The 140322-nt window shown below is 47.5% G+C and overlaps 6 protein-coding genes across 20 annotated transcripts in view; 5 read left to right on the plus strand and 1 right to left on the minus strand.

Moving 5' to 3' along the window:
- Positions 1–10575: 10575 nt before the first annotated feature.
- Positions 10576–25500, minus strand: LOC130283798 (sulfotransferase 1C1-like). Of its 3 annotated transcripts, XM_056533295.1 has the most exons (9): positions 25322–25500; positions 17540–17725; positions 14924–15104; positions 14599–14727; positions 13799–13896; positions 13517–13643; positions 11878–11972; positions 11611–11791; positions 10576–11277 (listed from the first exon to the last, which is right to left on the minus strand). In XM_056533295.1, exons 2-9 carry the CDS (start codon positions 17564–17566, stop codon positions 11165–11167), a joined length of 951 nt encoding a protein of 316 aa, XP_056389270.1. In that variant the 5' UTR covers positions 17567–17725; positions 25322–25500; the 3' UTR covers positions 10576–11164. The 3 variants fall into 3 exon arrangements, with proteins under 3 accessions (XP_056389270.1, XP_056389271.1, XP_056389269.1); XM_056533296.1 differs by lacking the exon at positions 17540–17725; XM_056533294.1 differs by lacking the exon at positions 25322–25500 and having other exon boundaries at positions 17540–17855.
- LOC130283799 (sulfotransferase 1C1-like) lies at positions 22935–42708 on the plus strand. 7 transcript variants are annotated; one of them, XM_056533301.1, is made up of 8 exons: positions 22935–23074; positions 29342–29514; positions 33827–33952; positions 35265–35362; positions 36457–36583; positions 41385–41479; positions 41569–41749; positions 41939–42707. In XM_056533301.1, the coding sequence occupies exons 2-8, from the start codon at positions 29343–29345 to the stop codon at positions 42049–42051; spliced, it is 912 nt and encodes a 303-aa protein (XP_056389276.1). In that variant the 5' UTR covers positions 22935–23074; position 29342; the 3' UTR covers positions 42052–42707. The 7 variants fall into 7 exon arrangements, with proteins under 7 accessions (XP_056389276.1, XP_056389275.1, XP_056389274.1 ...); XM_056533300.1 differs by lacking the exon at positions 22935–23074 and adding an exon at positions 23566–23838; XM_056533299.1 differs by lacking the exon at positions 22935–23074 and adding an exon at positions 23567–23813.
- An 18850-nt stretch (positions 42709–61558) lies between these two features.
- Positions 61559–93631, plus strand: LOC130283803 (sulfotransferase 1C2-like). 6 transcript variants are annotated; one of them, XM_056533311.1, is made up of 8 exons: positions 61559–61649; positions 81897–82069; positions 83247–83372; positions 83467–83564; positions 84131–84257; positions 85498–85592; positions 87937–88117; positions 88818–89600. In XM_056533311.1, the coding sequence occupies exons 2-8, from the start codon at positions 81898–81900 to the stop codon at positions 88928–88930; spliced, it is 912 nt and encodes a 303-aa protein (XP_056389286.1). In that variant the 5' UTR covers positions 61559–61649; position 81897; the 3' UTR covers positions 88931–89600. The 6 variants fall into 6 exon arrangements, with proteins under 6 accessions (XP_056389286.1, XP_056389287.1, XP_056389288.1 ...); XM_056533312.1 differs by lacking the exon at positions 61559–61649 and adding an exon at positions 70872–70894; XM_056533313.1 differs by lacking the exons at positions 61559–61649; positions 88818–89600 and adding exons at positions 71482–71547; positions 93426–93631.
- Positions 93507–106289, plus strand: LOC130283805 (sulfotransferase 1C2-like). 2 transcript variants are annotated; one of them, XM_056533314.1, is made up of 8 exons: positions 93507–93637; positions 95928–96100; positions 102871–102996; positions 103074–103171; positions 103259–103385; positions 105001–105095; positions 105177–105357; positions 105890–106289. In XM_056533314.1, exons 2-8 carry the CDS (start codon positions 95929–95931, stop codon positions 106000–106002), a joined length of 912 nt encoding a protein of 303 aa, XP_056389289.1. In that variant the 5' UTR covers positions 93507–93637; position 95928; the 3' UTR covers positions 106003–106289. The 2 variants fall into 2 exon arrangements, with proteins under 2 accessions (XP_056389289.1, XP_056389290.1); XM_056533315.1 differs by lacking the exon at positions 93507–93637 and adding an exon at positions 95624–95755.
- A 19320-nt stretch (positions 106290–125609) lies between these two features.
- LOC130283802 (sulfotransferase 1C1-like) overlaps positions 125610–140322 on the plus strand; it is a 38595-nt gene continuing 23882 nt past the window's right edge. Inside the window, exon 1 of the mRNA XM_056533307.1 lies at positions 125610–125813. Coding sequence (XP_056389282.1) covers positions 125723–125813 — 91 coding nt within the window. The 5' untranslated portion in view covers positions 125610–125722. The remainder of the gene's footprint in view (positions 125814–140322) is intronic.
- LOC130284680 (sulfotransferase 1C1-like) overlaps positions 134636–140322 on the plus strand; it is an 11088-nt gene continuing 5401 nt past the window's right edge. The window contains exons 1-4 of the mRNA XM_056535305.1: positions 134636–134756; positions 136519–136691; positions 136788–136901; positions 139081–139178. Of these exons, the coding sequence (XP_056391280.1) occupies positions 134710–134756; positions 136519–136691; positions 136788–136901; positions 139081–139178 (432 nt within the window). The 5' untranslated portion in view covers positions 134636–134709. The remainder of the gene's footprint in view (positions 134757–136518; positions 136692–136787; positions 136902–139080; positions 139179–140322) is intronic.

Raw genomic sequence — 140322 nt, forward strand, 5'->3', positions numbered from 1 at the left:
GATTACATGATATCTTATGGGCATTTTACATATATAAAATGGGAGTAAACCCCCGCCCAGTTCTAACCACAACTCTCTTGTAGGATACGGTACTAAATATATAATTTATAGTACGCTACTAATTAGGAAGACTTAAATTTAAGTTTCCTCGTTTAAATTATTATATCAAGTGGTGGGGAAGAGAAAGATCCCATTATATGCTAATATGCAATATGATTGCATTGATCCCCATAATACTCGCCCTGTTCATCTGCAGTAGAAGGAGGAGTGGCTTATAAACTAATATTACCATCTCATAATGGAGGTTATGTATAAGCCAGGTTTTCTCATCTACACAAGATAATTCCATCCACATAAAAAATTAGGTAACTCAATCAAATAAGAAACCTGTGTATCTTACTGAGTGTAGGCATAGTTTTACTTCTGGATAAAAGAATGTTGACTGCCCAGGGTCCATGGAGATGCCTGAAGTCATAACCGGTTATTAGAGAAGACATGACATATGGGCTTTCTCCCTGGCTCTTCATGGCTCCGCCCCTTTAGGTAGCCTCTAGGAACTTCATTAAGGGTGTGTTCTATATACTATAGAGTTGTATGTTCCTGGTTTGTGATCGATTATTTAATAGTGTTTGTTTTTATTAAGCCCCAGCACTTTAGTTCAGGGAGGGACCGGCGCCCAGTTGTCGACTCATCGGTTAGGGTGAGTGGGCAAGGAGAGCGGTTTTAGGGTCACTCTCCCTGTCCCCCGGTCGGTCCCTAACAGCAAGATAGCATATTCATTCCACAGAGATCATATTATAAGATCCTATATAGAAATGTTTCATAAAAACATTTACATTAACCTGTATTTCACCTTTTGCTTGCTGAATGTGCATCTTGTTAACTCACCCTTAGGGACATGTGTCAGGATCCGGACTGGTATGCAGGGAGGACACAGGTGGTGGATCCTCTATGTCAGTGAGGTGATAACGTGGGCCGTACCAGGGGAACGGAATCTAAGAGGTTACTGGTTTTCACCAGAGCCCGCCCTAAAGCGGGATGGACTTGCTGTGGCAGGTAATCCACAGGTCGTTCCACCCGATAGCGACTCAACCTCACTGACTGCTGAGTCAGGCGCGGTACACAAGGATTAGGCAAAGGCAAGGTCAGACGTAGCAGAAGGTCGGGACAGGCGGCAACGGATCGTAGTCAAGGGCAACGGCAAGGGTCTGGATACACAGCCAATGGACACACGGGAATGCTTTCACTGGCACAAGGCAACAAGATCCGGTAGGGACAGGAAGGGGAAGTGGACTTTTATAATGTAGGGAGTGCTTGGAACTAATTGGGCCAGGTACCAATCAATGGTGCTCTGGCCCTTTAAATCTGAGAGACCCGGCCGGGACTGAGCAGGAGGACGGGGCAGGTGAGAAACATGGGGCACTATCCGAGAGTGGGCACGTCCCGTGCCTCAGATCGCGTCCCCTCCGGGTAATGCAGAGGAACGCCGTGAGCGCTCTGGGGAGGCAGCGGGACCCGGAGCGCTCGGCGTGACAACATGTCTTTTGTTTACAGTCCCCCAGTATCTCTAGCTTAGTATATATGAAAGTTATTGTGTTCAATCCCAGCTAACACGATTAAGATTTAAAGATCTCAAGTATTTGTCATTGTTTCTGTAAAACACTGTCAATAGACCATTCTCTGACTTGTTTGCCAGACCCCTTGTTTTCTGTCTACATGTCTCTTAGAATAGATAACACCTTCGCAAACATTTAAAGGAATACACATTTCTAGAGATACTGTGATCTTTCAATGATCTCCACTTGGGCCTTCTGAGAATTCATACAACATGGCGGACACATAGAATATGTCCTGACATCACAGTGATTAATTTTGGGGCCTACTATAAATGTGACACACATCAATGCAAGTCTATGGGAGTCTGCCATGCCCCCTCCCATAGACTTGCATTGAGGGGCCGTGGCGTGACGTCACGAGGGGGTGTGGCCATGACGTCACGATCTAAACGAACACCGGGTGCCGCACAGAGATCCTTCAGATAGGGGATAAGATGTCTAGTGGGGAGTACCCCGTTAACCGCTCAAATATCCAAAACCTGTTCCCTCACTCATCTATGTCATTCCCTGGAGGTGAGATCATAGTAGACTTCCATAGGGTGACATGAGATTTATCAAAACCCGTGCAGAGGAAAAGTTGATCTGTTGCCCATAGCAACCAATCAGATCGCGTCTTTAATTTTTCCGAGTAATTTTTTTTGCTATGGTCAACTGGTCAACTTTTCCTCTGCACAGGTTCTGATGAATCTCCCCTGATTTGTCATTTTAAAAATGTTATTGACACATGAATCCACTAAATATTATTGGTCTCCATAGTTGGACTAATATTCCTCAAGGCCATTCCGTTACTCCATTGGAACAGAGCAGGTAAAAGTTCAGATCCTGGTTGGTTAGTGGCCTAGAGGACTGGGTTGAGGACCTCTGGTCTCTTAGAATCTATTCTCATGGCAGAATTTACGCTTGCGGAATTCCTCCTCAAATTAAAGCCCATAGACTTCTTTGGGATTCCGCACTCCCATTCACAAATAGGGACCTGCCAAATCGTGACAATATCCTCAATGCCCCCAGTATTGGACCTTGTGAATCCGGAGAACTGTGTCAGGCAGTAATATTTGTCTGAAAAAAAGATAAGAGTCTAAGGGGGCACAAGATGACCCCATTGTGGTACCATAAAAACATTTTGTAAAGAGGATGTGTCAGCTGACAATGATCTATTGTGTAAATCAAGTTTTTGAGCTTTTTGATGATTTCTTTTCATTTAAATCTTCTATTTTCGAAAAATAATCGTGAAATCTTGCAGTTTTTATTTTGGCCACTAGGCATAAAACTTAGCTGAAACTTCCTGTTATGTCTGTGATGATAAGGAGGGGGCTGCTGATCTGCACAGCATTACAGTGAGAGGGGACACCAGTAGATAGAGAAGACAATAGGAGCTCAGCCTCCCCCTCCATGTAGATACAGAAGACAATAGGAACTCAGCCTTCTATCTGTAGATAGAGAAGACAAAAGAAGTTCCACCTCCCCCTGCACAGGTCACATGCTTACAACTCTACCCCATACAAAGAATAGGGTCTGGAGGTATTTATTGTGTCTATGTCCATGAGGCTTACCGTAAAGCATATCTAAGTGCTGTTAAAAACAGCTCAGGCAAGATGGCCGCCTTTATAATAATGTATTGGAAATTTCAGTTCCATTTAGAGTTATTCAGAGTGGAATTCTGTCATTATATCGGTGCCGGCATTTTCTGAACTTATCTTCACTGACGACAAGCAGAGATCTTGTAAATGATGAGGAATTGAAACATAAAGTAAACTTTATCATGATACAGCCGGAGACCTTCTCCCGTAATATGAGAGCTGAGGTGTCTGTACAGGAGGATGATGCAGCAGATTGGGACTCTGTATAGAGGTGTAAGGTCGTTCCAGTGTATCAGCGCTCGCACCTTACACCTACATCAGTAATCTCCTCTCTAACCCCATACATATCATGAGCAGATACCACAGTACCTTACACCCTGCTGACATCAGCAGCTCCTCATACACCTATAGCCCATGTAAACTCTGCGTGCTGCCCGTCAGGGTTGCATCACCATCTCACAGTGTTAACCCTTTCCTTACCTACAGTCCTGAAGTTGTTGTCGTTTCTAACGTCTTATACTTCTTATAATATATAAACTGTTGCACCTTCCCCTCGTCTCCCTGTGACTGGTCTCACGGGCACCAAAATTCCACCAGCCAATCACAGTCCCCGGATGTCCCCCGAGGAGATTCGGTACCACCACCTTCGCAGCCATCACCTTTGACAACTTCTTAGTGACTCTCCAGCCATCCGTGACAACTACCTGATCTACCTGAACCCTGATCTGCTACCGTGTCCTCCCTGGGTCACCGCAGAGTCATCTGATCTTACAGTGAATCAACAAATACGGGGAGAGAGGTGACAGCTGCACCCAGGGTCTTTTCACAAAGGCCGCAAAAACCCAATACAGACTTTGCATTGTAGCCCAAAAGTTTTAAAGGGGTACTCTGGAGGGGGAGGGTAGGGGGGAAGTTTGCAAATTAACTGGTGTCAGAAAGTGAAACAGATTTGTAAATTACTTCTGTTAAAAAATCTTAATCCTTCCAGTACTTATGCTCCACAGGAAGTTGTGTAGTTCTTTCCAGTCTGACCACAGTGCTCTCTGATGACACCTCTGTCCATGTCAGCAACTGTACAGAGCAGGAGAGGTTTGCTATGGGGATCTGCTCCTCTGGACAGTTCCTGACATGGACAGAGGTGTCAGCAGAGAGCACTGTGGTCAGACTGGAAAGAACTACACAACTTCCTGTTGAGCATACAGCAGCTGATAAGTACTGGAAGGGTTAAGATGTTTAAATAGAAATAATTTACACATCTGTATAACTTTCTAGCACAGGTGATTTAAATCTATTTTGTCCAAGGAGCACCCCTTTAAGTACCCTTAAAGCCTGCATTGTGCTGATGTTTGAATGGTTTTTATATGAGGGATGGTGGATACCCTGGGGCATTTGCCCCTTTGCTTTATGATACTGTCAGGAGCAAACTCGGTAAGAAGCAGCAAAATTTTAGTTTTTATGTCTATCACAGAAACTCCATTCAGTAGGACCATGGGGGAGACCTATATGATTGCTGGGGCTTGACATCCTCACATTGGTCACAGTCGGCAGAGGGATTGTCAAGGGACTCCTCATGCCCTTGAGCTGACAGAGTGACCGGGGGATGCACTGAAGATGATGGCATCTGTACTTCCCTTGGGCACTCCCTGTGTATGTGTCCTGTCTGATGGGGTGGGGGGGGGGGCGGTTTGGTGGTCATGTGCAAGAGAGAAGTCGGACACAGGCGTGACTTGCAAAGAGCTTGCCCTTCACTTTACTGTTAGACAAAAGAGATCATCCAAAATGGTAGTCAGGCTTAGCTGTGGCTGGAGCACGGTCAGCCAAGGTGTGTGCGTTCTTTCTTAGGGTCCCAGGTGAAATGGATCGAAACCGGACCCGGTATCAGATGAGTATCTGCCCCCTTCAGGTATCAGGATCAGTGCATGCACGAGAGAAGAAAATTACTGGCACACAGTTCAGCAAATTATACTTCCTGTACTTACAACAGTAACATGGGTTTATATAGACTGTACAATGTGCCGTGTGCAAAGCTATACGTCATGAACAGCTGTCCTGGTTTCTTCCATCTGCAGGCGTTCCTCATCGAGGATGTGAGTCTTATCATCTTGGGTGTAGCTCTCTCTGGAGGTGCCATCTTATACACATTGCTTCAAGCACGATGGGAGGGGGGGGAGGCGGCTAGTGAGTGGCCCTTTTAGTAAGCATATTCAAAATAGTCATTTTAGCTTATCCATTACACAAGTGTTGGTCCTTCGTTATTCTAGCCCTTGTTCTCTAGTCCTTTAGCATTCTCCCTGAGGCAGGTTGTGGTAGTAATAACCTGACTATGACAGAGGTGGGAAAACACATCTGCTTGTCTCACCGGTGCTGCAGTTCCCTACGGAGGGGTGCAGATCTAAAGCTTCATGACCTAGAAACCACGCTGCACTAGGCCTGGCTGGGAGCTCGCTTTGATCCCATGGTAGGAGTGGTGAGTCCCACACTGGAGTTGACCTCACAACCTAATGTGAGGACAGGTAATCTGCTTCCTGCACTCAGAATAGGACTGGATTAGGATAGTGCGGTGGACAGAATTTTTAGCAGGAGATAAGGCTACCCAGGCTGTCCGGGACTACTCGCCTTCCTTTCAAGGAAAACTGTCAGATATTTGCTCCCACACTATCCACAGGTACTGGTGGATAGTGTGGGAGACGCTGATTAAAACGAGCCATACCTTGCCCGGATCCACCCGGCCGTTCGCTCGCAATTGTAGTTTTATTCTATGTGTATATCTTGCTGTAACTGGCATGGGCGGGGCTTCTGCAGGTTAACTGGCATTGACGTCAGCGCCGCTTATGAATATTCATCCCCCGTCCCTCCATTTAGGAGCAGCGAAGAGAGGGAGAACAGGAGGGGGGATGAATATTCATAAGCGGTGCTGATGTCAGTGCCAGTTAACCTACAGAAGCCCCGCCCGTGCCAGTTACAGCAAGATATACACATAGAATAAAACTACAATTGCGGGCGAACGGTCAGGAGAATCCCGGTAAGGTAGGGCTCGTTTTAATCAGCGTCACCCACACTATCCACCAGTACTGTGGATAGTGCGGGAGAAAATAGATTATCTGACAGTTTTCCTTTATCAACTGATCTAAAGAGTCTGCTCTAGACTTCTTCTCCTTAGAGAGTCTGGACTGAAACAGAACTCTCTATTTATCTCAGTAGAGAGGTTGGACCAGAGCCAGTTCCTCACAACCTTTTTAAAGGTTCTTAGCTGTGTGTGTAAGTTAAAGGGGTACTCCACTGCACCAGCTTTCTGAGCATTTAGTTCCGAAACGCTGGGTGCGGGCTTTGGGGGTCGCCACTCCCTCGTGATATCATGCCACGCCCCCTCAATGCAAGTCTATGGGAAGGGGCGTGGCGGCCGCCACGCCCCTTCCCATAGACTTGCATTGAGGGGGCGTTGCAACCCCCGAAGTCTGCATCCAGCGTTCGGAACTAAATGTTTTGAATGCTGGGGCAGTGGAGTACCAATTTAACCCTATAAGTACTCTCAACCTTGTATGGTACATCACAGTTACAATGAAAAAACAGTATAAAACACTATAAAAACAGTGCAAATCAGTATAAAACATAGGCACGACCGACGCTTCTCTCAGGGGAGGAGGTAGCTCGTCTATAGGACACATTTGTAGATAAATTATTGAGGATCGGAATAAATATCCAAGATGTTTGTTCACAAGAGATGACAATAAAGATGGAGGCCCCATATACAGCAGCTCCAGTCTGGGCCGAGCACATAGGTGAGATACATAATCCATGGATGGGGTTAAAGGGGTAATCCACTATTTAAATTTTTTTTTTTAATTAACGGATGCCAGAAAAAGAAACAGATTTGTAAATGACTTCTACATAAAAAAATCCTTAATCCTTCCAGTACTTATCAGCTGCTGTATGCGCCGGAGGAAGTGCTTTTCTTTTTGAATTTCCTTTCTGTCTGACCACAGTGCTCTCTGCTGACACCTCTGTCCATGTCAGGAACTGTCCAGAGCAGGAGCAAATCCCCATAGCAAACCTCTCCTGCTCCGGACAGTTCCTAAAATGGACAGAGGTGTCAGCAGAGAGCACTGTGGCCAGCCAGAAAGGAAATTCAAAAAGAAAGGAACGTCCTGTGGAGCAGCTGATCAGTACTGGAAGGATTAAGATTTTTACATTGAAGAAGTAATTTACAAATCTATTCAAAATAATAGTTTATACCTCTAGGACCTCCGCAACCTTGGTGCATAATGATAATGGTGGAAATAAATTGAGATATGTCAGCGTTACTCCTAAAATTGTTTTTAATTAAATAGAAATAGAATAAGGATAAAATATTGAATTAACACATTTGTGAACATGTATGAATTATGAATAAAAAAAAAAGTCCGTTTTGATCCGCAAACAAGAATTTCCGCAAACATGAAGTCAATCTACAGAAAAAAGATACAAATGATATTAAAAGTATCTCTCACCACTGCTTCAGGCGGCTTGGTAGTCCTTCGCTGTGGGTTACAGCCCTGCACTCCTCTCGTGCCCCGATGGGGCACGAGAGGAGTGGAGGGCTGTAACCCACAGCGAAGGACTACCACTGCAGTCTCCCTTGCAGCTCCGATGGCAGGGGGGCGCAGTATGAGGTTGCGTGCCGCTGGCTCCGATGGCAGGGGGGCGCAGTATGGTGTTACGTGCCGCTGGCTCCGATGGCAGGGGGGGCGCAGTATGGTGTTACGTGCCGCAGGCTCCGATGGCAGGGGGCGCAGTATGGTGTTACGTGCCACAGGCTCCGATGGTAGGGGGGCGCAGTATGGTGTTACGTGCCGTAGGCTCCGATGGCAGGGGGGCGCAGTATGGTGTTACGTGCCGCAGGCTCCGATGGCAGGGGGGCGCAGTATGGTGTTATGTGCCGCAGGCTCCGATGGCAGGGGGGCGCCGTATGGTGTTACGTGCCGCAGGCTCCGATGGCAGGGGGGCGCAGTATGGTGTTACGTGCCGCAGGCTCCGATGGCAGGGGGGCGCAGTATGGTGTTACGTGCCGCTGGCTCCGATGGCAGGGGGGCGCAGTATGGTGTTACGTGCCGCAGGCTCCGATGGCAGGGGGGCACAGTATGGTGTTACGTGCCGCAGGCTCCGATGGCAGGGGGGCGCAGTATGGTGTTACGTGCTGCAGGCTCCGATGGCAGGGGGGCGCAGTATGGTGTTACGTGCCGCAGGCTCCGATGGCGGGGGGGCGCAGTATGGTGTTACGTGCCGCAGGCTCCGATGGTAGGGGGGCGCAGTATGGTGTTACGTGCCGCAGGCTCCGATGGCAGGGGGGCGCCGTATGGTGTTACGTGCCGCAGGCTCCGATGGCAGGGGGGCGCAGTATGGTGTTACGTGCCGCAGGCTCCGATGGCAGGGGGGCGCAGTATGGTGTTACGTGCCGCTGGCTCCGATGGCAGGGGGGCGCAGTATGGTGTTACGTGCCGCAGGCTCCGATGGTAGGGGGGCGCAGTATGGTGTTACGTGCCGCAGGCTCCGATGGCAGGGGGGCGCAGTATGGTGTTACGTGCCGCTGGCTCCGATGGCAGGGGGGCGCAGTATGGTGTTACGTGCCGCTGGCTCCGATGGCAGGGGGGCGCAGTATGGTGTTACGTGCCGCAGGCTCCGATGGTAGGGGGGCGCAGTATGGTGTTACGTGCCGCAGGCTCCGATGGCAGGGGGGCGCAGTATGGTGTTACGTGCCGCAGGCTCCGATGGCAGGGGGGCGCAGTATGGTGTTACGTGCCGCTGGCTCCGATGGCAGGGGGGCGCAGTATGGTGTTACGTGCCGCAGGCTCCGATGGTAGGGGGGCGCAGTATGGTGTTACGTGCCGCAGGCTCCGATGGCAGGGGGGCGCAGTATGGTGTTACGTGCCGCTGGCTCCGATGGCAGGGGGCGCAGTATGGTGTTACGTGCCGCTGGCTCCGATGGCAGGGGGCGCAGTATGGTGTTACGTGCCGCAGGCTCCGATGGCGGGGGGCGCAGTATGGTGTTACGTGCCGCAGGCTCCGATGGTAGGGGGGCGCAGTATGGTGTTACGTGCCGTAGGCTCCGATGGCAGGGGGGCGCAGTATGGTGTTACGTGCCGCAGGCTCCGATGGCAGGGGGGCACAGTATGGTGTTACGTGCCGCAGGCTCCGATGGCAGGGGGGCGCAGTATGGTGTTACGTGCTGCAGGCTCCGATGGCAGGGGGGCGCAGTATGGTGTTACGTGCCGCAGGCTCCGATGGCGGGGGGGCGCAGTATGGTGTTACGTGCCGCAGGCTCCGATGGTAGGGGGGCGCAGTATGGTGTTACGTGCCGCAGGCTCCGATGGCAGGGGGGCGCAGTATGGTGTTACGTGCCGCTGGCTCCGATGGCAGGGGGCGCAGTATGGTGTTACGTGCCGCTGGCTCCGATGGCAGGGGGCGCAGTATGGTGTTACGTGCCGCAGGCTCCGATGGCGGGGGGCGCAGTATGGTGTTACGTGCCGTAGGCTCCGATGGCAGGGGGGCGCAGTATGGTGTTACGTGCCGCAGGCTCCGATGGCAGGGGGGCGCAGTATGGTGTTACGTGCCGCTGGCTCCGATGGCAGGGGGGCAGTATGGTGTTACGTGCCGCAGGCTCCGATGGCAGGGGGGCGCAGTATGGTGTTACGTGCCGCAGGCTCCGATGGCAGGGGGCACAGTATGGTGTTACGTGCCGCAGGCTCCGATGGCAGGGGGGCGCAGTATGGTGTTACGTGCCGCTGTCTCCGATGGCAGGGGGCGCAGTATGGTGTTACGTGCCGCAGGCTCCGATGGCAGGGGGGCGCAGTATGGTGTTACGTGCCGCTGTCTCCGATGGCAGGGGCGCAGTATGGTGTTATGTGCCGCTGTCTCCGATGGCAGGGGGGCGCAGTATGGTGTTATGTGCCGCAGGCTCCGATGGCAGGAGGGCGCAGTATGGTGGTACGTGCCGCTGTCTCCGATGGCAGGAGGGCGCAGTATGGTGTTACGTGCCGCTGGCTCCGATGGCAGGGGGCGCAGTATGGTGTTACGTGCCACTGTCTCCGATGGCAGGGAGGCGCAGTATGGTGTTACGTGCCGCAGGCTCCGATGGCAGGGGGGCGCAGTATGGTGTTACGTGCCGCTGTCTCCGATGGCAGGGGCGCAGTATGGTGTTATGTGCTGCTGTCTCCGATGGCAGGGGGGCGCAGTATGGTGTTATGTGCCGCAGGCTCCGATGGCAGGAGGGCGCAGTATGGTGGTACGTGCCGCTGTCTCCGATGGCAGGGGGCGCAGTATGGTGTTACGTGCCGCTGGCTCCGATGGCAGGGGAGCGTGATGTGATGTTCTGTACTGCAGATTGCACTCGCTCACTGGCTGTCTGTTGATGGTATTGTTCTGACATTCCGGCAAGAGTGTCAGTCAGCACGGGAGCGGCAGTAAGTCCGGCGGCAATGGTGCGCTCGGGAGCGGCGGGTGATCCAGGGATGGCGTCCCACGTGGAGACCTGAGCTGCAGGAAGTGTAGGCTGTGGGAGATGGATAAAGGTAGGATTGCCGCCAGGCAGGGCGGAATACGGCTGGGTTAGTCCCTCTGTTACCGGGACCTGTGAGTTTGCAGGCAGACACTAGTAAGGACTGTGTGAACAGTGCCAGACACCTAAACGCGTTTCGGGGTTCTGGGATTTGTAGTCCTCCGACCCCTTTCCTCAGTAGAAATGTGTATATGCTATTATTTTGAATACATTTTTACTCTGTTGCCGGTGGGGTCCGGCTATAGCTTTAATTACCTCGGACCTTCTGTTTTGAGCTGCACCTAATTTTTTGTTTTTTAATTTACAAATCTGTTTAACTTTCTGGCACGTGTTGATTTAAAAAAAAAAAAAATATATATATATATGTTTTCCGGGGAGTACACCTTTAAGGTTCTGTGGCCATCGCGGTGGAATCCATGGTCTCCAGCCTCGTATTGACATCAGATTTTACAGCGGAACGTCAGTGTGGACCCCCCCATCCTCTTCTCATATTCCTCATCAAATATCTGATTCTGAGATACTGTAAAGTGATTCATCCAATCAGCAACTTCCCCTAGTAGAGAAAAAACTCAATTAGCATATAAGTGAGAATTAAGGATGGTGATTGAATGGTGAGTCAATGGTAGGCCCCGCCCCCTTTCAGTCTTCTAGTTGCAAACATCATGGCTGCCTTAAAGAGCTCTGAATGGAAGGGTGCAGTATTTAGAGGGGCCTATCCGGTCCCCACCCGTGGTTTTACACCTCCATCCACTAGTGATAATGACTTTACAGCATGCCATAAAGTGAGATGGCCTTGAATTGCATTGTTTACTGACAACTAGAGGCCACTATGATAACTGCAGTGCTCCATCATTGATACCAATACCCGTACACTGTATGTACCCACCTTTTCTCATGAAGGATGACACTGACTGGTCCAGCACGTTGGAGGGGATGGTGGAGTAGTTGGCCATTGGATTCTCCTTCATGGCGGTGAATGACGTGTGTTGGTAGATCTTCTCCACAACATCTTCAGACAGGTCCTTCCCTAAGAATCTCATGACCTTTCTGATCTCCCGTTTGGGGTCCTGTACAATAAATTGTGGCCCTCAGTATAGAATCTTAATGCAAGTTGTGGCCACCTACTTCTCTCTGGAGTCAGCCGGTTCCTCACCTCCTTCATATCCTCATAGAACACATACAGCACGTCATGCTTGTCTCTGGCGTCCCACCACCCAAGAACATGGCTGAACCAGCTTCCCCAGCCCACTGTGAGAAGATAAGATGTTATCAGCTAGTGCATTACAGTGCATTCTGGGAAATGTAGTGGTTACACCAAGCACAGTAATATTAGTGTATTGTGGGAGATGTAGTGGTTACACCAAGCACTGTAGACTAATGTATTGTGGGAGATGTAGTGGTTACATCAAGCACTATAATAATAGTGTATTGTGGGAGATGTAGTGGTTACACCAAGCACTGTAGACTAATGTATTCTGGGAAATGTAGTGGTTACACCAAGCACAGTAATATTAGTGTATTGTGGGAGATGTAGTGGTCACACCAAGCACTGTAGACTAGTGTATTGTGGGAGATGTAGTGGTTACACCAGACACAGTAGAATAGTGTATTGTTGGATATGAAGTGGTTACACCAGACACTGTAGAATAGTGTATTGTGGGAGATGTAGTGGTTACACCAGGCACTGTAGACTAGTGTATTGTGGGAGATGTAGTGGTTACACCAGACACAGTAGAATAGTGTATTGTTGGATATGAAGTGGTTACACCAGACACTGTAGAATAGTGTATTGTGGGAGATGTAGTGGTTACATCAGGCACTGTAATAATAGTGTATTGTGGGATATGTAGTGGTTACACCAGACACTGTAGAATAGTGTATTGTTGGATATGTAGTGGTTACATCAGGCACTGTAATAATAGTGTAGTGTGGGAGATGTAGTGTTTATACCAGGCACTGTCGAATAATGTAATGTGGGAGATGTAGTGGTTACACCAAGCACTGTAATAATAGTAAATTGTGGGAGATGTAGTGGTTATACCAGGCACTGTAGAATAGTGTATTGGGGAGATGTACTGGTTACACCAAGCACTGTAGAATAGTGTATTGTGGGAGATGTAGTGGTTACACCAAGCACTGTAGAATAGTGTATTGTGGGAGATGTAGTGGTTACACCAGACACTGTCGAATAATGTAATGTGGGAGATGTAGTGGTTACACCAAGCACTGTAATAATAGTATATTGTGGGATATGTAGTGGCTTCACCAGGCACTGTAGAATATTGTATTGTGGGAGATGTAGTGGTTACATCAAGCACTGTAATAATAGTGTATTGTGGGAGATGTAGTGGTTACATCAAGCACTGTAATAATAGTGTATTGTGGGATATGTAGTGGTTACACCAGAAACTGTAGAATAGTGTATTGTGGGAGATGTAGTGGTTACACCAAGCACTGTAGAATAGTGTATTGTGGGAGATGCAGTGGTTACATCAAGCACTGTAATAATAGTGTAGTGTGGGGAAGTAGTGGTTACACCAGGCACTGTAGAGTAGTGTATTGTGGGAGATGTAGTGGTTACACAAGACACTGTAATAATAGTGTATTGTGGGAGATGTAGTGGTTACACCAGGCACTCTAATAATGGTGTATTGTGGAAGACATCGTGTTTTACTACATCAAATTGAGTAAATATAAACTAAGGGTCTGGACTGTCAGCAGAATTGTGACTGCAGCTCTGGAGTCAGATAAATCTGCCGAGCACTGTATGGACATGTCACATGTTCACCCACCATCACTCTTCAGAAATTTCACCACATATTCGTCCCACGTCCCGGGGTCAGGCTGCATCTTGTTCATCCGATCAAAATGATAATATGACACCGCATTGTCCTTTGCGTTACGAGCAACGTAAATCACCTGCAGAGGGAGAGAAGATATGGAGGATGGTTTTGTTATAGGGGCACTGGGCTAGAAATGTTAGGCTGGCACTGTTATAGGGACATTGTGGCCGGAACTATTATGGGGGCACTGTAATGGGTAGGGGTGGGTGTAATAAGTGAATACCACCCCACCTTACACTTCTGCTGCCAGAAAGACTGCGGCACCAGCTCGTACGGCAGATGAGTCTTCACCAGTCTGGGGGACGGGGCGACCTCCAGCATGTCAATTCCTGTAATGGCATCAATCTCTATAATGTGTTACACGCGGCACTGTATACTCCAGTCACATCCAGAGCTGCACTCACAATTCTGCTGGGTTCCCTTTAGCTATTAAAATGAATATGTGTTTTACTATTAAAGGGGTACTCCACTGGAAAACATTTTATCTTAAATCAACTGGTGCCAGAAAGTTAAACAGATTTGTAAATTACTTCTATTAAAAAATCTTAATCCTTCCAGTACTTATCAGCTGCTGTTATGATCCACAGGAAGTTGTTTTCTTTTTGAATTTCCTTTCTGCCTGATCACAGTGCTCTCTACTGACACCTCTGTCCATGTCAGCAACTGTCCAGAGTCGGAGCAAATGCCCATAGAAAACCTCTCCTGCTCTGGACAGTTCCTAAAATGGACAGAGGTGTCAGCAGAGAGGACTGTGGTCAGGCAGAAAGGAAATTCAAAAAGAAAACAACTTCCTGTGGATCATAACAGCAGCTGATATATACTGGAAGGATTAAGATTTTTTAATGGAAGCAATTTACAAATCTGTTTAACTTTCTGGCACCAGTTGATAAAAAAAATAATAATAATGTTTTCCAGTGGAGTACCCCTTTAAGCTCAACCCAAACCCAAAATACTAACCTAAGCCAGGCCCACTGCTGGGGTCCCCATTATATTGGGGGCCCCCCAGTATCCAGTGAAGCCACTGTACTCACCGGATGGCACAGGAGGAGGGAGGAACATCTCCAGGAAGGGGGAGCGGACATGTGTGGGGGCCCGTCGGGTCTTCTCCACTTCTCCGTGGTTCATTATGCAGTCGACGATCTCCTGCATCCACGTGGTCCCTAGAGGGGACCAGACCTGTAACTTAGTTCAGATCTTCGCCATTTGCAAAACTACATCTCCCAGTATGTCAATGGCTGTCCGGGCATGCTGGGAGGTGTAGTTTTGCAACATCTTGAGGGCCACAATTTGGAGACCACTGGTCTAGACTGATACACTGTAACAAACCCTCATGCTGGGTCAGGCAGTAGTTTTTACCTGCTTTTGGGTAGGTGGCGATCAGTAGGTCATCCTTCCGAGCCTGGAATTTCTCGACTTTATCCCAGGACGTTGCGATCAGCTTCATCAGGGGAATGCCATGAACCGGGACCAAAGGGATCCTATGGAACGTGCCCTCCGGGGCCTGGTGCAGGATTTTCGAGAAATCCATGGAACCAGCCTGGACGGTGGGTGGGGGGGGGGGGGGGGGACAAAGCGATCAATATCAGGTAGTGGTCACCCAGCTTTCCCAGATATCTGCCTAGTTATACAGCGATTCATCCCATGCTTCTGCTTCCTTACATAGTTCTTAGTCTAGGAAAGCTGGGTGATATTGTCACCTACATTTCTCAGACACAGATATGACTTGGAGTCTCCCTGTTTAGTAATTTCCATCTTTGTAGCCATGTTCCAACTATAAACCAACAGTCACGAAAAATCTTTTTGAGATGTCATTGACTTTACGTGGCAATAATCTCTCAACTTTTTCTGGACTTACCAGCCATACCGCAACCCTGCCATGAAACGTCACAATTAAAGAGCACTGTATATATTGGTATTTGTGGCACACTCAACCATGTGCCCCTGAGGAACTCACTGTGGAGTGACGAAACATGTGGGAACTATTCGGGGGAACACCCACTCCGTCTTAGGCTAAGTTTCTACTTGGGTTTTTTTGTCCTGCGTTTTTTGGTTTGAAAAAAACGCAAGAAAAAACGCAAGAAAAAACGCCAGTGCAATCTCCTGCGTCTAGCGTTTTTTCTGGCGTTTTTTCATTTGTGTGGAAATTGCATTTTTGGCACCTTGGCAGTTTTTCCAGCCTTTCCAAGTTGGATTTTTTTTTTACTTTTTGGCTGAATCCAGAAAAAATGGCTGCTGTTCCTTTTCCTGGGAACAGACCCTTTATTTCAAAAGGTAAAGAAAAACGCCAAATGCAAAACATACATGGCGTTTTTAATGGCATTTTTATAGGAGAAAAACGTCACGATTTTGACAAAAAACATGCCAGTGGCTCAACATGCTGCGACTTTGGAAAACTGCCAAGGAGCTGAAAAACGCCAAAAAAGAGAGAGAAAAACGGCAAAAGGATTTAAAAACTGCTAAAATGAAAAACACCAAGTGGAAAAAGAATTTTGCGATTTCTCATTGACTTACAGCTAACATCTGGCCGCAGCGTTTTTTGGCCGAAAAAAACGCCATGTGGTAGATTTGGCATTTTTCTCCGCGTCCCCCCCCCTCCACCCCCCCCCCCCCCAAAAAAAAAACCCAAGTAGAAACTTATTGTGATGTATATTCTATGTGATCAATCTTTGTAAACCTTGCACATATTGGGCTACTGAATTTGCATTAGGAGAATATTATTCATTACTGTTCCATTATTTTGTATTGTGGTAGTACTGTCAAGGATGGCTTCTGGTTAGGCCTTAAAATGTGCATGACTGCCGCTGTATACTGCTGAGTGTCGACACAAGGAATATACACCAGACAAAAAGTTGGTATAAAACTCTTTCTCAGCAGGAAGCTCAGGAGCTGTCCCCAAGAGTGGTAAAGAGTTCTGTTTATTACACGGAAGTACATTGGTTTTTACATTTGACAAAAAGGGGAGGTTAGTTATCACGTCAAAATCACCATCTTATATTTTGATTGGTTATTTGAGTATTGCGTCTGTGTATATATTAGCAAATTTAAGCATCCATTTCTCTCTTGGCCAAAGTTCACTTATACTGCCCTCTCACTCTCATACTGGAAAATTCCGGATATATCTCTGCCCTTCTACACAGTCTATATCTCTTCAAAGATTTTGTCTTCCAAGTTTCAGCCTCTTATCTCACTTCTTCTGGCCTCCTTCCAAGATCTTCATTTTCTTGGTCAGCAAGTTGGCAAGCTGAAATGTCTCATAAGGAAAATAATGTTTTTTTGCAGCATATTAGCATATATATCTATTTTTTTTTATAAATATATATATATATATCAGTAATCAAATCATAATGGTCATCCTTATCAGTACTTTTTGTGTGCATAGGGGCATTATTATATTGCTATATTCTAGGAGGTCATTGGGTGTCCCTGAGGGGAAGCCCCATTAGTTTGGGATCCCCTCCATGGTTGGGGATGGGTCTTAGAGTCTTTCTTCCCCTCCCTGTATTTCATTTGTTTTCAAATGTGTGCTTTTCTGTATATTTTTGTCATACTATTTTTGTACTAATAGAGAACATATTTGGTTACTTTGGTGTGCGCCCATACATATGTTTATACTGGTCTCGGTTTTGTAGTTTTGTTCCTGTAGACTATAAACATTGGCAGAAGCCATATTGTATTGTATTTCTAGATAGATTGAGCCCACCATACTGTGTCCTTTGTGTTCGAGCACTGAGGGCTTCATGAGTTGTATCCGATGTCTGGAGTGGTGAGGGCTTTATTGATCATGATGGTTGATGGCATCATGGTAGAGGGACGGCTCAGTCCAGGGATTGGTACAGAAAAGGTTGAGAGATCATTGCCTCATACAAACAAGAAAAACAGTGCAAAAGATATCAAAGGCGCCGAGTGTCCTTAGAGATATAGGTGGAAGCAGAGTTCACAAGTACAAATTTCAAGGAACACCAGCGATAGTACCTGGGCGTAGCTGAAATAGGAAGCCATCGCCGGCTGCCTCCAGATTCCTGAGAAGACAGGTGGTCAAATACTCCGGTGACTCTAAAAGACCCGGAGCAAGACGTGGGGGCAGCAGGACCTGAGGTCTCCATCTGAGCAGTAAGGTACATGGTAAGTGCTGAAGGTCAGAACTCCAAGGAGTAATCTCTACTGGCCAAAAAACACAAGAAACGGTGGAGTCCAATATGCTCAAAAATAATATAAATAAGCCACAGAAGTTTCAGGTCCTTAACAAACATCGTGTAGAATTCCCGCTCCCAAAAATAATATTTTTAAAAAATCCAAAATGTATTTCACATGATTAAAAATTAAAGGAGTAGTCCAGTGGTGACCCAGTGGTGAACAACTTATCCCCTATCCTAAGTATAGGGGATAAGTTTGAGATCGCGGGGGGTCCGACCGCTGGGGCCCCCCTGCGATCTCCTGTACGGAGCCCCGACAGACCGCGGAAAGGGGGCGTGTTGACCTCCGCACGAAGCGGCGGCCGATGCGCCCCCTCAATACAACTCTATGGCAGAGCCGAACCGCTGCCTTCGGCAATCTCCGGCTCTGCCATAGAGATGTATTGAGGGGGCGTATCGGCCGCCGCTTCGTGCGGGGGTCGACACCTGCTATCTGGCCGGAGAGCCTGGCCCCCGTACAGAGAGATCGCAGGGGGCCCCAGCGGTCGGCCCCCCCGGCGATCTCAAACTTATCCCCTATCCTTAGGATAGGGGATACGTTTTTCACCACTGGACTACCCCTTTAATGAAAAAATGAAAACCAATATAAGGTGGTTTTAAAAGCATTGCAGAAAGTTAAACAGATTTGTAAATGACTTCTATTAAGAAATCTTAACCCTTTCAGTACTTATAAGCTGCTGAAGTTGAGTTGTTCTTTTCTGTCTAAGTTCTCTCTGATGACACCTGGTTCGGGAACTGTCCAGAGTAGAAGCAAATCCCCATAGCAAACCTCTTCTACTCTGTGCAGTTCCCGAAACAAGCAGAGATGTCAGCAGAGAGCACTGTTGCCAGACAGAAAAGAACAACTCAACTTCAGCAGCTGATAATTATTGGAAGGATTAAGATTTTTTAATAGAAGTAATTTACAAATCTGTTTAACTTTCTGGAGTCAGTTGGTATATATAAAAATAAAGTTTTTTTTCCTGGAATACCCCTTTAAAGAATCTACGAGGCGGTGAGCTGGTCTTCATTTCTATATACCGCAGAAGTTTCAGGACCCTGTTCGGCGGAGCAGTGAAACAACTGTGGACCTTATCGGACCTATGGATCAGTGACGGATCAATCATGGTGGAGCTGGTAATGACCTGGGACTGCTTTGTCTCTTCCGATACCGGAACGTGTGGAGGGCAAGATGGATTCTATTTAGTATCTGGAGATCCTAGGAAGAAAACATCATGTCTCCTGTGGAGGGAGCTATAGCTTGGACCATCCAAGGATCTCAGGAATACCTCAAAGTCCACCAAGACTTGGTTTCAGAAGAAGCCGTCACAGTGACCATAGAAAATCTTTGGCGCGGGGGTTTGAAGAAAATTGAGGCAGGCACCCCCGAATACGGAGAAACTTGTTATATTGAGAGATTTACCGTGTTCTTGTTTTGTTATCTTTGCGACTAGGAAGAACAATGGTGTGGTGACCATTACAGGACGTCATGTGGTCGTCACCCAGCTTTCTACACACCATGAGTAACAAAGTGTTATGTAGAGACACAATCCTCCCTGATTCTCCTTTCCGTCTGTACTGTCTGTGTCAGTCTTCACTGTTCTCGCATTCTATTCGTGTAAAGATTAGACAAGCCGCCTAACTTTCCTTTCCTTCACGCCGACCCCCCAGATCTTACATCTCACCCACCTACAGCCGGCCCCCCAGATCTTACATCTCACCCACCTACAGCTGGCCCCCCAGATCTTACATCTCACCCACCTACAGCCGGCCCCCCAGATCTTACATCTCACCCACCTACAGCCGGCCCCCCAGATCTTACATCTCACCCACCTACAGCCGGCCCCCCAGATCTTACATCTCACCCACCTACAGCCGGCCCCCCAGATCTTACATCTCACCCACCTACAGCTGGCCCCCCAGATCTTACATCTCGCCCACCTATAGCCGGCCCCCCCAGATCTTACATCTCGCCCACCTATAGCCGGCCCCCCAGATCTTACATCTCACCCACCTACAGCCGGCCCCCCAGATCTTACATCTCACCCACCTACAGCCTGCCCCCCCCCCCCCCCAGATCTTACATCTCACCCACCTACAGCCGGCCCCCCAGATCTTACATCTCACCCACCTACAGCCAGCCCCCCAGATCTTACATCTCACCCACCTACAGCCGGCCCCCCAGATCTTACATCTCACCCACCTACAGCCTCCCCCCCCCCCCCAGATCTTACATCTCACCCACCTACAGCCGGCCCCCCAGTTCTTACATCTCACCCACCTACAGCCGGCCCCCCCAGATCTTACATCTCACCCACCTACAGCCGCCCCCCCCCAGATCTTACATCTCACCCACCTACAGCCGGCCCCCCCAGATCTTACATCTCACCCACCTACAGCCGGCCCCCCCAGATCTTACATCTCACCCACCTACAGCCGGCCCCCCCCAGATCTTACATCTCACCCACCTACAGCCGCCCCCCCCCCCAGATCTTACATCTCACCCACCTACAGCCGGCCCCCCCAGATCTTACATCTCACCCACCTACAGCCGCCCCCCCCCAGATCTTACATCTCACCCACCTACAGCCGGCCCCCCCCAGATCTTACATCTCACCCACCTACAGCCGGCCCCCCCCAGATCTTACATCTCACCCACATACAGCCGGCCCCCCCCCAGATCTTACATCTCACCCACCTACAGCCGGTCCCCCCCCAGATCTTACATCTCACCCACCTACAGCCGGCCCCCCAGATCTTACATCTCACCCACCTACAGCCGGCCCCCCAGATCTTACATCTCACCCACCTACAGCCAGCCCCCCCCAGATCTTACATCTCACCCACCTACTGCCACCCCCCCCCCCCCAGATCTTACATCTCACCCACCTACAGCCGGCCCCCCAGATCTTACATCTCACCCACCTACAGCCGGCCCCCCAGATCTTACATCTCACCCACCTACAGCCGGCCCCCCAGATCTTACATCTCACCCACCTACAGCCGGCCCCCCAGATCTTACATCACACCCACCTACAGCCGCCCCCCCCCCAGATCTTACATCTCACCCACCTACAGCCGGCCCCCCAGATCTTACATCTCACCCACCTACAGCCGGCCCCCCCCCCCCCCCCAGATCTTACATCTCACCCACCTACTGCCACCCCCCCCCCCCAGATCTTACATCTCACCCACCTACAGCCGGCCCCCCAGATCTTACATCACACCCACCTACAGCCGCCCCCCCCCCCAGATCTTACATCTCACCCACCTACAGCCGGCCCCCCAGATCTTACATCTCACCCACCTACAGCCGGCCCCCCCCCCCCAGATCTTACATCTCACCCACCTACAGCCGCCCCCCCCCCCCCCCCCCCCCCCAGATCTTACATCTCACCCACCTACAGCCTCCTGGTTCAGGAGTAGAATTCTAGGGCTGCAGTGAGGACTGACACAGGTAGAGCGGCTGTAACAGTGCAGATGGTTGTGCCATTCAGGGTCTGTGGAAAGCTGAATAATGCCCCTAGCAGAATAGTAACAGGACAGCTCTACCTATCCCTACCTATCACCTAGTCCGCAGTCCTGCCCCCTGTACCTGCCCTGTGCTACCGGTTACTCACATCTGGCGTCTCCATCCTGAGCTGTGCGGCCATCGCTCTGCACCCTCTGCCCTCGACTCCTCTCTCCCCATGACATATAAATACGCTCCATAACCCGGTACGTCACAGAGGGTGTGCCCCTCCACCTAGGGAGGCCGATCCTGACACAAGCTACTCATGTAGCAGAGCTGAATTTGTCCCTGAACTGTGGTTTTATGAGTAGTGATAACTCTTTGAGAATAGGTAACGTAGTAGATCTGTGGTCTCCAAATTGTGGACCTCCAGATACTGGGAGTTGTAGTTTTGCAACATCTGGAGGTCCACATTTATGAGACCACAGCAGTAGATGATACCTGTAATATATTTGAGTTCCCCTCATTGTCAATATCTCTGCTTGCCGTCAGTGAATGGGAATGTGATGTCCTAGTACGGAATATAGTCCCGTACAGTACTTAGGCCCTGTCAGATTAAGTCCCTCTGTGTCCTAGGGGCCCTCCTGCAGTGTCTCCCCCATAGTCATATATATTATGTATAGTGTTATGTGTGTTATGTATAAAGGACCTTTAAGGACCTTTGAGTTAGTGTCATGATAATGTGCTCACATGATGTGTTTGTTACCCAGAGAGCACCAGCTAACCAGGTGACCTGCAGCTTGACCTATGGGCTCCTGGCTCAGCCCTCCTTTATAAGAGGGGCAGCCATTACAATCTCTCTCTTCCACCACACTCCTGCTGAGGCACAGTAAGGACCAGACGTCTCAGAGCCAGTGATCCTAACCTGGCCTTGGACTATTATTACATTGGAAAATCACGCCCTGGCGTCGCAAACATTTAGGGGTTAATAACATCTTGCCCCTGGGCTACAACTTCTTCCCCATACACCTCACCGTCGCACCCCAAGGAACGTTCTTGTCTACATCTAAAGTCTGAGGAGCAATTTCTGAGATGGCTCTAATTAGAGCTGGGCGGTATGAGCAAAAACGTGTATCACGGTATTTTTGTAAGTGATGGCGGTTCCACAGTATTTAACGGTATTCCCCTCCCCCCATGTGACCTGGGTGCCACTTCTCTCCCAACCCCCCCCCCCCAATGAATTATCAGTTGCGCTGTCCCCACATCATGTCACCCGCGTGCGCTGCTCTGCTCATCATCCTATGAGTTGCGTGCCGCCGGCGCTAGAAATCTGTACTACAAATAACGTTTCCCGGGCTGCAAAAATAAACAAAATAAACTTTAACTAACCTGCCTATGTTCCCCCGTTGCTCTGCTACCGTCTTCACTGTCCTGCACTGGGATCCTCTTGCTGTTTCCTTGGGACGGGAAAGTCACAGAGCCGCCAGCCTATCATCGGCCGGGGCGGGACATCGCTGCGGCCGGTGATAGGCTGAGCGCGCTGTCATTTATGCTCCTCACATGACAGTGGGCTCAGCCTATCATCGGCCGGGGCGGGACATTGCTGCGGCCGGTGATAGGCTGAGCGCGCTGTCATGTATGCTCCTTACATGACAGTGGGCTCAGCCTATCAGCGGCCGGGGCGGGACATTGCTGCGGCCGGTGATAGGCTGAGCGCGCTGTCATGTATGCTCCTTACATGACAGTGGGCTCAGCCTATCAGCGGCCGGGGCGGGACATCGCTGCGGCCGGTGATAGGCTGACGGCTTTGTGATGTTCCCACCCCCAGGAAGCAGGTGAGTCCAGTGATGGGTGGAATTTGGACCAATGGGGGAATGTAGGAAGGTGAGTTAAAGTAAATTTTGTCCCCGATGTGGGGACAGCGCGGTGCGGCGGATAGTTCACTCATTCGAGGGGAGGGGCCCAACCGGTATTGTGGTATGCGCAAAATTCATATCGTGCAGAAAAAAAAAATCTGCATTCAATATGAACCGTTATACCGCCCAGCACTAGCTCTAATACACATATACATTGATTCTACACTACACGTGAGCCGCGTATATATATTTACCATCCTGCCCAATTCTGTCTACTAAACCGGTATACAGGACTCTAAATTATTTACTAAATTACAAGATAAGTAAATACAATAACTACTCCCATAAAAAAAACACTAATAAATATTTCTGTGGTGTCCCAGTACAGAAGTCGCACCCCTGTACCCTTGCTGTCCTGTCAGGCAGCCTCCATACAGTGACCCCTGGGCCCCCCTGCACCTGTACCCTATGTATATTCCTAATTGCCTGTGTTGTATAGTGTATTGCAGATAAAATGTGTTATGCCTTTAAGAACTGTTGTCATGTGATTGTAACCAGGGAAGGTACCAGTGACATGTGACCTACAGGGTGACCTATGGGATCCCTCAGAGTCTCCCCCTTATAAACCCTGGGTGAAGCCTCTGCTCACTCTCTTTTCCTGCTTAGCTGAGTTGCAGTGAGGTCAAGTCCTGAGAGAGTGTCTGGAGTCCAGAAGAGGCCGAAAGTCTACCACGAAGCCACGGATCCACAAGTCCACAACCCCACAGGTCAAGTCAAAGCCCCACAGAAGGGGTAAAGTCAGTCATAGTCTGCCATAGTCAAGTCAGTCCAAGTCAATCTGTATTCAGTCAGAATGGCTCTGCAGCAAATTATCCCAGTCCACCATAAGTCCCAGCAAGCCCCAAGGTCTCTGAAGTCACTGGTCACCTCCGTGGACCTAGCCAAGCTGTATTGACTGGTACATCAGTAAAGCTGTCGTTGTTCCGTAACTTGGCGTCGGAGTCATTGGCCCTCATTTACTTAGAGAATCGGGTTGTAAGTCTATGTTGCTTTTTTCCCCTGGTATTTATTATTATGTTGCATCCTGTTTGTCGCTCGTGGGTTTTGTTGGTTTTGGTTTCCAACTCCTCTGAGTTGTCGGGAAAAAATCCACAACAATTCAACAAATTCGGGTAGGAAACCTTTATAAATACGTGGGAAAGCTCAGAAATGTCGGGTTACGCCCCTTTTTCGGGTTTGGGAGAATCCACCTCGGGTCCGTCGGGAAAAAATGTTGCATCGTGCCGCAGACTGGCGCACGGTGTCTGCGACATGGCGTAGACAAAGATGCGCCAAAAAAACTCGGGTTTAGAATAGTAAATGAGGGCCATTATTCGCCACCGTGCCTAGCCCAGGATCCAGCGGTATACCTTCGGGTGGGGTAGAGGATAAACCATGCCCTGGCGTCACGAACACAAGGGGTTAATTCCATCTGCCCCTAGGGTAATTCCATTTGCCCTCATCACACCCCTCACCACATTTCTATGGAAAAATAAAATCACATTGGGGGAAGATTTCTTAAAACCCGTCCAGAGGAAAAGTTGCTGAGTTGCCCATAGCAACCAATCAGATGGCTACTTTCATTTTTCACAGGCCTTTTCAAAAATGAAAGAAGCGATCTGATTGGTTGCTATGGGCAACTCAGCAACTTTTCCCCTGGACAGGTTTAGAGAAATCTCTCCATATCTTTTTATTATTTCTTTGTTTTTAATAATTCCCAACATACACAATGTAAAATCACATAAAAAGCCAAAATAGGGGGAAGATGTATCAAAACTTGTGCAGAGGGAAAGTCGACCGGTTGCCCATAGCAACCAATCAGATGGCTGCTTTCATTTTTCAGAGGCCTTTTTTAAAAATGAAACCACCGATCTGATTGGTCGCTATGGACAACTGCACCGCTCTTCCTCCACACAGGTTTTGATAAATCTCTCCCTCCCCATATCCGCAACAAGGAAACACTGGGAAAAAAAGGAAAACCAGTGATCCCTCAACATACAATGGTAATCCGTTCCAAATGGACCATCGTTTGTTGAAACCATCGCATGTTGAGGGATCCGTGCAATGTAAAGTATAGGACAGCGGTCTACAACCTGCGGACCTCCAGATGTTGCATAACTACAACACCCAGCATGCCCGGACAGCCGTTGGCTGTCCGGGCATGCTGGGAGTTGTAGTTTTGCAACATCTGGAGGTCCGCAGGTTGAAGACCACTGTTAGAGGAAGTTGTACTCACCGGTCCCCGCCGCTCCGGACCCTCACTGCTCGTCACCGCTGCCCTGGATGTCGCCGTCCATCGCTGTCGCCTTGTCCCCGGGGTGTCCCCGACGCTCCGGCAAGGCCTCTGCTTCCCCCGGCATCCTCGCTCTCCGTCGCCGCCATCACTTCGCTACGCACACCGCTCCTATTGGATGACCGGACAGCATGTGCAGTGACGTGATGACGACGATGGAGAGCGCCGACGATGCAGGGGATCCCGAAGAGGACGCGCCGGAGCCCCGAGGACAGGTAAGTGATCGTCAGCGGAGCACACGGGGCACCATAAACGGCTATCTGGTGGCAGCTGAAGCAGTCTGCGCTGCCGGATAGCCGTTTATGCGATGGCCCCGACATACAAAAGCATCGTATGTTGATGCTGCCTTCACCATGTGATGGTCTCTGAGAGCGATCGTATGCTGAAATGATCGTATGTCGGGGCCATCGTAGGTCGGGGGGTCACTGTATATATATGGTATGTCGGGGCCATCGTAGGTCGGGGGTCACTGTATATATATGGTATGTCGGGGCCATCGTAGGTCGGGGGGGGTCACTGTATATATGGTATGTCGGGGCCATCGTAGGTCGGGGGGGTCACTGTATATATATGGTATGTCGGGGCCATCGTAGGTCGGGGGGTCACTGTATATATGGTATGTCGGGGCCATCGTAGGTCGGGGGGTCACTGTATATATATATGGTATGTCAGGGCCATCGTAGGTCGGGGGGTTACTGTATATATATGGTATGTCGGGGCCATCGTAGGTCGGGGGTCACTGTATATATATGGTATGTCGGGGCCATCGTAGGTCGGGGGTCACTGTATATATATGGTATGTCGGGGCCATCGTAGGTCGGGGGTCACTGTATATATATATGGTATGTCGGGGCCATCGTAGGTCGGGGGGGTCACTGTATATATATGGTATGTCGGGGCCATCGTAGGTCGGGGGGGGTCACTCTATATATATGGTATGTCGGGGCTATCGTAGGTCGGGGGGGTCACTGTATATATATATGGTATGTCGGGGCCATCGTAGGTTGGGGGTCACTGTATATATATGGTATGTCGGGGCCATTGTAGGTCGGGGGGTCACTGTATATATATGGTATGTCGGGGCCATCGTAGGTCGGGGGGGTCACTGTATATATATGGTATGTCGGGGCCATCGTAGGTCGGGGGGGGTCACTCTATATATATGGTATGTCGGGGCTATCGTAGGTCGGGGGGGTCACTGTATATATATATGGTATGTCGGGGCCATCGTAGGTTGGGGGTCACTGTATATATATGGTATGTCGGGGCCATTGTAGGTCGGGGGGTCACTGTATATATATGGTATGTCGGGGCCATCGTATGTCGGGGGTCACTGTATATATATGGTATGTCGGGGCCATCGTAGGTCGGGGGTCACTGTATATATATGGTATGTCGGGGCCATCGTAGGTCGGGGGGTCACTGTATATATATGGTATGTCGGGGCCATCGTAGGTCGGGGGGGTCACTGTATATATATGGTATGTCGGGGCCATCGTAGGTCGGGGGGTCACTGTATATATATGGTATGTCGGGGCCATCGTAGGTCGGGGGGTCACTGTATATATATGGTATGTCGGGGCCATCGTAGGTCGGGGTGGTCACTGTATATATATGGTATGTCGGGGCCATCGTAGGTCGGGGGGTCACTGTATATATATGGTATGTCGGGGCCATCGTAGGTCGGGGGTCACTGTATATATATGGTATGTCGGGCCATCGTAGGTCGGGGGGGGGTCACTGTATATATATGGTATGTCGGGGCCATCGTAGGTCAGGGGGTCACTGTATATATATGGTATGTCGGGGCCATCGTAGGTCGGGGGTCACTGTATATATATGGTATGTTGGGGCCATCATAGGTCGAGGGGTCACTGTAATGGGATAGAAAACACCTATTAAAACATTTTAAAAAAGCCACATTAAAGGAGTACTCCAGGATCTGAAGACTTATCCCCTATCCTGGGACCCCCTGCGATCTCCCTTAAGGGGCCCCGGCAGTCCGCACAAAGGGGGAGATTTTTAAAGACCTGTGCAGAGGAAAAGTTGTCCAGTTGCCCATAGCAACCAATCAGATTGCTTCTTTCGTTTTTAACAAGACCTCTGCTAAATGAAAGTAGTGATCTGATTGGTTGCTATGGGCAACTGGGCAACTTTTCCTCTGCACAGGTGTTGATAAATCTCCCCCAAAGTCTGTGTGTCGGAGCAGAGGCCGGCGCGCCCCTCAATGCAGCGAGATTGCCGAAAGCAGCGATCCAGCTCTCCCATAGTGTTGTGTTAAAGCGGCGCGTCGGATGCGGCTTCGTGCGATGGTCGACACACGTCCTTTGTGCGGACTGCGGGGGCCCGTACGGCATCCTAAGGATAGGGGATACGTTTTCAGATCTGGGAGTACTCCTTTAATTTCATAGGAAGGATAAATCTGCGGGTGAAGTAATGAAAAGAAGTACTTGGTTAATCTATCGGAAAGTGACCTAGTGCGATATACAGTGATCCCTCAACATATGATGGTAATCCGTTCCAAATGGACCATCGTTTGTTGAAACCATCGCATGTTGAGGGATCCGTGCAATGTAAAGTATAGGACAGCGGTCTACAACCTGCGGACCTCCAGATGTTGCAAAACTACAACACCCAGCATGCCCGGACAGCCAACGGCTGTCCGGGCATGCTGGGAGTTGTAGTTTTGCAACATCTGGAGGTCCCCAGGTTGAAGACCACTGGTATTGGAGGTTGTACCGCTCGTCACCACTGCCCTGGATGTCGCCGTCCATCACTGTCGCCGGGTCCCCGAGGTGTCCCCGCCGCTCCGGCAAGGCCTCTGCTTCCCCGGGATCCTCGCTCTCCGTCGCCGCCATCACGTCACTACACATGCCGCTCCTATTGGACGACGGGACGGCGTGCGCAGCGACGTGATGACGACGAAGGAGAGCGCCGACGATGCAGTGGATCCCGAAGAGGACGCACCGGAGCCCCGAGGACAGGTAAGTGATCGTCAGCGGACCACACGGCGCACCGTAAACGGCTATCCGGTGGCAGCTGAAGCAGTCTGCGCTGCAGGATAGCCGTTTATGCGATGGCGCCGACATACAAAAGCATCGTATGTTGAAATGATCGTATGTCGGGGCCATCGTAGGTCGAGGGGTCACTGTATACAAAAAATTGAAAATAAATAAATACATAAATAAATATATATATATATGGAAAAATATAAATATGAATTTATATATAAATGAATAATATTTATATATTATTATGTATTATATACATATAATTTTTTATTTATTAATAAAGAAAAAAATGATAAACATAGAAATTAGTTTATTATAAAAATAAATAAACAAACAAACAAATACATTTATAAAAAAATAAACAAATAAATCAATGAAAAAAAAATGTAAGTAAACAAATAAAAATAAATAAATGAATAAATAAATTACAGTAAAACTCTACCAGGTGGGCAATTTTTCTTACATATTTTTAAAAGGATGATAGGACTAGCAGCTCAACGAATAGTTAATACAATGTTTCCCAACTAGGGTGAGTCGAGCATGCTGGGAGTTGTAGTTTTGCAACATCTCAACGCACCCTGGTTGGGAAACGTTGGGTTAATAGAAAGAAAGATGAAGAAGTAGCAGGGCGTGGACGAGTCCCCTTGACATATACAGCACTGGAAAGGGGCGGGGTTAAGAGTGGGTTACTGGGATGTGGGCGGAGCCACATCAGGAAGGCTGAATCTAAGGGGCCTGTGGGGGGGAGAAAGGAGAGCGAGGTAGAAGAATCATCTGGACGAAGGTGGAGGAGACACCGGAGAACGTCAGGTGAGATATAAGGCTATATATAAGATATAAGGCGTCTCCGGCCCTTTAAGAAACCTTTTATTTAAAGTAAAAATAACTTCAAAAGTTAAAGAAAAAAAAAAGAAAAACTTTCAATGACTTTAATCAGATGTTATGATTCTAGGATGGATCCAGAACTAATGAAGAATTTAGCGAAGGAGATGGAGAACATGATCATCAAAATGGGGGAGATCCAGGGCGTCCCCCTCCCTGATACCACCTGCGAAATCTGGGACAAGATCTACAACTTCCAGGCGCGAGAAGACGATATCTTGGTCGCTACGTTCCCTAAAGCCGGTAAGTGATGTTCCTGACCCCGCCCCCTAGTGATAGCCCCGCCTACTGCGCCAATGTCTACCGCTCCACTGTTAGGTCCAGATGAATAATGTATCTGTATAAGGATTTCATAACATGGGGATTTATACTGAATGTAAATCTGTATACAAGGAGCTCCCCCTAGTGGCGATCATTACATAGAATAAGCTTAGATACAGTGGGTCAGCAGACAGTATCATACATGAGCTTAGCTACATTGACTGAGCAGGCAGTATCACACATGATGGGCTTAGATACACCACTATGCAGACAGTATCACACATGATAGGTTTAGATACAGTGGCTCAGCAGACAGTATCACACATGAGCTTAGGTACATGGGGTTAACAGGCAGGTTGCCAAGTAGTAGGCTTACAAGCAACAGCTCAGTAGACAGTATCATCCATGATGGGCTTAGATACGGCAGCTTAGAAGACAATATCACGCAAGTCAGGATTAGATACAAAGGCTTAGTAGACAGTATCACACGTGATGGGCTTAGATACAGCTGCTCAGCAGACAATATGAAACATGAAAGTATTAGACGCAGAGGCTCAGCAGACAAATATCACACAATGGGCTTAGATACAGCAGACAAATATCACACAATGGGCTTAGAGACACCAACTCATTATCATACATAATGGGCTTAGATACAGCAGATCAGCAAACCATATCACAAATGATAGGCTTAGATACAGCAGACAGTCTCAAGTATGACAGGATTAGATACAGAGGCTCAGCAGACAGTATCACATGATAGGCTTGGATACATGGCCTTAGCAGACAGTATCACACACAGTAAGCTTAGAATCCGCAGCCCAACAGATTATATCAAAGATAATAGCAACCAATACAGCAAGGGGGCGCTCCCTCCACCTGGGGAAAAGATAAGGGGGCGCTCCCTCCACCTGGGGAAAAGATAAGGGGGCGCTCCCTCCACCTGGGGAAAGATAAGGGGCGCTCCCTCCACCTGGGGAAAAGATAAGGAGCGCTCCCTCCACCTGGGGAAAAGATAAGGGGGCGCTCCCTCCACCTGGGGAAAAGATAAGGGGGCGCTCCCCCCTCCTGGGGAAAAGATAAGGGGGCGCTCCCTCCTCCTGGGGAAAAGATAAGGGGCGCTCCCTCCTCCTGGGGAAAAGATAAGGGGCCCTCCCTCCTCCTGGGGAAAAGATAAGGGGCGCTCCCCCCTCCTGGGGAAAAGATAAGGGGGCGCTCCCTCCACCTGGGGAAAAGATAAGGGGCGCTCCCTCCTCCTGGGGAAAAGATAAGGGGCGCTCCCTCCTCCTGGGGAAAAGATAACGGGCGCTCCCTCCTCCTGGGGAAAAGATAAGGGGCGCTCCCTCCTGCTGGGGAAAAGATAAGGGGCGCTCCCTCCCTCCACCTGGGGAAAGATAAGGGGCGCTCCCTCCTCCTGGGGAAAAGATAAGGGGCGCTCCCTCCCTCCACCTGGGGAAAGATAAGGGGCGCTCCCTCCTCCTGGTGAAAAGATAAGGGGCGCTCCCTCCCTCTACCTGGGGAAAGATAAGGGGCGCTCCTTCCCTCCACCTGGGGAAAAGATAAGGGGCGCTCCCTCCTCCTGAGGAAAAGATAAGGGGCGCTCCCTCCCTCCACCTGGGGAAAGATAAGGGGCGCTCCCTCCTCCTGGTGAAAAGATAAGGGGCGCTCCCTCCCTCCTGGTGAAAAGATAAGGGGCGCTCCCTCCTCCTTGGGAAAAGATAAGGGGCGCTCCCTCCCTCCACCTGGGGAAAGATAAGGGGCGCTCCCTCCTCCTTGGGAAAAGATAAGGTGCGCTTCCTCAGCTTGCTCCCCCCCGCACTAACCAGCGGTACTGGCTGATGGTGCGGGGAACGCTGATCAGTTTAATACCTACTGTGCCGGATCTGCTGCGCTATTCGGCCGATATATTCGTTTTCCCCTATATGCTAATTAGGTGCTAACTGGCACAGGTGGGGTTTTTGGCACTCTGACGTCACCAGCTGTAGCCCCGCCCAGCTCATCAATATTCCTCCCCTCCCTCTTCATTACAGAGTGGGGGGAAGAGGGAGAGGCGGAGGGAGGGGAGGAATATTGATGAGCTGGGCGGGGCTGCGGCCGGCGGCGGTGACGTCAGAGTGCCAGGGTGGATCGGGGCACAGTAGGTATCAAACTGATCAGCGTCCCCTGGTACTGCTGGTTAGTGGGGGGGGGGGGGAGCAAGCTGACAGTTTTCCTTTAATTAAAAAAAGCGATCAAAAAGTCCCATCAAAACAGAAATGGTTCTGTTAAAAACTACAGATCGGGGCGCAAAAAACTGACCCTCATACAGGCCCCGTATAAGGAGAAATAAAAAAGTTATAGGGGTCAGAATAGGACAAAATTTCCCCCCCGCATATGTGTATCCTGTGATGTCACGCATGTATAATATAATTTTTATGATGCAAATTAGCATGGCCGGTATGTTTTTTGCAGGAAAGGTGGCGACCCTAGCAGTCAGAGATTTATGGCTGTAATTTGGCGTGGAGTTTGTGTCAGATGTAGCAGAGCTGTGAATGTTACCGTATGGTAGAGGTAACAGATATATAGGGGATTAAAGAACCAAACGGTTTCTTGTAAGACAATGTTTCCCAAGCAGGGAGCCTCCAGCTGTTGCAAAACTACAATTCCCAGCATGCCCGGACAGCTGAAGGCACCTGCTTGGGAAATGCCGCTGTACCGGCCAAAGATCTGCAAAGGATTAAATATTTAATTCCTCGCTAAAATCTGTGGCATGTGGGAAGGCTGGAAAAGCCAGATGTTTATCGCTCCGACAGATCGCTATGAGCGCAGGTGAAGATGTCGGCGCAGTTCATTGCGTGTTCTGGTGGTCGGGAGACCGAGGACAAACTGGGATGACAGCAAAAGGGGCACAGAGGCTGCGATCATCTGCACGGACGGATCGCTGGACTAGAACAATGGCGCGGAATGATCCATTCTGTACTGTAAGGGACATTCCAAGCCATCGGACAGAGTCTACACAACCATCAGAAGACGCCAACGAGACAGACGTGTACTGACCTCACACCACCGAAAGGCCATCATGGAGGCTGGAATGGAGGTCTATCCTCTTAAAGGGGTACTCCAGTGGAAAACAATTTTCAACTGGTGCCAGAAAGTTACACAGATTTGTAAATTACTTCTATAAAAAAAATCTTAATCCTTCCAGTACTTATCAGCTGCTGTAAGTTGAGTTGTTCTTTTCTGTCTGACCACAGTGCTCTCTGCTGACACCTCTGTCCGTGTCAGCAACTGTCCAGAGTAGGAGAAAATAAATGCCCATAGAAAACCTCTCCTGCTCTGGACAGTTCCTGACACGGACAGAGGTGTCAGCAGAGAGCACTTTGGTCAGACAAAAAAGACCTACACAACTTCCTCTGGAGCATACAGCACGTACTGGAAGGGTTAAGATTTACAATGAAGTAATTTACAAATCTGGAGCCAGTTGATAAGAAAAAATTGTTTTCCACCCGAGTACCCCTTTAAGGGAGGAGTCCCACTTTTGTGTCGAACACAATGATAGCCGGAGATCAGTCTGGAGACTTGGGCAACACCTTGAAGAGGTCTTTATGAGAGAACATCCCTCCGGTCCTACTCCTGGGATTATGGTGCAGGGGGCATAATGTACTGTAGCCGGACCCCTCTACTCTTCATTCCAGGTGCACTAACAGCTCCGTATTACATCGATTTGGCCAAAGAACCAGCGGAGCGAACATTTGTGCAAAGTGTCTCACAAATCAGGAACTATTTTTTCCACACAATAATGTCAGGCCGCATGGTGCTCGAGCTACCATGAGCAGCCGGTGTGACCTGAACGTGCTACCATGGAAGCTGCAAATCATTGTATAGAGGACAGGGTACAAGAGTACAGAACATGTAATACCTCCCTGTACTGTAGGGGGCACTACCAGACACCAGTCAGTGCATACACTTCAGTAATACAGGTAAAGAGTACAGAACATGTAATACCTCCCTGTACTGTAGGGGGCACTACCAGACACCAGTCAGTGCACTTTTCGCAGATCCGGACTGTTTGTAGCATTGTATATTGTGTATATAGTATGTTGTGTATATTGCATGTATATGAACATAATATAAATAGTTGTCAATTTAATGGCCAAGCAGAGACCACATGATATCTAACATGACTAAATATTGGGGAATTATAGCTGCAGGTCCGTTTAAGAATTTAAGAGGAAATGCACTTTAATAGACAATTTACAGTAGGATGGGAAGGTTCCTCCTGTGATCCTCATCACATAATTTGTCTGTATTGCAGGAACCACATGGACGCAGGAGATCGTGGACCTAATCATGCTAAACGGGGACGTGAAGAGGAGCATGCGGGCCCCGTGCTTCATCAAGGTGCCCTTCATAGACCTACATCCAAAGCCCATGCCATCAGGTAACGGAGACCTCAGTGTGGTACCACGGGGTGGTGTAGGGAAATTCCTTATCACTTCGTGACGCCAGGGCACTGTTATCCTACACACGGTCCGAGGTTGGAGACAACTTCTCCTGGGCCAGACACAGGAACACAGCGACGTCAGGTTACAGATAACTGTCTTTACTGAGCAGGGTGCAGATGGTATTACATGGACAGTCTGATGCAGAGTGAGAGGAAGCAGCGTAACCCTTTGGGAGCCCTGTTACCTTGCTGGAACTTGTGGTGCTTTCACCAAATGAATTGATACTGACTTGTAAGACGGGTAGATGAATCCTGTTAGCTAGGGTTCTGTCAAGATATTGTAGTCTTCTCTGCCGGGGCCTGAACTTCCACCGTGCGGGTAACAGAATGACCGGATAGAATACATTTCATCTGGGCCTTCCCTTGAGGCTTCCACACACAACACATCTTTACTGCACTGTGGATCCGCTTACACTGGGGCCACTCCTCACCCACTACACTATAAGAGGAAGAATTATGGGGTTCCCATTGGCAGGCAGGGTCACATAGGGTTTACACAGCAATACTCTTAAGGGTACAGTTACACATTTAAAGGAGAACTCCGGAATAGGAAAATTATCATCCATACTGCCGGCAGTAAAAAAAATAAAGATGTACATACCTTCCTTCGCTCCCCCAGGGCCTCCGGTAACCGTCTCCGGTCTCCGCCACGATCCTCTTCCTGGTTGCCGGTGGTCGGAGAGTCATACTGCACTCACCGGCCACAGCGAAGTCCCGACTCGGCCGGTGATAGGCTGAGCGGCAGTGTGACGTTTTCGGCCCTGGCAGCAGGTGCCGGTGTAGTGAAGGATTTTGTGTCCTGAAGCCGCTCTGCCTATCGCCGGCTGAGACAGGACTTCACTGCGGCCGGTGATTGGCTGAACACCGGCAACCAGGAAGAGGATCACAGCGGAGACCGGAGCCGATTACCGGATGCCACAGGGGAGCGAAGGAAGGTATGTACATCTTTATTTTTTTACTGCCGGCAGTATGGACGATAATTTTCCTATTCCGGAATTCTCCTTTAACATACATCAGTATAAAAATAACAAAATAATTTATAAAAATATATTAATCTCCCAACAAAGTGCAAACATAACTAATATAATAAGAAGTCGTCCAGTGGGCCCAACACTTGTGCTCCAATACTGCCCGAAGCCACAGGACAGCTATTTGTGCTGGGACACCACATCAGGTCTAGGACTATAAGAAGCTGTGAACACCACATGACACTAGAACAAGACATGACTGTTCTCTGATCTTCATACAGGAGTGGAGGCCGCGGACGCCATGGAGTCACCACGTCTCCTAAAAACTCATCTTCCCATACAGCTGGTGCCGCCATCTTTTTGGGAGAAGAACGTCAAGGTGAACATGAAGAACTGAGGAAAACAATGAGAATTAAGACATAAAGCAGAACTCCTCAGGTTCTATCTCTCATGTGTGATGATATAACAGGAAGGGGTACATAAAGGGGTACTCCTACAATATATGTATGATGGTCACCTGGATCAAAGTTAAAGAGCTAAGGCCCTTGTTAATGTCATACATGGCCCATGTAGGCCAATGCGGTCAGAACAAGAGGATAAATCTGGTTAGAGGCCCCACCATGTAGAGTAGTGGTCTCAAACTGTGGCCCTCCAGACAGGGCTGGTGCAAGGATTCATGCCACCCTAGGCAAAAGCTAATTTTGCTTCCCCTTGACCCCGCCCATTTGACACGCCCCACCTCACTACTGGGGTGACACACTGTAGCAAACCTCCTCCTCATGGGGTGGATGTATGGAGGCGCGCGCAATGTCAGGACCTGTCTGTCTGGCCTCAGAGATGGCACTTCACTCCTCACGCAGGCTGAAGAATGCAGATTATTATGGTACTGGATGGGGGGGGGGGCATTTGCGACGGTGGGGTGGGTGCTTCGGATGAGTCGTGGGTGCTTTGGATGCTGGCCACTGACTTTCTTGCAGCTGGCAGAAAGGTGCCCCCATCAAGGGTGTGCTCTAGGCGGCTGCCTATTCTGAACCGGCCCTGCCTCTAGATGCTGCAAAACTTCAACTCCCAGCATGCCCAGACAACCGTTGGCTTGGAGGGCCAAAGTTTGAGACCCCCGATAAAGTGTACAAATCCTATTTCTTCCTTGTCCATGTAGTCTGTGGTGCCCTGAGCCATCGTCACCATCTAACAGCAGGAATGGTGGGGAGGGAGTTTACAGTGACTTTCTACACATCTAACAGGGTCTCCGAGGATTTTATCCCGAAACAGGAGGAAATCTTTAGATCTGGATTTGTAGAAACCTACTGTAGATGCCTTCACTGCTAATGATGGCGGTTGTGGAGGCCCAGGGTTCAGATTACCCATCTTTTAGCTCTAGTATGAAGCTCTTAGGATAGACCTGAAGATGTCTTGTCTGGACAATTTATTTATTTGGGTCTTTACCTTCTGTTTTTTCCTTCCTTTCTACAGGTCGTTTATGTTGCCCGGAATGCCAAGGACTGCATGGTCTCCTACTTCTACTTCCAGAGGATGAATAAGGCTCTGCCGGATCCTGGGACCTGGAATGAATACTTCTCTATGTTCCTGAATGGAAAAAGTGAGAAGAAGCAGCTGTCTTTCCTCACAACGTGCTTTACTGCATCGTTATTGTGTTCCTTACTATTTCTTTACCATATTCCTCTTGTTACCTCAAAGAGTCCCTCACCATTTCCTCATGTTCCTCCATGTTTCTTCATCATTTTCCCCACTGATTCTGTGGCGTCAGGGTGTGAGGTGCAGGGTAGATGTTATAACCCAAGGGGCAGATGTTATTAACCCCATCTTGTCGTGACGCCAGGAGTGGTTTAGCCTTAACCACCCAAAGGTAATAGCGCTGGTCTTGGGCTAGGCACGCGGGCAAAGAAGACACAGACGCCAAGTTACATGACACAGAGATCTCGCAGACTTGCTGGGACTTGCAGTAGTTAGACAGACTTTGGTGCAGGCCACGGTGACTAAACAGTAAACTTGACTTGATGACTGACAATTAGATGGCTTTGGCTTATTTGCAATTGACAGTTGGCTGCAGACTTTAGGCTTGAGGCCTCCAATGCTCCGGACACAGACGGCTGCACTGGACCTCAGGAACTAAGAGAGAGATTGCAGCCCCTCCCCTAGTTTTATAGGGGGGCTGTGCAAGGAGCCCATAGGTCACGTGGGGGGTCACCTGGTCACTAGTGTCTCCTGGGTAACAATCACATGGTATAACAATTAAAGAAATAGTACATTATTAATATCACAACTTATATACACAAGGCATAATACATAAAGGGGCCCTGGGGACATGGATAGACTCTGCCTGACAGGGCAGAAGAAGTACAGGGAAACACCATCCCGTGCTGGTCCTCTCCACATTTTTTATTGCTTTACCCTGTCCCTTAGCATTTCCTCATCATGTTCCTCAGTATGTCCTCACAATGTTCCTCAGTATAACCTCATCATGTTCCTCAGTATTGTCCTCACAATGTTCCTCAGTATGTCCTCATCATGTTCCTCAGTATGTCCTCACAATGTTCCTCAGTATATCTTCATCATGTTCCTCAGTATGTCCTCATCATGTTCCTCAGTATAACCTCACCATGTTCCTCAGTATGTCCTCATCATGTTCTTCAGTATAACCTCATCATGTTCTTCAGTATAACCTCATCATGTTACTCAGTATGTCCTCATCATGTTCCTCAGTATGTCCTCATCATGTTCCTCAGTATGTCCTCATCATGTTACTCAGTATGTCCTCACCATGTTCCTCAGTATAACCTCATCATGTTCCTCAGTATGTCCTCATCATGTTCCTCAGTATGTCCTCATCATGTTCCTCAGTATGTCCTCATCATGTTACTCAGTATGTCCTCACCATGTTCCTCAGTATAACCTCATCATGTTCCTCAGTATGTCCTCATCATGTTCCTCAGTATAACTTCATCATGTTCCTCGGTATGTCCTCATCATGTTCCTCAGTATAACCTCATCATGTTCCTCAGTATGTCCTCACCATGTTCCTCAGTATAACCTCATCATGTTCCTCAGTATGTCCTCACCATGTTCCTCAGTATAACCTCACCATGTTCCTCAATATAACCTCACCATGTTCCTCAGTATGTCCTCACCATGTTCCTCAGTATAACCTCATCATGTTCCTCAGTATGTCCTCATCATGTTCCTCAGTATAACCTCATCATGTTCCTCAGTATAACCTCATCATGTTCCTCAGTATAACCTCATCATGTTCCTCAGTATAACCTCATCATGTTCCTCAGTATGTCCTCACCATGTTCCTCAGTATAACCTCACCATGTTCCTCAATATAACCTCACCATGTTCCTCAGTATGTCCTCACCATGTTCCTCAGTATAACCTCATCATGTTCCTCAGTATGTCCTCATCATGTTCCTCAGTATAACCTCATCATGTTCCTCAGTATAACCTCATCATGTTCCTCAGTATAACCTCATCATGTTCCTCAGTATAACCTCACCATGTTCCTCAGTATGTCCTCACCATGTTCCTCAGTATATCCTCACCATGTTCCTCAGTATAACCTCATCATGTTCCTCAGTATGTCCTCATCATGTTCCTCAGTATGTCCTCAACATGTTCCTCAGTATGTCCTCATCATGTTCCTCAGTATGTCCTCAACATGTTCCTCAGTATGTCCTCATCATGTTCCTCAGTATAACCTCACCATGTTCCTCAGTATGTCCTCATCATGTTCCTCAGTATAACCTCACCATGTTCCTCAGCATTTCCTCACCATGTTCCTTCGCTTTACTCATCATGTTCCTCAGTATGTCCTCAACATGTTCCTCAGTATGTCCTCAACATGTTCCTCAGTATAACCTCACCATGTTCCTCAGTATAACCTCACCATGTTCCTCAGTATGTCCTCATCATGTTCCTCAGTATAACCTCACCATGTTCCTCAGTATGTCCTCATCATGTTCCTCAGTATAACCTCACCATGTTCCTCAGCATTTCCTCACCATGTTCCTTCGCTTTACTCACCATGTTCCTCAGTATGTCCTCATTATGTTTCTCAGCATTTCCTCACCATGTTTCTCAGCATTTTCTCACCATGTTACTCAGCATTTCCTCACCATGTTTTTTAAGCATTTCCTCATCATGTTCCTCCATGTTTCTTCATCATTTTTCCCCACCGATTCCTCACCAAGTTCCTTAAATATTTTCTCCTCTCCACATTTTTCATTGCTTTTCCATGTTCATCAACATTTCTTACCATGTCCCTTAGCAGTTCCTCACCATGTCCATTTGTGTTTTCATCGTTTCCCTCAGCATTTCCTCTCTGTTCCTCAGCATTTCCTCTCTGTTCCTCAGCATTTCCTCTCTATGTTCCTCAGCATTTCCTCCCCATGTTCCTCAGCATTTCCTCCCCATGTTCCTCAGCATTTCCTCTCTATGTTCCTTAGCATTTCCTCCCCATGTTCCTCAGCATTTCCTCCCCATGTTCCTCAGCATTTCCTCTCTATGTTCCTCAGCATTTCCTCCCCATGTTCCTCAGCATTTCCTCCCCATGTTCCTCAGCATTTCCTCTCTATGTTCCTCAGCATTTCCTCTCTATGTTCCTCAGCATTTCCTCTCTATGTTCCTCAGCATTTCCTCTCTATGTTCCTCAGCATTTCCTCTCTATGTTCCTCAGCATTTCCTCATCATGTTCCTCAGCATTTCCTCTCTATGTTCCTCAGCATTTCCTCCCCATGTTCCTCAGCATTTCCTCCCCATGTTCCTCAGCATTTCCTCTCCATGTTCCTCAGCATTTCCTCTCTATGTTCCTCAGCATTTCCTCTCTATGTTCCTCAGCATTTCCTCTCTATGTTCCTCAGCATTTCCTCTCTATGTTCCTCAGCATTTCCTCTCTATGTTCCTCAGCATTTCCTCTCTATGTTCCTCAGCATTTCCTCCCCACGTTCCTCAGCATTTCCTCTCTATGTTCCTCAGCATTTCCTCTCTATATTCCTCAGCATTTCCTCCCCATGTTCCTCAGCATTTCCTCTCTATGTTCCTCAGCATTTCCTCTCTATGTTCCTCAGCATTTCCTCCCCACGTTCCTCAGCATTTCCTCTCTATGTTCCTCAGCATTTCCTCTCTATATTCCTCAGCATTTCCTCCCCATGTTCCTCAGCATTTCCTCCCCATGTTCCTCAGCATTTCCTCTCTATGTTCCTCAGCATTTCCTCCCCATGTTCCTCAGCATTTCCTCTCTATGTTCCTCAGCATTTCCTCTCTATGTTCCTCAGCATTTCCTCTCTATGTTCCTCAGCATTTCCTCTCTATGTTCCTCAGCATTTCCTCTCTATGTTCCTCAGCATTTCCTCCCCACGTTCCTCAGCATTTCCTCTCTATGTTCCTCAGCATTTCCTCTCTATGTTCCTCAGCATTTCCTCTCTATGTTCCTCAGCATTTCCTCCCCATGTTCCTCAGCATTTCCTCTCTATGTTCCTCAGCATTTCCTCTCTGTTCCTCAGCATTTCCTCTCTATGTTCCTCAGCATTTCCTCTCTATGTTCCTCAGCATTTCCTCCCCACGTTCCTCAGCATTTCCTCTCTATGTTCCTCAGCATTTCCTCTCTATGTTCCTCAGCATTTCCGCTCTGTTCCTCAGCATTTCCTCTCTGTTCCTCAGCATTTCCTCTCTATGTTCCTCAGCATTTCCTCTCTATGTTCCTCAGCATTTCCTCCCCATGTTCCTCAGCATTTCCTCCCCATGTTCCTCAGCATTTCCTCCCCATGTTCCTCAGCATTTCCTCTCCATGTTCCTCAGCATTTCCTCTCTATGTTCCTCAGCATTTCCTCTCTATGTTCCTCAGCATTTCCTCTCTATGTTCCTCAGCATTTCCTCTCTATGTTCCTCAGCATTTCCTCTCTATGTTCCTCAGCATTTCCTCCCCATGTTCCTCAGCATTTCCTCCCCATGTTCCTCAGCATTTCCTCCCCATGTTCCTCAGCATTTCCTCCCCATGTTCCTCAGCATTTCCTCCCCATGTTCCTCAGCATTTCCTCTCTATGTTCCTCAGCATTTCCTCCCCATGTTCCTCAGCATTTCCTCCCCATGTTCCTCAGCATTTCCTCCCCATGTTCCTCAGCATTTCCTCCCCATGTTCCTCAGCATTTCCTCCCCATGTTCCTCAGCATTTCCTCCCCATGTTCCTCAGCATTTCCTCTCTATGTTCCTCAGCATTTCCTCTCTATGTTCCTCAGCATTTCCTCTCTATGTTCCTCAGCATTTCCTCGCCAGGTTTATTATTGTTTTTCTTGATGTTCCTCAGCATTTCCTCACCATGTTCCTTGCTTTTTCTCCATCATGTTCCCTATTCCCCTGTTCCTAATAATATTCCCTTCTTTTAGCTCCTTGGGGGAGCTGGTTTGACCATGTCATCGGATGGTGGAACGCAAAAGACAAACACCAGATTCTCTATGTCTTCTACGAGGACATGATCGAGGTGAGGACAGTGATTTACATATAACATTCACTTACACTTAGCTCAGCTCAGCTTAGCTTAACCTATTATCCTCTGAATTCTGTCCTCAGGACCCAAGGAGAGAAATAAGAAAAATATCAAACTTTCTGGGCAAGGACCTGACAGAGGAGGTTTTGGACACCATTCAACACCACACATCATTCGACGCCATGAAGGAGAACCCAATGACCAACTTCAGTGTTCTGCCCTCATTTGTATTTGATCAGTCCATCTCACCCTTCATGAGGAAAGGTGAGGTTCTAGCATGACTTCATGTATTCCCATTTACTGGTTTTCCATGTCCTCTCCTGCTCATCCTAAACAATCTGGTCCATGAGTATATTGACCCCACACAAGATTTTGGACATTTTTTTTATTCTTATAGGTCTGTTCCTTTAACTGCCGTCGACTAACCCCTCATCGTTTCCGTTTTCCTTTTAGGTAAAGTTGGTGACTGGAAGAACCATTTCTTGGTGGCCCAAAATATTGTATTTGATGAAGAATACAAGAAGAAGATGGAGGGGAGCGGCCTGAACTTTCGCACTGAGCTATGAGGAAAACTAGACTTTTATTACATATAAGACAAGTCACCGCCACCATCTCCAGGCTAAGGGAAGAAAGACTCAGCCAGGGAATGTACTTCTCTATGGGGAATCTAGGGGATGAGTGGAAGGGGTTCCCCAAAAAGCTATTCTTTTTAGGGTCCTTCCTAAAAAATGTGTTTCATGTAAAAAATAAAAAAAAATAAAAAAAATGAATTAAAACATGTGACAAAAAAGTGAAGCAAAAAAAAAATGTTGAATAATAGTATTACAAAAATATGTGAGAAATGATGGAAAAATATATAGCTGATAACATCACACACAGGGATACATAGTGAAAAATCATTAAAAAAAGATATAGGTGAAATAAATTAAATAAAAAGCATAAAAAAGGAGAGGACGGAATTGCCAAGAAAGAGTCTACGAGAAGAAGATGATGTCTCCAGGCTACTGATGTAGAAATCTCAGATGACTTGATAACAAGCGGTTCCTACAAGACAAAAGATGAAAACAACAGATAAAATGCAAAAAAGTAATAAAACCAATGGGAGGAAATGAAGAACAAATAGGATGTAATCTCCTACCGGGGTCAATGAAAAGTTACAAAAATTAATAAATATTTTCATGAAGACCCACATCTATTCAGTCTCGCGTCGTGCCAAAATCTTCTTCCCTTTGCCTTCACTCATTCCCCAATGAAGTTGTTCCATTGCTAGAACTCGAAACAAAGTGGAATCACGTCCATGCGCCATTTTGTAGTATCTTGGAAGCATCTTCAGATCCACGTCCTCAGGTAAATCCTTAAAGGGGTACTCTGCTGCCCCAGCGTTCAGAACATTTTGTTCCGAATGCTCGGAGTGAGTGGCGGGGGTCATGATGTCACGGCCATGCCCCCTGTCGGGGTAATAACTCATTTATGAATTATTAATTATGGTCAACAAAGATATTATGACCGTTATGAATTGCCAAAAATATACAAACAATGCAATTCACCATATCTGGGCCCAGATATGAGTTCTATGAAGTAGCGGTAGAAGTAACCGTTGCAATATAATAAAATAACGCAGTTATTATAAAAATGATACGTACATTTATTGGTTACAATTGATTAACATTAAAGCACAACTGTCATGAAATGTTAGTGTAATAACCTGCACACAGCCTTTGTATTGTGTACAGCAATTATTTTACCTCATATTTGCAGGCTCTCGTGGCGCTAAAAAGTGCTTTGAATCAAAGCCACTGACTGTCGGATAGGCGTGGTGCGAGGTACGCGATGCCCCGCCGCCGCCACGCCCACTTTGTATCTCAGTGCTGGGACCGCTGTGTGATTGACACACAGGTCCCAGCGCATGCGCCCTTCAAGTAATGTAACGTGCGCACTACTGCGTGTCATCCAGCAAGCGCTCGCTCCCACGCTCTCTGCACCTAGCCCTGCACAGGCACACGGACGACGGCAGCGGGACCATTGGCTTATCCAAGGATTAATAGAATTAGGATTTGTGCAGAGATCCATTCGGATTTAGGGGTCTATTTAGGTCTGGTGGTCTTGCAGAGTTAACAGGGATTTAAGTAACTCACAGTTTTTGAGAGATGGCCGCGGCCGCAAGGCTGAGGCATAGCAAGTGCTGTTGACAGCTGCGCAGATCCTTCCTCATCAGCAGCGCAGGAACAAGAGCGATGCTGCTTGCTTGACAGCACAGGAACAAGAGAGCAAATAATGGAAGCCGCTCCCTTATATGGGCAGGGGCAGGGCCGTTTTGGATTGGTCCGTTTCAGCTGTCACTCACCGTTACAATGCATGGTGGGTGAACACGTCACTGGGACCTCCTAAGGTCCTAAAGCAAAAACCATAGAGTTTCCACCTGATCACATGACCCGCAGGTCCTGCTACGCTGCAAACAGGTAGATAGCCTAATATATACATTCCTATACCTATAAATGTACAAATACCAGATAGAACTAGTATACAATTAGTGGCTAAGGGAAAGGTGACAAGGGGAAGACTAGAAAAGAGGGACCCCGACGTCCTAGGGACTCTGGCTATGGGAACCTCTATATAGGTAATGTATAAGATACAGTACCGGGACACCTCACTTTGCTCAACCACAACAGCGCCTCATGGGAAATACTGTATGAGGAAACTGAATTGTATTAATGTGTTGTACTGTCTCTTTAAATATCAAACATGGTGGCATGGCGTGACCGGGTGCAGCGGAGAATCCACGACCGGACCCTCGGTAATGAGCCACCATATTATGTCTCCTCTGAACCTGTATTTATTATATTAACCATATCAGGTTCATGAGAACTTCAGCTGGGATCATAGAAGAACACAATGAGGGGGGGGGGGGACATACTTTACTCTGAATTACAAGAATGTTCACCCAGCTTCCCAAGTCTCCTGAATGGCAAATATACCTCATTGTGTAATAACTTGGGGTTTAGTGGAAAAGATTCTAGAAAAATAACTGGGCAGAAAAGTTGGAGTTAGGAAAAGTTGGGGCACAACCCTGTAGGACTGTGGTCTTCAAATTGTGGACCTCAAGCTGTTGGCTGTCCGGGCATGCTGGGAGTTGTAGTTTTGCAGCAGCTGAAGGTCAACAGTTTGCAGAAAGCTGGTCTTTGCCACATCTGGAGGTCCACAGTCTGGAGACCACTGGTCTTTACAACATATGGAAGTTAAACTGTCGACCTCTAGAACTAAGGACCTCCAGAACGGTCGACCTCCAGAACTGTGAAGTTGAACATATGGAAGTTGAACTGGGGACCTCTAGAACTGTGGATCTCTAGAACCGGGGACCACAAGTTCTGGAGGTCCACTGGAAGTTGATCTTGCAACATCTGGAGGTCCACAGTTTGGAGACCACTGGTCTGTGCAACATCTGGAGGCCCCCAGTTTGGAGACGACTGCTGTAGGAGCTGTAATGGTGGCCATATTGGTATGACTACTATTTCCAGGGGACGGGCTCTTTAATCCCTCCTCATGTGTCACCTCAGTCTGCGTCTCATGGGACAGAAATGATGGGTTCATGTTTGTTATGTGGCTCATCTGCCGCCGACCGTCTCTGAACCTTCCGCTTCGTCTCAGAATTTCTACCCGGTCACTAGGACAAAAGCCAAAATGAAAACCTTCCCAGCTCTGCTACATCTGACACAATCTTGACTCGGTGCCAAATTCCAATCCAGAACACCTCTTGGCTTTTGAACTGTGAACTCTTCTCACGGATTCTATACAAACAAAAAGCGACCATAGAAAATTCTTCACAGTACGATACACACCCGAATATTTAACCCTTTTGTTAACATCTCTTACTTAACTTAGTCATCCGTAACATATCACTGGGAAATTATTCTTCAATAAGAACACCCCTTTCCCCATGAGACTTCTCACTAACAGGGTGTATTGATAAAGATGCCCTTGGAGAGAGAAATTATGCTATATATATGAAGTTAAGGAACATCCAATAAGGCAGTGATGCAAAAATAATACATAACTTTTATTCTGATTCTATATCTAAAATACGAGAATTAAAAAGTCCATAGCTAGCAGTATAGTTGGTCAACACAGGACCGTGCTCAAGAGATGGGTATAGGGTAACAGGTGAATACCTATATCTAAATAGTCCTACCTCATCCTAGGACTATCCCTCACTACATTTAGTGTGGGTGGGGGTGGGGTTTAGTGATTTCCACTCGCAGGTGGTTAGCTAATTAATCTCTCATACTCCTGTCCAACGCGTTTCTCCCACTTGTTTTAAGGGTTCATCAGGGAACCGAGGAGGAAATAATAGGCTACCAGTATATAATCATATCACACAAGGGTACATAGAAATAGGTATATATGGACTAAGTTCAGATCAGTAGATAGTCAAGATCAGTAGATGGTCAAATACAGACCAGATAAACACTAGATAGAGGAGATAGATATGTCAGTCAGTCACTGGCAAGTTGGAACCACAGTTGATGTCCAGATTGGTAAGTTTGCAGTCCGAAACAGTCATTCAGAGTGATGTATACACCGTCAAAGAGTCCAGAGTCAATCTGATAACCGCAACCCACCATGTCATAACTTTAAATTCAGTAAAACATATAAATTATCTATATATAACACCACAGCCATATATGTGTTGTCACATCCATGTAGATTCCAATATTGGCGATAGCACAGAGTGGTTGTTACTTCCACACAAGTATATAGTACCACTCAGGTTCTATACATATGTAGATGAACTGTGAAGACATAATTAGACAAAAAGATGTGTTTGTATAAGGAATGTTATGATAAGATGATATAGACAAAAAAATAGAATAAATAAATCAATCAATAAATAAATTCATACCTTGGTTTTAAATAACCATGTATGAGGGCTTGGGTGGTTGATTCTCCTATGTGGACTGGCGGTATTTATTGTTTGTACTCTGGACCATGTGATCTAAAACAAGCATCATATTCCATTTACATTATGCATTGTTGCTAGTTGTCATAAATAGCTCACTTCTTATTACTCACCCCAGCAAATGATAATGCCCTGGTAGATCTACTGACAGATTGCCATCTAAGGTCTAATTAGACCTTCCACTTTGGGGCCTGAAGTGAAAGATACAATACAGTGCAATGAGAAAAGATATGTGCCCCAAATTGGACGCATATAGTTTCCAACAAAAACGGAGCCCTCCCTTGGTCTGAAGGCACTTACCCTATCCTTGGCCTCTAGATGCTTGGACATCACTGGATGGAGGTGATGTGCCATGATCCCGGCACTCTCACTGTTTTATACCAGTGAGCCGGAAGTGTGTCATAGGAGGCGCGGCTATGTGCCTTCGTTGTGCTTGTTAGGTGGAACGCATCCGTCCCCGGAAGTTGCTGAGTATGGAACGCAGCCCTTACAGCTTCCACTGCCGGATGCATTAGAGCAGTTCCGGTTAGTGGAACGCACATTGTTTGTACTCTGGACCATGTGATCTAAAACAAGCATCATATTCCATTTACATTATGCATTGTTGCTAGTTGCATCTGCGTTCCACCAACTTAACCATCGGAGTGATCCGGGGGTGAGACGCATTGACGTTCCACCAACCGGAACATCACACTAAAAAGTAGGCTGGAATTTATCCTCTGGAGCGCATGTGCGTTCCACTAACCGGAACTGCTCTAATGCATCCGGCAGTGGAAGCTGTAAGGGCTGCGTTCCATACTCAGCAACTTCCGGGGACGGATGCGTTCCACCTAACAAGCACAACGAAGGCACATAGCCGCGCCTCCTATGACACACTTCCGGCTCACTGGTATAAAACAGTGAGAGTGCCGGGATCATGGCACATCACCTCCATCCAGTGATGTCCAAGCATCTAGAGGCCAAGGATAGGGTAAGTGCCTTCAGACCAAGGGAGGGCTCCGTTTTTGTTGGAAACTATATGCGTCCAATTTGGGGCACATATCTTTTCTCATTGCACTGTATTGTATCTTTCACTTCAGGCCCCAAAGTGGAAGGTCTAATTAGACCTTAGATGGCAATCTGTCAGTAGATCTACCAGGGCATTATCATTTGCTGGGGTGAGTAATAAGAAGTGAGCTATTTATGACAACTAGCAAAAATGCATAATGTAAATGGAATATGATGCTTGTTTTAGATCACATGGTCCAGAGTACAAACAATAAATACCGCCAGTCCACATAGGAGAATCAACCACCCAAGCCCTCATACATGGTTATTTAAAACCAAGGTATGAATTTATTTATTGATTGATTTATTTATTCTATTTTTTTGTCTATATCATCTTATCATAGCATTCCTTATACAAACACATCTTTTTGTCTAATTATGTCTTCACAGTTCATCTACATATGTATAGAACCTGAGTGGTACTATATACTTGTGTGGAAGTAACAACCACTCTGTGCTATCGCCAATATTGGAATCTACATGGATGTGACAACACATATATGGCTGTGGTGTTATATATAGATAATTTATATGTTTTACTGAATTTAAAGTTATGACATGGTGGGTTGCGGTTATCAGATTGACTCTGGACTCTTTGACGGTGTATACATCACTCTGAATGACTGTTTCGGACTGCAAACTTACCAATCTGGACATCAACTGTGGTTCCAACTTGCCAGTGACTGACTGACATATCTATCTCCTCTATCTAGTGTTTATCTGGTCTGTATTTGACCATCTACTGATCTTGACTATCTACTGATCTGAACTTAGTCCATATATACCTATTTCTATGTACCCTTGTGTGATATGATTATATACTGGTAGCCTATTATTTCCTCCTCGGTTCCCTGATGAACCCTTAAAACAAGTGGGAGAAACGCGTTGGACAGGAGTATGAGAGATTAATTAGCTAACCACCTGCGAGTGGAAATCACTAAACCCCACCCCCACCCACACTAAATGTAGTGAGGGATAGTCCTAGGATGAGGTAGGACTATTTAGATATAGGTATTCACCTGTTACCCTATACCCATCTCTTGAGCACGGTCCTGTGTTGACCAACTATACTGCTAGCTATGGACTTTTTAATTCTCGTATTTTAGATATAGAATCAGAATAAAAGTTATATATTATTTTTGCATCACTGCCTTATTGGATGTTCCTTAACTTCTTAACTTAGTCATCCGAAACATCCAACAAGGCAGCAACTTTATTCCAAAAACAGCGCCACCCCTGTCCTCAGGTTGTGTGTGGTATTGCGGCTCAGTTCTAGTTGAAGTGAATGGGGCAGATTTGTAATATGACACACAACCTGAGGACCGGGATGGTGATGTTTTTGGAGGAAATATACTCTTTTTTTTTTTAATGCTTGGATAACCCCTTTTAATTGGCGACATAGGAGGTAACAAGCACACAGCAGGTATACCTTTCTTTTTGGGGGAAAAAACACCACACAAAAAAAAAACCTCATCATGGACAACAAAAAAAGGGGACATTTTTGTTGAAAAAATTCTTAAAAAATCTGTAACTGAAGAAAGCCAGGAAACTGTTTATAGGGGAATCACAATATGTACCTCCTGATGAAGTGGGGTTGTCCACGAAAATACGTCCGTTGAGGGTGCACGGGTCCCCATATGGCCACTGGTAATATGCTGGAGCAGGTAATGACCACTATTGGACATTGGTCTTGTATTGGTCAATGCTTTTCTCATTATCTCTCCTGACTGTAATGGGGGTGTAATTAGGTATATATGTATATTGCCAATATTTGAAGTTATTGCAGCTGGGGAACTTGTGCTTGATTTTTTATGGGATAGGGTATTTTTTTTATTATTTTATTTTATTTTTTTAGCCGCTACACCGATGCCTCCTCCCTGTGCCAGTCACTACACTGGTTACCAATTCAGTCCAGAATACAGTACAAAATCCTCAGTCTCACACACAACGCTCTCCACAATGCTGCACCTCTCTACATCTCCTCTCTCATCTCCGTCTACCATCCTACACGTTCTCTCCGATCTGCTAATGACCTCACACTAACATCTTCTATAATCCCAACTTCTCACTCCCGTCTCCAAGACTTCACTCGTGCTGCACCAGTTCTCTGAAATGCTGTCCCTCAATCCCTCAAACTCAACAACAACATCCATAGATTCAAATGTGGCCTAAAAACACATCTCTTCAGACAGGCCTATAACAGTCTCTAATTGGCCTCAACATATCATCAACATATCCCCAACATATCCTCAACATATCCCCAACATATCATCAACATATCCCCAACATATCCCCAACATATCCCCAACATATCCCCAACGCATCCCCAACGCATCCCCAACGCATCCACAACGCATCCCCAACGCATCCCCAACGCATCCCCAACGCATCCCCAACGCATCCCCAACGCATCCCCAACGCATCCCCAACGCTTCCCCAACGCTTCCCCAACGCATCCACAACGCATCCCCAACGCATCCCCAACGCATCCCCAACGCATCCCCAACGCATCCCCAACGCATCCCCAACGCATCCCCAACGCATCCCCAACGCATCCCCAACACATCCACAACACATCCACAACACATCCACAACACATCCCCAACACATCCCCAACACATCCACAGCACATCCACAACACATCCCCAGCACATCCCCAACACATCCACAACACATCCACAACACATCCACAACACATCCACAACACATCCTCAACACATCCCCAACACATCCCCTACACATCCCCAACACTTCCCCCAACACATCCCCAACACATCCCCAACACATCCCCAACACATCCCCAACACATCCCCAACACATCCCCAACACATCCACAACACATCCACAACACATCCCCAACACTTCCCCAACACATCCCCAACACATCCACAACACATCCTCAACACATCCTCAACACATCCCCAACACATCCCCCAACACATCCCCCAACACTTCCCCAACACATCCCCCAACACATCCCCAACACATCCCCAACACATCCCCAACACATCCCCAACACATCCCCAACACATCCCCAACACATCCCCAACACATCCACAACACATCCACAACACATCCTCAACACATCCCCAACACATCCCCAACACATCCCCAACACATCCCCAACACATCCCCAACACATCCCCAACATATCCCCAACACATCCACAACACATCCCCAACACATCCCCAACACATCCCCAACACATCCCCAACACATCCCCAACACATCCACAACACATCCCCAACACATCCACAACACATCCCCAACACATCCACAACACATCCCCAACACATCCACAACACATCCCCAACACATCCCCAACACATCCCCAACACATCCCCAACACATCCCCAACACATCCACAACACATCCACAACACTTCCCCAACACATCCCCAACACATCCCCAACACTTCCCCAACACATCCCCAACACATCCCCAACACATCCCCAACACATCCACAACACATCCCCAACACATCCCCAACACATCCCCAACACATCCCCAACACATCCCCAACACATCCCCAACACATCCCCCAACACATCCCCAACACATCCCCAACACATCCCCAACACATCCCCAACACATCCCCAACACATCCCCAACACATCCCCAACACATCCCCAACACATCCCCAACACATCCACAACACATCCACAACACTTCCTCAACACATCCACAACACATCCTCAACACATCCCCAACACATCCACAACACTTCCCCAACACATCCACAACACATCCCCAACACATCCCCAACACATCCTCAACACATCCACAACACATCCACAACACATCCACAACACATCCCCAACACATCCCCAACACATCCCCAACACATCCCCAACACATCCCCCAACACATCCCCAACACATCCCCAACACATCCACAACACATCCACAACACATCCACAACACATCCCCAACACATCCCCAACACATCCCCAACACATCCCCAACACATCCCCAACACATCCCCAACACATCCACAACACATCCCCAACACATCCCCAACACATCCACAACACATCCACAACACATCCACAACACTTCCCCAACACATCCACAACACATCCACAACACATCCACAACACATCCCCAACACATCCACAACACATCCCCAACACATCCCCAACACATCCCCCAACACATCCCCAACACATCCCCAACACATCCACAACACATCCACAACACATCCACAACACTTCCCCAACACATCCACAACACATCCACAACACATCCACAACACATCCCCAACACATCCACAACACATCCCCAACACATCCCCAACACATCCCCAACACATCCCCAACACATCCCCCAACACATCCCCAACACATCCCCAACACATCCACAACACATCCACAACACATCCACAACACTTCCCCAACACATCCACAACACATCCCCAACACATCCCCAACACATCCCCAACACATCCCCAACACATCCACAACACTTCCCCAACACATCCCCAACACATCCACAACACATCCACAACACATCCCCAACACATCCCCAACACATCCACAACACATCCCCAACACATCCACAACACATCCCCAACACATCCCCAACACATCCCCAACACATCCCCAACACATCCCCAACACATCCCCAACACATCCCCCAACACATCCCCAACACATCCCCAACACATCCCCAACACATCCACAACACATCCCCAACACATCCACAACACATCCTCAACACATCCCCAACACATCCCCAACACATCCCCAACACATCCACAACACATCCCCAACACATCCACAACACATCCCCAACACATCCCCAACACATCCCCAACACATCCCCAACACATCCCCAACACATCCCCAACACATCCCCCAACACATCCCCAACACATCCCCAACACATCCCCAACACATCCACAACACATCCCCAACACATCCACAACACATCCTCAACACATCCCCAACACATCCCCAACACATCCCCAACACATCCCCAACACATCCCCAACACATCCCCAACACATCCCCAACACATCCCCAACACATCCCCAACACATCCCCAACACATCCCCAACACATCCCCAACACATCCCCAACACATCCACAACACATCCCCAACACATCCCCAACACATCCCCAACACATCCCCAACACATCCCCAACACATCCCCAACACATCCACAACACATCCACAACACATCCCCCAACTGTTACGCCGAGCGCTCCGGGTCCCCGCTCCTCCCCGGAGCGCTCGCTTCACTCTCCCCGCGGCAGCGCTCCGGTCACGTCCTCTGACCCGGGGCGCTGCGATTCCACTGCCAGCCGGGATGCGATTCGCGATGCGGGTAGCGCCCGCTCGCGATGCGCACCCCGGCTCCCCTACCTGACTCGCTCTCCGTCTGTTCTGTCCCGGCGCGCGCGGCCCCGCTCCCTAGGGCGCGCGCGCGCCGGGTCTCTGCGATTTAAAGGGCCACTGCGCCGCTGATTGGCGCAGTGGTTCCAATTAGTGTGTTCACCTGTGCACTTCCCTATATCACCTCACTTCCCCTGCACTCCCTTGCCGGATCTTGTTGCCTTAGTGCCAGTGAAAGCGTTCCTTGTGTGTTCCTTGCCTGTGTTTCCAGACCTTCTGCCGTTGCCCCTGACTACGATCCTTGCTGCCTGCCCCGACCTTCTGCTACGTCCGACCTTGCTTTTGCCTACTCCCTTGTACCGCGCCTATCTTCAGCAGCCAGAGAGGTTGAGCCGTTGCTAGTGGATACGACCTGGTCACTACCGCCGCAGCAAGACCATCCCGCTTTGCGGCGGGCTCTGGTGAAAACCAGTAGTGGCTTAGAACCGGTCCACTAGCACGGTCCACGCCAATCCCTCTCTGGCACAGAGGATCCACTACCTGCCAGCCGGCATCGTGTCAGTAGATCCGGCCATGGATCCCGCTGAAGTTCCTCTGCCAGTTGTCGCTGACCTCACCACGGTGGTCGCCCAGCAGTCACAACAGATAGCGCAACAAGGCCAACAGCTGTCTCAACTGACCGTTATGCTACAACAGTTACTACCACAGCTTCAGCAATCATCTCCTCCGCCAGCTCCTGCACCTCCTCCGCAGCGAGTGGCCGCTCCTGGGATACGCTTATCCTTGCCGGATAAATTTGATGGGGACTCTAAGTTTTGCCGTGGCTTTCTTTCCCAATGTTCCCTGCATCTGGAGATGATGTCGGACCTGTTTCCCACTGAAAGGTCTAAGGTGGCTTTCGTAGTCAGCCTTCTGTCCGGAAAAGCCCTGTCATGGGCCACACCGCTCTGGGACCGCAATGACCCCGTCACTGCCTCTGTACACTCCTTCTTCTCGGAAATCCGAAGTGTCTTTGAGGAACCTGCCCGAGCCTCTTCTGCTGAGACTGCCCTGTTGAACCTGGTCCAGGGTAATTCTTCCGTTGGCGAGTATGCCGTACAATTCCGTACTCTTGCTTCAGAATTGTCCTGGAATAATGAGGCCCTCTGCGCGACCTTCAAAAAAGGCCTATCCAGCAACATTAAAGATGTTCTGGCCGCACGAGAAATTCCTGCTAACCTGCATGAACTTATTCACCTAGCCACTCGCATTGACATGCGTTTTTCCGAAAGGCGTCAGGAACTCCGCCAAGATATGGACTCTGTTCGCACGAGGCGTTTCTTCTCCTCGGCTCCTCTCTCCTCTGGTCCCCTGCAATCTGTTCCTGTGCCTCCCGCCGTGGAGGCTATGCAGGTCGACCGGTCTCGCCTGACACCTCAAGAGAGGACACGACGCCGTATGGAGAACCTCTGCCTGTACTGTGCTAGTACCGAACACTTCCTGAGAGATTGTCCTATCCGTCCTCCCCGCCTGGAAAGACGTACGCTGACTCCGCACAAAGGTGAAACAGTCCTTGATGTCTACTCTGCTTCTCCACGTCTTACTGTGCCTGTGCGGATGTCGGCCTCTGCCTTCTCCTTCTCTACAGTGGCCTTCTTGGACTCTGGATCTGCAGGAAATTTTATTTTGGCCTCTCTCGTCAACAGGTTCAACATCCCGGTGACCAGTCTCGCCAGACCCCTCTACATCAATTGTGTAAATAATGAAAGATTGGACTGTACCATACGTTTCCGCACGGAGCCCCTTCTTATGAGCATCGGATCTCATCATGAGAGGATTGAACTTTTGGTCCTCCCCAATTGCACCTCGGAAATTCTCCTTGGACTTCCCTGGCTTCAACTTCATTCCCCTACCCTGGATTGGTCCACTGGGGAGATCAAGAGTTGGGGGTCCTCTTGTTCCAAGAACTGTCTAAAACCGGTTCCCAGTAACCCTTGCCGTAACTCTGTGGTTCCTCCAGTAACCGGTCTCCCTAAGGCCTGTATGGACTTCGCGGATGTTTTCTGCAAAAAACAAGCTGAGACTCTACCTCCTCACAGGCCTTATGATTGCCCTATCGACCTCCTCCCGGGCACTACTCCACCCCGGGGCAGAATTTATCCTCTCTCTGCCCCAGAGACTCTTGCCATGTCCGAATACGTCCAGGAGAATCTAAAAAAGGGCTTTATCCGTAAATCCTCCTCTCCTGCCGGAGCCGGATTTTTCTTTGTGTCCAAAAAAGATGGCTCCCTACGTCCTTGCATTGACTACCGCGGTCTTAATAAAATCACGGTTAAGAATCGCTACCCCTTACCCCTCATCTCTGAACTCTTTGATCGCCTCCAAGGTGCCCACATCTTCACTAAATTGGACTTAAGAGGCGCCTATAACCTCATCCGCATCAGAGAGGGGGACGAGTGGAAAACGGCATTTAACACCAGAGATGGACACTTTGAGTATCTGGTCATGCCCTTTGGACTGTGCAACGCCCCTGCCGTCTTCCAAGACTTTGTCAATGAAATTTTTCGTGATCTGTTATACTCCTGTGTTGTTGTATATCTGGACGATATCCTAATTTTTTCTGCCAATCTAGAAGAACACCGCCAGCATGTCCGTATGGTTCTTCAGAGACTTCGTGACAACCAACTCTATGCCAAAATTGAGAAATGTCTGTTTGAATGCCAATCTCTTCCTTTTCTAGGATATTTGGTCTCTGGCCAGGGACTACAGATGGATCCAGACAAACTCTCTGCCGTCTTAGATTGGCCACGCCCCTCCGGACTCCGTGCTATCCAACGCTTTTTGGGGTTCGCCAATTATTACAGGCAATTTATTCCACATTTTTCTACCATTGTGGCTCCTATCGTGGCTTTAACCAAAAAAAATGCTGATCCCAAGTCCTGGCCTCCTCAAGCAGAAGACGCCTTTAAACGACTCAAGTCTGCCTTTTCTTCGGCTCCCGTCCTCTCCAGACCTGACCCTTCCAAACCCTTCCTATTGGAGGTTGATGCCTCCTCAGTGGGAGCTGGAGCTGTTCTTCTACAAAAAAATTCTTCCGGGCATGCTGTCACTTGTGGTTTTTTCTCTAGGACCTTCTCTCCAGCGGAGAGGAACTACTCCATCGGGGATCGAGAGCTTCTAGCCATTAAATTAGCACTTGAGGAATGGAGGCATCTGCTGGAGGGATCAAGTTCTCCTGTTATTATCTACACCGACCACAAGAACCTCTCCTACCTCCAGTCTGCCCAACGGCTGAATCCTCGCCAGGCCCGGTGGTCTCTGTTCTTTGCCCGATTTAATTTTGAGATTCACTTTCGTCCTGCCGATAAGAACATTAGGGCCGATGCTCTCTCTCGTTCCTCGGATGCCTCAGAAGTTGAACTCTCTCCGCAACACATCATTCCACCTGACTGCCTGATCTCCACTTCTCCTGCCTCCATCAGGCAGACTCCTCCAGGAAAGACCTTTGTTTCTCCTCGCCAACGCCTCGGAATCCTCAAATGGGGTCACTCCTCCCATCTCGCAGGTCATGCGGGTATCAAGAAATCTGTGCAACTCATCTCCCGCTTCTATTGGTGGCCGACTCTGGAGACGGATGTTGTGGACTTTGTGCGAGCCTGCACTATCTGTGCCCGGGATAAGACTCCTCGCCAGAAGCCCGCTGGTTTTCTTCATCCTCTGCCTGTCCCCGAACAGCCTTGGTCTCTGATTGGTATGGATTTTATTACTGATTTACCCCCTTCCCGTGGCAACACTGTTATTTGGGTGGTCGTTGATCGATTCTCCAAAATGGCACATTTCATCCCTCTTCCTGGTCTTCCTTCTGCGCCTCAGTTGGCTAAACAATTTTTTGTACACATTTTTCGTCTTCACGGGTTGCCTACGCAGATTGTCTCGGATAGAGGCGTCCAATTCGTGTCTAAATTCTGGAGGGCTCTCTGTAAACAACTCAAGATTAAATTAAATTTTTCTTCTGCATATCATCCCCAGTCCAATGGACAAGTAGAAAGGATTAACCAGATCTTGGGTGATTATTTGCGACATTTTGTTTCCTCCCGCCAGGATGACTGGGCAGATCTCCTCCCATGGGCCGAATTCTCGTATAACTTCAGGGTCTCTGAGTCTTCCTCCAAATCCCCATTTTTCGTGGTGTACGGCCGTCACCCTCTTCCCCCCCTCCCTACTCCCTTGCCCTCTGGTCTGCCCGCTGTGGATGAAATTTCTCGTGACCTTTCCATCATATGGAGAGAGACCCAAAATTCTCTCTTACAGGCTTCATCACGCATGAAGAAGTTCGCGGATAAAAAAAGAAGAGCTCCCCCCGTTTTTTCCCCTGGAGACAAGGTATGGCTCTCCGCTAAATATGTCCGCTTCCGTGTCCCTAGCTACAAGTTGGGACCACGCTATCTTGGTCCTTTCAAAATTTTGTGTCAAATTAATCCTGTCTCTTATAAACTTCTTCTTCCTCCCTCTCTTCGTATCCCTAATGCCTTTCACGTCTCTCTTCTCAAACCACTCATCCTCAACCGTTTTTCTCCCAAATCTGTTCCTCCCACTCCTGTTTCCGGCTCCTCGGACATCTTCTCGGTCAAAGAAATTTTAGCTGCCAAAAAGGTCAGAGGGAAAAATTTTTTTTTAGTGGACTGGGAGGGTTGTGGTCCTGAAGAGAGATCCTGGGAACCTGAGGACAACATCCTAGACAAAAGTCTGCTCCTCAGGTTCTCAGGCTCTAAGAAGAGGGGGAGACCCAAGGGGGGGGGTACTGTTACGCCGAGCGCTCCGGGTCCCCGCTCCTCCCCGGAGCGCTCGCTTCACTCTCCCCGCGGCAGCGCTCCGGTCACGTCCTCTGACCCGGGGCGCTGCGATTCCACTGCCAGCCGGGATGCGATTCGCGATGCGGGTAGCGCCCGCTCGCGATGCGCACCCCGGCTCCCCTACCTGACTCGCTCTCCGTCTGTTCTGTCCCGGCGCGCGCGGCCCCGCTCCCTAGGGCGCGCGCGCGCCGGGTCTCTGCGATTTAAAGGGCCACTGCGCCGCTGATTGGCGCAGTGGTTCCAATTAGTGTGTTCACCTGTGCACTTCCCTATATCACCTCACTTCCCCTGCACTCCCTTGCCGGATCTTGTTGCCTTAGTGCCAGTGAAAGCGTTCCTTGTGTGTTCCTTGCCTGTGTTTCCAGACCTTCTGCCGTTGCCCCTGACTACGATCCTTGCTGCCTGCCCCGACCTTCTGCTACGTCCGACCTTGCTTTTGCCTACTCCCTTGTACCGCGCCTATCTTCAGCAGCCAGAGAGGTGAGCCGTTGCTAGTGGATACGACCTGGTCACTACCGCCGCAGCAAGACCATCCCGCTTTGCGGCGGGCTCTGGTGAAAACCAGTAGTGGCTTAGAACCGGTCCACTAGCACGGTCCACGCCAATCCCTCTCTGGCACAGAGGATCCACTACCTGCCAGCCGGCATTGTGACACCAACACATCCCCAACACATCCCCAACACATCCACAACACATCCACAACACATCCTCAACACATCCACAACACATCCACAACACATCCACAACACATCCCCAACACATCCCCAACACATCCACAACACTTCCCCAACACATCCACAACACATCCACAACACATCCACAACACATCCACAACACATCCACAACACTTCCCCAACACATCCACAACACATCCCCAACACATCCCCAACACATCCACAGCACATCCACAACACATCCACAACACATCCCCAACACATCCACAACACATCCCCAACACATCCACAACACTTCCCCAACACATCCACCACACTTCCCCAACACATCCACAACACTTCCCCAACACATCCACAACACATCCACAACACATCCCCAACACATCCCCAACACATCCACAACACATCCCCAACACATCCCCAACACATCCACAACACTTCCCCAACACATCCCCAACACATCCACAACACATCCCCAACACATCCCCAACACTTCCCCAACACATCCCCAACACATCCCCAACACATCCCCAACACATCCACAACACATCCACAACACATCCCCAACACATCCACAACACATCCTCAACACATCCCCAACACATCCACAACACATCCACAACACATCCCCAACACATCCCCAACACATCCCCAACACATCCCCAACACATCCCCAACACATCCCCAACACATCCCCAACACATCCCCAACACATCCCCAACACATCCTCAACACATCCCCAACACATCCCCAACACATCCACAACACATCCCCAACACATCCCCAACACATCCCCAACACATCCCCAACACATCCCCAACACATCCCCAACACATCCCCAACACATCCCCAACACATCCACAACACATCCACAACACATCCACAACACTTCCCCAACACATCCACAACACATCCCCAACACATCCACAACACTTCCCCAACACATCCACAACACATCCACAACACATCCCCAACACATCCACAACACATCCCCAACACATCCACAACACATCCTCAACACATCCACAACACATCCCCAACACATCCCCAACACATCCACAACACATCCCCAACACATCCCCAACACATCCACAACACTTCCCCAACACATCCCCAACACATCCACAACACATCCACAACACATCCCCAACACATCCCCAACACATCCCCAACATATCCTCAACACATCCCCAACACATCCCCAACACATCCACAACACATCCCCAACACATCCCCAACACATCCACAACACTTCCCCAACACATCCCCAACACATCCACAACACATCCACAACACATCCCCAACACATCCCCAACACATCCCCAACACATCCACAACACATCCCCAACACATCCCCAACACATCCACAACACATCCCCAACACATCCACAACACATCCCCAACACATCCCCCAACACATCCCCAACACATCCCCAACACTTCCCCCAACACATCCCCAACACATCCCCAACACATCCCCAACACATCCCCAACACATCCACAACACATCCCCAACACATCCCCAACACATCCCCAACACATCCACAACACATCCCCAACACATCCCCAACACATCCCCAACACATCCACAACACATCCCCAACACATCCCCAACACATCCTCAACACATCCACAACACATCCACAGCACATCCCCAACACATCCACAACACATCCCCAACACATCCCCAACACATCCCCAACACATCCTCAACACATCCCCAACACATCCACAACACATCCCCAACACATCCCCAACACATCCCCAACACATCCACAACACATCCACAACACATCCTCAACACATCCCCAACACATCCCCAACACATCCCCAACACATCCCCAACACATCCCCAACACATCCACAACACATCCCCAACACATCCCCAACACTTCCCCAACACATCCCCAACACATCCCCCAACACATCCCCAACACATCCCCAACACATCCACAACACATCCCCAACACATCCCCAACACATCCCCAACACATCCCCAACACATCCCCAACACATCCCCAACACATCCCCCAACACATCCCCAACACATCCCCAACACATCCACAACACATCCACAACACATCCCCAACACTTCCCCAACACATCCCCAACACATCCTCAACACATCCCCAACACATCCACAACACATCCACAACACATCCACAACACATCCCCAACACATCCCCAACACATCCCCAACACATCCCCAACACATCCCCAACACATCCCCAACACATCCCCAACACATCCCCCAACACATCCCCAACACATCCCCAACACATCCCCAACACATCCCCCAACACATCCCCAACACATCCACAACACATCCCCAACACATCCCCAACACATCCCCAACACATCCCCAACACATCCCCAACACATCCCCAACACATCCACAACACATCCCCAACACATCCCCAACACATCCTCAACACATCCCCAACATATCCTCAACATATCCACAACACATCCCCAACACATCCCCCAACACATCCCCAACACATCCCCAACACATCCACAACACATCCTCAACACATCCCCAACATATCCTCAACATATCCCCAACATATCCCCAAAATATGTTCATGCCCGCCCCCTCGTGATGTCATTCCCCGTCCTGTGACGTCACATCCCGCCCCCTCAATGCAAGTCTATGGGAGGGGGCGTGATGGTCGTTGCGCCCCCTTCCCATAGACTTTCATTGAGGGGCAGGCCGTGACGTCACGAGGGGGCGGGCGTGAACACAGGAGCCCGCACACAGCGTTTGAAACTCAATGTTCCGTATGTGCGGGGGAGCGGAGTAACCTTTTAACTTCTCCCTTCCTAGGCCACAGACTACTGGGTACGCTTGGAGCCACAGTGCCTGCACATTATTAAGAATATCCAGGTCATTCTGTCCACTACCAAGGGTATACTAATTTGTCTGGCCATTGGGAATAAGAGTCCCATTGCAAGGACCTACTGGGCTTTAGGCCGGGCCTCGTTATCCACATAGCTGTGACAGATCCTGTATTGCTCCCCCACTCCTGAAGTGAATATTACAAAATTATGGGTTTTGTTGCCGACTCATTGAGTCAAGTAAAGACAGAGACTTTATATATCTGCTACTATGTATACACAGAGTCTCCGTAAAGTTTTTATTTTCTATTCACCTCAACTTGCACCACAGCTGACACCCGTACTAGGGAGTACCCTGGGGGAATTATAACCAACAAAAGAATGAGGTCAATGTGGGATACAAAAAAAAAGGAAAAATAGAACAAAGGTAGAAGAGAAACCAAAGAAGAGGAAAAGAGAGCTGAGGAGAGACCACCGGGGCAGGTAACCTATAACACCGGGGCAGGTAACATAACACCGGGGCAGGTAACATATATCACCGGGGCAGGTAACATATATCACCGGGGCAGGTAACCTATAACACCGGGGCAGGTAACCTATAACACCGGGGCAGGTAACCTATAACACCGGGGCAGGTAACATAACACTGGGGCAGGTAACATAACACCGGGGCAGGTAACATAACACCGGGGCAGGTAACATAACACCGGGGCAGGTAACCTATAACACCGGGGCAGGTAACCTATAACACCGGGGCAGGTAACATATAACACCGGGGCAGGTAACATATATCACCGGGGCAGGTAACATATAACACCGGGGCAGGTAACATAACACCGGGGCAGGTAACATAACACCGGGGCAGGTAACATATATCACCGGGGCAGGTAACCTATAACAGCGGGGCAGGTAACCTATAACAGCGGGGCAGGTAACATATAACACCGGGGCAGGTAACATATAACACCGGGGCTGGTAACATATAACACCGGGGCAGGTAACATATAACACCGGGGCAGGTAACATATAACACCGGGGCAGGTAACATATAACACCGGGGCTGGTAACATATATCACCGGGGCAGGTAACATATAACACCGGGGCAGGTAACATATAACACCGGGGCAGGTAACCTATAACAGCGGGGCAGGTAACCTATAACAGCGGGGCAGGTAACATATAACACCGGGGCAGGTAACATATAACACCAGGGCAGGTAACATATAACACCGGGGCAGGTAACATATAACACCGGGGCAGGTAACCTATAACAGCGGGGCAGGTAATCTATAACACCGGGGCAGGTAACCTATAACACCAGGGCAGGTAACATATAACACCGGGGCAGGTAACATATAACACCGGGGCAGGTAACATATAACAGCGGGGCAGGTAACCTATAACACCGGGGCAGGTAACATAACACCGGGGCAGGTAACATAACACCGGGGCAGGTAACATATATCACCGGGGCAGGTAACCTATAACAGCGGGGCAGGTAACCTATAACAGCGGGGCAGGTAACATATAACACCGGGGCAGGTAACATATAACACCGGGGCTGGTAACATATAACACCGGGGCAGGTAACATATAACACCGGGGCAGGTAACATATAACACCGGGGCAGGTAACATATAACACCGGGGCAGGTAACATATAACACCGGGGCAGGTAACATATAACACCGGGGCTGGTAACATATATCACCGGGGCAGGTAACATATAACACCGGGGCAGGTAACCTATAACACCGGGGCAGGTAACCTATAACAGCGGGGCAGGTAACATATAACACCGGGGCAGGTAACATATAACACCGGGGCAGGTAACATATAACAGCGGGGCAGGTAACATATAACACCGGGGCAGGTAACCTATAACAGCGGGGCAGGTAATCTATAACACCGGGGCAGGTAACCTATAACACCGGGGCAGGTAACATATAACACCGGGGCAGGTAACATATAACACCGGGGCAGGTAACATATAACAGCGGGGCAGGTAACCTATAACAGCGGGGCAGGTAACATATAACACCGGGGCAGGTAACATATAACACCGGGGCAGGTAACATATAACACCGGGGCAGGTAACATATAAGAGCGGGGCAGGTAACATATAACACCGGGGCAGGTAACATATAACACCGCGGCAGGTAACATATAACACCGGGGCAGGTAACATATAACACCGGAGCAGGTAACCTTTAACAGCGGGGCAGGTAACATATAACACCGGGGCAGGTAACCTATAACAGCGGGGCAGGTAACCTATAACAGCGGGGCAGGTAATCTATAACACCGGGGCAGGTAACCTATAACACCGGGGCAGGTAACATATAACACCGAGGCAGGTAACATATAACAATGGGGCAGGTAACGTATAACACCGGGGCAGGTAACGTATAACACCGGGGCAGGTAACCTATAACACCAGGGCAGGTAACGTATAACACCGGGGCAGGTAACATATAACACCGGGCAGGTAACGTATAACACCGGGCAGGTAACGTATAACACCGGGGCAGGTAACGTATAACACCGGGGCAGGTAACGTATAACACCGGGCAGGTAACGTATAACACCGGGCAGGTAACATATAACACCGGGGCAGGTAACATATAACACCGGGCAGGTAACGTATAACACCGGGCAGGTAACGTATAACACCGGGGCAGGTAACGTATAACACCGGGGCAGGTAAGGTATAACACCGGGCAGGTAACATATAACACCGGGCAGGTAACGTATAACACCGGGCAGGTAACGTATAACACCGGGGCAGGTAACGTATAACACCGGGGCAGGTAACGTATAACACCGGGGCAGGTAACGTATAACACCGGGGCAGGTAACGTATAACACCGGGGCCGGTAACGTATAACACCGGGGCAGGTAACGTATAACACCGGGTCAGGTAACGTATAACACCGGGGCAGGTAACGTATAACACCGGGGCAGGTAACCTATAACACCGGGGCAGGTAACATATAACAGCGGGGCAGGTAACATATAACACCGGGGCAGGTAACATATAACACCGGGGCAGGTAACGTATAACACCGGGCAGGTAACGTATAACACCGGGCAGGTAACGTATAACACCGGGGCAGGTTACGTATAACACCGGGCAGGTAACGTATAACACCGGGCAGGTAACGTATAACACCGGGGCAGGTAACGTATAACACCGGGCAGGTAACATATAACACCGGGCAGGTAACGTATAACACCGGGCAGGTAACGTATAACACCGGGGCAGGTAACGTATAACACCGGGGCAGGTAACGTATAACACCGGGGCAGGTAACGTATAACACCGGGGCAGGTAACGTATAACACCGGGGCCGGTAACATATAACACCGGGGCAGGTAATGTATAACACCGGGTCAGGTAACGTATAACACCGGGGCAGGTAACGTATAACACCGGGGCCGGTAACATATAACACCGGGGCAGGTAATATATAACAATGGGGCAGGTAATATGTAACACCGGGGCAGGTAACCTATAACACCGGGGCAGGTAACGTATAACACCGGGCAGGTAACGTATAACACCAGGCAGGTAACGTATAACACCGGGGCAGGTAACGTATAACACCGGGCAGGTAACGTATAACACCGGGCAGGTAACGTATAACACCGGGCAGGTAACGTATAACACCGGGGCAGGTAACGTATAACACCGGGCAGGTAACGTATAACACCGGGGCAGGTAACGTATAACACCGGGGCAGGTAACGTATAACACCGGGGCCGGTAACGTATAACACCGGGGCAGGTAACGTATAACACCAGGGCAGGTAACATATAACACCGGGGCAGGTAACATATAACACCGGGGCAGGTAACGAATAACACTGGGGCAGGTAACATATAACAATGGGGCAGGTAACATATAACACCGGGGCTGGTAACATATAACACCGCGGCAGGTAACGTATAACACCGGGGCAGGTAACATATAACACCGGGGCAGGTAACATATAACACCGGGGCAGGTAACGTATAACACTGGGGCAGGTAACATATAACACCGGGGCAGGTAACATATAACACCGGGGCAGGTAACGTATAACACTGGGGCAGGTAACATATAACAATGGGGCAGGTAACATATAACACCGGGGCAGGTAACATATAACACCGGGGCAGGTAACGTATAACACTGGGGCAGGTAACATATAACAATGGGGCAGGTAACATATAACACCGGGCAGGTAACGTATAACACCGGGGCAGGTAACGTATAACACCGGGCAGGTAACATATAACACCGGGGCAGGTAACGTATAACACTGGGGCAGGTAACATATAACACCTGGGCAGGTAACATATAACACCGGGGCAGGTAACGTATAACACTGGGGCAGGTAACATATAACACCGGGGCAGGTAACATATAACACCGGGGCAGGTAACGTATAACACTGGGGCAGGTAACATATAACAATGGGGCAGGTAACATATAACACCGGGGCAGGTAACATATAACACCGGGGCAGGTAACGTATAACACTGGGGCAGGTAACATATAACAATGGGGCAGGTAACATATAACACCGGGCAGGTAACGTATAACACCGGGGCAGGTAACGTATAACACCGGGCAGGTAACATATAACACCGGGGCAGGTAACGTATAACACTGGGGCAGGTAACATATAACAATGGGGCAGGTAACATATAACACCGGGGCAGGTAACATATAACACCGGGGCAGGTAACGTATAGCACCGGGGCAGGTAACGTATAACACCGGGGCAGGTAACATATAACACCGGGGCAGGTAACGTATAACACCGGGGCAGGTAACGTATAACACCGGGGCAGGTAACGTATAACACCGGGGCAGGTAACATATATCACCGGGGCAGGTAACGTATAACACTGGGGCAGGTAACATATAACAATGGGGCAGGTAACATATAACACCGGGGCAGGTAACATATAACACCGGGGCAGGTAACGTATAACACCGGGGCAGGTAACGTATAACACCGGGGCAGGTAACCTAAAACACCGGGGCAGGTAACCTAAAACACCGGGGCAGGTAACATAACACTGGGGCAGGTAACATAACACCGGGGCAGGTAACGTATAACACCGGGGCAGGTAACCTATAACACCGGGGCAGGTAACATATAACACCGGGGCAGGTAACGTATAACACTGGGGCAGGTAACGTATAACACCGGGACAGGTAACGTATAACACTGGGGCAGGTAACATATAACACCGGGGCAGGTAACATATAACACCGGGGCAGGTAACATATAACACCGGGGCAGGTAACATATAACAATGGGGCAGGTAACATATAACACCGGGGCAGGTAACGTATAACACTGGGGCAGGTAACATATAACACCGGGGCAGGTAACGTATAACACTGGGGCAGGTAACATATAACACCGGGGCAGGTAACGTATAACACCGGGGCTGGTAACATATATCACCGGGGCAGGTAACATATAACACCGGGGCAGGTAACATATAACACCGGGGCAGGTAACATATAACAATGGGGCAGGTAACATATAACACCGGGGCAGGTAACGTATAACACCGGGGCAGGTAACATATAACACCGGGGCAGGTAACATATAACACTGGGGCAGGTAACATATAACACCGGGGCAGGTAACGTATAACAATGGGGCAGGTAACATATAACACTGGGGCAGGTAACATATAACACCGGGGCAGGTAACATATAACACCGGGACAGGTAACATATAACACCGGGGCAGGTAACATATAACACCGGGGCAGGTAACATATAACAATGGGGCAGGTAACATTGGGGGAGATTTATCAAAACCTGTGCAGAGGAAAAGTTGCCCAGTTGCCCATAGCAACCAATCAGATCGCTGCTTTCATTTTTAACCCCTTAAGGACACAGCCCATTTTCACCTCTAGGACGCAGCCCTTTTTTGCACATCTGACCACTGTCACTTTAAACATTAATAACTCTGGAATGCTTTTACTTATCAATCTGATTCCGAGATTGTTTTTTCGTGACATATTCTACTTTAACATAGTGGTAAATTTTTGTGGTAACTTGCATCCTTTCTTGGTGAAAAATCCCAAAATTTGATGAAAAAATTGAAAATTTTGCATTTTTCTAACTTTGAAGCTCTCTGTTTGTAAGGAAAATTGATATTCCAAATATTATTTTTTTGGGATTCACATATACAATATGTCTACTTTATATTTTAATCATAAAATTGACATGTTTTTACTTTTGGAAGACACCAGAGGGCTTCAAAGTTCAGCAGCAATTTTACAATTTTTCACAAAATTTTCAAACTCGCTATTTTTCATGGACCAGTTCAGGTTTGAAGTGGATTTGAAGGGTCTTCATATTAGAAATACCCCATAAATGACCCCATTACAAAAACTGCACCCCCCAAAGTATTCAAAATGACATTCAGTAAGTGTTTTAACCCTTTAGGTGTTTCACGGTAAAAGCAGCAAAGTGAAGGAGAAAATTCAAAATCTTCATTTTTTACACTAGAATGTTCGTGTAGACCCAATTTTTGAATTTTTACAAGGGGTAAAAGGATAAAATTTATACTTGAATTTGTAGCCCAATTTCTCTCGAGTAAGCACATACCTCATATGTCTATGTAAATTGTTCGGCGGGCGCAGTAGAGGGCTCAGAAGCGAAGGAGCGACAAGGGGATTTTGGAGAGTACGTTTTTCTGAAATGGTTTTTTGGGGGCATGTTGCATTTAGGAAGCCCCTATGGTGCCAAAACAGCAAATAAAAAAAACATGGCATACCATTTTGGAAACTAGACCCCTTGAGGAACGTAAAAAGGAATTAAGTGAGCCTTAATACCCCACAGGTGTTTCATGACTTTTGCATATGTAAAAAAAAAAAAAAAAAATTCACTAAAATGTGTGTTTCCCCCCAAATTTCACATTTTTGCAAGGGTTAATAGCAGAAAATACCCCCCAAAATTTGTAACCCCATCTCTTCTGAGTATGGAGGTACCCCATAAGTTGACCTGAAGTGCATTACGGGCGAACTACAATGCTCAGAAGAGAAGGAGTCATATTTGGCTTTTTGAGAGCAAATTTTGCTCGGGGGGCATGTCGCATTTAGGAAGCCCCTATGGTGCCAGGACAGCAAAAAAAAACGACATGGCATACCATTTTGGAAACTAGACTCCTTGAGGAACGTAACAAGGGATAAAGTGAACCTTAATACCCCACAGGTGTTTCACGACTTTTGCATATGTAAAAAAAATTATTTTTTTTTTACCAAAAATGCTTGGTTTAGCAAAAATTTAACATTTTTAAAAAAGGTAATAGCAGAAAATACCCCCCAACATTTGAAGCCCAATTTCTCCCGATTCAGAAGACACCCAATATGGGGATGAAAAGTGCTCTGCTGGCGCACTACAGGTCTCAGAAGAGAAGGAGTCACATTTGGCTTTTTGGAAGCAAATTTTGCTCTGGGGGCATGCCGCATTTAGGAAGCACCTATGGTGCCAGGACAGAAAAAAAAAACACATGGCATACCATTTTGGAAACTAGACCCCTTGGGGAACGTAACAAGGGGTAAAGTGAACCTTAATACCCCACAGGTGTTTCACGACTTTTGCATATGTAAAAAAAAAAATATTTTTTTTACACTAAAATGCTTGTTTTCCCCCAAATTTTACATTTTTACAAGGGATAATAGCAGAAAATACCCCCCAAAATTTGTAACCCCATCTCTTCTGAGTATGGAAATACCCAATAAGTGGACGTGAAGTGCACTGGGGGCGAACTACAATGCTCAGAAGAGAAGGAGCATCATTGAGCTTTTGGAGAGAGAATTTGGCCATGTGCATTTCCAAAGCCCCCCGTGGTGCCAGAACAGTGGACCCCCCACATGTGACCCCATTTTTAAAACTACACCCCTCACGGAAGGTAATAAGGGGTGCAGGGAGAATTTACACCCCACTGGCATTTGACGTATCTTTGGAACAGTGGGCTGTGTAAATTAAAAATTTTATTTTTCATTTTCACAGACCCCTGTTTCAAAGATCTGTCAGACACCTGTGGGGTGTAAATGCTCACTGTACCCCTTGTTACATTCCGTGAGGGGTGTAGTTTCCAAAATGGGGTCACATGTGGGTATTTATTGTTTTGCACTTATGTCAGAACCACTGTAAAATCAGCCACCCCTGTGCAAATCACCAATTTAGACCTCAAATTTACATGGTGCATTCTCCCTTCTGAGCCTTGTTGTGCGTCCCCAGAACACTTTGCGCCCACATATGGGGTATCTCCGTCCTCAGGAGAAAATGCGTTACAAACTTTGGAGGCTTTTTTTCTTTTACCGCTTGTGAAATTTTAAAGTATGGGGCAACACCAGTATGTTAGTGTACAAAAATGTTTTTACACTAACATGCTGGTGTAGACCCCAACTTTACCTTTTCATAAGGGGTAAAAGGAGAAAAAGCCCCCCAAAATTTGTTAGGCAATTTCTCCCGAGTACGGCGATACCCCATATGTGGCCCTAAACTGTTGCCTTGAAATACGCCAGGGCTCCAAAATGAGAGCGCCATGTGCATTTGAGGCCTAAATTAGGGATTTGCATAGGGGTGGACATAGGGGTATTCTAAGCCAGTGATTCCCAAACAGGGTGCCTCCAGCTGTTGCTAAACTCCCAGCATGCTTGGACAGTCAATGGCTGTCCGGAAATGCTGGGAGTTTTTGTTTTGCAACAGCTGGAGGTTCCGTTTTGGAAACACTGCTGTAGGATACGTTTTTCATTTTTATTGGGGGGGAAGGGGTGGCAGTGTACGTGTGTATATGTAGTGTTTTACTCTTTATTTTATGTTAGTGTAGTGTAGTGTTTTTAGGTTACATTCACACTGACGGCGGATTACACTGAGTCTCCCGCTAGGAGTTTGAGCTGCGGCTGCTGCAGCTCAAACCTGAAGCAGGGAATTCACTGTAATCCGCCGCCAGTGTGAATGTAACCTGTACATTCACATGGGAGGGGGGGGGGCAAAACTACAACTCCCAGCATGCACTGACAGAACGTGCATGCTGGGAGTTGTAGTTTTGCAACAGCTGGAGGCACACTGGAAAATACTGAGTTGGGTAATAGAACCTATTACCTAACTCGGTATTTCCCAACCAGTGTGCCTCCAGCTGTTGCAGAACTACAACTCTCAGCATGTACTGATTGCCAAAGAGAATGCTGGGAGATGTAGTTATGCAACAGCTGGATGCACGCAAGTACAAATCCCAGCATGCCGAGACAGCCATTTGCTGTTCCTGAATGCTGGGAGTTGTAGTTTTGCAAGATTTAGAGGGGTTCAGGCTAGAGATCACTGACAGTGGTCTCTAAACTGTGGCCCTCCAGATGTTGCAAAACTACAAATCTCAGCATGCTAAGACAGCAAACTGCTGTCTGAGCATGCTGGGAGTTGTAGTTTTGTAATATCTGGAGGGCTACAGTTTAGAGACCACTGTCAGTGATCTCTAGCCTGAACCCCTCTAAATCTTGCAAAACTACAACTCCCAGCATGCCAACACAGCAAACAGCTGTCAAGGCATGGTGGGAGTTGTAGTTTTGCAACATCTGGAGGGCGACAGTTTAGAGACCACTCTCTAAACTGTCGCCCTGCAGATGTTGCTAGGCAACAGACTCTGCACACGCGGCGTCATACTCACCTCCACCGCCGCCGTGATCACAGCCGCCGCCGCCGCCGGGTAAGTGATCGCCGCCGCCGCCGCTATTACACGGTTCCCCCCGCTGTGCCCGGACACCGATGGGCGGGCATAGCGCGGGGAACCGAACTTTAACCCCCCCGCCCCCAGTCTGCTATTGGTCGGCCGCTCCGCCGATCAATAGCAGGGATAGGAGGGGTGGCAACCCTGCCACCTCACTCCTATCTCTTCAAGGGGGATCGAGGGTGTCTTGGACACCCCCGATCCCCCTTATTTTATCGCGGCGCCGCGATTGATGGGCAGGGGGAGAGCGCTCCCCCTGCAAACACCATAGATGCCGTGATCAGACTGATCACGGCATCTATGGGGTTAATGCTGCCGGGACCGGCGCGATCGCGGCCCCGGCAGCTGCGGTGGGACTCCGGCTGTGATTGACAGCTGAGTCCCACCCGCGATCTCCTGCGCTGCCCGCGGCAGAGCAGGAGATCGCTTGGACGTATGCATACGTCCATTTGCGCGAACGTGTAATTCGCCTGGACGTATGCATACGTCCAATAGCGGGAAGGGGTTAAGAGGCCTGTGAAAAATGAAAGCAGTGATCTGATTGGTTGCTATGGGCAACTGGGCAAGTTTTCCTCTGCCCAGGTTGTGATAAATGTCCCTCATATAACCTTGGCGTTGGTGTGCGGGCTCCGGTAGGTCCTTCATATAAGGATATACTGGATAATGTCTCCATTTTAACATCAGTTTGAGGGTTATTCATATGTTACTGTCTACATCTACCACAGTAGTGACCTACATGTATATATTACTCTATATGTTACCCATCGTCACCTTTCATCAGGTGGAGGAGGCCATTGTGGTACTTGTAGTCCACTGTAGGCATTTTATGCTGGGGATCGTCCTTAGCAACGGACTACAAGCGCAGGATCTGCCCCCCCCCCCACAACTGCATCTGGGGTTGAGACCTCCTGCTTTTTGAGACCATGTTTTTTCTTGTTGTTTATACTTGGAGGTGTATAAACTCCACATTTAATGCGCCCTGATCATTATAACACCGGGGCAGGTAACGTATAACACCGGGGCAGGTAACGTATAACACCGGGGCAGGTAACGTATAACACCGGGGCCGGTAACATATAACACCGGGGCAGGTAACGTATAACACCGGGTCAGGTAACGTATAACACCGGGGCAGGTAACGTATAACACCGGGGCCGGTAACATATAACACCGGGGCAGGTAACCTATAACACCGGGGCAGGTAACATATAACAGCGGGGCAGGTAACATATAACACCGGGGCAGGTAACATATAACACCGGGGCAGGTAACATATAACACCGGGGCAGGTAATATATAACAATGGGGCAGGTAATATGTAACACCGGGGCAGGTAACCTATAACACCGGGGCAGGTAACGTATAACACCGGGCAGGTAACGTATAACTGCGGGGCAGGTAACGTATAACACCGGGCAGGTAACGTATAACACCGGGCAGGTAACGTATAACACCGGGCAGGTAACGTATAACACCGGGGCAGGTAACGTATAACACCGGGGCAGGTAACGTATAACACCGGGCAGGTAACGTATAACACCGGGGCAGGTAACGTATAACACCGGGGCAGGTAACGTATAACACCGGGGCAGGTAACGTATAACACCGGGGCCGGTAACATATAACACCGGGGCAGGTAACGTATAACACCGGGGCAGGTAACATGTAAAAAGCCTAATTGGCTGCATTTGTGGGAGTGGCGTGGGGTATATAAACTCCCCTCTCCCTCAGGTAGGGGCGTATGACTCGTGGGCGGTATTTCTCTTGCAGGATACCGTGTTAGGGCGTACGTCTCGGAGGTGTCAGTTGTTTGCAGTGGGTTGCAGTTATTTCGTGTTTCGTGTTTCAGGTCGGTAAGTATTCACTCCTGCCGCAGGCCCAGGCCCCTGTACCGTTTACCCGCCTGCCACCTGCTCGCTGCCGCTCTGGGGGAGCACTGCTCCTGCGGGTCGCGCGGCCCGTCCTCTCCTGCCGGCTGTCAGCACCCGCTCGGCTGGCCGTGGGGGGGAGCGGGTTGTTGGGCCCTGCACTACGGCGTTCTCCCCGGTGTTGCGCTTCCGGGTGTGGGTGGGGGACCTCGTCGGCCCGGCCGCTCCGTCCGGGCCTGGTGCCCCGCTTCCACGCCATCTCCTGCCGTGCGCTGGCTGGGCGGGGCTTCTGGCCCGGGGGGGGGGGGGGCGGGGTTTCAGTGACGGCGTCGTCCGGCGCCGCGGCGCTGCCGCTGCTCAGCCGTAGGACGCTGCCGCTGACGGCCTCCACACAAACGGCCCCGGCCATAGGGGAGGGGTTTCCCAGGACCTGCAATACAGTCCCGCTCCCCTTCGCCGCTCGGCTGGGGGGGGGGGGGGTCGATTCGGTTTCAGTTAGAGCCACGCACGGAGGCCACAGCTTCCCTCCAGTGGCACGTAGGCCCTACTAATCACGCCGGATTTCTCCAGGGGGCAGCGACTCTTTCCCACCACTGCTCCAGCCCCCCCCCCCCCCCCTCGTTTTCACATACAAGGCGGGCACATGGCAGGAGTTGCCAGGCCCAGCAGGTCCTGGTTGCCAGGGGGAAGGGGTGTCAAGGGAGCGGGGTTGGGAGCTGCTTGTCACCACTACGGCACGGAACTTGTTTGCTTGATGTCACTGTATACATATATGTAGCTTGACGGCCGGTGGCTCGTCAACGTTGGCAGTCACGGTCAGTCAGGGTGCTTCCTGCCTCATCACGTTTTGCTTGCTCCACAGGGTACCAGGTGGTCGGATTGTGTCCGTATTCCCGTATACATCTCATACAGCTTTCAGTTTGAGGTACTTACAGAAATCAATATTAGAGAGGGGAACCGTATGTTCTCCCCCCGTCTATCACTCCATATTCATCCCGTACATTTACGCAGTCACGAGCACTCCCGCCACCGGTTAGGACGCTGCTACTGACACGTCTTCAGAGCCACGTGCGTCACCACACTCACGTCAATCGGCCCCAGCCTGACTCAATTTCAGTTGGGGCTTGACGACATGGTTATTTCTGACTCTTCTTCAGAACGACTCGACATCACTCATAGGCAGAGGATCACCTGCGTCTGACTCATCTTCAGTGGGGTCCTCTGCGTATGCTGTTCTGACTCTTCTTCAGCGCAACAGCATACATTTAGCCTCAGTTTCAGTATCACACTTTCCTCCATCACGCCTTTTCGGTCGGTCACATTCATGTGTAATTAATCTTTCCCTTAAATATCCACAGCTGGAAGCCATTACCGTGCGGTCAGTACTCCCGGTGTTGGAAGCTTTCAGGAAATTCAGCAGGTCAGTTCCCTCCTGTAGCCAGGAGAGCGAAAAAAAAAAAAAAAAACTGTGTACAGAGAGTATACATACATATATAGGGAGGGTACATATATATATATATACATATATATTTTTTTTTTTTCACTAGTCATTTTATTGTTCTCTTTCCCTCTTATTCTTGCCGGCACCCTTCTATGGCCCGGACAGGTTGCCAGCAGCATGTCTCAGCCAGCGGATATCGAGGAGGCACTCTCGGTTCCTGAGACTCCTGCCAGGGCCTCGGACCGAGGCAGCTTGCCCTCGTACAGGTCCTGGACCATCCCCAGGCTAATGGAAGAGTTGAGAAGGAGGGGTGTCCCCTTTCCGGCCTCAGCTAGGAAGGGCGAGTTATTCAACTTGCTGAATGCTGACCAAGCCCCCCGGGGTAGCCAGGCTGCGGCCCAGGATCAAGTTTCAAGCGCCTCCTTGTCTCAGCTTCACACGATGATGACTGAGGTGCTTACGACGGTGTCAGGTTTCAAGGCTAGGCTAGACCTAATGGAACTCTCCAGGAGCGACGTAGCAGTCCCGACCGCAGCGTCGCCCACGGCTTCTACCTCTCAGGCCACGCCTTCAGGTATGCCACATCCTCCACCGATCATCACGCCCGCACATTTCATCCCGGCAGCCATAAAAAAGGACATCCTTGAGGGAAAAGAGGTCAACCTCGCCTCTCTGCTAATTGCCACCACGGACGTACATGATACCAAAACCGTTGCCTGCGGGGAGCTGGCGGTCACGTTCAAAAGCAAGGACGCTAGGCTCAGCAGGAAGTTGAGTGTCACTGAGTTTGTGCTGGCATTTGGACTATTCAGGGACGTACTCTGTTCAGTCAGCCCTGGCCGCAGGGAGGAGTTGGACCTGTACTTACACAGGGTTGTGCAGATGGCGTACAAGTACGGGGGCACCACGTTCTACGAGTACCACAAGTCTTTTTCAGCAAAAGTAGCAGCCGCATACGCGCAGTTCGGCTACGTCACCAACTGGGGGTCCATAGACACGGAGCTATACTGCGAACATTTCGCGGGTCTGAAAGCCCCCTCCTGCACCGCATGCGGGGTGACCACGCATTCCTCCAGCTGGTGCCCGCAGGTCAGCAACCCAGGGGAACCCAGCACCAGTAGGAGCCTGAACGCCTTCACCCCTCCAGCTCCAAGGAACGTGGCCGCCCTAGATAGGCTCGGTAGACCAGTGAGGTACCTGGGCAAGACCCAGATCTGCAATAACTTCAATCTTTCCTCCTGCGTGTACAGCAATTGCAGACTACTACACGTGTGTTTCATTTGTTTCAGGGCTCACCCCAGCGCTATCTGCTCCCAGAAGGGCCCTCAGGCATGACTAGGCGTGGTACAGGTCCAGGTCCTCGCACAGGTCCTAGCTGGTCATCCTGAGCCCGACTGGGTGAGATGGCTGGTGGCGGGTTTCTGCGATGGGTTCCACACAGGTTTGGTCGCTTTGCCGCAAAGCACGCATGAATGTGGTAACCTGTCGTCAGCCCTTTCCGAACCAGAGATCGTGTCCGGGCTAATCCAGCAGGAACTGGCAAAAGGTTTCATGATAGGTCCCTTTGATGTTCCCCCTTTTCCATGTTGGAGAGTCAGCCCTCTGGGGCTTGCCACAGGCAAATTTTCCAATAAAAGAAGATTAATCTATGACCTCTCAGCGCCTTATTCCTCCATCATTCCCAGCATCAATGCTTTAATCCCCTCCGACGAGTTCTCCATGAAATATGCTACTATTGACCGAGCCATACAGATTATCCTACAGTTAGGGAGAAACACTTGGTTGTCCAAAGCGGACATAACGGACGCTTTCAAACTACTCCCGATCAGACAAGACCTCTGGCAATGGCACGGTGTCAGGTGGCTGGACAAGTATTATTTCGCAGTTAAGCTCACATTCGGGGCAAAGAGCAGCCCCTGGCTCTTTGACCAACTAGCCACAGCACTGCATTGGGCACTCCAGAACGTGGCTGACTGCCAGCACGTCATACATTACCTGGATGATTTCTTACTACTCGAACATCCTAGTCTCGCTCCTCTCAACCTCACTTCACTACTGTCTCTGTTCAAGGAAATCGGGGTCCCAGTGGCACCTCACAAGACGGAGGGCCCCGTCAGGCAACTGGTGTTCTTGGGCGTCATCCTAGACACTGTAAACATGCAGGCTAGGCTTCCCCAGGAGAAACTAGTCAGAACCCGGGAGATGATACACAACCTATCCAGGAGTCGCACAGTAACCAGGGTCGAACTCCAGAGCCTCCTGGGCATGATGGCTTTCGCTATGAGGATCATCCCGCAGGGGAGAGCCTTCATATCCAGACTTTTGGACCTTCTCCCTTCTGTATCGGGTCAGAGGCAGGTCATCCACATCAACAATGAGGCGATGGCTGACCTACTCATGTGGGATCACTTCTTGGAGAGCTGGAACGGTGTCTCTTTCTTCGTTCCCCCTTTATCAGACGGGTCCCCGACTATAGTGTCCGATGCCTCATCGGTTGGCTTCGCAGCCATTTTCGGGAACAAATGGTTAGCCGGCCCCTGGCCAGCTGAGATCCGCAACATTCCCGACTTCACAGTAACTTCAGCCCTGTTTGAAACATTTCCCATCGTAGCCGCCGCTGCTGTCTGGGGAAACTCCTGGGCTAACTCCACAGTTCGATTTCTGTGCGATAATTCCGCTACAGTCGACATTCTCAACAGAGGACGCTCTAGGTCCCCCCACATAATGCGCTTTGTCAGGAGGTTCATTCTGTTGTCTCTCCAGCACAATTTCCATTTTTTGATCGAGCACATAGAAGGTAGGAAGAACTTGGCGGCTGATGCACTCTCTCGGGCTAAATTTGGTGTGTTTTTTCAGGTACAACCAGACGCAGACCGGGTCGGAGTCCCGGTGCCTCCGTTCCAACAACTGCTAACGGACTAGCCAGATACGTCTCCATTGCCAACACTCTAATCAAGAAGTCTTTAGCTCCCAGCACGATCCGGGCTTATGATACCGCTTTGGCGGTTTTCTCCTCCTTCATGCAGGGCTTAGGGCTTTCCCCCACAATCACTTTACACTCTGCCCTAGCTTTTGTTGGTTTTTGCCATTCTTCTTTACACTTATCCCAGAACACCATCAAACTTCACTTAACAGGTCTTCAACACCACAGGTCACTCTCGCACCCTCACGCCTCTTCTCTACTCTCTGCTCATCCGATCAAAGCAGCACTCAAGGGCATTTCAGTCTTGTCGCACCCCAAATCTCTTTCTCGCGCACCGGTCACGGGGGATCTTTTCCGGGCCATGTCTTCCTTACTGGACACGCACCCTTTTGGTTTTCACCTCAGCACGGTCATCAAAGCTGCCATACACCTTGCTTTTTACGGCTTCCTTAGACCGGGGGAGTTCACGCGCACTGGCTGCCGAGCACCCGGGCCGACCCTGAGCCAGCTATCATCTAACAGGCTAGGTTTCACTTTCACCCTTCCGTCCACCAAAACCTGCAGATGGGGAGCATCCATCAGATATTTCCCCACCTCACATCAGTGGTGCCCAGTCTCGTCTCTCACCGACCTCCTCTCAATGCTGTCCGGGCAAGCAACGGACAGTCCGCTCCTCCCGGTGGCTGGGCATGCTCTGTCTTCCTCCCAGTTTACCAGATACGTCCGCTCCCTAGTCACCATGCTAGGTCATGATCCCGCTGTCATCTCAGGACACTCGTTCAGGATCGGAGCGGCCTCCGCAGCCTCCAAACATGATGTCCCAGCTCACATCATTAAGAAGCTAGGCCGCTGGAACTCCAGCTGTTTTGACCGGTACATTCCGGATCCCTCTACCGAAATGGCTAATGTGTTTAAAGTGTTGGCGTTGTGATACAAATAAAATAGAGTTACACCCTACTCTTGACTCTTTGCCCTCTATAGGCGTGCCCTCGGTCGCGGTTATTGGGCACACCTCATCCGCTGTTTTGTATTTCTTAATTCTGTACTAGGTCTACCGGGGTTCCAAGGCTCAGGACGGTAAGTACTCTTGTTCTCCTTCTTCGTATACTTGCTCGTTCGGCCTTTCGAGCCATGACCACAAGTAAAAAGCCTAATTGGCTGCATTTGTGGGAGTGGCGTGGGGTATATAAACTCCCCTCTCCCTCAGGTAGGGGCGTATGACTCGTGGGCGTCACCCACCCAACCCTCCCTTTTTCTATCATAATCCATACATAGGGCATGCCCTCTATAGGCGTGCCCTCGGTCGCGGTTATTGGGCACACCTCATCCGCTGTTTTGTATTTCTTAATTCTGTACTAGGTCTACCGGGGTTCCAAGGCTCAGGACGGTAAGTACTCTTGTTCTCCTTCTTCGTATACTTGCTCGTTCGGCCTTTCGAGCCATGACCACAAATAACACCGGGGCAGGTAACATAACACCGAGGCAGGTAACATATAACACCAGGGCAGGTAACGAATAACACTGGGGCAGGTAACATATAACAATGGGGCAGGTAACATATAACACCGGGGCTGGTAACATATAACACCGGGGCAGGTAACGTATAACCCTGGGGCAGGTAACATATAACACCGGGGCAGGTAACATATAACACCGGGGCAGGTAACGTATAACACTGGGGCAGGTAACATATAACACCGGGGCAGGTAACATATAACACCGGGGCAGGTAACGTATAACACTGGGGCAGGTAACGTATAACAATGGGGCAGGTAACATATAACACCGGGGCAGGTAACATATAACACCGGGGCAGGTAACGTATAACACTGGGGCAGGTAACATATAACAATGGGGCAGGTAACATATAACACCGGGCAGGTAACGTATAACACCGGGGCAGGTAACGTATAACACCGGGCAGGTAACATATAACACCGGGGCAGGTAACGTATAACACTGGGGCAGGTAACATATAACACCTGGGCAGGTAACATATAACACCGGGGCAGGTAACGTATAACACTGGGGCAGGTAACATATAACACCGGGGCAGGTAACATATAACACCGGGGCAGGTAACGTATAACACTGGGGCAGGTAACATATAACAATGGGGCAGGTAACATATAACACCGGGGCAGGTAACATATAACACCGGGGCAGGTAACGTATAACACTGGGGCAGGTAACATATAACAATGGGGCAGGTAACATATAACACCGGGGCAGGTAACGTATAACACTGGGGCAGGTAACGTATAACAATGGGGCAGGTAACATATAACAATGGGGCAGGTAACATATAACACCGGGGCAGGTAACATATAACACCGGGGCAGGTAACGTATAACACCGGGGCAGGTAACGTATAACACCGGGGCAGGTAACCTAAAACACCGGGGCAGGTAACCTAAAACACCGGGGCAGGTAACATAACACTGGGGCAGGTAACATAACACCGGGGCAGGTAACGTATAACACCGGGGCAGGTAACGTATAACACCGGGACAGGTAACGTATAACACCGGGGCAGGTAACGTATAACACCGGGGCAGGTAACGTATAACACTGGGGCAGGTAATATATAACAATGGGGCAGGTAACATATAACAATGGGGCAGGTAACATTGGGGGAGATTTATCAAAACCTGTGCAGAGGAAAAGTTGCCCAGTTGCCCATCGCGACCAATCAGATCGCTGCTTTCATTTTTAAGAGGCCTGTGAAAAATGAAAGCAGTGATCTGATTGGTTGCTATGGGCAACTGGGCAAGTTTTCCTCTGCCCAGGTTGTGATAAATGTCCCTCATATAACCCTGGCGTTGGTGTGTGGGCTCCGGTAGGTCCTTCATATAAGGATATACTGGATAATGTCTCCATTTTAACATCAGTTTGAGGGTTATTCATATGTTACTGTCTACATCTACCACAGTAGTGACCTACATGTATATATTACTCTATATGTTACCCATCGTCACCTTTCATCAGGTGGAGGAGGCCATTGTGGTACTTGTAGTCCACTGTAGGCATTTTATGCTGGGGATCGTCCTTAGCAACGGACCACAAGCGCAGGATCTGCCCCCCCCCCCCACAACTGCATCTGGGGTTGAGACCTCCTGCTTTTTGAGACCATGTTTTTTCTTGTTGTTTATACTTGGAGGTGTATAAACTCCACATTTAATGCGCCCTGATCATTATTTGGGCGCGTTCACACGGAGTAATTCCTCTTGAATTCTTCGCTCCAAATTAATGCGCATCTCCTCTGCCCATTGACTTTAATGTTATTTCTGCTGTCCTGTTCACACTGTGGAAATTATGCCAGCAGAATTCCGATGCTGAATTCCGTTCCGCGTGAAGAAAGAACATGTTCATTCTTCAAGCAGAATCCGCTAGCAGAAATCAACTGAAGTCAATGGTAAAAAAAAATTCCGCCCGACATCGTATTCACACGCAATTCGCGGCCAATTTGCGGGCAATTTGCGCGGAATTCGCGTGCAATTTGCGCGGAAATGACTGAAAGAGCCTTCACTTCTTTCTCCCCCATGTCCCCGCGCAATTCCGTGCGCAAATCCGCACAAATTTCCCGCGAATTTCACACAATTTTTTTTTTATTTTTTCCGCCCGTAAATTTTTCAGCGTGAATTACTCTTCATTTACTCCGTGTGAACGCACCCTTATAGGCAGCATAAGGTTCACCTGTGAGGCCGGCAACACATTAGCCAACTTGGGTGGGGCTCATAGCCTCCTCCCTCCTCCCAATGTATGTGCCCGGCCACACTGGAGGTAACTGGGAGCAGTCTGTAAGTCGGACCTATTGCCGTTGTAATTGCCCACTGGCACCTGGTATTGCCCATACGGCACAGGTAGGTTTAGTGTTAGGTCCCGTGCCACTTGCGTTGGTGTGCGGGCTCCGGTATGTCCTTCATATAATGATATACTGGTGAATGTCTCAATTTTCCCATCAGTTTGAGGGTTAGTCCTATGTCATTGTTTGAATCTACCACCGTAGTAACTTACATGTATGTATTACTCTGTTACACATCCACACCGTTCATCGGGGGTAGGAGGTCATTGTGGCACTTGTAGTCCGCTGCAGGCATCCTCCATTGTATGCATTTTATGCTGGGGATCGTCCTTAGCAACGGACTACAAGCGCAGGATCTGCCCCCCCCAGTATAAATGCACAACTGCATCTGGGGTCTAGCACCGCCGGCTTTTTGAGACCCCATTTTTTTCTTCTTGTTGTTTAAAACCTATATCAGCGGGGCAGGTAAGCTATATCAGCGGGGCAGGTAACCCATTTCAGCGGGGCAGGTAAGCTATATCAGCGGGGCAGGTAAGCTATATCAGCGGGGCAGGTAAGCTATATCAGCGGGGCAGGTAAGCTATATCAGCGGGGCAGGTAACCCATATCAGCGGGGCAGGTAACCCATATCAGCGGGGCAGGTAACCCATATCAGCGGGGCAGGTAACCCATATCAGCGGGGCAGGTAAGCTATATCAGCGGGGCAGGTAAGCTATATCAGCGGGGCAGGTAAGCTATATCAGCGGGGCAGGTAAGCTATATCAGCGGGGCAGGTAAGCTATATCAGCGGGGCAGGTAACCTATATCACTGAGACATCTGCCCTACCTGGGGGCACGGAGACTCCTAGCAGCGCCGCCCCATTACTGAGATCAGCTCAGAGCTCCAGCCCGATCAGAATCTCCACAAGACATCTCCGGGCTGAGACCAGGTCATGTGATTCCAGGATGGATCCAGAAGTATTGAAAAAAATTGAAGAGGATATGAAGAACTTCACCTGCAAAATGGGGGAGATCCAGGGCGTCCCCTTCCCTGAGACCACCTGTGAAATCTGGGACAAGATCTACAACTTTCAGGCGCGAGAAGACGATATCCTGATCGCTACGTTTCCTAAAGCCGGTAAGTGATGTCCCTGACCCCGCCCCCACATTGACAGCTCCGCCTACTGCGCCAATACTATGTATACCTGTCCTTAGAGGTAATGTCTACTGCTCCACTGTGAGGTCCAGATGTATAATATACGGATTTATCTAGAGATGAACGCAGTCGGAGCCATCGACACCTATTACTTATATGTCAGCTAAAAGTATACGTGAGGGTCGGGGTTTTTGTTGTCAGTCCCATGCAAGTTTATGGGACCCTTGGTACATCTCCTGATCGTGCTCTTGGGCTACAGAGATTGCCCAGGACTTTTAAAGGGGTACTCTGGCCCTAAGACATCTTATCCCCTATCCAAAGGATAGGGGATAAGATGTCTGACTGCGGGGGTCCCGCCGCTATGGATCCCCGCAATCTTGCATTCGGCACCCACCTCTTTGAGCTGCACGGGCCGGAGTATAGTGACGTCACGACTCCGCCCCCGCTTTGCAAGTCTATGGGAGGGGGCGTGACGGCTGTCACGCCCCCTCCCATAGACTTGCATAGCAGGGTGGGAGGTGACATCACTATACTCCGTACTCAGCCGTTGGCTGTCTGGGCATGCTGGGAGTTGTAGTTTTGCAACTTCTGGAGGTCCGCAGTTTGCAGACATTTTCCCTAACTCCAACTTTTCTGACCAGTTTTTTTTCCCTCTGGAATCTATTCCACCAACTCCACACAACAAGGTAGAACTTGCCATTCAGGAGACTTGGGAAGCTGGGTGCACATTCTTGTTCCCCACCTTTTTGTGGTCTTTTCCGATTCCATCTGAAGTTCTCAAGAACCTGATCCGGTTAACACCTTAATTACAGGTTCAGAGGAGATGGAGCACAATCCTGGACATAATACAGTGGGTTACCTCATCGTCGGAGGCCCGATGGTGGATTCCCAGCTGCACCCAGTCACGCCACACCTCCCTGTTAGGAAATTAGAAGATATTTAAAGGGAAAAGGACAAACCATTTTAATACAGTTCCACGTTGTTCCTGAGAGATTGTGGTCATTACGGTAGATGTTCAATGGTTAAACATAGAATTCCAATATTTTGAAAATAAATAATTAGAGGCGCAGGTCCCTTTAAGATTTGAAGAACTGCAGTTTAATAGAAGATGTAGGTTGGTGGGTGGTTTGGATCAGTTGACGCTTATGTGGTGTTCCAGGAACCACATGGATGCAGGAGATCGTGGACCTGATCCTGCTAAACGGGGACGTGGAGAGGAGCATGCGGGCCCCGAGCTTCATGAAGGTGCCCTTCATAGACCTGAACGCGAAGCCCAGGATCCCAGGTAATGGAGACCTCAGGTCTAGGACTATAACTATCTATGACTATAAAACAATGATGTCCTCCTGAGGCCAAATGTGACCTTTTTACCTTTTTAGGAGTGGAGGCCGCTAACACCATGGAGTCACCGCGCCTCATAAAAACTCATTTTCAGATACAGCTCGTGCCGCCATCGTTTTGGGAGAAGAACGTCAAGGTGAACATGAAGAAATTGATACTTAAAGGGGAACTCCTCAAATTGCAACTCCTCTGTCGGGAAATTTTATGGGCAAAACTATATGTTTACCATGTATGTAAAAAAGCTAGGTGAGACCAATCCAGGGCTCAAGTCCTGCAGAAATGCATGGGAATGGAGTTCCTGCACTTTTTCCACAGCAGGAACACCGTTCCCATTAGCAGGAGCCCTGCAGGACCAGCCCTTGGGTGGAAGAGTTTCCACATTTTCACTTTCTCCCAGGACTTGACCCCTGGACCCATCCCTATGTCCTGGGACATGGACCATCACCCTTGTGATCTACCATTTCTTCTCAATGTTTATTTGGTGAGAGAAAGAGGTCCAATCTGGTAGTAGCTCCACCCTGTAGGTCAGAAGTTGAGGTTTCTGGTATAAATATATATGTACGATAGTGGTGATCATGGTACATTGAGAGGCCCATGGTTCATATCCCTTATCTGCAGCTCTTAGGGTTGTCCTGAAGATGTCTTCTTTGGGCAATGTATCGTCTGGGGCTGTAATTCATGGTTTTTCCTTCCTTTCTACAGGTCGTTTATGTTGCCCGGAATGCCAAGGACTGCGTGGTCTCCTACTATCACTTCCAGAGGATGAATAAGGCTCTGCCGGATCCTGGGACCTGGAATGAATACTTCTCTATGTTCTTAGCTGGAAAGAGTGAGAAAAGAGACTTATTGTGTTCCTGAGTCTTTCCTCACCGTGTTCTTCAATGTTTCCTGAGCATCTTCTAATTTCCTCCCCATATTCTTTACTGTTTTCTCCCCATGATTCTCATTGTTTCCTTTATAGATCACCCAGTGTTTCTCCACCATGTTCCTCCCTATTTTATCATCATGGTCCTCACTTTATTTCTTGTAATTTCCTCTGTCTGTTTCTCAGCATTTTCTCAACATATTCTTCCTCATTTACTCAAAATGTTCCTCGTTGTTTCCTCTTCATGTTCCTTATAGTTTTTCCTCTTTGTTCTTCAGTCTTTCCTCACCACAATCCTCAGCCATTTTTTACCATAGTCTTTCCGGAATATTTTGGTTTCCTCACTACATTCCTTAGTGTTTTTCTTACCATATTTCTGAGTTCCCTCACCGTTTCCTCAGTATGTTTCTCATTGTTTCCTTACCATGTTCCTTACTGTTTTTTTTTTTCATGATGCTCCTCAGTTTCCTCATCATAGTCCTGTTTTCCCACCATGTCCCTCATTCTCATCTTACAATGTTCCTCACATTTCCTCACCATGATCCTCACAATGGTTCTCAGCATTTCCTCACCATATTCCGCAGTGTTTTCTTAACATTATCATTGTGCGTCTTTTGAAAGTGTTCAGAATACATTTATTTTTGTCTTAGTTTTGCTTACATGTGACATAATTCTCATAATATTGCAGGGAGGGGGGGGGGTGAGCAACCACTGCAAAGTGAAAATCCAAACGCTTGTACCAAAGTCATTTTAATCAAAATCACTTTACCAAAAAGATGCGTAAATTTTGTGCAACAGCGACATTTGTGACTTTTCTACACCTAAAAAGATGAGGATTGTTACATTATCCTCATCATTTTCATGGGCCTTTTGGTCACCAAATTCCTCAGCCTTAACTCAGGCCACCATCTTCCTAAATTATGTTCCTTCTCATTTTCTCACTATGGGGGACATTTATCAAAACCCGTCCAGAGGAGAAGTTGCTGAGTTGCCCATAGCAACCAATCAGGTTACTTCTTCCATTTAAAAAAAAGAAGAAAAGAAAAAAAAAAGCCTGTTAAAAATGAAAGTAGTGATCTGATTGGTTGCTATGGGCAACTCAGCAACTTTTCCTCTGCACAGGTTTTGATAAATCTCCCACTATGTTCTTTAATATTCTTTCATCAGGTTTCTCTCCGTTCAATCACCATGTTCCTTCTTTCAGATCCTTGGGGGAGCTGGTTTGACAATGTCATCGGATGGTGGAAAGCAAAAGACAAACACCAGATTCTCTATGTCTTCTACGAGGACATGATCGAGGTGAGGACAGGGACTTACATATAACATTCACTTCCCTTACGTCCTAACCAGCAGCACAAGAGGGGTGTTCTGCCCCTGTGAAGCTGGCAGGACGGTGGAATTTTTTATTCTGCCCAAGTAATTAAAGACTTAATTAGACCCCCATATAAGGCCTCCTCCATTAGGCCACATTGCTTTTTTTCTGTCCTGTGCAGTACAGCAGGTGGGCAGCCCATCTCGACGAGAATCCAGTACAGGGTACTTGGATCCCTCCTCCAACATGAGAGAACTGAGAGAAGTTCGTCTAGCTCTTCTCCATTTTGCACCCCTTATTCTAGGGAAAGCGATGAGAGTTCGGTCAGACAACACCACTGGGGTGGCTTACATCAACTGACAGGTTGGCATAAAGTCCCAAGTGCTCCTCAAGGAGACCGGACTAATTCTCTCTTGGGCAGAGCTCAATCTAACCCACCTTTCTGCAGTCCACATCAAGGGGGATCTCAACATAGTGGCAGATCGTCTAAGTCGCGGGCTTCCGGTCCAAGGTGAATGGTCCCTGAACAAAGACATCTTCAAGAAGATAACCCTAAGGTGGGGTATGCCAGAGATAGATCTCATGGCAACTCGTCTGAACGCCAAGGTGAACAAGTTTTGCTCTCTTTACAAAGAGGACAATCCAGTGGCGATAGACGCTCTGTCCATTCCATGGAGGTTCAGGCTGGCCTACATATTCCCTCCACTTTCCATGATACCGAAGGTATTGATGAAAGTCAGGCAAGACCAGACCTCAGTGACTGCCATCATACCATTCTGGCCCAAGAGGTCCTGGTTCACCCAACTCATGAGGATGAGTCAGGGGTGTTATTGGAGGCTTCCCCATGTGCAGAACCTTGTGTCTCACAACACAGGCTCCTGCCTAGATCTGAGGAGACTCAATCTGACAGCCTGGAGATTGACAGGACCCTACTAAGTAGTGGGCTTCCTGCGGAGGTCTTGAGAACCATTGCACACTCTAGAGCAGAGTCTACAAACAAGGTCTATTCTAGGATAAAGAAGATTTTCCTTCGATGGTGTGCTACGAAAGAGGTAGTAACCTCAGATCCTCCTCTTTCTGCAATTTTACGTTTCCTTCAGGATGGCCTTGACAAGGGTCTTAGCCCATCCACTTTAAGGGTTCAAGTTTCAGCGCTCTCTGCCTTTTTAGGCAGATCTTTATCACAAGAATCCCTAATCAGAAGATTTCTTAAGGGAGCTGAAAGACTTTAACCTACAGTTCTCAGACCCATTCCCAAATGGGATTTCACTATTGTTCGTAAGGGGTTATGCTCACACCCCTTTGAACCTCTGGAAGAAGTCGACTTTAGGTATTTGTCCCTTAAAGTCACCTTCTTATTGGCCATAACCTCAGCCAAAAGGATTGGCGAGCTTCAGGCCCTTTCGGCTTTCGAGCCTTATACGCTTTTTCTCCAGGATAGAGTCCTGTTGAGATTTTTGCCCACCTTTGTTCCTAAGGTCCCGAAGTTCTCCAACATCAATCAAGCTATATCCCTTCCAGTTCTGTGTCCTAATCCATCCTCTCCCGAGGAAGCTGCTGACCATACTCTGGACATTTCAAGAATCCTCAGAATCTACATCTCAAGAACTGGAGAATTTAGAAGATCGGAGCACCTTCTTGTTTCCTTTTCAGGGAAGAACAAAGGTCTTAAAGCCTCTAAACCCTCTCTGAGTAGATGGATCAAAGAGGCAATCCGGGAGGCTTTTGTAGCCCAGGAGTCATCTCATCCTGCCTTTGTCACTGCCCATTCCACTAGGACAGTCTCCACTTCTTTTGCAGAAAGAAAAGCTGTTCCTCTAGAACAAATCTGTGCTGCTGCCTCCTGGAGCACGCATAATACATTTATTAGTCATTACAGGGTTAATGCCAGACGATCGGAAGAGTTGGCCTTTGGGCAATCAATCCTAAGTGCCACTCTGCCGTAGTCTCTCCCTATTTGTGTTGTTACTCGCTAAGTCCCCTCTTGTGCTGCTGGTTAGGACGTAAGGGAAGCGTTAATTTTCAACGTAAATTTGTTTTCCCTTAGTCCTAACAGCAGCACACAAATTTTCCCGCCCGAAATTGTTTTGTTTGTTTTACTTGTTATTAAGCAATGTGGCCTAAGGGAGGAGGCCTTAGGGAGGAGGCCTGTCTAATTAAGTCTTTAATTACTTGGGCGGAATTAAAAATTCCACCGTCCTGCCAGCTTCACAGGGGCAGAACACCCCTCTTGTGCTGCTGTTAGGACTAAGGAAAAAAAAATTTACGTTAAAAATTAACGCTTACACTTAGCTCAGTCTCTCATATTGTCCTCTGAATTCCTATCCTCAGGACCCAAAGAGAGAAATAAGAAAAATATCAAAATTTCTGGGCAAAGACCTGACAGAGGAAGTTCTGGACACCATTCAACTCCACACATCATTCGACGCCATGAAGGAGAACCCAATGACCAACTTCAGTACTGTGCCGTCATTTGTATTTGACCAGTCCGTCTCGGCCTTCTTGAGGAAAGGTGAGGTTCTAGTAACACCTTAGATATTCACTTTTTATTTGTTTTTCATGTCCTCCTCTTGTTGATCCTGGCGGACAATCCATGTCATAAATTTAATGACCCAACAAGAAAAAAACTAGGATTTTTAAGGCTGTATGTGGTGCCACGGGGTGTTAGGAGAAATACCTTTTATCATTTCGTGATGCCAGGGCACTGTTATCCTACACACGGTCCGAGGTTGGGGACAGCTTCTCCTGGGCCAGACACGAGGAGTAAATGAACACATTGACGTCAGGTTACAGATAACTGTCTTAGCAGGGTGCAGATGGTATCACATAGACAGTTAATATCAGGTGAAAGTACGCAGCATAATCCCTTGGGAAAGTTGTTGCCTTGCAGGGACTTGTGGTGCTTTCACCAAATGGATTGATACTGACTTGTAAGACGGGGAGATGAATCCTGATAGGTAGGGTTCTGTCAAGGTATTGAAGCCTTGTCTGCCGAGGCATGAACTTCCACCTTATGGGTGATCCTTGCAGAATGACCAGAAGAAGTAGTTTTGAGCTAGGCCTTCTCTTGAGGCTTCTACACACAGCGCACATTTACCACACTGTTGCTCAGCAGGTCTGGACTAGAGCTGAACTGAGGCACCCCCCCCCCCCCCTACACTATATAGGGAAGAATTTAGGGGTTCCCATTGTTGTGTTCATTTGCCCTTCAGGTAAAGTCGGTGACTGGAAGAACCATTTCACGGTGGCCCAAAACATTGTATTTGATGAGGAATACAAGAGGAAGATGGAGGGGAGTGGGCTGAACTTCCGCACTGAGCTATGAGACAAGCTAAAATGGCTGCACAAAACATATATTTTAATGTGTATGAAGTGGGTGGAACAATGATGCCAAACCACCACCACCCCTCAATGACTTATCCAGGAGATGACATTTCGATGATTACTGGGAGGGTTGACCATAAAGCCGTCCTTCAGGCTCCTCCCCCTTAAGACTTCTCCCCTCTAAGGTGCTGTATCTAATCCTACCATGTGTCATTCTGTCTGCAAAGCTAACATACCCAAGCTTATGTGTTCTACTGTCTGCTGTGCCGAGTATCAAGACCTTTTCAGGGCAATACTGTTCACTGAGCCATTGTAACAAAGCCAACATCATACTTGCCAACAGTCCTAATTTTGGAGTTTCAGTCCCATGAACCAGACAAAAAAATCGAACCAGTGCTTAAAGGGGTACTCCACCACTAGACATCTTATCCTCTATCCAAAGGATTGGGCATAAGATGTCTGATCGTTTGGAGGATTGGGGGGGTGGAGCTCACTTACCTGACACCACTGATCCGCTGTTCTAGCTTCTAGAATAGGGGGGTGTCGCATTAAGATAACTAGGTCTAAACCAATGCATTATGGGAAATGAAAACCTACTGTACAGTGTATCCAGAAAATCTTCAGACCCTTGCACTTTTGTCACATTTTCTTATGTTTCTCCTTGTGCTAAAATAATCAAAATAAAAAATAAAAAAAAATCTGTCTTGGGTGGTTTTATTTATATTTCTGAACATGGTAATTGCAATTATGTTTGTTTAAAAAAAAAAATTCATATGATACACAAGAGCAAATGTTCTATATGCAAATACTGTTAAATTATTTAAAATTTGTATTTTTTTTATTAAACCTATCTTTAAAACATTCTAACACAGGCTTGGTCTCTTATCCCGACTTCATATCCCGACCTCCTATGTCATCCTCAAGTGGGGTTCAGTTGTTGTGAAAAGATTGTAGGCCAAAAATAGAAGGGACATGGCTTGGTGGGAATGGACACACACAAAGGGTCAAGTATAGAAGGGGGCATGGCTTGCAAGCCAGACTGATCCCCCACACATGCAGAGCTGGGCTTGTGGAGTAAAGTACCGGAAGTCCCATAAACTTACATAGAACCTCAGACAAAAACCCCACCCTGACGTAAGGGGGATAGGTTAAGGCTAATTTAACTACCTTATATTTTAATTTTTTAACATATAAGTAACGTGTACCAAGTATTATCAAAATATCTCCAGCCATTTAAAAGTTATACCACTAAGGAGGGCATGGATGCGATTAGAGAAGAGCTTTGTAAAGATGCCTATATAAGTTAAGCAATGATTTCCTTCATTATGAATTTGCTGGAGATGGTTTTATGTGAAAATTATTTCAGATTTGGTGAGGAATTTTTTCTACAAAAACAGGGGACTTCGATGGGGTCCCATCTGGCCCCAAATCAAACTAATATCTTCATGAACAAGTATGAAATGGAATTTGTCCCCACGCATCCTTTGAGTTGTAAGCTGGGGCTGTTTCCGGTACGTTGACGATGTGTTCATCCTACGGACGGGCACACAGTCCCAGCTTGATGAATTTGTACGTTATCTTAACCAGTGTCATCTGTTGATAGAATTTACATGTGTAATTTAAAAGAAATACATTATCTGGATGTACTGGTTAGGAAAAACGAAAGAGGGGGCTCAGATACTACCCTGTTTTGTAAAGAAAACAGATCATAAACAACATGCTTCATAGAAACAGTGGTCATGCGCCTCCAATTTTTGGGGGCATGAAATGGATTGGAACCCGACCCGGTATCAAATGAGTATCTGCCCCCTTCCTAATAAGGTGTCAGATCAGCATATGCAGGAGAGAAGGAAATCACTCTGACACACAGTTCAGTAAATGATACTTCCTGTATTTAAAACAATTACAAGGGTTTTTATAGTCTGTAACATGTCATGAACAGCTGTCCTTGTGATTGGTTTCTTCCATCTGTAGGCGTTCCTCACCCAGCACGTGGTCTTATCATCTTGGGTGTAGTCTTCTCGGGAAGCGCCATCTTATACACATTGTTTCAAACACGATGGAAGGGGGAGGGAGTTAGTGAGTGGCCATTATTTTAGCATTATCTGAAAAATACATTTTACCTCATCCATTACAGGTATACCTAAAGGTCCATTAATCAGGGCTAAAAGGATATGTAATACAGAAGATGAGTATAAAAGAAACAAAAAAATGTTAATACATTTATAGAGAGGGGTACAACAGGAAAGAAATGGAGAAAATAGGTGAAGTGGATGAGATTCAAAGAGGAAAAAGAATAGACAGGGGATGGTATTCATGTGATACAAAACAGATTGTATACATATATGTTAAGTGTCCTTGTGGTAATGTGTACGTAGGGCAGACGACAAGACCAATTAAAGTGTGGCTTAAAGGGGTACTTCCCTGCTCTAGCATTCAGAACATTTAGTTCCGAACGCAGAGTGCGGGCTGCAGGGTTGTGACATCACTGCCACACCCCCTCAATGCAAGTCTATGGGAGGGGGCGTATGCCCCCTCCCATAGACTTGCATTGAGGGGGCGTGGCCATGACATCACGACCCTGCAGCCCACACCCAGCGTTCGGAACTAAATGTTTCGAATGCTGGGGCAGTGGAATATTCCTTTTAATGACCATAAATGCACCATTAGAAATTAAAATAAAAGAAAATCAAAGGTAGAACAGAGGAGAAAGAAGAGGTATATGGAGAGACAAGCTTAGCGAGGCATTTATGTGAGAATCATGTCATGTTGGGCAGGGATTGAGTGAAGCCCTAATCTTGCCCACACCCTCTGTCCCTGCCTACTTGCCTACCCGTCCTAAACAACAGGTCCACAACCACGAGTATGTTCCCTACCAACTACATGCAGGGACAGACAGAGTCAAAATAATAAACTTCAAAACAGTAGGTGTCGGGGGGGAACAGCTGGAGGCACACAAACTAACAGAGATACAATAAGACAAACACACAGTCAAATAAATGTCAGTCTTAGCCAAAGTCGGTAGCAGGAGATAGCGAAGTAATAATGCAAATACCAGAAGAGATGTCAAGAGCCAAGCCAAAAGATCAGAGTACCAAAAAAAGACCATAGAAATATGGGAGTGCTAGCTTCAGTCAACAGGTAATTTTCACAAGCAAAGCACAAGAGAAAGTGACTTCCTTATATATGAGTGTAGGTGAAAGGAAAATCCTGGTTGATAGAAGAAACCCCAACCACACCTAAGCAGCTCAGGGCATTGTCCCAGTAACCAACATAAACAGAGCTATGCAGAATTAACCCTACGGGTGCAGACAGAACCAGTCATTACAAATCATCATCAGGTCAGTGATTTCAAATGGATGATCTTAGAAGAAGTCCAAGGTGTTAATAGCGAACAGAAAATAAAGATGGCTCCTTCAGCGGGAGGTGTTTTGGATTCAAGAATTGAATGCTCTGCAAACACATGGGATTAAAGGGGTCGAGGAACGTGCTCTCGAAACGCCCAAAGTGCAAGAAAAAGTGCAAACATGTTACACTAAAAAAAAAAACGTGCACAAAGGATGCGGTCTATCGCAAACCCTTCTCCGATAGGAGAGAGGCCCCCCAACAAACCTTACCCTTCGCCTCCGGACCAAAAGGTACCTGCGAGGTTCCAGTTTCGATGTCCCTTTTCGCCGAAGCTAATAAGGGACCACAAATGCTCCCGGCATCCCCCTTGGCGTTAGCCAAGGTATCTGCCCGCAGAGCCGATAACGGTAAGTACCCTGCCCATGCAGGAGTACCCGGGGTGTTTGCAGGGAGGTGCGGAACCTAATGGCCACACACACCTCCCCTAGACCGCCAGGAGGGACACCCAGAAGGGCTACCGCATCCTAACTATCCTGTGAACACACAACATGCAAAAAGTGACACAGTGACAAAAAATAAAATAAATAAGTGAATGTGCGCAGGTATACTGCCCGGACATCCGGCCGGATCTATAAAAAATGTCTCTGATCCTAGCCAGAAGGCCGGGAATCAAGAGGTGGGTGCCACAAGGTGAAGAGATTATAGTGCCCGTGCTTCCACTCAGTGAGCCAATACTCCCAGTGAGTTTCGGCACCTCGGGGTCACCACTCCCCGAGGCACAAAAGTACCTCGGCTCTAGACCCTCTCAGCCTCATGGCAAGACCCGGAGGAAACAGGTCACTAAAGGGGTACTCCGCCGAAAAAAGGATAGGGGATAAGATGTCTGATCGTGGGGATCCCACCATTGGGGACACCCATGATCAGACATCCAGGCCAGCTTGGAGTTTCCGCATTTGTAGCCATTAATGGAGGGGGCGTGGCGGCTGTAGTCGCCAGTTATCTGGCATGGATAAGATGTATTTTGGCAGAGTAGCCTTTAACAAATTATGAAGTTTTAATGTATGTTTTTCTGTAGGAGTATGTTTCCCATGTATTACTATATTTATGCTATGTATTTAATAACATCTTTTGTATTGTTTTAATTGCAGCCCTAAAGTCTCGCAAGACTTTACATGTATTTTATGTGGTAATGAGACTGCAGTGGTAGACTTGACAAAGGGGGCGGAGGCCCTTGAAACGTCGCCATTACTCACATCTCGCATCTCACCTGTGGATGTGGAGTGAATTCAGCTGCCAAATACAGAAGTTCCTTATCATAATGTCCAGCTGCTCCACATGGGGCTCAGATCGGTGCAGTCGGGTAAATATGTGATTTGTTCTACTTGTGATATTTCAAAAAAAGGTAACGATTCAATATTCTACGTAAATGCAAATTGAAGCAAATAACAGTTTGGATCTAAGGGTGTTTTATTGCATAGAATGTTATGTTGGAACATACATTTCCCATGGGAATTTAAACAAAAACCCCAACCCTCTAATAAGGGGGTGAATAAGTGTTATTTAAAGGGGTACTCTGCACCTAGACATCTTATCCCCTCTAAAAGGATAGTGGATAAGATGTCTGATTACAGGGTTCTACAGCTGGGACCCCTGCAATCTCTACTAGGGCACTACAGTCATCCGGTGCACAGAGCGGTGCTAACCCCCTTTGTGACGTCATGCCACGACCCCTCAATGTAAGTCATAGACCTGCATTGAGGGGGGGCGTGGCGTGACATCAGTAAGGAGTCCCCCACCATTCGGTAGAAGCCCCCAGTAGGTAGGGAATCTACCCTATTAGGTAGATGCCCTAAGTAGGTAGGGAGTCCCCCCATTAGGGACCCCCCCCCCCAATTAGGTAAAAGCCCCCAGTAGGTAGGGAATCCCCCTATCAGGTAGAAGTCCCAAGTAGGTAGGGAATCTACCGTATTAGGTAGATGCCCTGAGTAGGTAGGGAGTCCCACTATTAGGTAAAAGCCCTCAGTAGGTAGGGAATCCCCCCAATTAGGTAGAAGCCCCATTAGCTAGGAAATCCCCTTATTTGGTTGAAACCTCAGTAGGTAGGGAATTGCCCCATTAGGCAGAAGCCCCCAGTAGGTAAGGAATCCCCCCTATTAGGTAGAACATCCCAATAGCTAGGGAATCCCCTTATTTGGTAGAAGCCTCAGTAGGTAGGGAATCCCCCCTATTAGGTAGAAGCCTCTGTATGTAGGGAATCCTCCTATTAGGTAGAAGCCCCCAGTAGGTGGGGAATCCCCCATTAGATAGAAGCCCCCAGTAGGTATGGAATCCCCCCTATTAGGTAGAAGTCCCCAGTAGGTAGGGAATCTACTTTATTAGGTAGAAGCTCCAAGTAGGTGGGGAATCCCCCATTAGGTAAAAGCCCTCAATGGGTAAGGAATCCCCCCAATTAGGTAGAAGCCAAAGTAGCTAGGGAATCCCCTTATCTGGTAGAAGCCTCAGTAGGTAGGGAATCCCCTTATTTGGTAGAAGCCTCAGATAACTCCACCCCCCTATTAGGTAGAGGCCCCTGTACATAGGGAATCATACTATTAGGTAGAAGCCCCCAGTAGGTAGGGAATCCTCCCATTAGGTAGAAGCTCCAGTAGCTAGGGAATCCCCTTATTTAGTAGAAGCCTCAGTAGGTAGGGAATCCCCCATTAGGTAAAATCCCTCAGTAGGTAGGGAATCCCCCCCCCCCCCAATTAGGTAGAAGCCCCAGTAGCTAGGGAATCCCCTTATCTGGTAGAAGCCTCAGTAGGTTGGGAATCCCCCCTATTAGGTAGAGGCCCCTGTACGTAGGGAATCCTCCTATTAGGTAGAAGCCCCCAGTAGGTAGGGAATCCCCCCTATTAGGTAGAGGCCCCTGTACATAGGGAATCCTCCCATTAGGTAGAAGCCCCCAGTGGGTAGGGAATCCCCCCTATTAGGTAGAAGCCCCCAGTAGGTAGGGAGTCCCCCCTATTAGGTAGAAGCCCCCAGTAGGTAGGGAATGCCCCCATTAGGTAGAAGCTTCCAAGAGGTAAGGAATCCCCCTATTAGTTAAAAGCCCCCAGCAGGCAGGGAATCCACCCTATTAGGCAGAAACTCCGAGCGGGTACGGAATTCACCCCTACTAGGTAGGACTAGGTAGAAGCCCTCAGTGGGTAGGGAATCCCCGTTACAGAATGGTTAAAGAAATACTACACTACACAAAGATGCAGAAAGTTACGAAAGTGTAAAAAAGGACATGGTCAATGATTCTTACATCCCTGGAGAGGGGCGGGGCTGTGGGGGCTGAGCCGCAGCAGGACTGGGGGCGGAGCTATAGTAGGGAAGGGAAAAGGTAGGAGGCATTTGGGGATACGAAACGTTAAATACGTCGTATAAATAAAAGAATCAAAAGGACAAAAGTGAAAGAAGGAAAAAGAGCGGCAGAGACTCCAGAGGGGACCGGCAGGTAACACATAACACCGGGGCATGTGCCGCAACCGGGGGGGGGGGGGGGCGGTACAGAGACTCCTACCTCATTGCCAAAATTTATATGAGGAGGTTTGTTTCTATTATTATTTAAAGTGAAATGACCGAAAAGCAAAAAATATATATTTTAAATTAGGTTTTTATATTTCCAGAATGGATCCAGAATCAGAGAAGAAATTATCGGAGGAGATGGAGAACATGACCTTCAAAATGGGGGAGATCCAGGGCGTCCCCCTCCCCGAGACCACCTGCGAAATCTGGGACCAGATCTACAACTTTCAGGCGCGGGAAGACGATATCTTGGTCTCAACGTTTCCTAAAGCCGGTGAGCGATGTCCCTGACCCCGCCCCCATAGGGATAGCTCCGCCTACTACCAAAATGTCTTCTATTACACTATGTTCAGATGTATAATGTATCTATATAGGGCGGTGGTTCCCAATCCGTGCACCTCCAGCTGTTGCGACACTACAACTCCCAGCATGCCCGGACAGCCGAAGGCTGTCCGGGCATGCTGGGAGTTGTAGTGTCGCAACAGCTGGAGGTGCACTGGTTGAGAAACACTGATATGGGGAGCACATGAGTTGAGCTAAAAACCTCACTACACTTAAACCACACCCCTTTTATACCAAAGCCACACCCCTTTGGCAAAGGAGGTGTGAAAGGGACTATTTGTATACAGTGAGCTCCCCCTAGTGGTGGCTGCAGATAACTATTATTTTAGCGTCAGAGCCGGAGGAATCAATTCAATGCTGCACCAGCCTCTTCCACCCTCTACCATAGGCTCCATTGTAGTTTATTGCCCTGTAAAAGTGTATCACACATGGAAGACTTAGATACAGCATCTTAACAAACCTTGTCACGCAGGATAGGTTTGGATACAGCAACTCAGTAAACTTAGATATAACTGCAGACAATATCACTCATGATAGGCTTAGATACCGTACATGGTGTAGCAGACTGTATCACACATGATAGGATTAGATACTGCAAACAGTATCGCGGATCATATCACTCATGGTTGAGCAGACAGTATCACACAAAACATGTTGAGATATATGGTCAGCAGATCAGATCACTCATGATAAACTTAAATACTGTACATTGTCATAGGATTAGATACCGCAAACAGTATCACAGATGATGGGATTAGATTCATAGCTCAGCAGATGATAGGCTTAAAGGGGTACTCCGGTGGAAAACATTTTCTTTTTTTTTTTTAAATGAACTGGTGCCAGAAAGTTAAACTGATGTGTAAATTACTTCGATTTAAAAATCTTTATCCTTCCAGTACTTTTTAGCAGCTGTATGCTATAGAGGAAATTCTTTTCTTTTTGAATTTCTTTTTTGTCTTGTCCACCATGCTCTCTGCTGACACCTCTGTCCATGTCAGGAACTGTCCAGAGCAGCATAAGTTTGCTATGAGGATTTTCTCCTGCTCTGGACAGTTCCTGACATGGACAGAGGTGTCAGCAGAGAGCACTGTGGACAAGACAAAAAATAAATTCAAAAAGAAAAGAATTTCCTCTGTAGCATACAGCTGCTAATAAGTACTGGAAGGGTAAAGATTTTTTAATAGAAGTAATTTACAAATCTGTTTAACTTTCTGGCACCAGTTCATTAAAAAAAAAAAAAAATGTTTTCCACCGGAGTACCCCTTTAAATACTGCACTTGGTTGAGCAGACAGTATCACACAAAATAGGATTAGATGCAGCAGACAGTATCACAGATGAGGGGATTAGATACAGCAGACAGTATCACAGACGATGGGATTAGATACATGGCTCAGCAGATCACATCACTCATGATAAGTGTAAATACTGTACATGGTTGAGCAGACAGTATCACACAAAATAGGATTAGATACTGCAGACAGTATCACAGATGATAGGATTAGATACATGGCTCAGCAGATCATATTACTCATCACAGGTTTAGATACTGTATATGACTGAGCAGACAGTATCACAGATGATGGGATTAGATACATGGCTCAGCAGATCACATCACTCATGATAGGTGTAGATACTGTACATGGTTGAGTAGACAGTATCACACAACATGAGATTAGATACAGCAGACAGTATCACAGATGATAGGATTAGATACATGACTCAGCACGGTATCACATGTAATAGGCTTAGTTACACTTTGCACAGGGGGGGGGGGGGTCAGGGGTCACCTCGGCTCCATTACAGACATAAGTAAATGATTTGTTCTCTGTTATTACGAAATGTAAACTCTGGAGCCAAGAAGATGGCGACACGTGACCGGGAGGGGGGGAAATAAAGGGAACAACTTAAATGAATGACAACTCTGCCCATTATATTCCATTAACCCCCAATTGTCCCTGACACCCTTTGCATTACCTGCAGACCATTGGAAAATAAAATCCTTCTCACTTTCCCTCCGCTCCGCTTCATTGTTTGCTCTGATATCCGTGGTGGTGCAGGGTAGGACCTGCCACGCAATGGTGTCATTTTATCACACAGCAGGTCTTCTACTTAATATGGGGGATTCCCTACCTAACTACCTACTGGGGGCGTCTACCTAATAGGGGGGATTCCCAACCTACTGGGGGCTTCTATCTAATAGGATGGATTCCCTACCTACTGGGGGCTTCTACCTAATAGGATGGATTCCCTACCTACTGGGGGCTTCTACCTAATAGGATAAATTCCCTACCTACTGGGGGCTTCTACCTAATAGGGGGGATTCCCTACCTACTGGGGTCTTCTACCTAATAGGACGAATTCCCTACCTACTGGGGGCTTCTATCTAATAGGGGGGATTCCCTACCTACTTGGGGCTTCTATCTAATAGGGGAATTCCCTGCTTAATGGGGGCCTCTACCTAATAGGATGGATTCACTACCTACTGGGGGTGTCTACCTAATAGGGGGGATTCCCTACCTACGGGAGGCTTCTACCTAATAGGAGGGATTCCCTACCTACTGGGGGGCTTCTACCTAATAGGACGGATTCCCTACCTACTGGGGGCTTCTACCTAATAGAGGGGATTCCCTACCTACTGGGGGCTTCTATCTAATAGGGGGGATTCCCTACCTACTTGGGGCTTCTATCTAATATGGGAATTCCCTGCTTAATGGGGGCCTCTACCTAATAGGATGGATTCACTACCTACTGGGGTGTCTACCTAATAGGGGGGATTCCCTACCTACTGGAGGCTTCTACCTAATAGGAGGGATTCCCTAACTACTGGGGGGGCTTCTACTTAATAGGACGGATTCCCTACCTACTGGGGGCTTCTACCTAATTGGGGGGATTCCCTACCTACTGGGGGCTTCTACATAATAGAGGGGATTCCCTACCTACTGGGGGCTTCTATCTAATAGGGGGGATTCCCTACCTACTTGGGGCTTCTATCTAATAGGGGAATTCCCTGCTTACTGGGGGCCTCTACCTAAAAGGGGGATTCCCTACCTACTGGGGGCTTCTATCTAATAGGGGGTAATTTCTACCTCCTGGGGGCTTTTCCTTAATAGGGGGATTATCTACCTACTGGAGACTTCTACCTAATAGGGGGAATCTTCTACCTACTGAGGACTTCTTCTTAATAGAGGGGATTCCCTACCTACTGGTGGCTTCTACCTAATAGGGGGATTCCCTACCTACTTGGGCTTCTACCTTATAGGGGGGAATCCCTACCTACTTGGAGCTTCTAACTAATACAGGGGATTTCCTACCTACTGGGGGGGGGGGGTTATACCTAATAGGGGGGATTCCGAACCTGCTGGGGGCTTCTACCTAATAGAGGGGAATCCCAACCTACTGGGGGCTTCTACCTAACAGAGGGGATTCCCAACCCACTGGGAGCTTCTACCTAACAGAGGGGATTCCCAACCCACTGGGAGCTTCTACCTAACAGAGGGGATTCCCAACCTACTGGGGGCTTCTACCTAATAGGATGGATTCCCTACCTACTGGGGGCTTCTACCTAATAGGACGGATTGACTACCTACTGGGGGCTTCTACCTAATAAGACAGATTCCCTACCTACTGGGGGGGGGGGTACTACCTAATAGGGGGGATTCCCTACCTACTGGGGGCTTCTACCTAATAGAGGGGATTCCCTACCTACTGAGGGCTTCTATCTAATAGGGGGGGATTCCCTACCTATGGGGGCTTCTACCTAATAGAGGGGATTCCCTACCTACTGGGGGCCTCTACCTAATGGGGGGGATTCCCTACCTACTTGGGACTTCTATCTAATAGGGGGATTCCCTACCTACCGTAGGCTTCTATCTAATAGGGGTGATTTCTACCAACTGGGGGCTTCTACCTAATAGGGGGAATTTTCTACCTACTGAGGACTAGTGATGTCGCAAACAAAACATTTTCGGGTCGCGAAACGGCGTACCGGGCGAACCGCCATTGACTTCAATGGGCAGGTGAATTTTAAAACCCACAGGGACTCTTTCTGGCCACAATAGTGATTTAAAAGTGGTTTCAAGGGGACTAACACCTGGACTGTGGCGTGCCGGAGCAGGGTTCCAGGGCAAAACTCCCATGGAAATTTACATAGTTGATGAAGAGTCTGGTTTTAATCCAGAAAGGGCATAAATCACCTATTATTCCTAAATTGTTTGGAATAACGTGCTTTAGCCCCCTTTAGGCAGCACATAGATTCCCCCATATTAGGCAGCACATAGAGCCCCCTTTAGGCATCACATAGTTAGATTCCCCCCTTTAGACAGCACATAGATTCCCCCATGTTAGGCAGCACATAGTTAGAGCTCCCCTTTAGGCAGCACATAAGATTCCCCCATATTAGGCAGCACATAGTTAGATCCCCCCTTGAGGCAGCACATAGTGGGATTTGAACCCAAGGCCCCAGCGCTGCAGTACTAACCTCTGAGCCACCATGCTACCCTTAGCATACATCTAATATCCACGGTTGCTAAAATGGACAGAGATGTCAGCAGAGTGTACCAGAAAAATTAGGCCTGTACACATGCCTGAAAAATTTGGTATTGTTGCAGCCGCTTCTGTAGCAGCGGCCAGAAAAATTGCAGCACCATAACAAGTGCAGCAGCAGAGGCCTGAAAAATTTGGCATGTACACCTGGCTGGAAAATTTGGTATTGTCGCAGCCGCTGCTGTAGCGGGCAGAAAAATTTCTGTTTGTTTCGCCAGCCAGAAAGTGCCCTAAAACATTGCGGCTTGAACCCTAGTTGGTGGCGGATAGGTCACGCAAGTCATCCGACATTCAGAGTTCAAATACAGCAGCGTGTGTCACAACAAATGTGATTTGCACTAGGGTGACACAATTTGCCCTGCAGGCAAAAAAACTGGCAACTGTGACATGAACTGACAGTGACGACTGGTTTTATTTAACAGCCCAAAAAGTTTTTTTTGTTTTTTTTTTATTTGCACAACTGTCACACTTAATGTGATTTGCACTAGGGTGACACAATTTGCCCTGCAGGCAAAAAAAACTGGCAACTGTGACATGAACTGACAGTGACGACTGATTTTATTTAACAGCCAAAAAAGGTATATATATTTTTTTTAATTTACACAACTGTCACACCAAATGTGATTTGCACTAGTGTGACAATGAGCAAAAAAGCTTGCCAGCGGAGTTCCCCTTTTAAGCAGTGGTCCCCAACTAGGGTGCCTCCAGCTGTTGCAAAACACACGGACTGACATATTTCAGCCCTTTGAATACTGTAGTAGTTAGTTGCTTTAAAGAAAAAAAGCTTGCCAGCGGAGTTCCCCTTTTATGCAGTGGTGTCCAACCAGGGTGCCTCCAGCTGTTGCAAAACACACGGACTGATATCTTTCAGCCCTTTGAATACTGTAGTAGTTAGTTGCTTGAAGGAACTTAAGTTTGATTCTGGAGTACCCCTTTTAACCAGCAGTCCCCTCCCAACCAGGGTGCCTCCAGCTGTTGCAAGACACACGGACTGATATCTTTCAGCCCTTTGAATACTGTAGCAGTTGGTTGCTTGAAGGAACTTAAGTTTGATTCTGGAGTACCCCTTTTAACCAGCGGTTCCCTCCCAACCAGGACTGATATCTTTCAGCCCTAAAAAGGGCTTTTTTGGGTGCTGTCCTTAAAGCAGATGTTACACTAGAGCTTTAGAAGTAAAGTGGACCCTGAATACACCACCTAGCAGCAACCTAGCTATCGCTTTCCCTATACAGCAGGAGCAGCTTCTCTGACCCTCCACTTCCTAAGCCTGCAGCATGAGGGTAAAATGGCGTCCGTGCAAGAGGTAGGAGGGTCTGGAAGGGAGGGACTGCTGCTGATTGGCTGTAATGTGTCTGCTGACTCTGACTCACAGGGTCAAAGTTTACTGCAATGTTAAAGTATAGGGGGCGGATCAAACTTCACATACTTCACAGATGCGAACGCGAACATGCTAAATTCGCCAGGAACTGTTCGCCGGCGAACAATTTGCAACATCTCTACTGAGGACTTATTATAACTAATAGGGGGGGATTCCCAACCTACTGGGGGCTTCTACCTAATAGAGGGGATTCCCAACCTACTGGGGGCTTCTACCTAATAGAGGGGATACCCTACCTACTGGGGCTTCTATCTAATAGGGGGATTCCCTAACTACCGGGGGCCTCTACCTAATAGGGGGATTCCCTACCTACTGGGGGCCTCTACCTAATGGGGGGGGAGGGTATGCTGGGAGTTGTATTTTTTCAATAGCCAGAGACACATTGTTGGGAAAACACTGGCCTAAGGCCTCACAAAGCATCGGTACTCATACTCGGTCTTAAAAATGATAATGGGACATCCTTCCCCCAAATTATAACATCCACTAACATTTACCATTCAGACCACTCAGAAAGCTGGGTGAAGTATATGAAACCTATTGAAAAAACAGTGAAATGTAATCCAGGGTAAAGTATGATGTATAAAGTATGATCCTGGCTGAAGTTGATATGGGTAATCCTATAATTATGGGTTGAGAGAAGAAGCATTATACGGTGGGTTACCTCATCGCTCCTCACCAGCCTCGGTCCCACCTTGGGTTAATACCGTACAGAATAATACAGTCACATTTCTTATATGTTATAGTTGTTGTCACTTTAATGGCTCTTACTGTGTTGTTGCAGGAACCTCATGGGTGCAGGAGATCGTGGACCTGATCATGCTAAACGGGGACGTGGAGAGGAGCATGCGGGCGCCGTGCTTCATCAAGGTGCCCTTCATAGACCTAAATGTAAAGCCCGTACCATCAGGTAATGGAGACCTATAAGCAGGTGTGACCATGAAGAAACAGAACTCCAACTAAAATGTGACTCCTGTGTCATTTTAGGTGTGGACTCCGCTAACGCCATGGAGTCACCACGGCTCCTAAAAACTCATCTTCCCATACAGCTGATGCCGCCATCTTTTTGGGAGAAGAACGTCAAGGTGATCATGAAGGAATGATGAAGACCACAAGGAATGGCCCGAAGATATATTGTCCATCTCTCTTAGTTATTTCCTTCCTTCTGACAGGTCGTTTACGTTGCTCGGAACGCCAAAGACTGCATGGTCTCCTACTTCCACTTCCAGAGGATGAATAGTGTTCTACCTGATCCCGGGACCTGGAATGAATACTTCTCTACGTTCTTGGCTGGAAACAGTGAGACTTAGGATTTTAGCAGGCATACAGCCAAAAAATGTTAACAGTGAACCCCCATGATCCTCTTAGTTTTCTTACCATGTACCTATGTTTCTTCACTAGGTTCCTCATCATTTCCCTATTATATTCCCCAACATTTGCTACCTTTTTTACTTTTCTCACCATTTACCTCAGGCTCCTCTATGCTGCTCAGTGTGTCCTCAACATTTACCTCAGCCTTTTATATGTTACTCAGTATGTCCTCACCATCTACCTCAGCCTCCTCTATGCTGCTCAGTGTGTCCTCACCATCTACCTCAGCCTCCTCTATGCTGCTCAGTGTGTCCTCACCATCTACCTCAGCCTCCTCTATGCTGCTCAGTGTGTCCTCACCATCTACCTCAGCCTCCTCTATGCTGCTCAGTGTGTCCTCACCATTTACCTCAGCCTCCTCTATGCTGCTCAGTGTGTCCTCACCATTTACCTCAGCCTTTTATATGTTACTCAGTGTGTCCTCACCATTTACCTCGGCCTCCTCTATGCTGCTCAGTGTGTCCTCACCATCTACCTCAGCCTTCTCTATGCTGCTCAGTGTGTCCTCACCATTTACCTCAGCCTCCTCTATGCTGCTCAGTGTGTCCTCACCATTTACCTCAGCCTCCTCTATGCTGCTCAGTGTGTCCTCACCATTTACCTCAGCCTTTTCTATGTTACTCAGTGTGTCCTCGCCATTTACCTCAGCCTCCTCTATGCTGCTCAGTGTGTCCTCACCATTTACCTCAGCCTCCTCTATGCTGCTCAGTGTGTTCTCACCATTTACCTCACCCTCCTCTATGCTTCTCAGTGTGTCCTCACCATTTACCTCAGCCTCCTCTATGCTGCTCAGAGTGTCCTCACCATTAACTTCAGCCTTCTCTATGCTGCTCAGTGTGTCCTCACCATCTACCTCAGCCTCCTCTATGCTGCTTAGTGTGTCCTCACCATTTACTTCAGCCTTCTCTATGTTGCTCTGTGTGTCCTCACTATTTACCTCAGTCTTCTCTATGTTGCTCAGTGTGTCCTCACCATTTACCTCAGCCTTCTCTATGTTGCTCAGTGTGTCCTCACCATTTACCTCAGTCTTTTCCATCTCAGTGTGTCCTCTCCATCTACCTCGGCCTTCTCTATGTTGCTATGTGTGTCCTCGCCATTTACCTCAGCCTCCTCTATGCTGTTCAGTGTGTCCTCACCATTTACCTCAGCCTCCTCTATTGCTTAGTGTGTCTTCACCATTTACCTCAGCCTTCTCTATGCTGCTCAATATGTCCTCACCATTTACCTCAGCCTTCTCTATCTCAGTGTGCCCATACCCATGGGGCCTATGTTCCTTAGTTAAGCTCTGAACCCAATATAACTCAGAGGATCCACATTTCTCCAGGTAGGCCTCATGTCACCCATGTTCTTCAGCATTTTCATTTTTGTAGCATTTCCTCACCATGTCCCTCATTATTTCACCACATTTCTTCGAGCTTCCTCATCTTGTTCCTCCTTATTTGATCACCTTGTTCCTTTCCTCACCTTATTCCTCATTGTTTCCTTACATTTTCCTCACCATGTTCCCTATTCCCCTGTTCCTAATAATATTCCCTTCTTTTAGCTCCTTGGGGGAGCTGGTTTGACCATGTCATCGGATGGTGGAACGCAAAAGACAAACACCAGATTCTCTATGTCTTCTACGAGGACATGATGGAGGTGAGGACAGGGACTTCCACATAACATTCACTTACTCTTAGCTCAGTCTCTCTCATATTGTCCTCTGAATTCTGTCCTCAGGACCCAAAAAGAGAAATAAGAAAAATATCAAAATTTCTGGGCAAAGACCTGACAGAGGAAGTTCTGGACACCATTCAGCACCACACATCATTCAATGCCATGAAGGAGAACCCAATGACCAACTTCAGTACTGTGCCTTCACTTCTATTTGACCAGTCCATCTCGCCCTACATGAGGAAAGGTGAGGTTCTAGTATGACTTCAAGGACATATAGTAGAACTTCTGGCCTCCTACCTATCGCACTAGGCTATAAAGCAGTCATGACCACCCCAAAACCCGTTTAGACAGCCACAAAAAACACTGCCACCACTCATCTCATTTGGTAGCTTCCATGCTGCGCGTGGTTTGGACTTGGAACACTGTCGAAAAGCTAAGTAAAAAAAATATGAGATATCCAGCACATTAATATAAAATCTTCAGTAGCTATTTTTAATTCCAGTAAAAAAAAAAAGACAAAAGAGATAAATAACATGGACGCGTTTCGTCAGCATTCTGTTCTTAGTCAGCAAATTATACTGCAGTTTCCTAAAAAAAAAAACACAATCAGACAGTCCAGCCCTTGTGTGACTCCTCTTTACCTCAGTAGGCACCCTGCCAATGACACACACAAATCCCCAAAAAACACCATCCCCTGATGATGAAGATGGAGACAAAACTCTCCTACCCCCCTCAGTTCCCCAAACATCTCAGGATTGTGTACATTTGCCTTTTAGGTAAAGTTGGTGACTGGAAGAATCATTTCTTGGTGGCCCAAAATATTGTATTTGATGAAGAATACAAGAAGAAGATGGCGGGGAGCAGGCTGAACTTCCGCACTGAGCTATGAGGGATATCTTATATATGAAGATGGTGGAATAGTGACCTCCGAAATCTACGACCACCAACACTGATCAATCTAGAGGATCAGTGGGATGGTTGGCCCTACAGCTGCTCTTCCCTGCCTGATGGTTTAGTTACTCGTAGTTTGTTATTTGAACAAGTTGAGCTGAAGTATAAATCATGGGGGAGGGAACAGAGCCTCAGCTTAAAGGGGTATTCCGGGCAAAAACAATTTATCCCCTATCCAAAGCAGCATAGGGCATAAGATGTCTGATCGCAGGGTGCCTGCTGCTGAGACCCCCCCCCCCCCCCCCCCCCCGTGATCTTCCTGCAGCACCCGCATTCTATGCGGGGCTGCATCTCCAGTTTCGGAAACCACCGGGACTGGGGACGTGACGTCACGCCCTTTCCATTCATGTCTATGGGAGGGGGCGTGACTGCCCCTAGGGGATAAAATGTTTTTGCCCGAAATACCCCTTTAAGTCTCTGATGATGATTTTTAGACTGCCTCATATTCCTATAGACAGTGCCGCTGAGCTGGAATCACTCATCATAGCGGAGTCCTACTGCCGAACCATAGAAGGAGCTTGAAAGGAAATTTAGAAATAAAAAACTTTATTCTAACAAACACAATCTGTGTAACACGTCTCTGCTCTGTGATAATAAATCCTGAAAATAATCACTGAATTATTAAAAAATGTGGGTTAAATTGTCTGTAATTAACATACACTCTGTGTGACTCCTCCCCCTCTATGTGTGACCCCTCCCTGTGTGACTCCTCCCCTCTCCATGTGTGACTCCTCCTCTATGTACGACTCCTCCTGTGTGTGACTCCTCCTCTGTATATGACTCCTCCTGTGTGTGTGACTCCTCCTCTGTGTGTGACTTCTCTGTGTGTGACTCCTCCTCTGTGTGTGACTCCTCCTCTGTGTGTGACTCCTCCTCTATGTATGACTCCTCCTCTATGTAGGACTCCTCCTCTGTGTGAGACTCCTCCACTATGTGTTACTCCTCCTCTTTATATGACTCCTCCTCTATGTATGACTCCTCCTCTGTGTATGACTCCCCATCTATGTGTTACTCCTCCTCTATGTAAGACTCCTCCTCTGTGTATGACTCTCCATTTATGTGTGACTCCTCCTCTATGACGACTCCTCTATGTGTTACTCCTCTATATGTTACTCCTCCTATATGTGTAACTCCTCCTCTATGTGTGACTCTTCCTCTGTGTTACTCCTCTATGTAGGACTCCCCATCTATGTTTGACTCTTCCTCTATTTATGACTCCTCCTCTGTGTTACTCCTCTATATGTTACTCCTCCTATATGTGTGACTCCTCCTCTGTGTGACTTCTCCTCTGTGTTACTCCTCCTCTATGTATGATTCCTCCTCTGTGTTACTCCTCCTCTCTGTATGACTCCTCCTCTATGTGTTACTGCTCCTCTATGTATGACTCCTCCTCTGTGTTACTCCTCCTCTATGTATGACTCCTCCTCTGTGTTACTCCTCCTCTATGTATGACTCCTCCTCTGTGTGTTACTCCTCCTCTATGTATGACTCCTCCTCTATGTATGACTCCTCCTCTGTGTGAGACTCCTCCACTATGTGTTACTCCTCCTCTTTATATGACTCCTCCTCTATGTATGACTCCTCCTCTGTGTATGACTCCACATCTATGTGTTACTCCTCCTCTATGTAGGACTCCTCCTCTGTGTATGACTCTCCATTTATGTGTGACTCCTCCTCTATGACGACTCCTCTATGTGTTACTCCTCTATATGTTACTCCTCCTATATGTGTAACTCCTCCTCTATGTGTGACTCTTCCTCTGTGTTACTCCTCTGTGTAGGACTCCCCATCTATGTTTGACTCCTCCTCTATTTATGACTCCTCCTCTGTGTTACTCCTCTATATGTTACTCCTCCTATATGTGTGACTCCTCCTCTGTGTTACTCCTCCTCTATGTAAGACTCCTCCTCTATATATAACTCCTCCACTATGTATGACTCCTCCTCTATGTATGTATGACTCCTCCTCTATGTATGACTCCCTATCGATCTGTGACTCCACCACAATGTATGACTCCTCATCTATGCATGACTCCTCCTCTATGTGTGACTCCTCCTCTGTGTGTGACCCCTCCTCTGTGTGTGACTCCTCCTCTGTGTGTGACTCCTCTATGTGTGACCCCTCCTCTGTGTGACTTCTCCTCTGTGTTACTCCTCCTCTATGTATGATTCCTCTTCTGTGTTACTCCTCCTCTATGTATGACTCCTCTATGTGTTACTGCTCCTCTATGTATGACTCCTCCTCTGTGTTACTCCTCCTCTATGTATGACTCCTCCTTTGTGTTACTCCTCCTCTATGTATGACTCCTCCTCTGTGTGTTACTCCTCCTCTATGTATGACTCCTCCTCTATGTGTTACTCCACCTCTATGTATGACTCCTCCTCTGTGTGTTACTCCTCCTCTATGTATGACTCCTCCTCTGTGTTACTCCTCCTCTGTGTTACTCCTCCTCTATGTATGACTCCTCCTCTATGTTACTCCTCCTCTATGTATGACTCCTCCTCTGTGTGTTACTCCGCCTCTAGGTATGACTCTTCTATGTATTACTCCTCCTTTATGTATGACTCCTCCTCCATGTGTGGCTCCATCTCTGTGTGTGGCTCCTCCTCCATGTGTGGCTCCGCCCTCTGTGTGTGTGGCTCCTCCTCCATGTGTGGCTCCTTCTCTGTATGTGTAGCTTCTCCTTCATGTGTGGCTCCTCCTCCATGTGTGGCTCCATCTCTGTGTGTGGCTCCTCCTCCATGTGTGGCTCCTCCTCCGTGTTAGGCTCCTCCTCTGTGTATGTCTTCTCTGTGCACTCCTCCTCTGTTTCCTCTCCTGTAAATGTTCACAATCCCAACTCGGACACCAAAAACCACCATCAAGAGTAATACAGTGAATGGCCAAAAGTAAGGAGGGAGAGGAGGGGAATGCAGCTGCAGTTTCTCTCTGTTTGTGAGGCTGAATGCTGGGAGAGGGGAGGAAGGAGCAGGAGGAGGAAGACCGCGCAGAGCACACAGGACAGCTGACACTAGTCTTTAAACAGAGGACCTTCATGTGTTGCAAAACTACAACTCCCAGCATGCCCGGACAGCCAACGGCTGTCCGGGCATGCTGGGAGTTGTAGTTTTGCAACAGCTGGAGGTCCACAGTTTAGAGACCCAGGCCCTAGGTGGATCCTACCCCTTCAACAAGCATGGAGGAAGGGAATACACATCTGGTACCTTTACATATAGCAGCACATTATAGAGACACTAATACTTCCCTATTGCAGCAGCCCCTACCACTAGGTGGCACTGTCTGTCTATATATTTACTGTATATTACTCCCAGTGACTTCAAGGGGATCTGTGCAAATCAGAAAGCAGTGAGTGCCACCTAGTGGCAACTGCAAGAAAAAGGTTATATCACTTGCGAGGGTAGTGAGGGGCCCCTCTGCTGCCATTGTTTATTTTATCTGAGGTCACAGGAGGAACATGAGCTCTTCTCTACAGGAGATTAGATACCACATGTATCTGACATACACAGTGCAGCATGAGCAGAGACGGGGGCCCCAATACTAATGGGGAGGAACCAGAGCGGAGTGCAGCTGCAAAATCATATAGTAATGGTATCCAAACCTATAATGTGTGATACTGTCTGCTGAGCCATGTATCTAAGCAATTGATTAGACTACACCAGCAGAATAGTGAGTGCAGCTCAGGAGTATAATACAGGATATAACTCAGGATCAGTACAGGATAAGTAATGTAATGTATGTACACAGTGACCTCACCAGCAGAATAGTGAGTGCAGCTCTGGAGTATAATACAGGATATAACTCAGGATCAGTACAGGATAAGTAATGTAATGTATGTACACAGTGACCTCACCAGCAGAATAGTGAGTACAGCTCTGGAGGATAATATAGGATATAACTCTGGATCAGTACAGGATAAGTAATGTAATGTATGTACACAGTGACCTCACCAGCAGAATAGTGAGTACAGCTCTGGGGTATAATACAGGATATAACTCAGGATCAGTACAGGATAAGTAATGTAATGTATGTACACAGTGACCTCACCAGCAGAATAGTGAGTACAGCTCTGGGGTATAATACAGGATATAACTCAGGATCAGTACAGGATAAGTAATGTAATGTATGTACACAGTGACCTGACCAGCAGAATAGTCAGTACAGCTCTGGAGTATAATACAGGGTATAACTCAGGATCAGTACAGGATCAGTAATATAATGTATGTACACAGTGACCTCACCAGCAGAATAATGAGTACAGCTCTGGAGTATAATACAGGATATAAATCGAGATTTTCCTAGCTAATGTGACGGAAAATATAAGTTATATGAAGACAGGAGGCGAGTATCTTGCATTAATCTTTCTTTTATTAATGCCCATAGCAGAATTTTATTAAAATAATGTATTTAATATAACTTTTTGAAAAAACTACAACTCCCAGCAGCCCTTGCGCCTTCCTCCTCCCATTTCCTGTTGACTGGTGCTATAAATGAGGCTGCTGGAAGATCCACCTCCTCTTTCTTGCTGCGATGTCTAGACTGACAACTTAGTCCTGGAACACCGCCATGTAGCATAGCTCCGTCTCAGGAACCCTTGAACAAACGGCCAACCGGGCCGTGAACCTTCTGACCATCTGGATCAGGAACTCTGTAAGAACAACAGGAACCGAACATTTCAGCTTCCACTGCCACGAAGACGTCGTCGACCATTCTGTTCAGTATCCTAAAAAGAAAAACAAACATCATCATAGGGTGGGTCGGGAGGGAAGATACTCGCCTCCTGTCTTCATATAACTTATATTTTCCGTCACATTAGCTAGGAAAATCTCGATTTATATATCAGACAGGAGGCTCATATCTTGCAAGTTTAAAGCTTAACAAATATAGACAACAGAAAATAGTAATGCAAGACAAATCAGAGTACCGCCACGGATACGTGTTCCTCCGGTCTAAAATAAAATTGACGAAAAGTCGTCTCTGACGACCAATCGGCGGCCAATAAGAGGTCCGCGAGTGAACCTCCAGAGGCAACCACTTTAGTGGCCATAGCCGCTCTAGAAGAGTGGGCCCCGAACAAGGAAACGTCGATGCCCGCCATAGACATGGCCGACCGCACCCACCTGGCCAGAGTGGCCGAACTGACTGGAAGATGGGGCTTCACATAGGATAATAAAAGTTGAGTATGAGATAGTGAACGTAAGGTCGCTGTCCGCGCCTCGTACGCTTGGAGACAACGTACTACACAAAGTTGAGGATGAGTCGGAAAAGAAGGGTAAAAGACTGACTGAAGTCCCGTCTTGGTCCTCCGAACAACCGAGAACCGGACACCTTCAGGCGAAAATTGTCGCCTAGAGATGTCCAATGCTCTAACATCCGACACCCGTTTAATGGAAACCAGACAAAGTAGTGTAGTCAATTTGAACGACAAAAATTTTAAGGATAGCGCTTCATTGGCATCCCAGGAGGTAAAGAAGTCTAATACTCGGGAGACATCCCAAGTCGATTGATATCGAGGACGGGGAGGACGTTTAAATTTCACTCCCCGCAATAATCTGCACACTAACGGATGTTTGCCAACCGGTAGAGAATCCACCGGACAGTGATATGCCGATATGGCAGATCTGTAAACATTCAAGGAACTGTAAGATTTTCCGGCCTCAAAGGCATCTGCCATATAGTTGACTATGATGGGAACAGGTGCTTGAATGGGATCAACCTGTCGTTGATCACACCAACGAACCCATAAGTACCAGGCTGATCGATACGCTGATCTAGTCCCTGGGGCCCAGGCCAGGGCGAGGAGGTCTCTAGCTGATTGTGAAAGGTCGCTACCAGCGTCTGGGACCCCGAAACCAACCACACGAGGAGTGGAAGCTTGCCTTCCTGGATCAACGGATGGGGTTCCCCGATCGGATTCGTGAGAAGTAGAGGTGCGCAGGGAATCAATCGGGGATAGTCGATGGACATCCCCAGGAGAAGGGGAAACCACGGTTGCGTGGGCCACCAAGGAGTGATCAGAACCACTGTCGCTCTCTGAGTGGTTACTTGCAGCAGAACTCTGGTAATCATCTGGAATGGGGGAAACGCATAGTGAATCCCCTGCGGCCACACTTGATGAAAAGCGTCCACTGCTGACGCTTCCGGGTCCGGCCTCCAGCTGTAAAAGCGGGGTAATTGCCGGTTGAGACGAGAGGCAAAAAGATCCATATGTAAGGGACCCCAAAGTTCTCGAATCATGAGAAACACAGATCGATCGAGCGTCCAATCGCTGCAATCGACTAGGTAACGGGAATTCCAATCCGCCACCGAGTTGGATATACCTGGTAGGTATTCCGCCACTGGGATGATGTCCCTGGATAGGCAAAAATGCCAGAAGTCTGACGCAATGTTCGCCAGAATCCTGGATCTCGTGCCTCCAAGGCGATTGAGATATTGCACTGCCGCCACATTGTCCATGCGTAATAACACGCAGCAATTGGATCTGTGTGGAAGAAAACTCCTGATTGCAAAGAATGCCGCCAGTAATTCCAGTGCGTTGATGTGGAGAAGAGATTCGTCTTCTGACCAACTCCCTCCTGTTGTGGCTCGACCACAGCGTGCCCCCCAACCATGTCGACTCGCATCGGACTCTATGATGATGTCTGGGCAGGAGTTGAATATAGTTTTGCCGTTCCATTCGACGGCATGGCGTAGCCACCAGTGTAACTCCGTCACCGCCTCCGGGCAGAGAGCAATCTCGTCTGTGTAGCGTAAACCCTGGCGAAGATGGAGGATCTTGAGCCTCTGAAGTGCCCGATAATGGAGCGGGGCCGGAAAGATTGCTTGAATGGAAGCCGCCAACAGGCCGACTATTCGAGCAATCATCCGTAACGACACCTGACCTTTGCGCAACACAGCCCTGATTTCTTTGCGAATCAGGGCTAGTTTGGCATTGGGTAGACGTAGTACTGCTTGTTCGGTATCCACCAGGAAACCTAGAAATTCCATCGATCGTGAAGGAATCAGAATGGACTTTTTGTCGTTGATCAGGAACCCTAGTTCCTTCAACAACCCCACAGTCCACTGACTGTGCAACAAGACTTGTGCTCTGGAACTTGCCATGATCAGTAAGTCGTCCAGATAAATAATTAGTCGCACCCCTCTGCTCCTGAGAGTCGCTACTACCGGCTTGAGTAACTTTGTGAAACACCAAGGGGCCGATGATAATCCGAATGGCAGGCAGGTGAACTGCCACATTCGGTCTCTCCACAGAAACCTTAGGAAAGGTTGGGAGGATGGGTGCATGGGGACGGTGAGATACGCGTCCTTCAAGTCGACCTTCACTAACCAGTCGCCTGGCCATAAGAGGTCGCGTAACAGGTGGATACCCTCCATCTTGAAGTGACGGTAAGTCACGTGTTGATTCAGGTCTCTTAGGTTGATCACAGGGCGATAGCCGCCATCCTTTTTCTTGACAAGGAATAAATTGCTGATAAACCCTGGGGAGAGGGGGTCCACCTCCTGTACTGCATTTTTTGTTACAAGCTCCTGAAGCTCGGTGTCTATGAGTGTCATGTTTTGGGACGAGAAATGAATGGGATGTGGCCTGACGTTCAGTACTGGAAGGGACTGAAAATCTATCTGGTAACCCTTTACAGTATTGATGATCCAAGCGTCTGCCGTAATCATGGACCAGACGTGGATAAAATACTTCAGTCTGCCCCCCACAAGTGTTTGTGATAGTGTAAGAGGATGTATACTCACCGGCTGACGGACGGGATCTGGGGAAACCTCGGCCTCCACGTCCCCTCCAGGGGCGTCCACGTGGTGGAAAAAAGGGGGCAGGTTGTGCCACCGGCAAGGTGTATGACTGCTGAGCAGGAGCGTACGGCTGTGGATTTGGTCTAGCGTAGGGCCTGAAGTAGGCAGTGCGGCCGGCAGAGCGCCCTCTCCCTCTGCCGGCCTTGCCAAAAACCTTAGGGTTAGAACCCGATTTTTTCAGTGAATTCTGAGCCTTATCAAGGCTAGTAAATAAGGACACAAATTTATTTATATTCTTAATCAAATCCTCGCCGAAGAGAAGGCCTTCAGCAGAAGGGCCCGGCTCATTCTCAGCAAGGTGCGACAATTGAGGTTCCAGTTTCATTAATATGGACCTTCTGCGTTCAATAGAACAAGTTGTGTTGGCGCTGCCGAGCATGCATATAGCACGCTGGGCCCACCCTCTTAGCTGCCCTAAATCCACCGGCTGGGAGGTAGAGGCTGCCTGTTCCGACAGGTTTAAAATTTTAGTAAGCGGGCCCAGGAGGTCTAAGATCCGATCCTGTATCACCTTGAACGAACGTTCAATTCCTTTTTTGGAGTACTTGCCGGAGCGGGTTAAATATTTCATCAGGACCGGATCTATTTCCGGTGTTTGTGCCACTTTCTTGGCCACATATGGTCTGGGGCACTCTGATCACAGTTTGTTGCGATTGGACCGATCCAGTGCTTTTCTGGTCCAAAACTCTGTATAGTCCGCAACTTGCGGTAATGGGGCCCAATCCCCTGACCGGGGATGAGTGATAGCCTCCGGACTAAAGAACGGTTGTCCGAGTGTATCTAGTACCGTCTCGGAAGGTATGTCGAGATTGGCGTTAGAATTTTCTGCTAAGAACCCCGCATCCTCCTTGTCAGAGTCGGAGTCCGTGGCCTCGGCCACCTCAGAGACCTCTGACGACTCATCCTCCGATGTGTCGTACGAGTCTGGTTTTGTCCTTTTATTGGACTTATGCCTCTTTGTAATGGTCTCCTTGAGGCCCAAGGGTCGGTCGTATTCAGGATGTGGGGTTTGACAGGCCGGAGTGGGTCCTGTCCTGGACATATTATTTTCTTCCCCTGCCGGGGAGTCGAGTTGTTCATTAATATGTTTGCGCTTGGAAAGCGCTTTACCCCTATTAGGTTTCTCTCCAGAGACTGAGGGTTTAATAGAGGGATGTATAGTTGAGGCTAGTGCAGCTTGGACAGACCTATTTATGAGGTCTTGTATCTGAGTAGCCGTCATTAACTGGGAGGCTTCTAACTCAATATGCTCCTCAGTACCAGCCATGATAGGGGCAGTATGTTTGTTGTTATCACCAGCCATATCTAGTGTAGGCTATCAAGTAGCACTAAGATATTCAAAGTGAATCTGTAGTGGACCTCACTATGAGCTCCACAAGCTATTGAATAGGTTTCTATTATAAGCTGGTTATGATTGGAACAGCCTAGTTGTCAATAGTACAATTAATTGCAGGCTAAAGGTTAGCACCTAACAGGATCCTGTCAGTATTCTGTGACCGGACTGTGAAACTACCTGGGGAGATGGTAATTGACCGAAACGCTGACCACCACAAAATTGCTGCCGTTCCTCTCGCCGCTCGCACCACACTGGCGACGGGGAGAGGAGGTGGCAACTAGTCACAGCGGTCCCAGGCGAAATCTCACGAGAACTCGGCAGGGAGCGCTGTGATTGGTGGAGTGGTGTTAGCAAAGCGCGTCAGAAGATGCGCGTTAGAAGAGGAAACGCCCTCCTCCCCTCCTTTCCGGCGAACAAGAAGCTCAGTGGCGGGAAGGAGGGAGGAGAAGCGCGCGAAGAAGCTCAAAATGGCGCCGGTAAGCCAAAAGAGAGGGTGGGAGGAAGGGGGAGATAGACGGAAAAGAATTCCGTGTCTCGCCCTCACAGAGGTAAGCCGGAACTCACCGGCCACCGGCAAAATCCATAAGGGACAAACGGGTAGAATATGACAGATATATAAAAGGAAAATATATAAAAGGGAAATAACTGAGAATAATAATGATAGATATGAAGAATATATGAGAAAAAGAGATGAATTTGAATAGTCAGAAACTTATAAAAAACATATACATTCAGTGTACTTATCTGTCTGCCATGAGCAGAAAGAAAGAGGAGGTGGATCTTCCAGCAGCCTCATTTATAGCACCAGTCAACAGGAAATGGGAGGAGGAAGGCGCAAGGGCTGCTGGGAGTTGTAGTTTTTTCAAAAAGTTATATTAAATACATTATTTTAATAAAATTCTGCTATGGGCATTAATAAAAGAAAGATTAATGCAAGATATGAGCCTCCTGTCTGATATATAACTCAGGATCAGTACAGGATAAGTAATGTAATGTATGTACACAGTGACCTCACCAGCAGAATAGTGAGTACAGCTCTGGAGTATAATACAGGATATAACTCAGGATCAGAACAGGATAAGTAATGTAATGTATGTACACAGTGACCTCACCAGCAGAATAGTGAGTACAGCTCTGGGGTATAATACAGGATATAACTCAGGATCAGAACAGGATAAGTAATGTAATGTATGTACACAGTGACCTCACCAGCAGAATAGTGAGTACAGCTCTGGGGTATAATACAGGATATAACTCAGGATCAGAACAGGATAAGTAATGTAATGTATGTACACAGTGACCTCACCAGCAGAATAGTGAGTACAGCTCTGGGGTATAATACAGGATATAACTCAGGATCAGAACAGGATAAGTAATGTAATGTATGTACACAGTGACCCCACCAGCAGAATAGTGAGTACAGCTCTGGAGTATAATACAGGATATAACTCAGGGTCAGTACAGGATAAGTAATGTAATGTATGTACACAGTGATCTCACCAGCAGAATAGTGAGTACAGCTCTGGAGTATAATACAGAATATAACTCAGGATCAGTATAGGATAAGTAATGTAATGTATGTACACAGTGACCTCACCAGCAGAATAGTGAGTACAGCTCTGGAGAGAGGTTGGGTGTGTCTGAGCTCCTGTTACTTCCAGACTCTTCCAGTGAAGCAGTGATTTCCATCCGCCCCTCCCCAGGTGTGTGGCAGATACCTGGGTAGAGGGTTTTCCTGCTATGGAGCCCCAGGAGGCTTCATCTTGCACTCCCCGTACCCGGCCGGCGGGGGGTGCAAAGGAAAGTGTGACGGCCAGCAGCCAGGATGGGGTGAGACGATCCACCAGGGCCCATCGCCATGTGGGGCCCCCTCCCCCATCCCCAGCTGGGAGCTGCAAGGCTTCCAGCAAAAGTTCCTCTGGGAAAAGAAGCGCATCCAGGCAGAGGAGTGGAGTGAAGGCTTCTACCTCAGGCTCCTCAGAACCCCAGCAATGGGGGGTCAAGGGGCCAAGGGAATCCCTGGAGACTTTTGGTTCAAGAATCCAGGCAAAGATGGCCCAATATGAGCAACTTGGGAAACAGCTACGAGGTCTAAGAGAAGACATAAAGTTTGCAACTTACCAGGCGGATACAGCAGCCAAGGGCAAGAGAGCAGCGTTCACTGCAAAGGTGAGAGCACTAAAGAAAGAGGTGGAGGAGATTGTTCAGCTGAGAGCGGACATTGTGGCTGGAGCCGGCTTCTTCAGTGAGAAGATTCTTAATGAAGAGAGGTTCCCCAAAAAGGGGGTCTCCAGAGGTGCAGAAAAAGAAAGTCACCAAGATGAGAGTGAGGAGGAGGAGGAGATGGAGGAAGGTGAGGAGGGGGATGTGAGTGAGGGGGATATGGACACGGGTTCTGTTTGTACCACCACCACTGTTACCCCAGACCCCCCACTTACCATCAGTGCGGACTACATAAACCCGGCTCAGGTGGCCTTACCTCCCTCCAGTGAGGACGATGAGGATGGCAGTGACTGTAGCGATTGCAGCGGCTCGGCAGATGGGGGTCTCCTGCGGGCGATTGTTATGCAGGAGTCCCCCACTCGTCTAGAAAATTTTTCTTTCGGTGATGATTTGGGCCCAGAGGAGAAGAAAAAAGCGAAGGGCAAGAAGAGGAAGAAGACACAGGCAGTGAAGTTTGTCTTTGCTCCCTTCCAGCAGCCTGGGTCGGCTGAAAAGTCGGTTCAGGGTGCTGGGTCCCCCAATCTGCCAGACCCCGTTTCTGTAGTGGAGCGGGGCCAGCATGGGGGATACAGTAGTGCACCCAAAATGGCCGCGGGTGCTATAGAAAAAAAAGGGCACCCTCCTGTGAGGGGGGAGGGTGTCCAGGCACCAGAAAATAGCGGCAGATTTACCAATTTGGGGGGCGGTCCCCCGATTGAAGCTGGCAGTATAGGTCCTGGCACTGCGGGGCACTCCCCTGTGAGGGGGGGGAGTGTCCGGGTGCCGGACCTTGTTGGTTCAGGGGGCGGTCCCCTAGGTTACACAGTTAGCACCAGTTCTGGCGCGTCGGGACTCTCCCCTGTGAAGGGGGAGGTTCTGCGCCCGTCAGCTGCAGTAAGCGGGGCGGGAGTGCATCCAGTGGGACAGCTCCCGCCAAAATCTATGGCGCTGTGCGAGGGGGCGGAGCCTGTGTCCGTGCCCCAGAAGACTGAACGGAGGAGCTGTGCAGCGCTGATCCTTAAGCCAGCAACCCTTGTACACGGAGCTATAGACCAAGCCAGCCCGGCCTCTAATACATCAAGGGACAGTGTAGGCAAGAGTGAAAGTGAGGGAAAAAATGTGACTAAAAATGGTAATGTGCAGAATGTGAGTTATAGTGTGCATGGGAGGAGTTGTGGTAGCAGTGTGGATGAGGGGGGAACTTGTGGGGTGCAAGAGAAGGGTGCAAGTGGAGTGCAAGAGAGGGGTGCAAGTGGAGTGCAAGAGAGGGGTGGTAGTGGAGTGCAAGAGAGGGGTGCAAGTGGAGTGCAAGAGAGGGGTGCAAGTGGAGCGCAAGAAAGGGGTGGTAGTGGAGCGCAAGAAAGGGGTGGTAGTGGAGCGCAAGAAAGGGGTGGTAGTGGAATGCCAGAGAGAGGATTGGTGGCAGACACCTCTGTTAAGAATAAGGGTGCTGGTTTGGGGTCTGGATCAGGTTCTGGTTCGACTGCCCCCCGGTAGTGGCTGCTTCTCCCAGAAGCTATGCCAGCGTCACTGCCGGGGGATCAGGGGGATCCCCATCTCCGTCTGGCTCTGGTGGTCACTTGCAACAGCGCCTACTGGAGGCTCTACGTAGGGGAGACAGGTCAATCCATGTAGAGGGGAGGGGTGAGGTTGATCTGTCTTTTTGGATAGAAAGACATGGCTTAGGCGCATTCCGAGAACATAATGGGGAGGTGGTCTGGTCCCTCCCGACATCCGGGCAGGAAAGTGGCCGTAGGAATGTGGTCCGTTTAGTGTGGAGGGGCGAAGATGCGTGTCCGCCTCGGGGAAAGGTGGTTGAGCTCCTCCTCCAAATGGAATTCAGGGCAAGTGACATCTTTGCCCTGATCCACCCCTACGCTACTTCTGAGTTTGACATCAGCTTTGTTCGGCCGGAGGGTCTTGAACTCTTCTGGTCGAACTATGAGGTGGTGAAAAACGAGCCCGGCTGGCGGGATTTCGCCGTAAAGGCGATATCCCGTCAGAATTTGACCAAGAAAGTGACCGTTTTGACACGTAACGAGTCACTATCTTGCTATGATATCATGACCTGGCTCAGCCGATATGGTGATGTGACGGACATGCCAAAAAAGAACTATGACGAACATGGGATCTGGTCTGGGGCCTGGACGTTTTCCGTCAAACTGAAGCGTTCGGGGAGCACTGTTGCCCACATCCCATCAGCTGCTTTTCTTGGGAGAGACAGAATCCAAATTTTCTACCAGGGGCAGCCCAAGGTCTGTCACAGATGTGGCAGCCCCACTCACTTTAGCGCAGCCTGTACTGTGCAGGTCTGTGCTCTGTGTGGTGGGGTAGGTCATCTTGCCACATCCTTTAGGCAGATCTGGTGTCATCTGTGTGGTGTCTTAGGACACCCTTTCAGCCGTTGTCCTAGCGCCTTTGCCCGTGCGACGGTCACCTTGGCTGGGGAGAGCAGTAATGTTGCTTCAGCTGGGGAGGGCACGAGTGCGGGTGAAGGTGCAACAGGGTCAGTGAAGAGGAAAAGTCCCGCCAAGCTGAGGCGGGAGGCTAATCGGAGAAGGAGCAGGGAACTGGAGAGTTCCCATGTGGCAGGGGTAGCTTCTGACCCTGCTCCAGAGGTTAGTCCTGAAACTGCTGAGGCCCTGGAGGAAAATGTGCTGGATGAGGAAATGGGGAGAATCAGTAAAGAAGAGGGCAGCAAGGCCGATCTTTCCGATTCCTCCCACTGTGAAAGTGTGGATGAGGAGGGTGAAGAGAGGCCAAAAAAGAAGGGCAGTAAAGGGAGAAAGAAGAGGTCAGAGCCCTCTAGTCCCCGTGCTACGGACCAGGTCCATAGCGGAAGCTTACTTGCCCCCCCTCTGATTGATCTGTCTAACCGGTACTCTGTCCTTGAAGACATCTCCTCCCCCTCCATGGAGGGGGGGGTCAAGGATGGGGTGCCTGAAGTGGGGGAGCCTCCAGGGGGAACTGGGCCCTGTCCACATGGGGCAATTTCCTCAGGGGATGGGGCCAAACCAGAGCCAGGCGGAGATGGCGATTTAAAAATGGACCAGTCTGAGTCCAAAAAAAGGTTTAAAGAGAAAGAAGCCTCCTCTTCCGGGGATGAGGGGGTAAAGAAGAAACAGAAATGAGGGGGTTAGGGCCGTCTATCTCAATCACCCATGATAGCGGCACTCACCCCATTGACGCTGGCATCCATTAACTGTGCCAGTATAAAGTCTGATACGGCTAGATTCGCAGCCTTTGATTTTCTCGGCCGTGTTGAAGCCGACATTTTCTTTTTACAAGAGACCAGGTTGTCAGATCTAGCCTCCCTGGTAAAAGCCAGGAGAGAGTGGAGGCGCGGCCCCTCCCACTGGTCTCTTGCGGCTGAGCCGTATAGTGGGGTGGCGGTCCTTTTTACCGCTCCTGTTGAATGCCGACGGGTTATTGAATTAGAAATGGGGAGGTGCCTGATCTTAGATGTCCTCATGAAGGGTCAAGAGCTTCGGCTTATTAACATCTACGCCCCACAAACAAAGTGGGGACGAAAAGATCTCTTTATGAGGATTAAGCCCTTTCTTTTTACAAGCCGACAGGTGATCTTTGGAGGGGATTTCAATACTGTCACGAGATCCCAAAATAGGAGAGGCTCCAATGATCGGTTGGCTTATGATAGCTTAGCTCTCAATAGTATAGTTAAGGAAGCTCGCCTAGAGGATGCCCACATCTGGAGCCCCTCAGGCCACACGGGTTTCACCTATCATCGAGGTAGCTGCAGGTCTAGAATAGATAGGTTTTATTTAAAGGAAGAAGCCGTCTCTTCCGCAGTGTCCGTGGTTGAGGTGGAGTTCTCCGATCACTGTATGATTTTGTTTTCCCTGAATGTTTCAGAGACCCCCCGGATGGGAAAAGGTTATTGGAAGCTGAATTCGTCCCTCCTGGAGGAAGCGGAGGTAAGACAGTCCTTTGAGGATTTTCTTCAGAGTCAGGTTCCTTTACTGGACCTATGTAGTAGTAAGTCAGAGTGGTGGGAGATATTCAAGAAGCGGGTTGCGGGGTTCTTCCACCAGCTCTCGAGCCTCAGGTCCCTTAACAGGTATCGCCTGTATCAGGGACTGAGGAGGAAACTCGAGCTTCTCGTCTCGACTGGAGGTAGCCGAGAGGATATCTCCAGAGTGAAATCCTTGCTGATGAGGTGTCAGTACGATAGGCACGCATCTTTGGTTTTTGAGAGGGATTACGGGAGGTACCGCTCGCCCGACCCTTACAGAAACTGTAAGATGTCAGTGAGTAGTAAAGTCATTTCAGGACTGATTGATAGTACGGGATCTCTGAATCGGTCCAGATCAGGGATCTTGGAGGTCGTCAGATCCTTCTACTCACACCTCTTGGGAAGGAAGGATCTAGATCGAGACGGGATGTCGGCTTTCCTGGCTGAAACCATTCCTGAGCCAGGGGTAGACCCCTCTCTTGATGTTTTGGCAGAAGAAATCAGGGAAGAGGAAGTGAGACTGGCGATCGAGGGGCTCGCGCCCAAGAAGTCACCAGGTCCGGATGGCTTAACATCCGAGTGGTACAGGACCTTTAAGGAGTCTTTAGCTCCCCTCTTGACTGAGGTATTCAATGAGTGTCTCTCCTCGGGCACTCTGCCGAAGTCAATGAGGAGGTCAGCCCTGATTCTTCTCTCAAAGGGTAAAGATCCTAGCCGTATTGAGAATTGGAGGCCCATAGCTCTTCTCAATACGGACAGGAAGCTTCTCGCCAAGATACTGTTTAATCGGCTGGTGAAGTTTGCACCCCGGCTCCTTTCGGGGGCTCAGCACTGCTCGGTTCCAGGCCGCAGCACCTTAAGTGCTGTTCTCGGTGTCTGGGAGGCAGTGGAGCGGAGTAGTGCGGGTCTCTGGAAGGGGTACCTGCTGTCCTTGGATCAGGCCAAAGCATTTGATCGGGTGAACCACGAGTACCTCTGGTCCGTCCTCCTGAGATATGGCTTACCGAGTACTTTTGTGAATTGGCTTGTCACCATATATGCAGGGGCAGAGAGTTTCCCACTGGTGAACGGTTGGTCTGGCCGCTCTTTTGAGGTGGGGTCCGGAGTCCGTCAGGGTTGTCCTTTGAGCCCGCTTTTATACGTGTTCGCAATTGATCCCTTCGTCCGGAGGGTAGATTGTGGGCCGTTGGCGGGAGTCAGGATGAGTCTGGCGGAGCCGGATGTCGCCCAGAGAGTGGTGGCGTACGCTGATGATGTCACCATTTTTGTGTCCTCGAGAGAGGAGGTCGATGTGGTGATGTCGGAGGTGGAACGCTACTCGGAGGCATCCGGGTCTAAGATCAACCGGGATAAGTGTGAAAGTCTCTGGCTGGGAGGGGGAGATCCCACATTTGATCTCCCGGACACCCTCCCAGGGCCCCAAGACTCAGCAAAAATTCTGGGCATCACATTCGGCCAGGATGATTATCCCACCAAAAACTGGGATGGTAAGCTCCAGGATGCCACTCAGAAGGTGGACCAGTGGAAGGGTTGGTCTATGACCCTCAGGGAAAGGGTACACCTGATCAAATCGTACCTGCTCCCCTTGTTTATCTATCTGGGCAGCGTATGTATCTTGCCAGAGGCTTACTACACTAGGGTCTACAGCCTGTTTTTCCAACTGTTATGGGGGAACAGGATGAACCTAGTCAAGAGGGAGGTTACGTACCACACGAGGAGACTAGGGGGTTTATCTATGGTAAACCCTGTGGTGTTCTTAACGAACACCTTCTTGAAAGCCAACATCTCAAACCTCTGGTCAGAGAGGGCTCCTCCGTGGGTACTCTCCTGCAGGGAATGGTTTCGGCCTTTCTTCCAGGAATGGGAGGCAGGAGGGCAAGTGAAGGACCTCCGTACGCCCCATGGGCATCTTCCGGCTTACGCTACCCCGACTCTGAAGGTGATACGTCGGTGGGGTCTGGGAGTGTGGGAGATCAGGACCCAGTCAAGGCAGTTCCTTGACAAACGGGTTCTGTTGACCCACTTCCAGAAGCCTCTGGCGCTCAGGGACTGCCCAGGTCGGGATCTGAGGGTGGGGTTGTATTTTTTAAATATGAAACGGATCCCCCAGAAGTTTTGGGACTTGGCCTGGCGCTGCTTTCAGGGGAAGCTATATGTGAGGGACAATTTGAAGTGTAGGAGATCTGATGACCGGGACTGTCCCCGAGAAGAGTGTGGGTACATGCTGGAAAGCATGGACCATTTCCTGCTTCATTGTCCCTTTTAATATAGGGGTCTACAACCGGGTGGGCGCTTCCATCGGCTGGAGTCAACTTGCCGGCCTTACCTATCCAGAGTGGGCTTATGGGGCATTCAGGAACCTGGGTGGCCGAGACCGGGGCACTTTGTTTTTAGTCAGCTTAGTGGTTAGGTACTACACGTGGAACGCACGGTGTTTAGTGTCTACACAGCGCAAAGTCCTCTCCGAGGTGGAGGTCTGTAGGAATATCACCGGTGACCTCGGGAAGATCAGGTCTTTGGAGTATGGCAGTCTTGGTACCAGTAGGGCTTCTCTCCTATGGAGAGGGTTTTCTTTTGATGTGCCCTAGGTACTAGGCCTTTTGGGTAGAGTACCCTTGTTTTTGTTAGGGACAGTGATGCAGGGACAGGGTTAGGGTGATAGTAGGGTCAGTTTATTTTTAGGGATAATGGTAGGGAGAGAGGTAGGGCGGAGTTAGGGAAGAATGTAAATTTTGTATGTATCAGGATTGCCATCCTTCTTCCTGGTGGTGGGCTAATGCATGTGCACCATAGCTTTTTGTTTTGTTTTCAGATGCTATGGTTATGAAGGGCTTACAGGCACCGAACGTGGGCCTAAAGTGGGTTGTATTGTTTTCTTATGTATGTTAAAGCTGGTAATGGTTAAGTTGGTTGGGAGGAGTTCTAGGTTGGGAGGGTATATTTGTGGGTGGTGGTGGTCTTTTCTTTTGGTGGACCTGGCATGGATCAGTTGTGGACTGGACATTGAGGACTATGAACTGTATGGAAAAAACTCTGACCCATGTACAGGAGGGCGGGTGGTGTGCGTGAAGGGTCAGTTTAGTGTAGAATGTTCTTTTATATTTGTAGGTGTGTTTTCTGTTTATAGGTGTATATAGTTTGTGTATAGTATTGTATATAGTAGTGTATATAGTTAGTTGTGTATATAGTATGTATAATGTATGTTATATTATTATAATGTAATAATTTAATTTTGTATTTTTTATTTTATTTATTTATATATTTTTTTTATTTTTTTTTTATTTTTTTAGAAGTACCGTATATAGTATTTATAGTAGAGATAGACATGGCAGTCGAACCAGTTTTGTTTTTGTAGTAATGTTTCTTTAGTATCCCGTTGTGGATTTGTTTTCTTTGGTTTATATATGTAGTATGTAGTAAAGATGTGTGTAAGCATGTGTGTATTGTGTTCTCTGTGATATTTTCCCGAGTTTGGGTATTTTGAGTTAATAATTTATTTATTTATTTATTTTCCGTTGGTTTCTTGTAGTTAATATATTGATATATATATGTGAATGTGTGTGTTATAGTGTTATTATTATTATTAATGTTATTATAAAAAAAATAAAAAAATAGTGTGCAGTGTGAGTGCTTGTTGTGTTTTCTATTTGTAATGTATGATTTTTCCCGAGTTTGGGTGTTTTGAGTTAAAGCGAAATAGTGCTATTTTTATGTTTCTTATGAGTGTGTTGTTTGGCTATGAAAGGTGTAGTTATAATATTTCTAGTTCTAGTAGGAAAGCTGGGCTGGCCGGTTAGGCAGGATTTTTGTTCTTTTATTTAAATGTAAAGTTTGGGTTTATGTTATTTCATGTTGTTGTTTTCCGTTATGGCAAAGTTGTGCTGGTTTATGTTTTGTTATGATTTATATTTTTCTAATAACAGATTTACAGGATATAACTCAGGATCAGTACAGGATAAGTAATGTAATGTATGTACACAGTGACCTCACCAGCAGAATAGGGAGTACAGCTCTGGGGTATAATACAGGATATAACTCAGGATCAGTACAGGATAAGTAATGTAATGTATGTACACAGTGACCTCACCAGCAGAATAGTGAGTACAGCTCTGGGGTATAATACAGGATATAACTCAGGATCAGTACAGGATAAGTAATGTAATGTATGTACACAGTGACCTCACCAGCAGAATAGTGAGTACATCTCTGGAGTATAATACGGGATATAACTCAGGATCAGTAAAGACATGATGTTAATGAGTTTTGAGAATATACTGAAAAGCTGCAAGTACACAAACAGTTAACAGATCACAGTCACACCCCGCAACATTGAACCACCTCCTACCCCATATGGGAATACAAGTTAGAAACCGCACAAAAAAAAAAGTTTGGGGTTTAGAGTTTTCTACCTCAGAGGCAAAGAGAAGTAAATACATTTTAGGTAAGTAAATCCTCTTCTTTCTTATTTTCCTCCGCAGCAACAATGGCTCCAAGAAGAAGAAGCCTGAGACGCCTTAATGAAGACTGTAGCCTGAAGGATGAACACCCAGATAATTGCGTCCCTACCAGTGTGCCTCCAGCTGTTGCAAAACTACAACTCCCAGCATGCCCGGACAGCCAACGGCTGGGAGTTGTAGTTTTGCAACAGCTGGAGGCACACTGGTAGGGAAACACTGCTATTTGGGCATGATGTAGATTTGAAGGGAACCTGTCACCTTGAAAATAAAATGTAATCGACCGGCATCATGTTATAAAGCAGGAAGAGCTGAACAGATTGATATATATCATTGTGGGAAAAGATTTAGTATAACTTGTAACTTATTGGTTGAAATGTCTGATCTTTCTATTCTTAGGAGTCCTTTGGGTAGTGTGACTCAATGGTAGGACCGCCCACCGGACTCCTAAGCATTGAGAGATCAGAGATTTTTATCATTAAATGACAAGTTTCACTTTATCTTTTCCCAACAAAATATATATCAATCTACTCAGCTCCTCCTGCTCTATAACATGATACCTGCAGATTGTACTGTATTGTATATATATATATATATATATCATCTGCTCAGCTCCTCCTACTCTATAACATGATACCTGCAGATTGTACTGTATTGTATTTATCATGTGCTAAGCTCCTTCTGCTCTATAACATGTCACCTGCAGATTGTACTGTATTGTATATATAATCTGCTCAGCTCCTCCTGCTCTATAACATGATACCTGCAGATTGTACTGTATTGTATATATAATCTGCTCAGCTCCTCCTGCTCTATAGCATGATACCTGCAGATTGTACTGCATTGTATATATATATATATATATATATATATATATATATATATATAATCTGCTCAGCTCCTCCTGCTCTATAACATGAAATCTGCAGATTGTACTGTATTGTATATATCATCTGCTCAGCTCCTCCTGCTCTATAACATGATACCTGCAGATTGTACTGTATTGTGTATATTATCTGCTCAGCTCCTCCTGCTCTATTACATGATACCTGCAGATTGTACTGTATTGTATATATCATCTGCCCAGCTCCTCCTGCTCTATAACATGATACCTGCAAATAGTACTGTATTGTATATATCATCTGCTCAGCTCCTCCTGCTCTATAACAGGATACCTGGAGATTTTACTGTATTATATATATCATCTGCTCAGCTCCTCCTGCTCTATAACATGTTACCTGCAGATTGTACTGTATTGTATATATCACCTGCCCAGCTCCTCCTGCTCTATAACATGATATCTGCAGATTGTACTGTATTGTATATGTAATCTGCTCTGCTCCTCCTGCTCTATAACATGATACCTGCCGATTGTACTGTATTGTATATATTATCTGCTCAGCTCCTCCTGCTCTATAACATGTTACCTGCGGATTGTACTGTATTGTGTATATTATCTGCTCAGCTCATCCTGCTCTATAACATGTTACCTGCAGATTGTACTGTATTGTGTATATTATCTGCTCAGCTCCTCCTGCTCTATTACATGATACCTGCAGATTGTACTGTATTGTATATATCATCTGCTCAGCTCCTCCTGCTCTATAACCGGATACCTGCAGATTGTATTGTATTGCATATATCATCTGCTCAGCTCCTCCTGCTCTATAGCATGATACCTGCAGATTGTACTGCATTGTATATATATATATAATCTGCTCAGCTCCTCCTGCTCTATATCATGTTACCTGCAGATTGTACTGTATTGTATATATCATCTGCTCAGCTCCTCCTGCTCTATAACATGATACCTGCAGATTGTCCTGTATTATATATATCATCTGCTCAGCTCCTCCTGCTCTATATCATGTTACCTGCAGATTGTACTGTATTGTACATATAATCTGCTCAGCTCCTCCTGCTCTATATCATGTTACCTGCAGATTGTACTGTATTGTATATATCATCTGCTCAGCTCCTCCTGCTCTATAACATGATACCTGCAGATTGTCCTGTATTATATATATCATCTGCTCAGCTCCTCCTGCTCTATAACATGTTACCTGCAGATTGTACTGTATTGTATATATAATCTGCTCAGCTCCTCCTGCTCTATAACATGATACTTGCAGATTGTCCTGTATTATATATATCATCTGCTCAGCTCCTCCTGCTCTATAACATGTTACCTGCAGATTGTACTGTATATATCATCTGCCCAGCTCCTCCTGCTCTATAACATGATACCTGCAAATAGTACTGTATTGTATATATCATCTGCTCAGCTCCTCCTACTCTATAACATGTCACCTGCAGATTGTACTGTATTGTATATATAATCTGCTCAGCTCCTCCTGCTCTATAACATGATACCTGCAGATTGTACTGTATTGTATATATAATCTGCTCAGCTCCTCCTGCTCTATAGCATGATACCTGCAGATTGTACTGCATTGTATATATATATATATATATATATATATATATATAATCTGCTCAGCTCCTCCTGCTCTATAACATGATATCTGCAGATTGTACTGTATTGTATATATCATCTGCTCAGCTCCTCCTGCTCTATAACATGATACCTGCAGATTGTACTGTATTGTGTATATTATCTGCTCAGCTCCTCCTGCTCTATTACATGATACCTGCAGATTGTACTGTATTGTATATATCATCTGCCCAGCTCCTCCTGCTCTATAACATGATACCTGCAAATAGTACTGTATTGTATATATCATCTGCTCAGCTCCTCCTGCTCTATAACAGGATACCTGGAGATTTTACTGTATTATATATATCATCTGCTCAGCTCCTCCTGCTCTATAACATGTTACCTGCAGATTGTACTGTATTGTATATATCACCTGCCCAGCTCCTCCTGCTCTATAACATGATATCTGCAGATTGTACTGTATTGTATATGTAATCTGCTCTGCTCCTCCTGCTCTATAACATGATACCTGCCGATTGTACTGTATTGTATATATTATCTGCTCAGCTCCTCCTGCTCTATAACATGTTACCTGCGGATTGTACTGTATTGTGTATATTATCTGCTCAGCTCCTCCTGCTCTATTACATGATACCTGCAGATTGTACTGTATTGTATATATCATCTGCTCAGCTCCTCCTGCTCTATAACCGGATACCTGCAGATTGTATTGTATTGCATATATCATCTGCTCAGCTCCTCCTGCTCTATAACATGTTACCTGCAGATTGTACTGTATTGTGTATATTATCTGCTCAGCTCCTCCTGCTCTATTACATGATACCTGCAGATTGTACTGTATTGTATATATCATCTGCTCAGCTCCTCCTGCTCTATAACCGGATACCTGCAGATTGTATTGTATTGCATATATCATCTGCTCAGCTCCTCCTGCTCTATAGCATGATACCTGCAGATTGTACTGCATTGTATATATATATAATCTGCTCAGCTCCTCCTGCTCTATATCATGTTACCTGCAGATTGTACTGTATTGTATATATCATCTGCTCAGCTCCTCCTGCTCTATAACATGATACCTGCAGATTGTCCTGTATTATATATATCATCTGCTCAGCTCCTCCTGCTCTATATCATGTTACCTGCAGATTGTACTGTATTGTATATATAATCTGCTCAGCTCCTCCTGCTCTATATCATGTTACCTGCAGATTGTACTGTATTGTATATATCATCTGCTCAGCTCCTCCTGCTCTATAACATGATACCTGCAGATTGTCCTGTATTATATATATCATCTGCTCAGCTCCTCCTGCTCTATATCATGTTACCTGCAGATTGTACTGTATTGTATATATAATCTGCTCAGCTCCTCCTGCTCTATAACATGATACCTGCAGATTGTCCTGTATTATATATATCATCTGCTCAGCTCCTCCTGCTCTATATCATGTTACCTGCAGATTGTACTGTATTGTATATATCATCTGCTCAGCTCCTCCTGCTCTATAACATGATACCTGCAGATTGTCCTGTATTATATATATCATCTGCTCAGCTCCTCCTGCTCTATATCATGTTACCTGCAGATTGTACTGTATTGTATATATAATCTGCTCAGCTCCTCCTGCTCTATAACATGATACCTGCAGATTGTCCTGTATTATATATATCATCTGCTCAGCTCCTCCTGCTCTATATCATGTTACCTGCAGATTGTACTGTATTGTATATATCATCTGCTCAGCTCCTCCTGCTCTATAACATGTTACCTGCAGATTGTACTGTATTGTATATATCATCTGCTCAGCTCCTCCTGCTCTATAACATGATACTTGCAGATTGTCCTGTATTATATATATCATCTGCTCAGCTCCTCCTGCTCTATAACATGTTACCTGCAGATTGTACTGTATATATCATCTGCCCAGCTCCTCCTGCTCTATAACATGATACCTGCAAATAGTACTGTATTGTATATATCATCTGCTCAGCTCCTCCTGCTCTATAACAGGATACCTGGAGATTTTACTGTATTATATATATCATCTGCTCAGCTCCTCCTGCTCTATAACATGTTACCTGCAGATTGTACTGTATTGTATATATCACCTGCCCAGCTCCTCCTGCTCTATAACATGATATCTGCAGATTGTACTGTATTGTATATGTAATCTGCTCTGCTCCTCCTGCTCTATAACATGATACCTGCCGATTGTACTGTATTGTATATATTATCTGCTCAGCTCCTCCTGCTCTATAACATGTTACCTGCGGATTGTACTGTATTGTGTATATTATCTGCTCAGCTCATCCTGCTCTATAACATGTTACCTGCAGATTGTACTGAATTGTGTATATTATCTGCTCAGCTCCTCCTGCTCTATTACATGATACCTGCAGATTGTACTGTATTGTATATATCATCTGCTCAGCTCCTCCTGCTCTATAACCGGATACCTGCAGATTGTATTGTATTGCATATATCATCTGCTCAGCTCCTCCTGCTCTATAGCATGATACCTGCAGATTGTACTGCATTGTATATATATATAATCTGCTCAGCTCCTCCTGCTCTATATCATGTTACCTGCAGATTGTACTGTATTGTATATATCATCTGCTCAGCTCCTCCTGCTCTATAACATGATACCTGCAGATTGTCCTGTATTATATATATCATCTGCTCAGCTCCTCCTGCTCTATATCATGTTACCTGCAGATTGTACTGTATTGTATATATAATCTGTTCAGCTCCTCCTGCTCTATATCATGTTACCTGCAGATTGTACTGTATTGTATATATCATCTGCTCAGCTCCTCCTGCTCTATAACATGATACCTGCAGATTGTCCTGTATTATATATATCATCTGCTCAGCTCCTCCTGCTCTATATCATGTTACCTGCAGATTGTACTGTATTGTATATATAATCTGCTCAGCTCCTCCTGCTCTATAACATGATACCTGCAGATTGTCCTGTATTATATATATCATCTGCTCAGCTCCTCCTGCTCTATATCATGTTACCTGCAGATTGTACTGTATTGTATATATCATCTGCTCAGCTCCTCCTGCTCTATAACATGATACCTGCAGATTGTCCTGTATTATATATATCATCTGCTCAGCTCCTCCTGCTCTATAACATGTTACCTGCAGATTGTACTGTATTGTATATATCATCTGCTCAGCTCCTCCTGCTCTATAACATGATACTTGCAGATTGTCCTGTATTATATATATCATCTGCTCAGCTCCTCCTGCTCTATAACATGTTACCTGCAGATTGTACTGTATATATCATCTGCCCAGCTCCTCCTGCTCTATAACATGATACCTGCAAATAGTACTGTATTGTATATATCATCTGCTCAGCTCCTCCTGCTCTATAACAGGATACCTGGAGATTTTACTGTATTATATATATCATCTGCTCAGCTCCTCCTGCTCTATAACATGTTACCTGCAGATTGTACTGTATTGTATATATCACCTGCCCTGCTCCTCCTGCTCTATAACATGATACCTGCAGATTGTACTGTATTGTATATGTAATCTGCTCTGCTCCTCCTGCTCTATAACATGATACCTGCCGATTGTACTGTATTGTATATATTATCTGCTCAGCTCCTCCTGCTCTATAACATGTTACCTACGGATTGTACTGTATTGTGTATATTATCTGCTCAGCTCCTCCTGCTCTATAACATGTTACCTGCAGATTGTACTGTATTGTGTATATTATCTGCTCAGCTCCTCCTGCTCTATTACATGATACCTGCAGATTGTACTGTATTGTATATATCATCTGCTCAGCTCCTCCTGATCTATAACATGATACCTGCAGATAGTACTGTATTGTATATGTAATCTGCTCAGCTCCTCCTGCTGTATACCACGTTACCTGCAGATTGTACTGTATTGTATATATCATCTGCTCAGCTCCTCCTGCTCTATAACATGATACCTGCAGATTGTACTGTATTGTGTATATCATCTGCTCAGCTCCTCCTTCTCTATAACATGTTACCTGCAGATTGTACTGTATTGTATATATATCATCTGCTCAGCTCCTCCTGCTCTATAACCTGATACCTGCAGATTGTACTGTATTGTATATATCATCTGCTCAGCTCTTCCTACTCTATAACATTGATACCTGCAGATTGTACTGTATTGTATATATCATGTGCTAAGCTCCTACTGCTCTATAACATGTCACCTGCAGATTGTACTGTATTGTATATATCATCTACTCAGCTCCTCCTGCTCTATAACATGATACCTGCAGATGGTACTGTATTGTATATATCATCTACTCAGCTCTTCCTGCTCTATAACATGATACCTGCAGATTGTACTGTATTGTATATATCATCTACTCAGCTCTTCCTGCTCTATAACATTTTACCTGCAGATTGTACTGTATTGTATCTATCATCTGCTCAGCTCCTCCTGCTCTATAACATGTTACCTGCAGATTGTACTGTATTGTATATGTAATCTGCTCAGCTCCTCCTGCTGTATAACATAATACCTGCAGATTGTACTGTATAGTATATATCATCTGCTCAGCTCCTCCTGCTCTATAACATTATACCTGCTGATTGTACTGTATTGTATATATCATCTGCTCAGCTCCTCCTGCTCTATAACATGATACCTGCAGATTGTCCTGTATTATATATATCATCTGCTCAGTTCCTCCTGCTCTATAACATTATGCCTGCTGATTGTACTGTATTGTATATATCATCTGCTCAGCTCCTCCTGCTCTATAACATGTTACCTGCAGATTGTACTGTATTGCATACATATATATATATATATATATATATATATATATATATAATCTGCTGGGCTCCTCCTGCTCTATAACATGATACCTGCAGATTGTACTGTATTGTATATATCATCTGCTCAGCTCCTCCTGCTCTATAACATGATACCTGCAGATTGTACTGTATTGTATATATATCATCTGCTCAGCTCCTCCTGCTCTATAACCTGATACCTGCAGATTGTACTGTATTGTGTATATATATCATCTGCTCAGCTCCTCCTGCTCTATAACCTGATACCTGCAGATTGTACTGTATTGTATATATATCATCTGCTCAGCTCCTCCTGCTCTATAACATGATACCTGCAGATTGTACTGTATTGTATATATATCATCTGCTCCGCTCCTCCTGCTCTATAACATGTTACCTGCAGATAGTACTGTATTGTATATATTATCTGCTCAGCTCCTCCTGCTCTATAACATGATACCAGCACATTGTACTGTATTGTATATATCATCTGCTCAGCTCCTCCTGCTCTATAACCTGATACCTGCAGATTGTACTGTATTATATATTTATATCTTCTTAGTTCCTCCTGCTCTATAACATGATGCTGATAGATAACATAATGCTAGATTTTATAACCCTTTTCAGGTAGGTTACATGTAAGTGTTTTGTACAACGAATTTGATGAAGGGGAATCCTGGAATGTCTTATTATTGGGCAATTGTGATATCTACTGGGAAGGATTTAGTTCCCTTATTCTTGGCACTATTTGTATTGCTGATGACCCATCAAACGTCTAAAGTCACTTGTCCTGTGATGGTAAATACATAGCACTATCATCTCATGCTGGAGACAGAGGGTCGGTGCACGGTCATCCGGTGGAGATTTAGATTTGAAGACAGGAACGCGGGTACAGGTATAGATTGGATACAGTCGGGTGGTACGTCACCCCCTGCCCCGTCTTCTTTTGGTCCCCTCCAGAATGATGTACAATAAGAAGGGGGAGCAAGGAGCAGTGACATGCTGTGGCACTTCAGCGGCTAGGCTCCGCCTCTTTGACACTTAAATTATACAGAAAAACTGTGATTTTTATATAGCATTTGTTTTATCAGTTCTATGTGTCATGTACGGCTGACATATTCCCTTTAGGCCTGTCCGAAAACTACAATGAAGAAACAAGAAACTTAGACTGGACTTGAACTAAAACCATTGGTACTGCAGAGAGTCTTAAAGGAGTAGTAGCAGAGCAGGGGTGCTGGGTTTTTAAACCTTTCTTTTTTGGCTCTATTTTATTTATTTGCGTTTTAGTTGTGTTTTAGTCTATTGCAATGAGGGAGAAAGTGGAAAGTTTACTGTGTCTGTAGAAGTTCCACTGTTGTTATATTCACCCTTTATTTGGGTCACTGGTTTAGAGACTTTAATTCGGAGGCCCCCCCATTGTTGTTACTGGTTTCCTAGCAATCCTTTTACATCTTTGTCTTTGGCGCACACCATAGGCTGCACGTTTCTCAGCTGAAGTTCCCTCAATGATATCAGCTCCATCGTGGAAGTAGGAGGGTGCCGCTTCGTATAAATCAATATCGGGGGTGCGATGTGAGGTGTAAGGGGCAGATGGTGTTAACCCCTAAATGTTCGTGACGCTAGGGTGTGGTTTTAACCAAAAACCACCCGAAAGGTAGCAACGCTAGTCCTAGTAAGACAAATAGGAGTCCAAGGCCAGGTTAGGGTTAATGGTAGCTTTACTGAGGTAGACAGATGGTAACAGTCTTTACAGCTCGGCCAGGATCCCAGAGAGGTGACCAGTAACACAGGGGACCTCACACCTTGCTGGTACTTGTAGTGACTTTGACAGACTTTAGCGCAGCCACGCTGACTATAATAGACTTGACTGAAGATGGTGACAGCAGACAGAGATGACGACTTACTGACTTGTGGCTGTAATTTAGGTTGAGGCCTCCAGATGTGCTGGACACTGGGTCTGAGACGTCTGGACTGGACCTCAGGATCTAAGAGAGATTGTAGAACCTCCCCCTCTTATAAAGGGGCGGAGCAAGGAGCCCATAGGTCAACTGCGGGTCACCTGGTCACTTGGTGCTGTCTGGGTAACATAACATGTGACTTTAACATGTGACAACCCTTATCATGTGACTAATAACCATGTGACCAAATCAAAGGTCCTTTACATTCAATGTACAACTAATTTACATTATGGGGGACACTGCAGGTGAGTCCTGGGGACGTGCAGAGACTCAACCTGATAGGACTGTAGGATGATATCCTGTACTGGGACATCACACACACACACACACATATATATATATATATATATATATATATATATCCATTATAGTTTGTTCAGTAATGTCACTTCGTCCACAGAATTCATCGGATGGATGGTATCTGGGCCTGTATAAGGGGGATGGGTGATATAATGCTAATTGTATTGGCAGATAGTTTTGTGTCTACCCAACTTTCCTAGCATCCTGGGGATGTATGAGGGTCCTTTTTTTGCGCCCCTGATCTGTAGTTTTAACAGGACCATCTGTAGTTTTAACAGGACCATCAGCATGCCCTGATACGGCCTGTGGTCAGCAGCTGCAAAACTACAACTCCCAGCATGTTGGACTATATAGTAGTATGTAGTATAGGTCAGTGTTTCCCAACCAGGGGTGCCCCCAGCTATTGCAAAACTACAACTCCCGGCTGTCCGGGCATGCTGGGAGTTGAGGTTTTGCAACAATCTTCGCCCTATTGGTTGTTGGGTACCTTCAGTTGGTGCACACTGGCTGTCCGGGCATGCTGGGAGTTGAAGTTTTGCAACAATCTTCGCCCTATCGGTTGTTGGGTACCTTCAGTTGGTGCACATTGGCTGTTCGGGCATTCTGGGAGTTGAAGTTTTGTAACAATCTTCGCCCTATCGGTTGTTGGGTACCTTCAGTTGGTGCACATTGGCTGTCCGGGCATGCTGAGAGTTGTAGTTTTGCAACAGCTGGAGGCGCTCTGGTTGGGAAACACAGCTATAGAATATGGTGCAACATTCCGGGAGTTGGATAAATACTGTCCATTCCATTGCCGGTATTTTTAATAAAAAAAATATCGGCAGGGTTGCCAAAATAGCAGCCAAGTGGGAACCCTAATCCTGAGTTGTAAATCAGCTTAGTTAAGTAGGGATGTAATTCCTGCACCAATGTCTATGCCTAACCAGACAACTTTTCTGGGAAAGCTGGGTCTTAATGGGGAGGGATGTTCATGGTTGTTGGTCAATTGTCTCCACAGTTTCATTTATGCCAGTGTTTCCCAACCAGGGTGCCTCCAGCTGTTGCAAAACTACAACTCTCAGCATGCTCGGACAGCCAATGCTGGGAGTTGCAGCTTTGCAACAGCTGGAGGCCCACTGGTTGGGAAACACTGATCTATGCTCTGCCCTTGCCCTGCAGGATGGATCCTAAAGTCATAGAGAAAGTAGTGCAGGAGATGGCAGACTTCACGCCCGACATGGGAGAAATCGAGGGCGTCCCCCTCCTTAAGGGAATCTGTGACGTATGGGACACGATACACAACTTCCAGGCTCGGGACGGTGACATTGTGGTGGCGTCTTACCCCAAGTCAGGTGAGTCAGGGCCTGTGATATGGAGTAGGGGAAGGATTCTCTGCAGTAAAGGCTGATAAGAAAGACATTAATAGATCTGACACATTCTCACGGCAGGGACCACGTGGATGCAGGAGATTTTGGATCTGATCGTCCTGGATGGGGACGTAGAGAAGAGCTTAAGAGCCCCGGGCTTTGTGAAGGTGCCGTTCCTGGAGATGGGGCACACCTGTAAGTACATGGCGGCACGTTCAACACAAAAACACTCCAATGGGAATTAAGCTACAGATGAGATCGATAGACAGGTGGGGGGGGGGGGGGGGGGGGATAAAATTAATGGCGGCTGTCGGGGGAGAGATATGAGGCACCAATAGACCAGTCAGTTCTTAAAATTGATGTTAGAAGCAGAAAAATGGTCAAATTTAAAGGGGTACGCCACTGGGGGAAAAAATATATATATATATTTTTTTTTATTTTTTTTTTTAAATCAACTGGTGCCGGAAAGTTAAACAGATTTGTAAATTACTTCTATAAAAAAAAAAATTTAATCCTTCCAGTACTTATCAGCTGCTGTATGCTCCACAGAAAGTTATTTTCTTTTTGAATTTCCTTTCTGTCTGACCACAGTGCTCTCTGCTGACACCTCTGTCTAAGTCAGGAACTGTCCGGAGCAGGAGCAAATCCCCATAGCAAACCTCTCCTACTTTGGACAGTTCCTAAAATGGACAGAGGTGTCAGCAGAGAGCACTGTGGTCAGGGAGAAAGGACATTTTAATTAAATAGAAAAAATGTAATTAAATAGAGGAAAATTTAATTAAATAGAAAATAACTTCCTGTGGATCATATAGCAGCTGATAAGTACTGAAAGGATTAAGATTTTTTTAATAAAAGTTATTGACAAATCTGTTTAACTTTCTGGCACCAGTTGATTTAAAAAAAAAAATGTTTTCCAGTGGAGTACCCCAAATGACTGTGGCCCTCCAGATGTTGCAAAACTTCAACTCCCAGCATGCCCAGACAGCCGCTGGCTGTCCGGGTTGCTGGGAGTTGTAGTTTTGCAACAATCTTCGCCCTATCGGTTGTTAAGTACCTTCAGTTGGTGCACATTGGCTGTCCGGGCATGCTGGGAGTTGAAGTTTTGCAACTATCTTCGCCCTATCGGTTGTTGGGTATCTTCAGTTGTTGCATATTGGCTGTTGGGGCATGCTGGGAGTTGTAGTTTTGCAACAATCTTTGCCCTATCGGTTATTGGGTACCCTAATTTGGTGCACATTGGCTGTTCGGGCATGCTGGGAGTTGTTGATTTGCAACAGCTACGCCTTCACAGAAGGACAACTAGGGACCAGCAATAGGTTAGGGTGATGGGGGGTGAAGGCTTGTCTGGTACGATCCCACAGTAGAGCTGCCGTAGAGCAAACTGCTGAAAAACCTCCTGCTGTCTATGCTTCCAGTGTATAGGACTAAGTAGCCACAGACCAGTCTGAGCTCCCATTATGACCTACAGTATGTCCACTGCCGAAAGTGTCCATAATTGGTACTTGAGCATCAGAAATGGAGCAATTGAAGAAGGCGCCTGGTCTGATGGATGACGTTCTCCATCATGTGGACGGCTTGGTGCCCGTGTGTCACTTACCTGGGGAAGAGATGGTACCAGGATGCATTGTGGGCAGATGGGCAATGCTCTAAGAAAACCCTGGGTCCTCCATACATGTGGATGAAACAATGACACGTACCACCTACCTAGACATTATACAGACGAAGTCTTCATGGACGTGGGAACAACTAATGGCAGCGGACTCTTTCAGCAAGAATGACAGGAACTGCTGCTGACATCTTGGTTCAGAGACCACAGGGCACATCATAGGCCTCGATGGGTCAGAGGATGGGGAGAACCGATACAATATTAGGCAGGTGATATTAAAGGGGTACTACACTGGAAAACATATTTGTAAATGACTTCTATTAAAAAAAATACCAATCCTTTCAAGACTTATCAGCTGCTGTATACTACAGAGGAAGTTATTTTCTTTTTGAATTTCCTTTCTGTCTGACCACAGTGCTCTCTGCTGACACCTCTGTCCATTTTAGGAACTGTCCCAAGTAGGAAAAAATCCCCATAGCAAACCTCTCCTGCTCTGGACAGTTCCTGACATGGACAGAGGTGTCGGCAGAGAGCACTGTGGTCAGAAAAAAGAAAGTCCAGAAAGAAAAGATTTTCCTATGTAGTATACAGCAGCTGATAAGTACTGGAAGGATTAAGATTTTTTAGTAGAAGTAATTTACAAATCTGTTTGACTTTCTGGCACCAGTTGATTTAAAAGAAAATGTTTTCCTGCAGAGTACCCCTTTAAGGTTATGTCTGATCAGTGTAGGAGCTGAATGTTAATGTGAATATTTCCTTTATTTCCAGCTCTGGAGGTGGCTAATACTATGTCAAGTCCTCGTATCCTCAAAACTCATCTGCCCGTCCAGTTGATGCCCCCATCGTTCTGGGAGAAAGATGTCAAGGTGGGAAATGGGAGGAATGGAGACAGATAGCAGTATCCTCACAGGTGGTGGGGTATATTAAAGGGGACCTTTCATCAAAAAAACTTTTGATATATTGTAGATTAATGTATGCAGAATAACTTTACAATTGCATGTTATAAAAAAAAAAAAATGCTTCTTTCTATTTAATTTTCCACTTTGAAAAAATGACCACTAGGGGTCTCCCTACCAGTCCTATTTTATAGATTTCAAACTCATGCAGGATTCCTAAATCTCAGACTGCAGCCGGGACACAGACAAACTCAGCACTGCTCACTGCCAGGGAGTTTGTCTGTGTCCCGGCTGCAGTCTGAGATTTAGGACTCCTGCATGAGTCTGAAATTTATAAAAAAAAAAAAAAAAAAAAAAAAAAAAGGACTGGTAGGGAGACCCCCTAGTGGTCATTTTTTCAAAGTGGAAAATTAAATAGAAAGAAGCATATTTTTTTATAACATGCTATTGGAAAGTTATTCTGCATACATTAATCTATAATATATCAAATGTTTTTTTGATGAGAGGTACCCTTTAATATTACGCAATAAACAGGGAGACATTTGAGAGTCTGGGAAAGTTGGGTGGAACTCCCTGTTATGATGGAGAATATAATAAATGAAAATATTTAAAAGGGTACTCCGGTGGAAAAAAAAAAATTTTTTTAAATCAACTGGTGCCAGAAAGTTAAACAGATTTGTAAATCACTTCTATTAAAAAAAAAATCTTTATCCTTCCAGTACTTTTTAGCAGCTGTATGCTACAGAGGAAATTCTTTGATTTTTGAATTTCTTTTTTGTCTTGTCCACAGTGCTCTCTGCTGACATCTGATGCCCGTATCAGGAACTGTCCAGAGCAGGAGAAAATCCCCATAGCAAACCTATGCTGCTCTGGACAGTTCCTGACACGGACAGAGGTGTCAGCAGAGAGCACTGTGGACAAAACAACAAAATATATTCAAAAAGCAAAGAACTTCCTCTATAGCATACAGCTGCTAATAAGTACTGAAAGGATAACAATTTTTTAATAGAAGTAATTTACAAATCTACAATTCCATACAAAGAGAAAGACGGCTCGGGCACAGCTCAGTGTAAGCGCCCATTCACACTGCGGTATCACTCACCGCTAGGAAAAC

This window comes from Hyla sarda, chromosome 8 (genome assembly GCF_029499605.1).
Source record: "Hyla sarda isolate aHylSar1 chromosome 8, aHylSar1.hap1, whole genome shotgun sequence".
Lineage (NCBI taxonomy): Eukaryota > Metazoa > Chordata > Amphibia > Anura > Hylidae > Hyla > Hyla sarda.

Coding starts and splice junctions, on each gene's coding strand:
- LOC130283799 (XM_056533297.1), top strand. CDS start 24,971: ATGGACAACTGCACCGCTCTTCCTCCACACAG. Junction 25,003..29,341: donor ACCGCTCTTCCTCCACACAG/GTTTTGATAAAT, acceptor TTATGATTCTAG/GATGGATCCAGAACTAATGA. Junction 29,515..33,826: donor CGCTACGTTCCCTAAAGCCG/GTAAGTGATGTT, acceptor TCTGTATTGCAG/GAACCACATGGACGCAGGAG.
- LOC130283803 (XM_056533311.1), top strand. CDS start 81,898: ATGGATCCAGAAGTATTGAAAAAAATTGAAGAGGATATGAAGAACTTC. Junction 83,373..83,466: donor CGCGAAGCCCAGGATCCCAG/GTAATGGAGACC, acceptor TTACCTTTTTAG/GAGTGGAGGCCGCTAACACC. Junction 83,565..84,130: donor TTTGGGAGAAGAACGTCAAG/GTGAACATGAAG, acceptor TCCTTTCTACAG/GTCGTTTATGTTGCCCGGAA.
- LOC130283798 (XM_056533295.1), bottom strand. CDS start 17,566: ATGGCTTCCTATTTCAGCTACGCCCAG. Junction 13,644..13,798: donor TCTGGCAGCAGAAGTGTAAG/GTGGGGTGGTAT, acceptor CTCCCTCTGCAG/GTGATTTACGTTGCTCGTAA. Junction 11,278..11,610: donor GTCATCCTTCATGAGAAAAG/GTGGGTACATAC, acceptor TTTCTCTACTAG/GGGAAGTTGCTGATTGGATG.
- LOC130283805 (XM_056533314.1), top strand. CDS start 95,929: ATGGATCCAGAATCAGAGAAGAAATTATCGGAGGAGATGGAGAACATG. Junction 102,997..103,073: donor TGTAAAGCCCGTACCATCAG/GTAATGGAGACC, acceptor GTGTCATTTTAG/GTGTGGACTCCGCTAACGCC. Junction 103,386..105,000: donor TACGTTCTTGGCTGGAAACA/GTGAGACTTAGG, acceptor CCCTTCTTTTAG/CTCCTTGGGGGAGCTGGTTT.